The sequence below is a fragment of the Periplaneta americana genome, chromosome 1 (assembly GCF_040183065.1).
Source record: "Periplaneta americana isolate PAMFEO1 chromosome 1, P.americana_PAMFEO1_priV1, whole genome shotgun sequence".
In the NCBI taxonomy this organism is placed as follows: domain Eukaryota; kingdom Metazoa; phylum Arthropoda; class Insecta; order Blattodea; family Blattidae; genus Periplaneta; species Periplaneta americana.
Window position 1 is genome coordinate 225,006,301 of NC_091117.1, and position 144,179 is coordinate 225,150,479.

General features: G+C 34.5%; 4 protein-coding genes across 5 annotated transcripts; all 4 read right to left on the bottom strand.

Annotated features, from left to right (window-relative positions):
• Positions 1 to 21,957: 21,957 nt before the first annotated feature.
• Positions 21,958 to 39,459, bottom strand: LOC138708650 (uncharacterized). The gene is made up of 8 exons (XM_069838740.1): positions 39,331 to 39,459; positions 37,236 to 37,262; positions 37,023 to 37,086; positions 34,375 to 34,451; positions 33,465 to 33,500; positions 30,730 to 30,853; positions 28,473 to 28,554; positions 21,958 to 22,171 (listed from the first exon to the last, which is right to left on the bottom strand). Coding segments are annotated over exons 1-8 (477 nt in total). The 5' UTR covers positions 39,397 to 39,459; the 3' UTR covers positions 21,958 to 22,170.
• Positions 39,460 to 51,762: 12,303 nt separating this feature from the next.
• LOC138708661 (uncharacterized) lies at positions 51,763 to 78,298 on the bottom strand. Of its 2 annotated transcripts, XM_069838751.1 has the most exons (7): positions 78,142 to 78,297; positions 70,084 to 70,147; positions 66,474 to 66,535; positions 64,001 to 64,036; positions 60,612 to 60,807; positions 53,197 to 53,267; positions 51,786 to 52,070 (listed from the first exon to the last, which is right to left on the bottom strand). In XM_069838751.1, exons 1-7 carry the CDS (start codon positions 78,208 to 78,210, stop codon positions 52,059 to 52,061), a joined length of 510 nt encoding a protein of 169 aa, XP_069694852.1. In that variant the 5' UTR covers positions 78,211 to 78,297; the 3' UTR covers positions 51,786 to 52,058. The 2 variants fall into 2 exon arrangements, with proteins under 2 accessions (XP_069694857.1, XP_069694852.1); XM_069838756.1 differs by lacking the exon at positions 64,001 to 64,036 and having other exon boundaries at positions 51,763 to 52,070; positions 78,142 to 78,298.
• A 9,350-nt stretch (positions 78,299 to 87,648) lies between these two features.
• LOC138709830 (uncharacterized) lies at positions 87,649 to 108,810 on the bottom strand. The gene is made up of 7 exons (XM_069840617.1): positions 108,560 to 108,810; positions 104,431 to 104,494; positions 101,166 to 101,230; positions 100,412 to 100,447; positions 96,617 to 96,740; positions 94,019 to 94,079; positions 87,649 to 87,792 (listed from the first exon to the last, which is right to left on the bottom strand). Exons 1-7 carry the CDS (start codon positions 108,620 to 108,622, stop codon positions 87,762 to 87,764), a joined length of 444 nt encoding a protein of 147 aa, XP_069696718.1. The 5' UTR covers positions 108,623 to 108,810; the 3' UTR covers positions 87,649 to 87,761.
• Positions 108,811 to 128,937: 20,127 nt separating this feature from the next.
• LOC138709846 (uncharacterized) lies at positions 128,938 to 143,387 on the bottom strand. The gene is made up of 7 exons (XM_069840618.1): positions 143,311 to 143,387; positions 137,498 to 137,564; positions 137,060 to 137,124; positions 136,629 to 136,664; positions 131,641 to 131,764; positions 131,344 to 131,404; positions 128,938 to 129,109 (listed from the first exon to the last, which is right to left on the bottom strand). The coding sequence occupies exons 1-7, from the start codon at positions 143,365 to 143,367 to the stop codon at positions 129,067 to 129,069; spliced, it is 453 nt and encodes a 150-aa protein (XP_069696719.1). The 5' UTR covers positions 143,368 to 143,387; the 3' UTR covers positions 128,938 to 129,066.
• Between the last annotated feature and the right edge of the window lie 792 nt (positions 143,388 to 144,179).

Genomic DNA, 144,179 nt, shown 5'->3' on the forward strand with positions numbered 1-144,179 from the left:
GCAGACTGAACGTACATAACAGATGGAATGATAATCGTACTATTGTATTGTCTCTATTTTACCTAATTAAGAAGTTTGGCGGACGAATTTATTACGACACAGAAACGATTTAATCAGAAAATATGTACACCCTTGTTTGTACTGTGTATAACACATGCTATAATAACAATCTTCACTAACAATATCTCTTATAATCACAACTAATCTCGTACAATATTCATTAGGCAGCATAAAATAAAACTGGAAATATAACAACGATCTTTTACGGAACTTACATGTGAGTGAATGGTTGACTGAAAGAAATAATGAATGAATGAATTGGATGAATGAAATGGAATAAGTGAAATGAATGTAATGGAATGAATGAAATGAATGAATGTAATGGAATAAATGAAATGGATTCAATGAATGAAATGAAATTAAATGGAATGAATGAAATAGAATAAGTGAAATGAATGTAATGGAATGAATGAAATTGATTCAGTGAATGAAATGAACGAATGTAATGGAATAAATGAAATGGATTCAGTGAATGAAATGAAATTAAATGGAATGAATGAAATAGATTAAGTGAAATGAATGTAATGGAATGAATGAAATTGATTCAATGAATGAAATGAATGAATGTAATGGAATAAATGAAATGGATTCAGTGAATAAAATGAAATGAATGAATGTAATGGAATAAATGAAATGGATTCAGTGAATGAAATGAAATTAAATGGAATGAATGAAATAGAATAAGTGAAATGAATGTAATGGGATGAATGAAATTGATTCAATGAATGAATGTAATGGAATAAATGAAATGGATTCAGTGAATAAAATGAAATGAATGTATGTAATGGAATAAATGAAATGGATTCAGTGAATGAAATGAAATTAAATGGAATGAATGAAATAGAATAAGTGAAATGAATGAAATGGATTCAGTGAATGAAATGAAATTAAATGGAATGAATGAAATAGAATAAGTGAAATGAATGAAATGGATTCAGTGAATGAAATGGAATGAATGAATGTAATGGAATGAATGAAATAGATTCAGTGAATGAAATGAATAAATGTAATGGATTTAGTGAATGAAATGAAATTAAATGGAATGAATGAAATAGAATAAGTGAAATGAATGTAATGGAATGAATGAAATTGATTCAATGAATGAAATGAATGAATGTAATGGAATAAATGAAATGGATTCAGTGAATAAAATGAAATGAATGAATGCAATGTAATAAATTAAATGGATTCAGTGAATGAAATGAAATTAAATGGAATGAATGAAATGGAATAAGTGAAATGAATGTAATGGAATGAATGAAATAGATTCAATGAATGAAATGAATGAATGTAATGGAATGAATGAAATGGATCCAGTGAATGAAATGAATAAATGTAATGGAATAAATGAAATGGATTCAGTAAATGAAATGAAATTAAATGGAATGAATGAAATAGAATAAGTGAAATGAATGTAATGGAATGAATGAAATTGATTCAATGAATGAAATGAATGAATGTAATGGAATAAATGAAATGGATTCAGTGAATGAAATGAAATTAAATGGAATGAATGAAATAGAATAAGTGAAATGAATGTAATGGAATGAATGAAATTGGTTCAAGGAATGAAATGAATGAATAATGGAATAAATGAAATGGATTCAGTGAATAAAATGAAATGAATGAATGTAATGGAATAAATGAAATGGATTCAGTGAATGAAATGAAATTAAATGGAATGAATGAAATGGAATAAGTGAAATGAATGAAATGGATTCAGTGAATGAAATGAAATGGAATGAATGAATGTAATGGAATGAATGAAATAGATTCAATGAATGAAATGAATAAATGTAATGGAATAAATGAAATGTATTCAGTGAATGAAATGAAATTAAATGGAATGAATGAAATGGAATAAGTGAAATGAATGCAATGGAATGAATGAAATGGATTCAGTGAATGAAATGAAATGAATGAATGTAATGGAATAAATGAAAGGGATTCAGTAAATGAAATGAAATTAAATTAAATGGAATGAATGCATGAATAAGTAAATGAATGAATAAATGAAATTAAGTGACTGCACTGAATGAATGGAATGATTGAACGATATGGAAATGAAGTAGAGTGAATTGAAATGAATGAATGCATGAAAAATTTTAATTTTATGTGAAAGTATATATGGAATGGCCCAGAGACTTCTATTTCTTTATGTTAAGGGAAATTTGCATTTTAAAATAATAGAAACTTTAAAAGCAGTTTATATTAGTTACTCGTATTTATGACACTACCCAAATACATTAGTGTTGAAACTGAAGATTTTAAGACCTTAACTGTTTTGCCCCCTGTAGCAAATGCTTTTGAAACCAATGCGTAATTCTTTTGAATAACCTGCTCTTCGGCTTGCACTTGTAAAATCTTGCCCAAAACGTAGATAGTAGCCGTACTTTGGCAAAATTCTTAATGAAGTTTCATTTTTACTTCAATAAATACTTTTTCTTACGAAATTATTTTTATGTCTTTATTAGTAATCACATTTGCCAATTGGTAATTCTGTGAATTTTCAAACTTTCGGGATGAAAAAGAAGAGCTTTATGAATTGAACACATATGAAATTTATTTATTCGTGGCCCAGTGTAATTAAACAAAATGCCATTAAAGGTTACTGTATAGCAAACATATGTATCCTAAGTGTAAGAAGATTCCAGCCGCACACGTTCCTGACACTTCTATAATTTCACATACAGACATTTATACTTCTGCCTTCGGGATGGAGTACGTACTGTCAAAATACAATACTTATATGACAAGTAGGTCTATTATAGCTTATTGAAAGCCGTGGGATTTTGGCATATTGCTTTGGGTAAGAGTAGTATAGGCAATGCAATAATATTTGAGGTAAGTCTATCTGATAGTAATTTTGTCCATGATAATTGATCAATCTTTCCTTGCTAGTGGAATGTATAGAATCTTTCTACACTTCTTCCTACGTATTGAGTGAATTGCAATTAAAAATTTAGTATGCGGTTTGAGAATTTCATACGTCATTGTAATATGTTTCAAATATCTGTCTTAAATAATGTCAAAAAATCAGAGTAGGCCTATTCGGTTTTCAATTCTAACCGTTTACTTATTTATTTTTGAACGTCCTTTAAAGCTTTGAAATTTATTGCTGTAGACATAATGAAATAAACTGTTGCGGTTAAACTTTACACTTAATAATTATTAATTTACTTGGAAAAACATATTTGAGTCTTCGACAAACATAAGCCAAAAAGGGATGTAAAATAATTAAAGTTTTTATAATAATTTACTATGAAAAACACGAGGTAAACTTGAGAAGCGTTGTGGTATACCACTTTCTCTCCTGATGAGTCTAGATTAGCTTTGGTCTTTGTATTAGAGTTTGTCGTGGCGTCACCCAGTGTTAGCAAAAAGACTGCGCCAGGAAGTTCACAGGTACAAAAGCGGTTTATGTATCGTGTGGCCAGGAGTAATAAAGCACAGAAAAGCAAAGCCGTCTTCCCGGAAAGAGTAATGAATCATAATATGCACTTGAATTATGTTCTGTTGAAACCATTTTTGATGCCCTGGGAGAAAGATTCAATTTCACGCATAAAAACTCCCGCGCCGACACTGCTCGAGTGATTAATGAATGATTTAAGGAGGAACAGATATTTTATTACTTTGGCCTGCTCAGTCACCAGACATAAATCCTATAGAACATGTGTGGGTTACTTCTGACGTCTGCAGCAGAATGAGTGGAGGATCTAGAAACCTTCGGGGACTTTCAGTCTCTACTGATTCAAGCTTAGGTTAATCCTCTACAACAAAATATTGGTGCTGTGTTACCATCATTTTGAGGCGAATCCTAAACAGTATTTAGTAGTATTTAGTATTTATTTATTTATTTAACCTGGTAGAGATAATACCGTCAGGCCTTCTCTGCCCCTCTACCAGGAGATTCCAACTACAATATCAACAATAAAATTACAATTAGTATCAGATTTACAATTACAATTACAAATAACATTACAATTAGTATTAAATTTACAATTAGAATAAAATCAAAGTACGAAAAGATTACCTGAATAATTAAAGCTAGATAATTTATCATAGAGAAACAACGAACATTTTATATTTACTGAATTACAAATTAAATCTAGAATAACAAAATTTTATAGTGATGAAATTACTGAATATTGAAATATTTTGTGATAGATTAAAGAAACTATTTACAAGCAATCAATTACTGACCAAGTGCCTAGTAAGTTTTCGTTTGAATTCAATTTTATTTCGACAGTCTCTGATGCTAGCAGGTAGCGAATTCCAGAGTCTTGGCAGGGCTATTGTGAAAGAAGATGAGTATGAGGAGGTGCGATGGGATGGTATTGTTAGTATTGTTTCATGACGAGAGCGTGTGTTCAGATTGTGGTGGGAAGAAAGGTAAGTGAAGCGAGACGACAGGTACGAAGGAATAGAAGAGTTCAAGATTTCGAAAAGAAAGAGAAGTGAATGTAAATTTTTTTTCTTATCTAGTTTAAGCCAACCTATTGCTTCCAGGGATGGGGTAATATGATCATATTTACGAACATTGCTTACAAAACGTACACACAAATTATGAGCATGTTGAAGTTTCATTTTGTTGTCGCTGGAGAGGTCAGTCAGTAAAATGTCCGCATAGTCGAAATAGGGAAATACAAGTGTCTGCACAAGGGACTTTTTTAAGCAAGAGGCGAGATGAACATTTACCCTTTTTAGCACATGGATAATAGAATATACTTTTCTGCAGGTTTCTGTGATTTGCATGTCCCAGTTGAGATTATTATCCACGTATTAAATGCCCGAGGAATATATGTTCGTTGTTCGCAACTTGGGTCATATTCAATGTTTATGAGGTTATTTAGTTTCATTAAAATACAGGATGTTTCCGAGATGGCGTTACAAACTTTCAGGGATGATGGCGAAGGGCACATGTATCAATTTGAGATAAGTAACCATGGTCCGGAATTGAGTGGGTCGATTTCTAAAACACGGACGAAATCCTGGTTCCAAACCCCGGCTTTTAAACCACGATCGAGGTCTGAATCCTTATGCGATTTCTAAAACGAAGTCGAGACGCGGCTTGTGAAGAAACAGAGGTTCGTGGGTTTTATATATGGCAACGCAGCTAAGAATCGATTTTTATTCTTGTAAACAGTCGATATTAGAAATAAATGAACATCGGGATTAATATTTCTATTGAATTGCAATAAGTCACATTCTTTTGTTCTCAGCTAAGGTATTGTTATATTTACTAATTTACAGAATACAGTAGCGTGCAAATTAATCCGAACAACGTAATTACTTATGCAAAAACATTCAAACGGGATAAAAAAGGATCTAAGACATACCTCAGTAATCTATGTGGCATCTCTTGTTCCTAATAACAGCTCTGGGACGATTTGGCATGGATTCCACTAATTTCCCACAAATATTCTTCACTTCTTCATCGCGAAACCATACACCAATCAGGGCAGAAATCATCTTCTCCTTTGTAGAACAATCCATTATTTTGCATTCTTCTTTTGCAAATTGACCACAAGTTCTCAATGGGGTTGATGTCGGGTGAGTTGCCTGGCCAGGGGAGTACCTGAATATTCTTCTTGTTGTAGAATTCTGTAGTTTTTCGAGACGTATGGCATGGTGCTAAGTCTTGTTGGAACACACCTCTGCCATCCGGAAATGATTTTTGGAGCTGGGGTACGATTCTGGTTTCCAATAAGTGAATATATTTGTCATAATTCATCATTCCCTTGATAGGTATTAATGCCCCATGCCCTTCATGTGTAAAACAACCCCAAAACATTACTTTAAGGGGGTACTTGGGTGCTTGTTGGAGATGAGCTGCTGTTACTTTTTCGGATCCTTTCCGTACGTAAGAAATACGGTGGCCGTGGACCTCGAAATAAGACTCATAGGAAAAAGTACATTCCTCCAGTCATTCACTGTCCAGTTTTGATGTAATTTTGCCCACATTAAGCGTTTTTTTGCACATAACAGGGGTTAGCAGCAGCTTCTTAATAGTCTTACGAGCCCTTCGTCCAGCTTCCAAAAGTCTACGCCGCACTGTTGTGACGTGAATATTCGCCCCAGTGGTAGCCATTAACTCGCGGGTTAAGTCGACAGCAGTTAGTCTAGGATTTAATTTACTTTTCCTGACAATTAAACGATCATCTGCAGGTGAAGTCTTCCTTTTCCGGCCACAGTTTCCTTTTTTCTGGGGTGTGATGGATCCAGTCTCCCTGTATCGTTTTATGATCGAATTAACAGTATCCAAACCGATGTGACATTCTGCAGCAATTTGCCTCTGTGTCATAGAAGAATGCTCTGCTAATGTTATAATTTTAGGCCGTTTTCATGGAGTTGTATCCATTTGTGAAGACGACAGAATGTACACAGGATTGCAGTATTAAGTCTTCAACACAATTGAAATGCTTGTAAGTACAAAACGACAGGCAAAATGTCACATATTATAAAAAAAGTAATGACAGACCTTCAACAATGGAATTACACGTGCTACAGATGTCAATTAAAGCGGTATGAGCAGCTGTGAGGCCAACAATGACAGAAAATGTAAAAATATGTCGTGTTCGGATTAATTTGCACGCTACTGTATATGTGCGTTTAAAATACTAACATTACTTAGTATATAATAGTAAACAGATTTTTAGGTACTAGAATGATATTGCCCAAATAATTAGCACAAATCGAGCGTTCATGTTGTAGTTTATCATTTGTTGATAACTACTACCAACATTAACTACCTAAAACCCGTTCTAAGGAATTAATAACCTAAGTATTAACTGGATTAAACTTTCAATTGAAATTATACTAGACTTACTACGTGCAAAGCCCCAGTAGCATAAAACTTAAAATGAGAAGACGAAATCAAGTTTGCTTCATATTCTTATAAGCTCACATCAATTTCGAGTATTAAATAAAATGACCAAAACTACTGTAAAGACTAAGAATTAAGTTTTATCGTCTTATAGACATAAATATATAATTGATACAAAATATTATATCTTACTTCCTTCAAAGCAACAAAAAGTTGTGAAAAAATTGTCAACCTGCCGCCTCTTGCATTTCGTTGCAGATTATTATTTAGCATTCTTGCTAAATTTTGCGTTGATTCGTTCTAAAATCGAAATATTCGCCTGAAATTATCTTCGTTGTATAGCTACAAAGGATTATTCCTGTCTCTTATCTCTCTAATCCTGGGATTTAATACCCGTAGAGACAAATTTTCATTTGATAATCATCCAGCTGATCTACTTCCTCCATCTTGTATACATGAAACCGTGGTTTTAAACCTACCCCAGCCGTGGTCTCTGCTTCAGACCATGGTTTCGAGCCATGGCTCAGAAAAATGAAAAAGACCTCGTTTTATAAATCCAAACGCGGTTTAAAGCCTTGGTCGTGGTCTAGATCTCGTTTTAGAAATCGACCCAGTGAGTCGAAAGTTATAAGCAAAAATAGTTGTGTGGCAATGGAATTGTAATTTGGCACCACGTGCCCTCCTTCCCTTAACCTTTGGAACAGTGGTGGAAAGATGGTATGGGCCGGATGTCTCCTACGTGGGTACTTGTCCCGATACAATCTGTGAGCTTGTCTACTGTTCCCATTGGCTCATCCGTATTCGAAAATCAGGTCTGCTTATTCCGCTCTCGTGTACTCCTCCATTTCACTAGGACTGATCGACTGGACACTGCAACTTGTACACATACACTGCTGTCTACAGACGTGCATATCAGGACCGACCATGTCCGTTACACATTACGCTATCTGCATTGCTTTAGTGTAGTTTCCTGTCCCCATCCCTCAGACAGCGCACTGAATGGAATACTGTAAGTAGACAACGTAAACAACGTCAGATGAATACAGTATGTGTAAGATGTACAGATAAATACACGTAAATAATGTGTACAGAGGAATAAAATTATTTCATTTCCACACAACTATTTTTGCTTGTAACTTTCGACTCGGTCATTTCCGGACCAGGGTTCCTTATCTCAAATTGATACATATGCCCTTCCCCATCATCCCTGAAAGTTTGTAACACTAACCCGGAAACACCCTGTATATTTCAACTACAGTAGCCTGTGAGTATAATTAAGACTTTGTAGTACTATTAAGGGTTTTTCTTTTTCGTTTGACATGTTCCATATTCTAGCTGTGAAGCAATGTACGCGTACCATGGAATGTAAATCAATACAATACAATACAAATATTATGTAGGTTGTATTGTAAAATTAGGTATTTAATTATGTTTTATTATTAATTGTAATTATTGTGTTAAATTGTATTGTGTATTCTTATTGTATTGTGTATAAAATTGTATTGTATATTGTATAATTGTATTGTGTATTGTAAATTTTATTGTGTATTGTTTATCATATTATTGTGTATTGTTTATATTGTGTATACCACTGCCACCGGGTGCTTGCCCACTTGCAGTGTACATACATACATACATACATATATACAATTAACCGAGGGGGGAAATTGTGCAAATATAAAAATTTAGAATTTTAAGAAAGATGAAAATTTTACCAAACAATATAATTATAAAATATGAAAACTTTGGCGTTTATTGCATTCTACAATATCGTGAAAATTCTTGTTTCTATATAGCTTGTAGGAATGGTTCGGAATATGAACTTTCATTAATATTTTTACCTGTCGCAGGTAATGGCAATTTTAAATATTAATTTAGAAAAGTTTATCCAGAAAATGAATGCGCAGTCATTCTGGTTTTGTGCTTAAATTATCATGGGGAGGCGGAAATTCACAGTCGATGATTGTATGTATGTTATTGGGATATTATGAGGGTTCATAACGTGTCAAAGTACTGTCTGTGATTGGAACATTGCAGGTCTCACTGACGCACCATTCAGTTTGCGGGTGACCGGACACGACCACAACGAACCATAACACGGCGTTCGTTGACAGTTTGATTGTAGAAGGCAGGGTTGGGTCATTCATGAGGTTGTTGACGTAGCAAATGAGTTTGTTAGCAGGGTCCACCACATTATTCATCACTAGATCTCGGACATTGCCCTTTTTGTTTATTTTATTTCTATGTACATAAGTTAGGAAACTTAATTCAAAATCCATGTTAGGTCATTTGAAAGCTCCTGTTTCAGAGTGCCTATAAATGCCTGTTTTGGAAATTACAGCCTATAATTAACTCACTCATTCACTCACTCACTCACTCACTCACTCACTCACTCACTCACTCACTCACTCACTCACTCACTCACTCACTCACTCACTCACTCACTCACTCACTCACTCACTCACTCACTCACTCACTCACTCACTCAGAAAGCTCTGTGACATCTAATATCTCATGTACAAATTCCGTTATCACTAAGCCTGGTATGGAATCCCGACTATCTGGATGGAAGACAAGCTCGATAGCGTTCAGCCACAGATACGGCTGAAGTGAAATCTATACCACACGGAAATACGTATAGGTTTGAAAGTAATCAAACGTCTTAGATAAATGATTATAGTTGGATTGCAATTCATTATTATTGGGTGGGTAACGTTTCACTTCGGCGTGTAACGGTTGGAATATTTTGGTTGCTTCGTTTCCATTGCTCGGAGCTATCTTCAACTAAAATCTTCCCAAAGTTCTGTTAGTTTTAAAATATTGGATCCCATTTCTGAGATGGAAGTTCATGTAAGACTCAATTAATTGTAACCGCAAACATAATAGGTAAGAGATACGACAAACAGAACAATTTCCACATCGTTTCTATATTTTGATATCATCGGAGGTTAGCAACTGGAATAATTTATACCAGAAAGTAGGAATTGTTGGCGGACGGTGCAATAGTCCTCCAGATTTTATTTACGATTCTTAAGGGTCTCACACAATGTATGATATAGAACCTTAAGTTTCCCTACGTTTTCCTGTCATCGTCATCATCATCATCATCATCATCATCTTCTTCTTATTCTTCTTCTTTTCCTCCTCCTTCTTCTTCTTTTCCTCCTCCTTATTCTTCTTCTTTTCCTCCTTCCTCTTTTCCTTATTCTTCTTCTTTTCCTCCTCCTCCTTTTCCTTCTTCTTCTTCTTCTTTTCCTCTTCCTTATTCTTCTTTTCCTCCTCCTCATTCTCCTCTTTCTACTTTTCTTCTTCTTCTTCTTCTTCTTCTTCTTCTTTTCCTCCTCCACCTTCGTCTTTTCCTTATTCTTCTTCTTTTCCTCCTCCTTCGTCTTTTCCATATTCTTCTTTTCCTCCTCCTCCTTCTTTTCCTTCTTCTTCTTTTCCTCCTCCTTCTTTTCCTTCTTCTCCTTCTTTTCCTCCTCCTTCTTCTTATTCTTCTTCTCTTCCTCCTCCTCCTCCTTCTTCTTTTCCTCCTCCTTCTTCTTTTCCTCCTCCTTCTTTTCCTTCTTCTTCTTCTTCTTTTCCTCCTCCTTCTTCTTTTCCTCCTCCTCCTTCTTCTTTTCCTCCTCCTCCTTCTTCTTCTTTTCCTCCTCCTTCTTATTCTTCTTCTTTTCCTCCTTTTTTCCTTCTTCTTTTTCTTTTCCTCCTCCTCTTCCTTCTTCTTCTTTTCCTCCTTATTCTTCTTTTCCTCCTCCTCATTCTCCTCTTTCTCCTTCTTCTTCTTCTTCTTCTTCTTCTTCTTCTTTTCCTCCTCCACCTTCGTCTTTTCCTTATTCTTCTTCTTTTCCTCCTCCTTCGTCTTTCCTTGTTCTTCTTCTTTTCCTCCTCCTTCTTTTCCTTCTTCTCCTTCTTTTCCTTCTTCTCCTTCTTCTCCTTCTTTTCCTCCTCCTTCTTATTCTTCTTCTTTTCCTCCTCCTCCTTCTTCTTCTTTTCCTCCTCCTTCTTTTCCTTCTTCTTCTTCTTCTTTTCCTCCTCCTCCTCCTTCTTCTTCTTTTCCTCCTCCTCCTCCTTCTTCTTTTCCTCCTCCTTCTTCTTTTCCTCCTCCTCCTTCTTCTTCTTTTCCTCCTCCTTATTCTTCTTCTTTTCCTCCTCCTTTTTTTCCTTCTTCTTTTTCTTTTCCTCCTCCTCTTCCTTCTTCTTCTTTTCCTCCTCCTCTTCCTTCTTCTTCTTCTTTTCCTCCTCCTCCTTCTTCTTTTCTTCTTTTCCTCCTCCTCCTCCTTCTTTTCCTTCTTCTTCTTTTCCTCCTCCTCCTTCTTCTTTTCCCCTCCTTCTTATTCTTCTTCTTTTCCTCCTCCTTCTTCTTCTTTTCCCCTCCTTCTTATTCTTCTTCTTTTCCTCCTCCTTCTTCTTCTTTTTCTCCTCATTCTTATTCTTCTTTTCCTCCTCCTCCTTCTTCTTCTCCTTCTTCTTTTCCTTCTTCTTCTTCTTTTCCTCCGCTTCCTCCTCCTTCTTTTCCTCCTCATTCTTCTTCTTTTCCTCCTCCTTATTCTTCTTTTTTCCTCCTCCTGCTTATTCTTCTTCTTTTCCTCCTCCTCCTTCTTTTCTTCCTCCTCCTTCTTTTCCTCCTCCTTATTCTTCTTAGTTTCCTCCTCCTCCTTCTTCTTCTTTTCCTCCTCCTCCTCCTTCTTCTTCTTCTTCTTCTTCTTCTTTTCCTCCTCCTCCTTCTTCTTTTCCTCCTCCTTCTTCTTCTTTTCCTCCTCCTTATTCTTCTTCTTTTCCTCCTCCTCCTTCTTCTTTTCTTCCTCCTCCTTCTTCTTTTCCTCTTCCTTCTTCTTTTCTTCCTCCTCCTTCTTTTCCTCATTCTTATTCTTCTTTTCCTCCTCATTCTTCTTTTCCTCCTCCTCCTTCTTTTCCTTCTCCTTCTTTTCCTCCTCCTTCTTCTTTTTCTTCTTTTTCTCCTCCTCCTCCTCCTTCTTCTTCTTTTCCTCCTCCTTCTTCTTCTTCACCTCCTCCTTCTTCTTCACCTTCACCTTCAGCAGCAGTAAAAGTGGCATTACCGGCTTCAATATTTATATCCATCGGCCCTTTTCGGCTACAAAACAAAGTGTTTTGCCAATTAATACCTACCGTGTTGCCTTGTGTGTCTGCATATTGTTCAACTCATTCATTTTGAAGACTCTATTGAACTGCCTAACCGCTGAATCAGTTCAGTGAGCATTATGCTAGATCTCGTATTTCAGGTAAAAACCTATCATGTTCCTCATGTAATGACGCTGATGAATACAGAATCATCTCTCCGTCCTGATCCTTATTTCGGATTCTACACGTTGTTAACGCCCATCAGTGAGTGTTAATAATTTGGAGATAATCTATGTTTATTAACTTAACTATTTGTTAATAAAAGTAACAGAGAGAATGTAAATTAATCTATTATATCTCCTTCACAGCTGTGGTATTGTCTCGTCAATTTTAATAAGCATTCGAGACTGATAATTCCATAATTTGGGACATCTAGCCGACATCTACGGCTGACCACTAGAATTCAGGACACAAAGCAGAAGTTAACTTAAAAATAAAGTACTCCTGTTCCTTCACTCTTAGTATCAGGGATTGATGCTTTTATAAAGCTGGAATTTTGTTAAAACATGTTACTTATTTACTTACTGGCTTTTAAGGAACTCGGAGGTTCACTGTCGCCCTCACATAAGCCCGCCATTGGTCCCTATCCTGAGCAAGATTAATCCAATCTCTATCATCATATCCCACCTACCTGAAATCCATTTTAATATTATCCTCCCATCTACGTCTCGGCCTCCCCAAAGGTATTTTTCACTCCGGCCTCCCAACTAACACTCCATATGCATTTCTGTATTCGCCCATACGTGCTACATGCCCTGCCCATCTCAAACGTCTGGATTTAATGTTCCTAATTATGTCAGGTGAAGAATACAATGCGTGCAGTTCTGCGTTGTGTAACTTTCTCCATTCTCCTGTAACTTCATCCCTCTTAGCCCCAAATATTTTCCTAAGCACCTTATTCTCAAATACTCTTAACCTATGTTCCTCTCTCAAAGTGAGAGTCCAAGTTTTACAATCATAAAGAACAACCGGTAATATAACTGTTTTATAAATTCTAACTTTCAGATTTTTTTACAGCAGACTTTATGATAAAAGCTTCTCAACCGAATAATAACAGGCATTTCCCATATTTATTCTGTGTTTAATTTCCTCCCGAGTATCATTAATATTTCTTCCTATGTTGCTAAGATAAAATCATAAAGTGACCATTTTCTATATCGCATTTACTGTTGGAAAGGGAATATAAATAAGAGTAAATGTAAGCACGTCTGGTCAGTTCACTTCCGTTTCTATATAAAAGAGAAGATATCAGAAGGAGATATCAGATGATAGTAACATGACATTAAGTTATATGGATCATATGAGGAAACAAAGAGGGTGACAGAAAATAGGAAAGATTGGAGAAAACTGGGTTTGCAGTGAAATACCTGCCCTTGGGCAGATCATTGAATAAATGAAATAAAAAAGTTAAGTAAATAATTTGTTGAATTTTCACATCTGTCTGTCTGTCTTTCTATCTATCTGTTTGTCTGTCTGTCTGTCTGTCTACTTCTTGCCTGCAGTACGTAACTCATAAAAGAATAACTTATTGGATTTACATTTAATAACAATATAATTTTTATAATATTTATCTATTATTTACACCAAATTGAAATTTTTCTTGTAGTTTCTTCATGTGAGTTCCAAGAACAAACCAAAGAGAGTGAATTTAAATAACTCACTTACGCGTTTCCTTGTCTATCTGTACTCTGCATCTTCGAATATTTCAAGAGTCCAGTCTTCCCTTTTGTAACTGTACAAATTTAAAGTATTTTCCAATGCCCATGTTTCTGAGTGGGGTTTTCTTGGTTCCAGGTCGGCCTTGCTGTGGCGGTACTGGATTCTGAAGAAGTAAGTAAGAGAAGATTTTCTTGCTATCGAAAGTAACATTTATCATCATCATCATCATCATCATCAACAACAAGATAGGCCATTTGGCCTGTTTCGTCTCAGAAGTTGTCTTCCCAACGACGCCTAGGTCTGCCGATATCACGCACCCCTGTTGGGCGATATTGCAGAACCTGTTTTACTAATCTTTCATCCGGCATCCGGGATATATGTTCCTTCCACTGAACTTGATTTTCTTCAATTCTCTTATTCAAACAAAAAATATTCAGATGTGCTCTTATTAGTGCCTTTAGTCCTGGTTTCATACAGGGCTATTAACCTGGCTCGAAATGCTCAGGGGGTTAAAACTGTAACTGAGTATATTCGAGTAATTCTTGGCAGTCGCGTCCTAGTCGCGGGGGTGGACGCTCTTAGGAGTGACTAAGTTCTGCCAAGGACCCAGTCTCGTGGGGTATAACACGAAACCCTTGCCCAGGGATACGGGTGAAGACCTCAACAGCAAATTGGCGGAGAATATTAATTCGGTACGACAAATTTGGTGGAAGAGGCAACCCTCCTATTGGGGATATACAATAGAGGGGGAGATGAAGACTCCAAAGCATAGGAAGGCAATCATCTAGGAGAAAGTACTCCAAAATCAAACTCTGGCCCTCCTCGAAGGGGGTTTTGCGGTCGGGCTGGTAACCCACCCATAGAAAAATTAATTACTCATAAATCTCAGAAGGGGAAGTAACATTTATTTCATAATAATTTTACAATTTTTTTCTGGGTAAACAATTTTCTCTCAGTGCTGTGTCGATCTTCCTTTACCAATTGTATATTGTGTTGCCAGAGTCGGTCAGTGGAGATTTTAGTGAAGTTTAATTCTTCGTAATTCTTTCGATTGGAACTTATTTCTGTCACAAATTAATGTGAAAGTCTTATCCATTTAAAGTAATAAATAATTTAATACAAGTTAAAAACTGAGATTTTTTACTTGTTTGTTACAAAATAAAAACAAAGGAATTTCTCGAAAATTTAGGAGTGATCTTAAAATTGGTTTATTTTAGAGAAAATCACGAAGTCATTACCTTAGTTTGGTTAACACTACACTTAATTCTCCAATTGGGAAACAAAAGACATTGATAGACATTTATTCAGTTTGATACATCGAACCTGTATTGTTAAATTCCAATTAGCAATGAAGTACCACACCCAGTAACAATTTTATCAGCTATACACCTATAGACGATTTTCCATTTTGTATCATTAACAGGTTTATCGTATGCCTAATTTGCGTTTTGTTTTGTTTAATCGTACAAGAGATTCAATTTTCCGTACGAATGTACAGCAAAGTCGTCATGGAAACGCAAAACAATTGAGTACCAGCAATACAACTCATTATTCTTCTACATCACACGTGGTAAATAGTTATCTCTCAATATTAAAGATACCATTATGCAAATTTCTGAATGTTACTCCATGGAGAAGGTATCTGAAATTTCTTGTATTTTCGTCACATTCATTACTCCACTAGTAGAAGACCCAGGGGATGTTTCCGTACATTATTTTTCATACTTTAATTTTGCTCTGTAACAAATCTTCAATATATGCCTAGCTCTCAGCAACGAACGTAGTTTGCGACCCTCCATATGGTTTGAGAGTTGCTAAATCAGCAAAACTATCATCTAATTGTGTAGTAGACCTTCTCCTAAAACAGTGTCCTGTATACTTGCAATATTCAAGCCTAAAACGCGCAATAATTTTCGGCATTCAACTAAATGCTGGAATACCCACAGGTTGTACAATACATTTTCTTTCGGAACAGAACGTAAAATGCACTTCATTAGTAACACGGTTCGGGCGAAGAGCTAAATATTTTTCATACGTAGCAGTGTAATCAATAACGCCTTCCTGAACACCCGTGGATACACGAGGCTTACATGTTTAATGTTCTTAATATTAACTACAGAACTAATCCACTCTTGTCTGTAATATCGCGAATCTATACAGTGTACAGTATAAGCGATATAAACTTCCAATAAGAATACTCGTGGTAGAGCATAAATAACTTAAGAAAAAAAAGTCAAATGTTTTCCTATAACTGTCATGGTTTCCTCGAAAAAAAAAAAAAAGACAAAAATGTTTTGTGAGTCTAACGTTTTTGGAAAAGAGAATAGACAGTCATTATTTAGGTTACTTTGTCCGGTATGTAAGCTAAAACAGTCGTTTGTTATTCTGTTGTGTATTAGCATGTGTTGGACGTAAGGTTATTCGCAATAATATTTACGTTCTGTCGAAATGTAAACAAATGATTAATGGTATTTTACAAATTAAAAATGTACGTAACTGGTAGGGAAGTGTCTTACCCATATTTGCTACTAGCCGTACCCGTGCGCTCCGCTGCACCTGTTAGAAATAAATATAAAGTAATTACATAATTAAAATAGGACGTTCGATCCAGGGAAAATTCGTGTTTGATATAAGGATAAATCGTTTATTATGTTGCTTAATTTAAATTTTATTTAAATAATTAAAATGCGATCATTTTGGTCCAGAGAGCACATAGAAGTTACTGTAATAACATTATAGCATTATGTCCATCTAGAGAAACTACACTTTCCAATGGTGAAATAATAATTAATTATACAAATCGGTTAATTAGCTTCCGATATTACTTCATACAAACACAGAAACATTTTCTGTAGGCTATGTTTAATAGCTTTCGATTGTTGTTGTCCAAGGCCCCTTATAGACCTAGTCATTTGTTTTCATTTCATTACACCGCTTTAGATGGTATTGTATTTTAATTTTAAAACTCATTTATCTTATTAAATATCAGTCATATCAAAATTTTTCTAGGAATAAAACTTATCGGAAATCATGTTCAAAGAAACTTTTGTTGTGTAACATATTTCACAAAAATCAATAATAAGCGAGATACTACGATTTATTTAATTCAGGCCCCCTTATAACCCCCCTTTTAAATAATATATTTTGAATGTCATATTATAGCCTAAAATGTAAGTTACAGCGAACTTAATTTATATTCCAATTTTCATATAAATCGGTTTAGCCATTATCCAGACAGACAGACAGACAGACAGACATACAAACAAAAATGTCAAAAAAGTGATTTTCGGTTTCAGGGTGGTTAATTATATTTGTTAGGACCAATTATTTTTGGAAAATCGAAAATTACCAGAAAAATTTCGGCTACAGATTTATTATTAGTATAGATAAAAGTCCTGCAGGGCAAATTATCACTTTACATACCGTGTGTGTTTGTTTACACGGAGATTGATCTTCATTTACCTAACCATACTCTCCCTTATTGACAAAGATACAGCTCCATGCCATAAGAGAGGTTCAAACATGTGACATTAGCTTCCATGACTCGACACAACCATGTTTTGTTCTCACAGGTTTTAATCTTTTAATGTTCCTTAAATAACCATCCTTGATCATTGTCTTGTTCTTCACAGTCACTGACCATGGCTGTGACCACTTGACCTTCAGACTCCGACTTTATTCTCTTAGTTGTCACACGCCAGTAATATTTTAACACGTACTTTAATTGCGTAAAGATTTTGTTGACGATTTTCCTCGAGGAAATTAATTAATCGCGTTAGTGTGATCTTGAGGCGCCCGCAGCGTATTAACTACACAGCTGGACAACGATTAGGCCTGTGAACGTTGCTTGGTAACCATAATTTGTTTATCCATGCTATCAAAATGTGGGCAGCTGAGGTCTGCATCGGACGTTTTCGCTCGAGCGCCAAGTAGTTCATAGCACAATCCGATAGGTAGCGCACATGCATGATGGGTAAAATTGTCGCGAGCGATAAATCCTCGAACGGTATAAGCCGAGTGTTAGACATTCGTTCTTGTTACAGTGATGAACTGTGTAGTAACATCATAGATGTTTATCATTTCAAAACTTTGCAGTGTTTAACTAACCTCTCCATAGTACAACTACAAAACTTGCTTTAAAATGTAATATAAATGTTATACATTGGTCAATGTTTTTCTTTTCCACACAGGAGTGATTTTGTTTTTGCCACATCTGATAGATGTTATTGGATGTAAATGTAATTATTATAAACGGAGAACACAATCACGATAATGCAAGAACTGTATCAAGTTTTCTAGTAATAATAATAATAATAATAATAATAATAATAATAATAATAATAATAATAATAATAATAATAATCTCTAATAATTAGTGTATCAATTTTTGCGTCTGTAACAGTTTTGCAGCATGACTATTCGTTTTATTATATTTTCTGTGACGTTATCTCTGTACTAATATTGTTATTAATCTACTGCTATATCAATAATATTTTGTAAAACGTTTCTACATTGTCGCAGTATATAGGCGGAACACTATGTATGGACCTATCATATTATATATGTGGTAAATCAAATATTGAATAATTATTAATTAGCAATAATAACTGTATATCGAAGTTTTTCATACTATTTTATTTATAACTTCATGTTCCAGTTTTGGTACGTTCCATTGACTGTTCCATTAAACTTCTGTCATAAACGCAGAAAATAAAGCCTTATTTTTACCGTGAGAGCAAAACATATGTGTATCTTATCTGTCGCCTTCCATACAAGATAAGACATGTCGGTGAGATGACCTTGTACTGTGCTTCTATTTATTACGAGCGCATCACGACCGATCTTATCTCACTCGAGCGTGCGACATTCGACCGAGTTCAAGCGAGCAATTTAACTCCAATGCCGCGCTCTGGTGGGCACATAATATGAAACGTATATAGGCTAAAATCAAAATCTGGCGAAACTGCGTAAAAACAAATAAATACACTTAATTTAAACGATGAAAGAGTAATGGAACGGAGAAAAATTCTCTCCGGCGCCGGGACTTGAACCCGGGTTTTCAGCTCTACGTGCTGATGCTTTAACCACTAAGCCACACCGGATACAACCCCGGCGTCGAACAGAATTGTCTCTGATTGAGTTCCAACTCTTGGGTTCCCTCTAGTGGCCGCCCTCTGCACTACGTCATAGAAATAATACACTTAATTTAACCTTTGTTTAATTTCTCAACCCTTAACCCCAAGACGTAATCTGCGTCGATACGGGCTACCGCCGATTTTTTTTGTTTTTAAGTTTTGTCCACTAATAATGTTTTTTTTTTTTTTCTTTTACGAAACTGTAACATTTGTTTTGCTTCGGTAGTACATTAATTAAGATTAATATTATGTTTGAAGTCTGGGAGTGAAATTCGGTTTAATTTTTAGTAAATTTGTTTTCCGCTCTCATTTGTTTCTCTCATTCATTTGTTTATTATTGTTATATCGTCACCGCTGCGTAGGCCTACATATTATTTCCTGTTGACAAGAGAATGAAATAAATTGTGCAAATAACGGTTTTATGTGCAGAAGAAAGAAGAACACGCCAATATCGTCGATAATATTAAATTTTAAACGAAAAGCCATCGTGTATTACCACAGTGTAGTATATACAGTCACGAAGCTTGAGTTGTGAGGGTGCTAGGAACAATAGACTGTGCTGGTACTATTTCGCATTGTCTGTAATGAGACGATATTAGCGACCCTAGTGGTTAGCAACTATCTATGGATGCATATTTACTACGTATTGAGCTTCGTGACTCTATATACTAGACCAGGCCTGCCCAAGGTTTGCGCTCTCCGAGCCGGCACACAGCTCATGAGCGGAATGCAGATATTAGCTGCGCTCTGTAAAAGGGTGGACTGGAAGAAGGGGTGATCTCGTACAAAATATACAAAAAGGAAATACAGTACTAGTAAGAGTATTTATGAAATGAATTCCCGTTCAGTGTTTGCAAAACTATCTTGGACTATTATTAATTAATAAAGAAATATTCATTTTACAGAAGTAATAGAAATTCTATAGCTACTTAAATCTACAATATCATTTTGTTATATATTTATTTATCAGTACATCAAAACGAGGTTTTATGCTGTTGGCAGCTGAAAGAAACAGTAGCCCACTGTTCGTAATGAAACATCAGTTACAGATGTTCGATGTCTGCCTTTATTAAAGTTGAATATAGAAAACAGTTGCTCAGAAATACAAATGTTGAGCCAAACATAGCAATCATTTTCACAGCCAGCTTGTGTAGTCGTGGATATTATTGCTAATGTTTAGTCTTGTAAAACTCAACCAGGCTAGTAGTATTATTAAACGATCTTTAGCCCTTAGGTCACATTGAAGATCAATAAGTTCGAGCTGTAAATCGTTAAATGTTAAATGTTATGTTCCGTCTTTTAGATTCCTCCATACTGTACTGTAGCAGTAGGTAAGCAATGTGAAACAGTTACTGAGAATAGGCCTACACACTGCACTCCACTAGATAACTGAGTGGTCGTTTCCCTCTCCTCTACCTATATCAAGTCTATGTCATTCTGACGTATCTTCTTCTCCGTTTCGGCGAGCGGTAAATACCGCTCTTCCGCTCCGAAGGAGCGCGCGCGCTCGTTGAGCGCTGTTTCTGCAGGCCTGTACTAGACAAGCCCCTACAGTCTCGGCTGCGCGAAACGAGGAAACCGGGGCAAATTGAACGCTGCGCTTGCCGCCATATTGTTGGAGAGCAGACAAATAATAGCAGTGCGTAAATCACTCAATTTAACGCTGTGATGATCTAAAATTGACATATTGCAAACAATAGGTAACGTGAAGACCTAAAAACTAAACAATCACTTTATGCAAGATAAAAAAAAAACACATACTATTTATGTGTGGATTTTTTACATATTGTATTTTTATTTTAAATAAATAAAATAGATATATTATCATTGCTTGCGGAGTGATGGTACATAATTTTTATGCACATATGCAATATCAATAAGATGCCATTCCTTGCTTTTGTTAATAAAATATATCCGGCAAAATGTAAAAGAGTTATTTATAGGTGAACTCTGAATCATAAATTCACAAAGGAGGCTTAGCTATTATAGCTATTTATTTATTTATTATCTGTATATTTATTTATCCATATATGGATCTTGAATGAAGGTTTATTATCTTGCAGATAAATTCATTTACATAATAAAAACAAAAAGTTATCTTTCCACTAATGTTTTAACATCTGATGTGTAAGTCTTAATAATTCACTCAGTGGGATTTCTCTACAGTCTGATATACCTGTACTAACAATTAAGTATTCTTTATTGTCGTAAACTACTGATTGATTTTTAATGATATTGATATTGTAACAACAGAGATAATATTATATCGTACCTTTTGCAAATAGCTTGGAAAATTAAACAGGGATGGTATTATCGCCGCGCTCTCATGGTTAACATTCGGCAGGTCTTTGAGCGGCCTCATGCGTTCGGCAGGTCTTTGAAATTTAATTGTATTATTGTTTTCAATTTCTTGTGTCGCCGCTCCAATCACTCGCCTCAATTTCAATAATGCAACCAAAAAGCTGCTTCAATTATTATTAAATGACACTTACTTGTCTAATCCACGTAGACTAAACCCGAGGTTGCAATGTCTTGTGCTGAGGACGAACATTAAGGTATGTGATTAAAAATTATTATTAAAGAGTTATTATTATGAGTTAAGAAAGCCAACGTACTCGTATATGAAATAATAATAATAATAATAATAATAATAATAATAATAATAATAATAATAATAATAGCCATTTAACAATATAACAAACTAGTGCTTATTCTTATCGAGGAAGTAGACGTGACAACGTGACGCTTAGAGTGAAACCTACAGAGCAACAATCGGTCGGCAAAATTATTTTTTTAAACCACACCGCACGTTATTGTATGATGCCGACATGTTAAGCATGAGTCCGCGGCGATAATATATCATCTTTGAAAATTATATTGCCATTACTTTCACACTGTTCACTAAAAACACCCGAGACAAAACAAAGGACAAGTATGACAATCGTGTTTACCGCTCTATTTCTACCAGTAGCATGGCGGCGTAAACATGCGCAGACTGGCTTCAATTTTGGACAGCACACCAGCGCTCTGTGTGAGTCTAGTATACTATTATAACGTCTTTGGTACTAGACTGTGGTATTACTTCTACATCCATACACAAAAATTATTATATGCATCCTGTTTAAAATAAAGACGAACCACAGTTCAAGCTGATGTATTTATTTCGAAATGCAACTTTTAATAATGGAAAAGAAATTAGAATTTTAACAAAAATGTGAATTATGATAGGTCTAATATGTTTATTTAGAGTTAGAGTTCAGGTTCCGATTCAGTTGATTGCAGGAACATGGGTTGGTCCTCCTCATCCCATTGTGTGTCGCTCCAGTCGGGAAAGTCTTCGTTTATGAATTGTCTGGAAATCAAGAATTTTGTGTTATGTTAGAGAATAATACACTTTGCATCCTTAGTAGGGTTATGTCGTATTTCTTAGTTTTACAATAGAAAAGAAACGATACTATAGATAACTTTAATATGGACGGTAACACTTTGAAAACTTTGAATATATTGAAAATGATAAACTATACACGGTATCTATTGAAGATTTTTATGTCTCCATTGACAGCTCAGCCGTAGACTGCAGAATTTTCGCGTCATCAACTCGGGGGTGAAGCTCTTGTCAATATAATCTCAGGATGAAAGTTTTCCACTCAATTATCTCATTTGCTTCAACTTAATTTCACTTCACCTTAACTTTCCCCTTATTTCGGGTATTTTAATTAATGAAAGTAATACTATATAAGACAGTTCTCGATTCAGTTATACAAACTACAGGTGATTTCCAGCTACACGACTTTGTGTTACTCTAACGATCATAGAACTGTAACATAAGGGAATAGCTTACCTCGGACACAATTCCTCCATTCGTACTTTATCTATAGATCTAGTGACCGTTACATAACTGCCTTTACACAGCTTAAGAGGTGGACTTTAACAATTGTATTTAAAACTGCTGATAACCTAATACTGCATTATGAAATTTCATGATATCACGCGATAGCTACAAAACCGAAAGTCTGGGGTTCGATTTCTGATGTCATGAAATTTTCAAAAGACCTAATGGTTCCAGATACACTATAGTGCGTGAAGCTTCTAAGTCCTTAAATAATGCGTACAGGCAAGTTTCTTTGGGAATTAAAGCGACAAACAAGTAGAAATGATGTCCTCTACTGCTACTAATTCCTTTTATGTACAATGACAAGGGACTTAAACTCGTTCTATGCTATAGGTGTATTATAGTAGGGATAACTTCACATTTACCTCAGTCATTTTTATGAAGAACATAGGATTTTATATATTTAGTTTAAAATGTGCAATTGGCTAGTGAGTAAGGATGAAATTTAGTAGGATGTGAAATGCGAAAGCAACGATTGAATAATGTCAGTCATATTGTTATGAATTCATTTTCTGTGTTATGCAGTTTGAAGAACCATCAAATACCTTACTATAATAATACTAATACCGGACAGCTAGCAATTTTACGTGCGAACGACGCTGGTGCTGCTACCTAGGCGGCCGGTGTGGTGATACTCGTGAAACAAGCTATAATCACCTGCAATGTATATTGTTGCTGTGCTAGTTAACAGTTTTATTAATTAGTGCTGTGTTAAAATGTCAGGGTGTATATTATGTGTTGGTTATAATTGCTGCAAAATTACAGCATTACAAATTGCTCCAAATCGTATTTTCGATTTCCGAGGGATCATAAAACGTGAGTCAACAACATTCTTTAGTAGGCCTAATTCCTTCGTCTTTGTGTTGATAGAAAAATACAAATTGGCTTTTTTATTTAGATCTAATAATTAATAGAAGTTAAAATGTATCGGAAATTTTAAGGTTTTATCAAATTAAGTTTTTTTGTTGTCCTAATTTACTAATTATTACAAGCATCAGATTACTATCAATTTTATCTTTGCAGTTGTCAGTAATGCGTATATAAAGCATTATTGTAAATTAATTCCTAATATCAGATTGATTTTGTCTCGGTAAACCAAAGAAAAAATATGTAACAATTAATTACGGAAAGTAATATGAAGTATGCAATATTTCTCATAATATGCTGCTTTGATATAAGATAATAATTTTACATTAAATACTATTCAACATTTCTTAAGTGTTTCATATATTATTCCACATTAGTAACTCACGTTTTAAACAATATTAAGAATCCCGCTATGTTAATATTTGTATTTGTGGACGTAATTCCATACCGCTCCGCTAGATTTCAGGTCCGCGATATTTCGCACTCACGCCAATGCTGCTAGTATACAGCTGCCCGGTATTATTATAGTGGGGTATTTGGAACTATGGCGAATTTTTCGAAGGACATATTCTGTGGAGACGTTTTTTTAGAAGACGTGGAGCATTGCGCGGATACAGAAATTTCAAAACTGAGAAGGAGGAAAACCAAGAGAATAATGGATGGATGGCGTTAAAAGAAGTATGACTAGAAGAGATCTTACTGAAGAAGATGCTGAGGCTAGAGAGATGTGAAAGATAAAAATTTCTTTGGGTGAAGGATAACTACTGTATTGTAGAAAAATCCTAATAAGAGAGATAATCAGGATTTTTCTACAGTACAGTAGTTATCCTTCACCCAAAGAAATTTTTATCTTTCACATCCCTCTAGCCTCTCGTCCACACCTGTGGAGTAACGGTCAGCGCGTCTGGCTGTGAAACCAGGTGGCCCGGGTTCGATTCCCGGTCGGGGCAAGTTACCTGGTTGAGGTTTTTTCCGGGGTTTTCCCTCAACCCAATATGAGCAAATGCTGGGTAACTTTCGGTGTTGGACCCCGGACTCATTTCACCGGCATTATCACTTTCATCTCATTCAGACGCTACATAACCTTAGATGTTGATAAAGCGTCGTAAAAAAAATAACCTACCTACAAGAGAGATAATCCTCCTCATGACGGTATGTGTAGTCATCATTTGCTTCAACCCGTGTTAGTATTTCGTCAATAGTTTTGCATTTATATGGGACGCAGGATTTTCGTCTTCTTTTTTTTTTAAATAAATTGCTCTCACAAGTTAATGGATTTGAGATTAACTTTAATGTACTGACAATCTCTTCCTTCTAAGTTGTTTATAAACATAAGCCTGAGTGGCAGAATGTTAATGAAATTTTGCAAGTGATAACAAACACTTGAATTCATTACTTCACTCACGTGGATAGATATTAGATTTGTTACAAAGTTATCTTTATGTGAAGGATTTGTTGCCCATAACATTAATGGATATAGTATACTACTCTTAAGTAATTATGCCATTAGGAAAGTTCAGGATAACACAGAGGGTTGGAAATTGAACGGGTTACATCAGCTTCTTGTCTATGCGGATGACGTGAATATGTTAGGAGAAAATCCACAAACGATTAGGGAAAACGCGGAAATTCTACTTGAAGCAAGTAAAGCGATAGAGTTGGAAGTAAATCCCGAAAAGACTAAGTATATGATTATGTCTCGTGACCAGAATATTGTAAGAAATGGAATTATAAAAGTTGGAGATTTATCCTTCGAAGAGGTGCAAAAATTCAAATATCTTGGAGCAACAGTAACAAATGTAAATGACACTCGGGAGGAAATTAAACGCAGAATAAATATGGGAAATGCCCGTTATTATTCGGTAGCGAAGCTTTTGTCATCTAGTCTGCTGTCAAAAAATCTGAAAGTTAGAATTTATAAAACAGTTATATTACCGGTTGTTCTGTATGGTTGTGAAACTTGGACTCTCACTTTGAGAGAGGAACAGAGATTGAGGGTTTTTGAGAATAAGGTTCTTAGGAAAATATTTGGGGCTAAGAGGGATGAAGTTACAGGAGAATGGAGAAAGTTACACAACACAGAACTGCACGCATTGTATACTTCACCTGACATAATTAGGAACATAAAATCCAGACGTTTGAGATGGGCAGGACATGTAGCACGTATGGGCGAATCCAGCAATGCATATAGAGTGTTAATTGGGAGGCCGGAGTGAAAAAGACCTTTTTGGGGAGGCCGAGACGTAGATGGGAAGATAATATTAAAATGGATTTGAGAGAGGTGGGATATGATGGTAGAGACTGGATTAATCTTGCTCAGGATAGGGACCGATGGCGGGCTTATGTGAGGGCGGCAATGAACCTACGCGTTCCTTAAAAGCCATTTGTAAGTAAGTAAGTCTTAAGTAACAGATGGATAGTACAGTCCTAATGACAGGTTTATTATGGCGAAAAGAGTAATAGTAATAAAAGTGGGAGAGATTTACATTAACCTGCAGGATTCAGTTTACTTTATTTCTGTTTTGTCTTAACTTGTTATGTGTCCCTGATTAATACGTGACTGTTTGCCTATTTTTCAGCCGGTGATATTGATGATGATTCTCAGTAGCACGTTTACAAGCCGGCTAGAGGCAGATGGGTAATCTAGGTTAACTGTGAGCACATGTATCTGTTGAGCGGACCGCATGGGGATGTACGACATGTCGAGCTTCCCATTAAATTACTGGAAACATTTCGCACACAGCACGCCTTGCCATGAATTGGGGCCAGTTGACAAATTTTGGCATTAACGGATCTATTCACAGCGAATTGCTTCACATCACTTACAATAGTTTTGTATTATTTATTTTCACATTATCACGAAGACCTTCTTTGAAATTGTAGTGTAATCAATAATGCTTTTGAACAGATAATCTGCTGGGAAAACTAATTTAGTCTGAGAAATTTAAATCTGAAATTTATTTAAATTACAAGTTACATACTATACGAATGTAAAATATCCCTTTATATAGTCGCTACGCTGTTATTCCCGGCGTGATTCCTCCTCTTTGCTTACGTTTTAGGAAGTGAAGGTTCTATAAAGTCTAGGTAGGTAGTATGCCTATCGTTCGCCATTTTTGTTCTTTCGTTGCCGAACTACCATACGAGGAATCTATTTGCCACACCGTTAAACATTATCATGTCGTGGCCCCTATGATAATAAATCAAACGCACTGTAATTCAGCAAATAATTAAACGGCAAATAACGTCCTCGTGTGCTTTCTGCGAACGGCAACGAAAGAGCCAAAATGGCGGGCGATTATATTAAGTATTTATCGAGCCTTCTTTATCTTCATCAGCGAATCACAAGACGCACACGTTTAAATATAGCCGACCTGCAACGTGATTGGCTGCCGGAAATAAGAGCGACGGGACTATAGTTTGAGAACAAAATGCTCATCCTTGAGCCAGCTGTAGTTAGATAACATAATACTAGAATCAAGTGTAACGGAATAATGGTTAGCGCGTCTGACCGCGAAACCAGGTGGCTCGAGTTCGAATCCCGGTCGGAGCACGTAACCTGGATGTGATTTTTTCCGGGGTTTTCCCTCAACCCAATACGAGCAAGTGCTGGGTAACTTTCGGTGCTGGACCCCGAACTCATTTCACCGACATTATCACCTTCATCTCATTCAGACGCTAAATAACCTTAGATGTTGATACAGCGTCGTAAAATAAAGCAATAAGAAGTTAAGTGACACAGTTAAAGTTTTAACTAGACTTACTTACGGTACGGCTTTTAAGGAACCAGGAGGTTCATTGCCGCCCTCACATAAGCCCGCCATCGGTCCATATCCTGAGCAAGATTAATCCAGTCTCTATCATCATATCCCACCTCCCTAGATATCTCATTCCGTTACACAAGTCAGTAAAATTAGTTTTTCTATGTGATTATTTAGTACATATGCATAAACAGACAGAATATTGTAAGTAATATGACTTATCTTTGTAAATGGTATACGAAAATGTTCTGAACTTGGTTAATCAAGTAACTGGAAAGAGATGTGACCAGAATGAAGTTGGCTTCTTTCCTACATGCCTTTAAAAAGAACTCTAAATGATCACTACCTGGAAAGTTAAACCAGGCATAGAAATGTCTTGAATTCTCAGAAAACTAACCTTTGTTCTACCTGTCGGTAAACCCTCACCCCACTGTTTCAAACCTAGACACTTTATTGAACAAGATTTCATATTATGTACCATGTTTTAAGTACACAGTGTGCGCACTATAAACGAGAAAATGTTAGAATAAAATTGTTAGAGTTTAAGATATAAATATTTATACATCTTGATTACACAACTTTTAACACTACCTCACTTTGGAAAATGTATTATGTCTTTCACGTGTTAAATTTTTGTTACCTTTTAAACATGCTTCGGCCTGCTTTCGACCATCATCAGAACAGGTTGTTGCTCATTCTCAACACACAACTCAATTTCAGAACACACTCACTCTTTGACTTCACATTACACTACACAAACACACCTCCATAGGAAACAAAACAAAAGGCGCCAAGACCAGCAACAACCAGTTCTGATGATGGCCGAAAGCAGGCCGAAACATGTTAAGAAGGAAAAAAAATTAACACGTGAAAGTCATATGATTCATTTTCCAAAGTAAATATTTATTTTTCTGTAAAGTAATTCCTTAATTTCAAACAAGCAGTTACAGTGTTGATGTATGTTTTCTGATACACTTCGGTATAAGTCGTAAAATTGTTAACTTTTAAGTTTGGAGCTCGCGCTCTTCCGCTTTATCTGCGTGCATTACAAATGACGTTTAAATATATAAGAAAAAAATTCATCGTAATGTCCTACTAAGAATATAAGCACTATGTGTACTGGATAAACTTACCACTTTTTCCTTCTTTCTTCGCTTGAAACTCCGGACAGACATTTAATGATGAGGTAGGCTGTGTTGCATTTTCCTTCGCCAACTATAACAATAGTATTACCATTGTACTAGTTGCAACAGACGAACATAATATGACACAGTTACAAATGTCTTTCTTGCGTATTTAAACTGTTCTTTAGCTGTCCCAAATTTCTTCATTCATTAACACCTGTGGTATATTACATTGCATAATAATAATAATAATAATAATAATAATAATAATAATAATAATAATAATAGCCTATGAAAGGATCCCATGGCTTGTTGAATCTGTTTTGAACTAGCATTATATTTGCACAACTGTAGGGACTTCCTGTTAGGAAAGAAACGACTGTATGAATACGATCCAGAGAAAAAATGATCACCGAAAGTCGAAGAATAATAATAATAACAACAATCAGGATTTCTCAAAGAACATTACCGATTCAGTCGAAGAGAATGGTTATAATTACTAATGTTGGATAAAAAGTAATTGCAACAGTTCGATATTTCTGACATGGCTTTATTCACAGGGGTACAACATTTACGTACCTTCTATATAGTCGCCCCCCTTATTTATTACCTTTTGCCAAATGTTTGGAAGGCGTCGTACACCATCAGCGCGTCCATCTTTGTTGATGTTCCGTATTGATCGCCCTATAGCACGGATAAGTTCATCTCTGGTATTGTACCGGGTCCCTCGCAGTGGTTCTTTCACTTTGGTGAAAAGATCGTAATCGCATGGATCATATCGGGTGAGTACGGAGGATGTTCCAGAACCTCCCATTGCCAGCGACGCAAGAGGTCCTTGACAACAGCAGCGGTATGACTCTTTGAATTATCATGAAGAATGATGGGGTTCTGTACCACCAAGTGTCGTCGTTTTCTCCTGAGGGCTGGACGAAGGTGGTGCTGCAGGAACCTGCAGTAGTAGTCCGCGTTTACCGCCTGCCTTGGAGGTACAGGGTGGTGCAGTATTACCCCATCAATGTCATACGCCACAATGAACATCACCTTCACAGCACTTTGTGCAGGGCGCACTTTCTTCGGACGAGAAGAACCTTGATGCTTCCATTCATTTTATTGACGTTTCAAGTTTGGTTGGTTCGTATGAGCGAGCCCAGGTTTCGTCCATAGCGACGATTCGTCCAAAAAGTCGTCACCTTCCCTTTGGTACCGGTGCAACAAGGCCTATGCGACTGCAAAGCGGTGCCATTGTTAAACCTAGGAAATTTCATGAGGTATCCAACGCCCTGTAATTTTGAGGTAACCCAGAATGTCTTGCAGAATGTGGATCATACTCCGACTTCCGCTGCTAACTCACGCGCAGTCCATCGGCGATCAGCATCCAACAGGGAAGCAAGGACTTAACTGTGTTGTCCTCCACGCGGGGTCGTTCTGTACGGAGGTTGTCCTGAACGGCATCCCTGCCTTCCCGGAACGCTTTAACCCATCGTGCCACTGTGCGATATGGCAACGCTGCATCGGCACATACTTCACCCAATCCCTGAAAACATTCTTGTGCACTACGACCTCGTGTCACTTCAATTTTGATCCAGGAACGTTGCTCTAGTTTCGTAAACGTAGCCTTAGGGCGCTCGCACTATCCCTATGAAAGTCAACGTTCTACACACTGCAGTAGATTGACAGAGTACTGTCGCCGCTGACTGCACTAACTCATCTAACAGTCCTTGTTCATGTCCACACAGCTGGCAGCTCTCGAACGCACCATCGTCACGTGACAGCAGTGTTGCCATAACTTTTTATCCAACCTATGTATGTTGTATTTTCATCCACTTAGTTTTGTTCTTTTCTCCTACTTCTGATGTACTTTTCAGCCCACAGGCGTATCATCGTTGATTTTAATGAAACCTCCCATGTGACAGTACAGAGCATAATTTTTTAAGAGAGGAAGAAAAATATAATTGAACATCAATAGGTCTACTTAACAATATTAGGTAATTCTGTAGAAAACGTTGGTGAATATGATGGACATCAATGACATCATCGAGATTCAGTGTATAAGATATAATATAAAATCAGGACGAAATATGTTATATATACTATGAAACTGGTGGTGATTTTATCACTGTTTTTATGTTTATGGTTATGATTATAAGAATACCAGTGACAAATAAATTGAAAGTGAAGTATGAATTATTAAAAAAAAAAATGTCGGAAGCGTGCAAACTTACTGAATCTTGTCGGTATAATTCATAAATAGTTACTTGAAGCTTACCTCTAGCCGCGCAGCTCGAGATATGAGCGTGCAGTAACTTGGGTTCGATGTCTACATCCTCTTCTTCCAACTCTCTCATTATCATTTCCATCACGTACATGATGTCCAGTTTACCATTTCTCATCTGGAGAAAAGACATACAGAAATATGAGACATAAGCACACATTTGTGGTGTGTGGTTTACTGAGCAGAAAAGTACACGGGAAATGGTTAAATTAACTAATATTAATTTAATAAAATAATTGAGTAGTGGTTATTAATGGTTGTTAGAGAAGAAAAATTCGCTCGGGTCCTTGATTCTACGTATCCAAGCGCTCTAACCACTGAGCTACGCTGAAGTAGGTTTAATGTAAGAGTATATAGTGCGAACTGTAAGTAATTTCATTAATTTCATGGGGTTATTCTTTGAGATATTTCACACAAAAACATCTTATACAATTTTGCTCGCTTTCACTACCTTTTTGACAGAAAAAAAATATTGTTTTGTATGAAACATTTCATAGCGTGTTTTGGGAAAACCATTGAATTAATTCCCAATATTCTGAGTCAATTTAAGTGATCAGTGTATTATGATAATAAATTAATCGTTTATTTTAGAAAGGGCACAAGTCACAGTTTCCCGGCTTTACAGTAGAACATAAAAACTACAGTATTTAAATTCAATTTTTTTTTTTCAATTCTTTGTATTGCATCTTGGAAAAGTTACTAAAATATACTTTACACACGAGTTTTATTTATTTAAATGGAAAGGGAGGTTTCTATGGACTTTTGACCTTGGACATGTTCTCTTTTTAAACTAAACATAAAAAATGAGAGTTCAAGAAGTGGACATATTACAAATCAGTGCTTTAATGAACAATAAGTGTACAAAAAGAGTGACAAAGATTGAAATGTACCCCTTATTTTTACTTTTAACATGAAACACTTTACTCTGCATTACTCTGTGTTTTAGTTGGCCAATTCACAATGGTGTCATAGGAAGACTTACATATCTGTGAACTTTTTTGATGTCTTCAAAGTTTTTTCCTTAATAGGGTTTTTTTTTCTTCTAAAGCTCGTTTATTCGGAAAAGTGATACGTATTACATTAGGCTTCTTAACACCGAACGTACTTTGATCCGGCGCATTGATATCAGCACTTCCTTTGAAATTTCAAAGTAGTAGCTAAGATATTTTAAAGACCTTTCTCTCTTTCTTATTTTCGATTGACATTGTTCCACTTGAAGTTACATGCTTTCTGAAATACTGAGGGCATCAGTTATCACAATTCAATATGATGGTACTGTCTGTTAATAAGACTGTTTCAATTTTACCTCTTTTATCAGTGTTTCATACCCTTCTGGGGTTTACATTCGGTCTTTATCCAGGTTATGTGCCGTTTTTCAAATAAATGTATTTATCTAATCTCCATAGCAATAAAATGGAGTGGAGTTAGGAGTGTGCCCTTTCTAAACTTAATGCGGATACCCAAATAGAATATATTTTTAACAAAACATCAATTTTCACAAAAATGTGACTTATGCCATTTCTAAAATAAACGATTCAAATGATTGAAAGAATATTAGTTTTGTTCTTTAGACGTGCAGAAATTTGAAAAGCAAGCTTTCAGGTATAACTCCATGTAAAGTTTATTTGAATAATGTCGAGGGAAAAATGGTACGTTTAACCAAAGTTTGCGGCTTTGATAATTTTTCCTTCGAAATTATACAGAAATTTCATTCGAATAATTGTAATTTTTCGGTCTGAAAAAGAATTTTAACATAGTGCGTTTGTTCGGATCAAACTTTTGATATTTAAAGGACTAAATTAATAGTACATTATGCAACGAGCCTATAATGATAGTAATTAAGACGCAAGTATGTTTGTTTATGAAACGAGCGCAAGCGAGTTTCATAATTTTCATACGAGCGTCTTAATTACCATTATAGGCAAGTTTCATACGACTTTTTATGCTCGACCATATTTATAACTTGAAATTATTCAGAAGTATTCATTTTATTCGTAACTGAAGAGGGGAAGTGACCTTGTGCATAGCTCGTAAATTGTGAGATGTGCGCAGACGCGAAAGTATTGATTTTTTCCGAGGAACAATAATGTCATTGACGTTGATATAATCTAGAGAATAATATAAACTAATTTTGATATAACCTGGAAATTGATTTAGAATTGAATTTATTTGAATATTATTTACAATTAACGCTAATTATCATAGTAACAGAACATAACCTTCTGCGACAGTATTGGATTTCCAGCCTCCGTGACGTTTCCCTCGTTGTCTTTCGATCGCATATCCGAGAATAATCGAAAAGCTGAACATTAATGAATAGGTATAGTTTAATGACATGCATTAAAGGACTGATACCAGGTGTATAATTACTACATTTCGGCATGGTCGAGCATAGATAATTTTAACATGCTACGTATGTTCGGGTCAAATTTCTGCATATTTAAAGGACAAAACTAAAATTATTTTAATAATTTATTATCACCATACACTGTTCTCTTAAATTAATTGAGCATATAGGGATTAAGTCAATGGTTTTTTTTTCCAAAACACGCTATGAAATATTTCATATATAACTATTTTTATCTCTGAAAGGAAAAATAAGTGAGAAAAATAGTATTTAACTTTTTTGTTTGAAATATCTCAAAGAATAACTCCTTGATATTAATGAAATTACATACATGTACTATGTACATGAAATAATTCAGTACTTCATGTGTGTGTATACTTACGAATTGGTAACCTTCCAACAAGCATTGGACGAAGCACTGAAAATGAATGCAAAATGTTAAAGATTGATTTTGCGTATTCGAGAGAAATGAAAATTAAAAATTATATAAATACTCTGTTTAAGGGCACACCGAAGTGAAATTTGAAACATTGAACGTGATTTTCATTTCTACACACACATTATTTGGCGTGTTAATGCTATTGGTAAATATTTTGCAAATTAAAAGTGTTCATAAATATGTTATGTGGACTTTTTTATCTCATATAAAAATATTTTTACTGAAATTGTACTGTTATGTTCGATATTCAATCTTTTATAATAATTAAATTAATATTGAAATTTTATTTGTGCTGATTAGTTTTTGTGCAGAAAAGAATGTTTACAATAACTACAGAACAAATTGGAAAAAAAATTATCACGACTGCATAAATATAAAAAAAAATCCTTTTAAATTCTACTGAGTTATCCGTGTGAACTTTAATGCAGTATATATTGAGGGTGGAGTAGAAAAAAAAGTCACACAGCTAGCTCAGAACTTGTGGAAGGATATGGACAAAAGTACACAAACTAAAAACCGAGAAAATTGAAATTAAACAGCAGATACTGCTGGGGATTGAAAGGGCGCACACCTTTATAAATGTCTTCCGAAGCAATTTTTCTAAAGGGCGTATCTCTCTGAGATTTTGTGGGGCGCATCTGTAAGCTTCGATATGTTTTAAAGAGTAAAAATGAAAAGTTGGTATTTTTCGTCAAAAATGTCATCATTTCACTTCAGTGTACCCTTAATATGTTCTTTACCATCATCATTGTAGTTATATTATTGTTTTGAATAATCTCTGTCTTTAAGTAAAAGATACACATACTGTTAATCTCTCATAAAGAAAAGGAAATACTCGTATTTTATTCCTTACCCTGTGATCTTCATTTGACTCATCTTTCAGTGTTATGTCGAAACCTTCGTCTTCATCTCCAGGATTAACAAATATACCTGGAAGAGATATTAAAAGTCAATGGCTATATAAATGAGACTTCTGCATTTTCTTACGCTACTAAGATATTTTGAACAAAAAAAAAATAATAATAATAATAATTGCATAAGTTCGTAGCGTTTTTGTTTCGCGTGTTGGTACTCCGGTTGCTATGGCTTTATTTATCGATTGTCATTTTTTTCTGAACATAAATGATGTAACAAGATTTGGAATAAACTGATTTTGTTGTCTGAATAAAAGTGAAATTGGGAAACTGGACGCATGTAAAAATGCAGAATTATAATTGAGCGATCAGTGAGTTTCGCTCATAAATATCAGAGTAGATGACTGAATATAAACTCTTAAAAGAAGTGTCACTTTGCATCACTTAAGCCCTAACATGAGTTTCTGTGTAGATAAGGAGAACGAAATCAAATACAATTCAATGAATATATGAGACAGAAGAAGACAAGACAAAAAAAAAAAAATAGAAAAATAAAATAGTACAGCACAATAGCAATTCCTGTCGTCATTGCATATGGAAGTTCGTGCATTATGGACATATATTTTATAGCAGACTATACATCATATATGATATTCTTCAGAGGCGGAAGTGTGACACAAGAAACGAAGATGCAGGTACAAGAAGAGGTTTCTTTTTATAGTAGACTAGTGGCAAATGCTGCAAACTAAGTTCAATAGACGTTCAAATAAACATTTTTCAGATTTATTTTCAGTGAAGAATACCAGACATTCTGAAAGTTATTTGCTTCCATAATAATGAAAGATACTCTCCCTCGAGCCAATACTGAAGAGAACCACGCATATAAATATCTACACCACACCGCCATTAAATATATGAAAAAGACCCAACCCCACTTGATTAATAATTATAAAAATATTTTATTTTTAATAATATTATTATCTTACATAAGTTTTATAGCTTTCAGTAACATACACTATATATACTATATAGCCGCCAGTCAGTAAAAAATAGAAATCAAAATCTAATTTAAGTTATTCTCTACATCTACTTAAATAACCCCAAAACGTTTCGCTTTCATATCATCAATATAGCATTAATATGTATAATTAATGAAAAATAGTCACATCATGGTATTAACTATAATAATATTTCATTTCTAATGGTAATAATGCCATCAAATCACTTCAAGTTTTGTAGTTTTTAATGTGCAATACACAGCTGTACCCAGACAATTACACATCACAGAATCGAACCTGTAAATTATTTTTAGTAAGTTATGTCTTTAATTACCAATTTAATTTGAGTTCTAAATATGTCAGCATTGTTGCAGATCATGGCCTTCGTGTAATATTGTTTACTGTAATGTGTGTTTTGTTTTATTCTGAAATGCAATTAGCTAGTTTAGCTAGTTCTCAAAACTGACGACAGATGGATTTTGAAAAATAGGAAAATTATGTTGCAAAATTGACATTTCACTGAAAACTACTATTTTTCTGAAAAACTTTGATTTCCAAGCTTCAAAATGTGGGGTCATTTATTAAAATCCGTTGAGCCCTTTTCCCGTAATTTCCATTACCAGTTCAAATTATATATAGATATCATTATGGCAAGATAGAGTGGTATAGAAGGTGTTGGAAACAATAAATAAAATAAATGAGTAGGAAAAGAACAACACAAATATTAATAAAGAATATCAATTATCATAAAATAACAAAGGAAATGGAAAATCCAGCCAAAATTGAGATACATAAGTAACAGTCGCCTTTTTGGTATTTTGTGATCTGAAGAAGAAATGGAACACAGGACAGTTTTTCCAGAGGATATTTTCTACAATACTTACAGAATTGTGTTATAAGTTCGTAAAATACTGTCTTATTATTTTTCGTAAGAGCTTGAAATTTGTGAAACGCGTTGTTTCACAAATCACACGAAGATCAAAGAGCACTTCAGGAACGCGTGACATATAAAATTTTTATACGACAGTTGGAAAATTGAAAGAAGAAAAAAAAACAATATAACGAAACAGTTCTTGAAGTTATTCGGATAATGGATTTCATGATCATGACAAGCGAAGGCAGAGAATGCCGGGAACAATGTAATTTCCATAGTTACGAGTCACTGCTAAAGAAAATGAAAGAACATACAAAATGCACAATATGAGTAAACACACATATATAGTATAGCAAAGCGGTTGAGTTTGGACTCTTATTTTGAGAGAAGAACAGAAGTTAAGGGTGTTTGAGAATAAGGTGCTTAGGAAAATATTTGGGGCTAAGTGGGATGAAGTTACAGGAGAATGGCGAAAGTTACATAACGCAGAACTGCACGCATTGTATTCTTCACCTAACATAATTAGGAACATTAAGTCCAGATGTTAGAGATGGGCAGTGCATGTAGCATGATTCAGGAATAAAACCAAAGTTAGAAAACATTACTCTTCTGTGTTTTTGCTAATATATATGATGCCAATTTTTTAATAAAATTTTAAGGTCATTTCTATTGAAGATCACATTAACTCTATAGAAGTTTTATATTAAAATATCCTTAATTTCTTTCAGTCTATAGAAAAATATGATGTGTTTAATAGGAATTAAAGGCTACATACTGTCATCCACCTTGTATTGCATCATACAGTTCCTTTCCACCTCATCTTCATGATGTGTCAGCACCTACAAAATAGTAGCTATGTTTATCATACTAATATAATAAAATAATAATTTTCCATTGTAAATGTGTATCATAATTCGCAAGATTAAATTAGTTTCTTTGAATACTGCCTATTTTTATTTCAATACTGGATATGAACTGTCGTACTTACCTCATCATGGTGCGGAAATGACAGTACCTGCAAAAGTTTAAAAACGTTACTGTGAATTTTCTCTGTGTTGTTAGGTTTATTTTAACAATAGCCTAGTATTCCTCTAGAAGTTTTATTTTATTTTTAATTTATTGTGAATTTTTTGTGTTATATCTGTATCTTAATACCATTATATCCATGATATTAAAATAAAATTTTGTTATTTTTATAATTGTTGTATTACAATACTTCTAAGCTAGAAAACATAGGGTAAACTAGGGTCTGTTGGACAGTCGGGCATGTTGGACACTCCGTACTTTAACGTGTTACCACGCCACTTGTGGGCACCACATTCTGCTAGAAGTCAATGACGGAAGTTGTCACGAGTGGGGCTACTTCCGTCATTGACTTCTAGCAGAATGTGGTGTCCGCAAAAGTGGCGTGGTAACACGTTAAAGTACGGAGTGTCCAGATGCCCGACTGTCCAACAGATCCTAGTTTACCTTAATTGATATTTAATGTTGTTGTAATTAGGGAATTTCTTCTGTTGTGGCACATAAATGGATGGATGAATGAACGAATGAATGAATGAATGAATGAATGAATGAATGAATGAATGAATGAATGAATGAATGAATAATTTATTTGAAAGTAGTTTTAAACTTACACGCATAACCTATATTAATTATTATCTTTGCAATTAATTGAGTAGACATTTACATACTGCAGAAAATATATAGGGTGAACCGTAAATAAAGTAATTAATTTCAGGGAGTTAGTCTTTGTGATATTTCAAGCAAAGAAAATGTAATACAATTTAGCTCGTTTTTGCTTCCTTTTCGAGATAAAAATTGTTTTATGTTTAACATTTCATAGAGTGTTTTCGGAAAGCCATTGATTTAATTCCCAATATGCACATTCAATTTAAGAGAGCAGAGTATTATGAATTTTATGATAATAAATGTTAGAATAATTTTAGTTTTGTCCTTCAAATGTGCAGAAATTTTATCCGAACAAATGTAGCATTGTAAAATTCCTTTGTGCGAGATCGTGCGTATTTGCTTGGTTTCAGCACAAAACCAATCCGCGGAAAGTCTAAAATTCCACATTCAGTATTCCCAACCTAACACACATAACAATTTCCCTCTTCTTACCGCTTAAGTGACATATTGATTTTACTGCTTTAGGCTTTTAACATATTATTTTTAGAGACGTTCAGTATAGTAATAATTATAAATTGGAAACTTACCACTGCAATTTCACCTAAATTGCACTGTTAATTATTGTTTTTAAATATTTGCAAAAAAATAAGTAAACTCTACAACTCCACTAAAGTTACTGCATTCGTGATGCAAGTAACATTAAGGAAGCCGTGAAAAAATCAACAAGATTCCAGACTCATCATAGACTGGGGGGGGGAAGACAGACGTATATCACGGCCTGCTGGAGTATAGTAAACACAGAAAACATTTTAAAGCAACAATGTTGAAGATAGATATTTTTGTTTTGCAAAATTGCCATCATTGAACAGAAACCAAGATGGAGATTTCATTGCAACTAATTATAAATTCCTCTTTCAGGTATGTAATAAACGATCTTCGCACAAAATAATGTACGATACACGAGCGGTATGTTTACTTTCAATTCTCGGAAATTGAAAAAGCTCAACTACGTTTCGCTTTTTCAAACTTTTCCTCGAACATGAAAACTTCAACATACCGCTCTTGTAACGCATATTACTATTGCGTAACTAAAAATTACATTTGTTTGAATCTAATTTCTGCACTTTTGAAGGACATAACTAAAATTCTTTCTATTATTTATTGTCATAATACACTGCTCTTTTAAGTTGACTTGAGAATTAAATCAATTGGTGTCATAAAAATAAAATATTTCATATAAAACATTCTTTATCTCGAAAGGGAAGCAAAAACGAGCAAAATTGCATTAAAACTTTCTGTTTAAAATATCACAAAGTATAACCCCCTGAAATTAACGACATTACTTACGGTTCACATTGTATAACGGTAATTACATATATTTAGACATTGTCTTTACTCATAAATGCAACCAACCACTCACATATCTTCACAATAAATGTATGTGCAATATTTACCGATCTGAAATGAGCAATGTAGCAGATAATGCCGATGATAGGAAACAAGTGTTTGGTGCAAGCCATGTCACGTCCTTCGTATCTGGCACTGAGACAGGTACAGATTCGACTGAATGGGATCGAAGGGGAAACTCATACTTTATTTTCTATAAGAAAGACTTTACCTCCCACATCCGCATGCAGTGGACTTCATGGGCAAGGTCGGACGCACATCAAATACATACTATAAAGCAATGCCAGCTGTAATCACCTACAATAATTATATGAGGACCCTGATAAGAGTAGCTTCGTCTTCAATTGCAGTGTGCAACCTGAAATTTTCTCCAACTCTAAACACTGTGATATACATTTGCTGAATACGGAAATAAATTCCTTGTTATCGTTTCACGCAAGGCTTTTGTTAATACATAAGAATTGCTCTGCTCAGTAACAGAAAGCATGTGACTCACAACTTGCTTTGCAAACATACAAAATAAGCTAGTGAACTTTTTCAATACAATGACATGTTTTAAGTTTATATTGTTCCAGTAATACCAGTAAAAAAGACGAATGTCTCTAACTTGGAAAGAATTCTGAGCCTTCAATTTATACTACGAGACAGAAAAGTTCAAATATCTTGGAGCAACAGTAACAAATATAAATGGCACTCGGGAGGAAATTAAATGTAGAACAAAATTAATGTGGGAAATTCCTGTTATTATTCGGTTGAGAAGCTTTAGTCATCCAGTCTGCTCTCAAAAAAGCTGAAAGATAGTATTTATAAAACAATTATATTACCTGTTGTTCTGTTGGACTCTCACTTTGAGAGAGGAACAGAAATTAAGGGTTTTTAAGAATAAGGTGCTTAGAAAAATATTTGAAGGAGAATGGAGAAAGTTACACAACGCAGAACTGCACGCATTTATTCTTCACGTGACATAATTAGGAACATTAAATCCAGACGTTTGAGATGGGCAGGGCATGTAGTACGTATGGGCAAAGCCAGAAATGCATATAGAGTGTTAGTTGGGAGGTCGGAGGGAAAGAGACCTTTGGGGAAGGCTGAGATGTAATAATAATAATAATAATAATAATAATAATAATAATAATAATAATAATAACAATAATAATAATAATAATAATAATAATAATAATATTTATTTAATACTATACACTTGAGCTACTTTAGGCATTGCAGCCCGAAAGAGCAGAAGCTCGTGCTCGGGCGCAGTTCAGATCAGTTATACAAAATATATCACAAAATTAAGAGAGTTCATTAAGCACAATAACATTAATAAATGGTAAAATAATACAGCATGTAATAATAGGGCCTATATACAAACACAAAATACAAAAGTACATGAATATTAGAGTATCAATTTTTAACTCAATTAGCTTAAACAATTAAATAATTAATCTGATTTATTTCTTAAATCTATGTGTGTTAAGTGTACTTAGCTCAGGGTAAGCTATAATTAATGTATTATATATTTTGGGAGGATAATATAAAAATAGATGTGAGGGAGGTGGGATACGATGATAGAGACTGGATTAATCTTGCTCAGGATAGGGATCGATGGCGGGCTTATGTGAGTTTAATGATATACACAATGTTCACGTATGATATATAATAAGCTTATTTTATATAATTAATAAATACTTAACACTGTCATGTTCCTCGATAAGGTCAATAATCTAAAAATATAGGTCTGCTCTGAAATTATTGTGGTGCCCAGCGAACAAACCAGAAATCATAAGGTAGGTGTCCCTGATATGGCCATGCTAAGGTTTGAGAATTTTTCTAGCCGCCATTTTGAAAAAAAAATGTAAACTACTTTTTTCTCACTCGTTCTCAGTCTAATGGACTTTCTTAAAACAATTTCCTTTCCCCATAAAAATAGCTTTAATTGTCCAAAAAGTCCCTACCTACTGGCCATATCAGGAACATGTGCACATGATATGGCCACCCTTGTTCCATGTTCTACAAATCGTGATTGTTTTCAGTTTGATAGCGCAGTTGTGTTAAAATTAAATAATTTTGGTGTAAAATGAATAAAAATGACACTTAATAATCTTTTTTATAATTCAAAATTGTAGTCAAAACAGGTTTTTCCATAAAAAATTAAGTTGTTTTTCTTAAAATACAAAATTTTTGCGTAATCACAGCTAAGGCATGTAAATTTGTCAGGTGAAAAAATAAAAGTGAAATTAACTTGATATGGCCATGGTGCGTTTGATATGGCCATATCAGGAGCAGGTAAGCTTTCACGAAAATCGTTTGATTATGAACAACTCGTAAACGATACGCCATCAACTACAACACCAATCAACAGAACATTAAAAACTGAATTGAGTACGATGGTTTTCATGAAACAAGTCTTTGAAAAACATGCATAAAACAAAGGAGACCTACCAGAGAAAAATAAGAAGAGGTCACATGAAAACCGCAAAACAGGCAACTGACGCCATATTGCTCCACCTGACTGAATGGAAAACGATCATGTGATATACCAGCACGCCCTTTCACTGGATGCTGCTGCAATTTAGCGGATTTTTTGGTTAACTAACTCACAATGGGGGGTGGCCATATGAGGAACATGGCCATATCAGGAGCACCCACCTTATTATTCAGTTGAGAAGCTTTTGTCATCCAGTCTGCTTTCAAAAAAGCTGAAAGACAGTATTTATAAAACAGTTATATTACCTGTTGTTCTGTTAGACTCTCACTTTGAGAGAGGAACAGAAATTAAGGGCGTTTAAGGATAAGGTTCTTAGAAAATCATTTGAAGCTAAGCGGGATGAGGTTACAGGAGAATGGAGAAAGTTACACAACGCAGAACTGCACGAATTTATTTTTCACCTGACATAATTAGTAACATTTTACCAGACATTTGAGATAGACATGACATGTAGCACGTATGGGCAAAGCCAGAAATGCATGTAGAGTGTTAGTTGGGAGACCGGAGGGAAAGAGTCCTTTGAGGATGCCGAGACGTAGATGGGAGGATAATACAAAACTAGATGTGAGGGAGGTGGGATACGATGGTAGAGACTGGATTAATCTTGCTCAGGATAGGGACCGATGGCGGGCTTATGTGAGTTTAATGATACCCATAATGTTCACGTGTGATATAAAATAATAATAATAATAATTTAATAATAATTTATTTATTTAATATGGCAGAGCTAAGGCCAGTAGGCCTTCTCTTCCGCCCAGCCTGACTCTAATTCTAATTGAATACAATTGCTTACATAGTTATTACATTAATATTACATTACATAAAACAACATGAAAGTAAATAATGAAAGTTGGATAAGTAATGTTAGTGTGACAATAATAAACAGTGGTAAGAAATAGTTATAATAATAATAATAATAATAATAATAATAATAATAATAATAATGAGATAATTTAGATATTTATCTGAGATATATATATATATATATATATATATATATATACATTAAACATTGAGAAACCTGAAACAGCTATTATTGTTAACAAGAATTGTTAGAAAAATATCTCGTTAGCCTATTCTTAAATTGGTTTGATGTCTGACAGTCCCTGACATTACTCGGTAGGGAATTCCAAAGTCGAGGAACAGCCACAGTGAAAGAAGATGAATATGAGGATGTTCGGTGGGAGGGAATGGATAATATTGAGGAGTGTTGTGATCGTGTGTCTAGGTTATGATGGGTGGATAAATTTTGAAAACGAGACGCAAGATAGACAGGGTTGGAGAAATGCAATATGTGAAAGAGAAGGGAAAGACAGTGGATTTTCCTACGATCTTCTAGACGGAGCCAGGACAACATTTCGAGGGATGGTGTTACGTGATCAGCCCGGCGAATATTGCAGACGAAACGGACGCACATATTATGAACACGTTGTAGTCTCTACGCCGAAGTAACGCTTAGGTCAGTAAGGAGAATATCACAGTAATCGAAGTGGGGCATCACGAGTGTTTGCACTAACATTTTTTTCATGGAAAAGGGTAGAAAATTCTTCAATCGCCTAAACGAGTGGATTAATGAGAATACATTTTTGCAGGTTTCTGCAACTTAAAATGAACGTTTGTCGAGCCTCAATGACGATCTTTTGTCAATTAATAATTGGGCAAGAAAATTTGGGCTAAATATCAATCCAGATAAAACCCAAGCCATTCTCTTGGGGCAGCAAAGGCTTTTATCCTCCATTACTATGAACACCCTCCAGCCTGTCTCTCTCAACAACGAAATAATTCCTTTCAGTGCTACTGTAAAAAATCTCGGCATCTATTTCGACTCTAATATGAACTGGAATACGCAAATCAGATATATCTGTAGAAAAGTTTTCTCTATCATGCATTCTTTGAAACGCCTGAAAAATTTCCTTCCTACTAAACTAAAACAAATTCTAGTACAGACCCTTGTAATGCTTCACTTTGACTATTGTGATGTTTTATACAGCGACCTAAGTGCTGAACTTTCTCAAAAACGTCAGCGTGTACATAATGTCTGCGTCCGATTTATTTTCAATATCCGCCGACATGATCGTATATCGGAATATTTTCTACGACTCTCCTGGCTCCTCTTGCAAGATCGACGTTTAGTACATTCTCTTTGCCTGCTATATCGAATTATACATGATTCCACACCCAACTACCTTGCCTCTCGGTTTACTCTCCTAGCTTCACATCATAATCGAAATACACGTTCACAGCACAATCTGTTGCTATCAATACCACGTCATCAGACATCTCTGTACTCAAGTTCTTTCTCAATAGCCATGGCCCGCTCATGGAATTCGCTGCCGCTGGAAATCAGGGGTAGTCTTAGTCCTCAGTTGTTTAAAATTAGGTTGTTTAGAAATATTTTAAATGCACAGAACTAGTTTTTAGGTATAATTTTTATTTATTATTATTATTATTATTATTATTATTATTATTATTATTATTATTATTTTACACAGTCATTACTTTATTTTTCCATTAACACTAATATCTAGGTAATTGTCATTGTCTCAATGTAACCCGTGCTGTGCTGATCATACTAATTTTACTATTCCTTTAGTTGTGAGATTATATTCATATGTATCAATTCTTTTTTTTCTTTTAACTTAATACTTGCATACTAGAATGTATTTTTCTGTTTGTGATTATGTATTCAGTCTCTTTTTTTATTACTTACTTACTTACTTACAAATGGCTTTTAAGGAACCCGAAGGTTCATTGCCGCCCTCACATAAGCCCGCCATCGATCCCTATCCTGTGCAAGATTAATCCAGTCTCTATCATCATACTCCACCTCCCTCAAATCCATTTTAATATTATCCTCCCATCTACGTCTCGGCCTCCCCAAAGGTCTTTTTCCCTCCGGTCTCCCAACTAACACTCTATATGCATTTCTGGATTCGCCCATACGTGCTACATGCCCTGCCCATCTGAAACGTCTGGAGTTTAAGTTTCTATTTTTATTACATATATATTTTTTTCTTGTTGTTATTTCAAAGTTAATACTGATTGTGTATATGTATTCAATCTCTTTTTTCTACTTAATTATGCTTATTATTATTTTTAAGTTCATATTTGTATACCGGTATGTATTTTTTTCTGTATGTGATTTGATCTTGGTTGAGTGCAAGAAAAGGCCTGATGGCCTTAACTCTACCAGGGAAAATAAAACTATTATTATTATTGTTATTATTATTAAAATAAGCATATTTTATATAATTAATCAATACTTAACACTGTCATGTTCCTTGATAAAGTCAATAATCTAAAAATATAGGTCTGCTCTGAAATTATTGAGGTGCCCAGCGAACAAACTAGAAATCATACGTGTACAATATCTCATTATTTCACTGGAACCTTTATCTTTCATCTGAGCCCATGACTGAATCATATGAACGATTAGAACCGGAGATAGATTCCTCCTCAACAACTTTTGCAGTTACTTCAGTATTAATATAAGTATACCTGGTAAATTATTGAGTGCAAAAGGAACTCTAAGCAGAGCTGTGTATGCTGTAATGGTAGGTTACGAATAATAGCACTGAATAAATAATCGGACTCCGTAGCTCTGATATTAATAACTATTTATAGGTGTGGCTAACCAGGGCAACAGATCAATTCCGCTGGAATAGCTAATGAGTTATTGTGTGTTTGTGGTGTGGCCAATATTCGATCCTCGTTAGTCGTCCGCAGTTGCGTTGTGGACATATTGATATCTAGGAAAATAAATTATTGAATACAACGCCAATGGAGACAGATTTCATCCAAGGAGTCAGTTTTGATCTATGAGACAGGCCGAGAAAGTTTTCTATACCGGGTGCTGATTTGGAATACGCATCTTAGGATTTCAATGCTACAATTTATATTTTGTTATATTGGCTCCTCTAATAATTGTACAAGAAAATGTCATGAAAGATTTTGTAGAGAAACTCTCTTCCTGATTGCTCGATCTTCCTATAAAATATAGTTCCGTAAATATATCATTATAACTATAGTTTTACACATATTATGTCAATTCAAATCAGTGCTATATAATTAAACATTATGCTACATTAAGGGGTTAGATAGAGCTTACAGCAGTAAAATTTTTGGAAATATTCAACATTTTTTTCCTCCATTACTGTATCTTGTACAATAATGAAAATTGGTATGTGTAAAACACTGTCCTGCTATATGAAAAAAATATTTTTACGATTTAAAAAAGTTATTTATATTTTTCCTTTTTCAAAATTCAAAACGGTGGTAGTTCACTGTACAGTTATGAAGCATTTCCCTCATAACTCATAAACTTGTTAGCTTTTTCATGTTCTCTTTTATTTTATTGCTGAAACTCATGTTTACAATATCATGCTCTTTCAACTACATTCCCTAATAAATTATATTTTTTGTTTTATTTTGTGTTAGAAGAAAATACTGATTTTGGCAATTTTTTATGAATTGATTTTTTATCAAACAATCTATCAACGGTAGAGAAGTGATTTTGCATCATATTGTATATATGACATGCATGAATACACACAAAAAAATTCATTATAGCATGTTGGATAGTTTCTGATTTATGAGGGAAAACGATCACTGCACAGTGAACTGTCACCATTTTGAATTTTGAAGAAAAAAATATATGTATATAACTTTTTTAAACCGTAAACATATTTTTACCATGTAGCAGAAGGACAGTGTTTTAGATATAATAATTTTCATTATCTATACTAATAATAAATCTGTAGCCGAAATTTTTCTGGTAATTTTCGATTTTCCAAAAATAATTGGTCCTAACATATATAATTAACCACCCTGAAACCGAAAATCGCATTTTTGAAATTTTTGTATGTCTGTCTGTATATTTGTTACCTTTTCACGCGATAATGGCTGAACCGATTTATATGAAAATTGGAATATAAATTAAGTTCGTTGTAACTTAGATTTTAGGCTATATGGCATTCAAAATACTTTATTTAAAAGGGGGGTTATAAGGGGGCCTGAATTAAATAAATCGAAATATCTCGCTTATTATTGATTTTTGTGAAAAATGTTACATAACAACAGTTTATTTAAAAATGATGTCCGATAAGTTTTATTCTTTACAAAATTTTGATAGGACTGATATTTAATGAGATAAATGAGTTTTAAAATTAAAATAACGCCATCTAAGACGGTGCAATGAAATAACAAATGACTTCGTCTATAAGGGGCTTTGGGCAACAACAATCGAAAAAGGGGCCTTGGACAGCAACAATCGAAAACTATTAAACTATTCCTATGCACAGAAAATTTGATAGGCTTTTTTGTACATTCGTTTTCTGTATTTCTTAAAATAATATTTATGTACACACTCATTTTAATCTCAGAGAATTAATGAACAACGAGAGTGTATTGATTTAGTATGCAGTAATAGTACGTTAGCTTAGCAATCCATTATTTTATAATTCAAATTTTAACTATGCTCAATTGAATCGTGTTAAAATACATAAAATAGACTATATATGCAATAAATGCAATGCAAAAAAAATTGTGTCATGAGCCAAGCAGATTATGTTGCGCTTTGTAAAGATTGTTGCTTCTGAGATTCAAGAGCCCCCACAACAAATTAAAAACTTTCTTATCGGAGTACATCCGTTATCAACGCACTTTTAATATAATATAATATAATATAATATAATATAATATAATATAATATAATATAATATAATATAATATAATATAATATAATAATAAATATGTAGCCGAAAATTTTCTGGTAATTTTCCCTTTTCCAAAAATAATTGGTGTTAACATGTATAATTATTCATCCTGAGACCGAAAATCGCTTTTTTGAAATTTTTGTTTGTATGTCTGTGTGTCTGGATATTTGTTACCTTTTCACGCGATAATGGCTGAACGGATTTCGATGAAAATTGAAATATAAGTTAAGTTCGTTGTAATTTAGATTTTAGGCTATATGGCATTCAAAATACTTCATTTAACGGGGCCTGAATTAAATCGAAATATTTCGCTTATTATTGTTTTTTTGTGAAAAAATGTTACATAACAAAAGTTTCTTTAAAAATGATTTCCGATAAGTTATATTCTATGCAATATTTGGTAGGGCTGATAGACTTTTAAAATAATAATACAATACGTTTTCACCGCCGCCTCAGATTGTAGCGTTGTTGTTCCTGCAGTAATTCCAATATGCAAAATATAAAATTTTTGAGTAGGAAGAAAAAACACATTTATTCATTCCATGGGAATGGTACATAGGAGATCGTGAATTCTTACATTTTCGAAAGAAAGAAATATAATTACATATCACTGTTTATGCTGTATCACTATTTAAGTTATTTGAAGGTTTCAGAACCATAGTGGGCCAAGCGCCATTTACTGAAGACGTAGAAAACAAGGGTTAAAATTAAGTTATTACCATAATTCAATGGAACCATATAGCAAGTAATATAAAGTATACACATTAAAACTAAATGATATGTCAATCTTCATTAAACTATAGTTGCGTGTAACAACAAATAAGAAACATGTTAAAGGAATTGTCATTGCACCAAATGAGTGCTCTCTGGACCAAAATGATTGCAATTTAATTATTTAAATACAATTTCAATTAAGTAACATATTAAACGATTTATCCTTCTATCAAACACGAATGTTCCCTGGATCAAACGTCCTAGTTTAATTACGTAATTACTTTATACTTATTTCTGATAGGTGCAGCGGAGCGCACGGGTATGGCTAGTCAATTAATATGTACTCGATATTTCCTGTTTACCACTGCGTAGCGATACATTAGTTTGGTTCTTGGCTTGGATAGATAATAGTACTAAAGGAAAATGTGAGAACTGTACCTTTAATACTGAAACATTCTACTTTTATAAACGCTTGAGAAATAAATACGAGATTTGTTGAGGGTAATTCAGAAGATTGTGTCTGGCGATGCCATATCATCCTGTAATGACTTGCTTCTAGTTCTACACGGTAATTGACAATGTGTTTTGTTTTGCTATTTTCTGGAGTAGACTGAAACTGTAATAAAACCCTTATCTTTCGGACTGACTGAGGCACATAGCCACCAAGTCTTTAAGGGGAGAGGATGGTATTTTTTAAAACTTTTTTCCTATTTGGTGTAAATTATTAATTTTTTGTATGTAGAGAGCTCATAGCTGTGGCAACTCAACCAAATATAAATATTTTGAAAAAAAAAAAATTATAAGGGGCCCAGATTTGAAAAAAAAAAATACACCCAATGCAGGATTATACTAAAACCGATATATCTAAACCGTTTTTAAAGACAGATTCAAACAGTTTTTCCAATGTATTTTGAAAAAGTATGTTCTACAAACTGTTTGTAACAGAATTTTAATATTAGTCCCTACGTTTGTAAAATAAACAATTAAAATTTAGTAACAATTTTCTGATTTCCTTTCTTGCAAACAAACGGGCGTATTTTTAAAATGAAATCCATTAACAAAATTCTGTTACAGAGAAAAGTTTCCTAATAGTCTAAAGAATGTGTGTTCTAAATTTCATGCATGTATCTTTAATGTTCAGAAATTATATTCATTTTGTCTGGCAATGTAGCAAAAAAATGAAGTTACTGGAAACCGATAAAAGCGGGCGTGTGATTTAAAAATCCATAGCGCCGGAAGTTTAAAAATGACGTCTCAACATCCCATAAGGGCACAAAAACCCACAAAATGTTATGTAATGCATTTCATGCATATCAAAGGGTATTTTAGAGAAAAAAATTTTTTTTTTAAATTTAATTTACCGGAAATAAAAGTGGTAGAGTGATTTGAAAATCCATAACGCAGGAAGTTTAAAAATGGCGATCCACACATATCACATAGTATTTTAAAGAATATATATATATTTTTTGAAAATTTAGTCATTTTTCAACAAAAATACCATCCTTTCCCCTTAAGAAAGCACCATCTCACTTACAAAAAAAAATCAGAAATCAGAGACATGAGTGAAAGGCCATAACAGTTTGAAATCAGGGTAATCATTTCGGGACAATCTGTATATTAGAATGTTGTTAATACAGTTCTAATTCATGTTTTGAGAGTGAATGATAGGTCAGACCTTGGACTTCTCTGTCCATCGTTTTTACATATGGAACAGCGTTTACAAGGTAGAGAGTACACAATAGTCAGTACAGTTATATCTGTGCAAAAGCAATCCCTCAGGACCGCGGCTACCACTACCGATTTACTCTCAATTATTGGACATACATCCAGGTGTTGATATATATATTTGCTTTCACCCAGGCTAAATGATCAACGCCATGGAGTCTTTTTGGAGTATGTGTGCTACCGGAAATGCTGCAAGTTGTCCCATTGCACGTCCGGCGGAGCATGTTGTTTCAATACTCACTATGACGTTCATGTGCGACGCCATCTCAATAAACATTTTATCAATGGATTGGCAGAGGAGGACTCTTTGCGTGGCCTCCACGGTCACCAGACCTCACTCTTCTGGAGATATTCCTTTGAAGACACATAAAGGACCTGTTCGGATCTATCGAATAGGAAGAACAATTTACTCACTACCCGGATTGCAATTTCTAAATTCATTCAAGAAACACCGGGAATCCTCGAGCAAACCGGCCAGAGCCTAAACCGAATCAGTGCGCTGAGTGTAAATGCATACTATTGCGGTATCTAAATTAACTAAAACAGTAATTATCTGTTGTTGTCTATCTCATATTTTATGCTTATGTCCGCTCTAGGAGATCACACAGTTTCACAACGTAATTTTTCTTCATCCTGTGTTTTCACATAGATCGAGCGGAAGTTCTGTAAACATTTTTCTTAGTACATTTTCGGCTAAGTTCGGTTCGAAGACTTGGATAACTGTGTTCATGGCTGTACATCTTACACCTTACAATTTTACTGCTATATCTTGTTCAATTCTAAATAATAAACAATTTGTTTGCGTGAGATATTTGTTACTAACAAGTTAAATTCAATTCGGAATATGTATTATATGCCTTTCTCGTGTTAAATTCTATCGTACCTGGTTGACATGTTTCGGCCTGTTATGGGTCTTCTTCATAACTGGCTGTTGCTGGTCTTGGCGCCTTTTGTTTTGTTTCCTGTGGGGGTGTGTTTGTGAAGTGTAATGTAGAGTCAAAGAATGTGTGTGTTCTGAAATTGAGTTGAGTGTTGAGAATCTCATTTGGATGTGTTTTTGTGTGTCTGTATGTTTGGTATTGTTCTAGTGTGTTATAGATTTAATAATTTGTCAAACAGAATAATACCTGTAATATTGACAATTAATATTTGAGGAGAAAAATTCGCTCCGGCGCCGGGGATCGAACCCGGGTCCTTTGTTCTACATACCAAGAGCTCTGACCACTGAGCTACGCCGAATTCCTAACTGCGGAATTCCGGCCAAACAAGTCACTCAGCTGAGTGCGCTCCTAATATAATGTCAGTTGACATTGGACATACACGTCAACATATATGCCTAACTTGGAGTCAGGCCACAAAGGGAAACATTGAAGGAGAGGAATTCGATCCGGTGCTGTGGATTGAATTCGGCGTAGCTCAGTGGTCAGATCACTTGGTACGTAGAACCAAGGACCCGGGTACGATCCCCGACGCCGGAGCGAATTTTTCTCCTCAAATATTAATTGTTCTAGTGTGTTTAGTTTCTGGCTTTTTTATTGGATGTGTAGAATTTCCATGTCTGGTTGAGTGGAAGAGAAGGCCTTATGGCCTTAACTCTGCCAGCGAAAATAAAACTATTATTATTATAATAATAATAATAATTATTATTATTATTATAATTATGTCTATGTTGATGTCTCTGTAGGTGTGGTTGGCATTTGTGATGTGTTCTGCATATGTGGAGGTGTTTTGTAATTTCGTTATGGTTGTGATGTGTTCTTTGTAACGTGTTTGAAATGATCTGCCTGTCTGTCCTATGTAGAAGTTGTTTCAGGTGTTACATGTGAGTTTTATGCGCCTGTGTGGTTGTATTTGTTTGTTTGTGTTGATTGTGTGTTGAGATGTTAAATTAATTTCTCAAGTAGCCTATGTAGAAAACTCAAAGTTAAATTATGACAACATTGTCTAACAATATTGAGAAAATTTAATTCCTGTGAAAATATCGCTTTCGATTATACATCGTCATGGTAACTGTGAAATGGAGTTACACTAATGTTAAAACATGATAGGATTAGCTTTCTTCAAACTTCCAAGAAGAATCTTGATTCTCTTTCCTCGTTGTGGAATACCAGCCTCATAACGATTTCATCAACATTTTTTATTCGAAAGGCTGAAAAGAGAAAACAATTTTGATTAATTTTTGCTACACTTATTAAAGTGTGTATATTATTTAGATTAACTTGCAGAAAATTATTATAAGCTCTTAAATTTCAAATTTTTCTATAAAATGTCTGATTATTCTTTTGAGACACAAACTATGGTAAAGTATAAGTCTCTTATTCATTAAAGTTATTATGATTGTCATTTTATTTCGACTATTGTAATGAAATACGTACAGTTTATTATTTATTATAGTTTTCTTGAAAATAAATGCCGTTTTAATTGAGAATTAATAATTAGTTTAAAATATTTTAAATTTCTATAAACTAAAATAATATATACAGTATACCTATAATATAAAATTTTATATTATAATTATAATTATGCTAAACTTTAAATGCAAATGCTGAGTGGAATTAATTGACGTTAAGTGTCCAAAATAATTATGTGAATTTCATACTAAGTTTTACATAATATATGTCATAGAAATGAATCCACAATTAAAATATACTGTAACATAAGGCCTAAGTATATACATTTTTCATGTTCTGTCAGTAGAAACCTTTTACAAACAAAGCAGTTCAAACCATTTTAATCTTAATTACAAAGTGGAAGAGAAGGCCTGATGGCCTTAAGTACACCAGAATAAATAAATAAATAAATAAATAAATAAATAAATAAATAAATAAATAAATAAATAAATAAATAAACTAAAAAAAACTAAAACAAAAGTATCTTAAACCATTTCGGTCGAAATAATACAGATGTTGTAGGAGGCTGAACTGAGTTTTCTGAGATAGGGAGCCAATGGTCAGAAATGTCTACTTTAGGCGCCACGAGGTCTTGAACCAGAAATACGTTTGGTAGAAGTTTTTGCAAGTTCCTTCGGTTTTCATAACAAACAAGACCTATCGCGTGAACGTTTCATGTAGGCTAAAACAATAACGCCATTGGTTCCCAGTATCAAAATACTCAGTTTAGAATTTCTATCATGTATATTATTTAGACTCAAGATGTTTGAGACATTGTATATTATCCAGAATTCGTGAAAAAAATATAGGGAGTTCTCAGTTTATATTATACCATGTTAATTTTAATAAATATTTAGATTGCGAAGTAGAGATCAGTTAACTTACCAAACCGTCAGAAAGCAATTTGAGGAAGCACGACCAGGAGTCATAGCTATTCGTGCAATTTGTAGTTCCATCTGTGAAACGAATTACAATAAAATTAATTACATTCAGGTACCGTTCTGTTTTAATATGATCTATGTTTAGTTGTCTCACATTGCTTTTAAGCAGAGTAAGAAATAGAAGTATAATGGAATGAAGAAAAACAAAACGAGATAGAGCTAGAAAGAGTACGAAATGAAGGCGGAAAAAGAAAATAATGAAGAACATAACAAATGAAGAAGATAGGAATTAATTAATGAAAGGAAGAAGCCGAGAAAAGCAGTAGCAAAGAATGTGAATCGTACAAAATTTTAGTATAAAAATAAAATACATATTAATTGCTATTAGTTTCATGTATAGGGAAAGAAGGGTAAGTTAACCATCAAGGTAAGATGATGAACGGCAAAAGTACGAAAGCATTTCGAGAGATGGCAACAGCTACTAGTACCATAGCACTCCTCTTAGACCCTACAATTATGTACACAAGAATCGCTATTTCATCAGTTCAGTTCTAGGCTTCAAATGCGAAGAGCGTTTTGGTCAGTGAGCCTTTAACATTGTAGTAAAAAGAAGAATGAATAAGTGAAGTGCATTTATTGATGCATAATAAATTATACAAACTCATGTACACAAGATCCTTCGCACGAGCCCGTACGGCCATTCGTGCTATAACTATGCACAGTTTGAATCTTCAAAGAAAACAAAAATAATACTACTAATAATAAAATAGTAAAACAACAGTTATTATTATTACTACCGTTATCATCAATTATCACAATTACAACTAATCTTAATCCAAACAAATTAAAAAAAAATAAAAAAAAATGTGAGATATGAAAGAAAAAAACACACGGTGAAACATATATATACAGACGTAGACAAATTATTAGCAAAATTGGAGATTTTTATTATATATTTTTACAAAGTATGATTCTTCAATCTAGACTACAGTTGACATCTTTGCGTATTTCCAAATTATTAGAAAAATCGAAGATTTGTATTGTATATTTTTACAAAATTTCACTCTTCAATTTAGACTACAATTGATATTTTTGCATATTTACAAATTATTAGCAAAAGTGAAGATTTTTTTCGTATATTTTTACAAAATTCGACTCTTCAATTTGGACTACAGATGACATTTTAAATATTTTCAAATTATTAGCAAAACTGAAGATTTTTATTATATATTTTTACAAAATTTGACTCTTCACTTTAGACTGCAGTTGACATTTTTGCATAATATTTACAAATTATTTGCAAAATTGAAGATTCTATTATATTTTTTTTTTATAAAATTTGACTCTTCAATTTAGAATAGCCTATATTTGACATTTTTGCATATTTCTATCTACTATAATGATAGAAATATGCAAAATTGTCAACTGTAGTCTAAATTGAAAAGTCAAATTTTGTAAACAGAATTATCATAAAAAATCGTCAATTTTGTTAATAATATGTCCACATCTGTATATATATATATATATATATATATATATATATATATATAAACAATTCAATTCCTTATTGAAACTGCAATAAATAATCCAAGTAATAAATATAAAGATAATACATAAAAAACATATCCACACGCAATAAAAAACAAATGGAAAAAAGACACAATAAATATAAAAATAAAATTATCCCCTAATTACCTCGTTCGCTCAGTGTTATTACTACTCATTAGAACACTAATAAATAACTCTTTCCCTTATTTCCTCGGCTCCCTCCCCTCGGCCAGTTCCACCCTCAACTGTCGAACTTTTGCCATACATTTTCCCACACTGTTACAGAATTTATCGTTATTTAACATATTGTATGTTGCCAAGTGCCCCCTGCTAGATGTAATGAAGGACTCTGACAGGAATTGTTTCCTCAGAGCTTCTGTGGCTTCACACTCCGATAAAATATGGTGTGATGTCTCGCCTCTACCGCAAAGAGGACATATTCTCGCCCCCTCTTCGTTGACGATTTTAGGTGCCCTCCAAACTCCTAGACGAAACTAAGTTAAGCCCAGTCTGCCTTCTCTGCTTCCTCTATAGAGGTATAACTCGGTTCCCCAATTTGTTTTGATCATCGATCGGATCTCCATCAAAACAAATTTGGGAGAAGAAGTCTTTTGTTCCTAAGACAAAGGGCTCAGGTATTATATTGTTGTACTTACATAACAATATAGCCTACTTATATTATACACGGTAATTAACATTTTGTCGATATATATATACTTTCTTAAATATCTTTAAACAAATATAATTACATGCACAAAACGTGAAGGAAATTAGATGTTACGTTACAAACGATTGTCAAATATTCCAGGTGCTGAGAATCTATAAGAAAATAGAGAGATAGGAGATCCTGGTCGGAAGTAAGCATGGCTGCAGTAATGCATGTTTATCAAGAGAACGGCATGTTTTGTAATGCCGCACGGTTTTAACCAAATTCTTTCTTTCATAGTAAATGCTCAATTATGTCAGATGAAAGACATCATTATATATTATGCTTGTAAGAGACGATATAATTAAAAATGTTCGTGATTCCATGTCTTTAGAAACATTGTAAAATTTCGAAACAATATACTGAAACTGTAATAACATTAAAATTATAAACATTTCATTACTTTATGAATAATTAATTATTCTATCAGAAATATCAACGTCAGTAACGATTAATTTAAATGTTATTTTTTTTTTAAATTTCACAAAACATAGGTTAGGTTGAAGAGGCGAAGCTATGTCTGACAAAGGAGAATTTTGGGTATTTGGCAGAGTTGTTACAAAGACAGCGCGTCTCGGATGACGTCAAGTCGTCATCGACAATGAGAATTCATAGTCGGGACACGTGATTCATAGATAGAAGGGTGTTATGAGGATAGTTGGTGGTTGTAAGTAGAGGGTAGACACACTCGGCAGATAGAACGTGTGCGGTAAAGATGCACTCTGCGGACAGAACTCGGAAGGAGGCGACGTGTAGATTCATCGGGCAGAACAATTTACGGACTTAGAATTTTTAGTGAATTTAACCACTTCTCTGATTAACCCGAGTTAACTCGGGTTGCTAACTTGTGTCAAAATTTATTAACCCGAGTTAACTCGTCTGAGTCCCATTTTCGCTGCTAAGGATTATATCCCGAATATAAACGTTTCCATTCTTTCATTAAACTTTTTCTCACTAGATGGCTGCAGAAGTTAGTGATATTGCTATATCTGGTGGTGTTTTTTGTACTTCTTCCTTGCGAGTGGAATTCTATGCTCATATAGCATTCACACACAGCAGTGAGTAGATGCTAGTTACTTTTGGCGATTTCTGCTTGTGTTTAGTGTTTTTTGTGCTGTTTTGTGTAAAGATGGATCAAGTTAGTAGTTCCGAAACTTTTGATCAGGAATATATTCCTGTAGAAGATTAGGAAATGAAACATCGGTATCAGAAGATGAAGTTATAGACCAACAAACAAATTCAGATCAGTTGATGTCGCGTCTTTTCGACAGTGGTTTGAATAGAAAACATCTGGCACCATTTCTTCTGCACCTCCGAGGTCCCCATTCCCTGAAATTTTAACATTGTTTCTGATAACGATAATTCTCAATTTTTAAAATTATTCTTTGATAATGACCTCATCAACATTATATTCGAGGAGACGATTCGGCATGCTAATAAGTGTTCACAGAATGCTGAAAATAATTCGTGGCGGCCTACTACAGACTCTGAAATACCTGTACTTTTGGGAATAGTGATACTGCAAAACATTATTCACAAACCTGAAGAACAGATGTACTGGTACAAATATTCAATGATTGCTACACCATTCTTCCCAAAACGCTCTCATATAGGAGAGCAGATACTACTGTCCGGAATGCAATGTGGCACTGTGCGTAATACCCTGCTTTCGAATCTATCACACGACAAGCAACATTTAACGCCTTGATAACAGCAGTGGTATTGTACCTCATAAATTAATCCACAAAAAAACGTAAGTTGGTATATAGTTCAGGAGAAAATCAAAGTGGGACAACTTTCAGAGCTGGAATCAAGGTGCACGAGATAACTCGGGATAATAATTCAGGTATGAATGTATGTCTATTTCATAGTGATTTTTAGGTATGTAAGAAAATTAGTGATGTGCAGTGATCCTGCAATATTAAATGGCCTCTTTAAGAAAATAAAAAATATGGCACTTTTTTCCACAAAACTGGTACAAAATATACAGTAGTAAGGGAAGAGGTTAAGAAAACGTCATGTAGAGTGTATTAAAATTGTAAGCTCAATAATAGCCGCCATATATGTCTTGGATCTCCGTGAATTGCCCAAGTACGCGATTCTTTTGTCGTTATTACTATCACATGTGGAATAAATTATTATCAAGTCGATTAACTCTACTGAATATTGTCAGTGTTGTTACCATAGATCGTAGAAGTACGTGAAAACTTGAATTCGTCGACCATCTTCTAGGCAGTGAGAATAGTAGAATACACACTTGGACACGCGTTTCTGCTAATACAAAATTAATACTGCAGAATAATAAACACTCTCATCGAGAGTTAGTTCTACCAACTTGATGTGTGTTCGCTTGCATCATTTCGATCAACGAGTACATCTCCCAAACCCCGTGTCCCAACCGTTTCCAGCTGACCTGGGAACCTCAACTCTACCAGAGTAATCTCGACGTGGCTGGCGCCCAAATTATTGTCTGTCCAAAACAACTTCCGACCTGACAAATGGCGCCTTTAGCATGTTACCATGGCAACCATTCAAATCAACCAATCACGAGAGACGCGTAACCATGGTAACGGGACGGTGTTGCCGTGTCTATAATAAACGAGAACTGCGCACAAACTGTGCAAAGAGTAGATGTAAATATAATCTTAGTTGTCCTTGCTATAAGCAGCGATAGATCTGCAGCGTTTCTTGCACTTTAATATATGGTACTTTTCACATTTTTCTGAGCACAAAACACATATGCACGTATCGTCCTGATCGTGGAATGTCTTATTGGAGCACAGCTTGTGGTGGAAGCCATGAACTGCCAGTCGTAGTTCGTCTGAGTCCAGCTTCTGTCTTGCATCGCACAGGTTGCATAGAATTCCGGTGGTATGTCCCTTTTTTTCTCACGTAGGTTCTGTAGAAGTCCAGTGTAAGCTTCACTAGTTGGCAGCAGTAGTGTAGTCCACAGATCTTCTATGAGGAAGGTCTCCCTGGTGAGCTTGTACACCAGCCTCGATCTTGTACTTTGCGATACTCCTACCGCCCTCATGAGGTATCTGGCTTTTACTCTTTCTACCTCTTCCAGCTGCTTATATGTGAGATGTTCCCATACCAGATCGATTCCGTACGTAAGAACAGGTACTATCTTTAGCCTGAATAGGTCCATAGCAGTGTCCATTGATAACAGCCTGATGTTCCTGATCTCATTCATGTCCCTGACTGCAGCCACCGTTCTCGTTCTAATATGGATTCTGAAACTCCTCCCTGTTGTCTGTATTGTAAGACCCAAGTATTTGAAGTTGTTTACTCTCTTTAGGAATTTATCATTGCATTTTACTTGTTCTCCTTCGGTGAGCCTGCCTCCTTTCCTGAATACTACCATTTCTGTCTTCTCTTCGTTTATATTTATGTCGTTTTTCTCTGCACAGTCGCATAGTGTGTCTATCGCTGCCTGTAGTGAGCCTATATCTGTCGTTGCGATAGCCATATCGTCTGCATAGATATACATGTTGGCTCCTGTTATCTCTTTCGCGACATCATATGTAAAGGCATTGAACAGGATGGGTCGCCTTGAAGTACGCCAGTCTGATCTTCCTACTCCTGGAGGTAGTTCTCTGCCAGGATGTTTGATATAAGTATGGTCGTGCTTGTTCTGCCAGTCTATGTTTACAAGTTGCAAGTGAATACCACGGCCTAGTGGTGAATACAGTGCCCGGAATGACTTCTAGTTGGCTGGTTAGCGCGTGCTTTGTGTGAATTAAAAATATTATTTAGTTTTATTATTGTTTTATTATATCGATAATTATTGCGTTTAAATTATATTTACACGTATTATCATCGTTGCCATTGGTAGAGTGTGTGGCTAGTGTGTGTTTTCTAGTTTCTGCGAGAGTTTCTAAACAGGTGACTTGTGCAACGTCGGAAGGAAGAAAAGGCAGGCGGAGAACAAAGAATATTGTAGGCTACAAGGTGCCCCGTTAAAGAGTCAAGCGTGAGAGATGATGTGTTATGTAAGAGAGTATTTTGAGTGGGGAAAAAGATAATGGCAGATCTCTTTTACCTTCGGCGCAAGTCGTAATGAAAACCGCTGCTTGTGTTAAAATTAATAAGATCACTGTTATCGATATTGGAAAAGAAAAAGGCCGTGCAGATTTTTAATCATAAATATTTTTATATATTTTACAATTTTTCAATGTCTTTCTAACAATATTGCATTGAAGAATACCGGTACTACTACTACTACTACTACTACTACTACTACTACTACTACTACTACTACTACTACTACTACTATTACTACTACAACTAATAATAATAATATTTTAATTATTATAGGCTAATAAAAATAATAATGTACACAATTTTTAATGCCTAGTGTTCAACAAATTGGTTAGAAATGTATGTGTTCATGTCAGCCGTTCATTACTGCACTCTATCGACAGCGCGATCGCTCACACGAAAGACGGGCAACATGACAACACTGCTCCCCCTTTTCTGTAAACCGTCAAGTCGGAAGTACTGGGTGTTCAGTTCAAAATGTGTCATGGCTCGCTGTATGCCGTCATGTGGCTAGCTGATGAGCCTAGAGAATTCAATCTTCCTACACTTCCGCAGCTCAAGTGTATAACCTAAGAGGCAGAGAAGTTGACTAGCAAGTACGGCGTTCATTCTGAAGAGTACGTGCCGATACGTACGGTAACGCCGGTAGTGGCAGGAATGTGAACTGTTTGGAAATACGTACTGTCGGGATATGGGGAGAGGGTTAAGACGATTACTTACGTATTTGTTGACATTAACTTGGACGGTCAACATGGACACGGAGCATTTGATTTGTGTTGTGGAATGTTACCGTACGCAACCGATGATAACAAATACCCTGCGTACGACTTGCCGGCGCAAAACACAGTTTGAAAGAGGTTATGGTAGTACACAGACCGTACAGACCGCCATCTGTTGCTACGACGTTCAAGTTATACCGTACACGTTCTCAAGTTCAGATTGAAGAACGCCTTAAATAATAGGCAACTTCTCTAACATATAAACTGAAACTCGCTTCAAATCGGTGACCCAACAACAGTGACGTCATGACACACTTTGAAATGAACACCCAGTAGTTTTGGTCAAGGTATAGTTTACATCGTTAATTAGTGACAACAAAGTGCCGCCTCGAGTTACTTTACCGGATTCATCGGGACTGGCAGCCAAGGCAAAGAGAGACGTCTTGCGCAACAGCAGCGAGGGGAGGAGCGACCGCCTCATAGTACAATCTTCAAGCCTTGATCTGAATTCCTCTTCTTTCAACTTCAGTCCGGCTTTGTTGAAATCTTCTTTCGTGTCATTCACCAGTTTGTCAACAACCAGTTCGCCGTTCTTAACCTACAACAAAAGTGTTGCAGTCTAATATAATATCCATGTACAATTAAGATTTAGAATTAACATATTTTCCTACAATGTTACACAAAGAAATTTATTAAAGAAACTAGCCGTACCCGTGCGCTCCGCTGCACCCGTTAGAAATAAATATAAAGTAATTACATAATTAAAATAAGACGTTTGATCCAGGGAACATTCGTGTTTGATATAAGGATAAATCGCTTAATATGTTACTTAATTTAAATTGTATTTAAAATATTAAAATGCGATCATTTTGATCCAGAGACCACTCATTTGGTGCAATGACAATTCCTTTAACATGTTTCTTAATTGTTATTACCAATTATTTTTGGAAAAGCGAAAATTGACAGAAAAATTTTGGCTACAGATTTATTATTATGTTTATATTATATTATATTATGAAAAAGTGTGTTGATAACGGATGTACTCGAATTAGAAAGTTTTTAATTTGTTGTCGGAGCTCTTGAATCTCAGGAGGAACATCTTTTACAACATAATCTGCTTGGCTCATTACCCAATTTTTTTGCATTGCATTTATTGCTTATGTATTTTATGTATTTTAACACGATTCAATTGAGCATAGTTAAAATTTGGATTACAAAATAACGGATTGCTAAGCTAACGTACTATTACTGCATACTAAATCAATACACTCTCGTTGTTCGTTAATTCTCTGAGATAAAAATGAATATGTTCATAAACATTATTATAAGAAATACAGGAAATGAATATACAGAATAACATATCAAGTTTTCTGTGCATAAGAAGCCATTTTAATCTTACCTCTCCTCAATTCACTCACAAGTTACTGTAATAACATTATAGCATTATGTCCATCCAGAGAAACTACACTTTCCAATGATGAAATAATAATTAATTATACAAATCGGTTAATTTAGCTTCTGATATTACTTCATACAAACACAGAAACATTGTCTGTAGGCTATGTTTCATAGCTTTCGATTGTTGTGACCAAGGCCCCTTATAGACGAAGTCATTTGTTTTTTATTTCAATACACCGCCTTAGATGGCAGTTATTTTAATTTTGAAACTCATTTATGTCATTAAATATCAGTCCTATCAAAATTTTTCGGAGAATAAAACTTATCAGAAATCATTTTTAAAGAAACGTTTGTTATGTAACATATTTCACAAAAATCAATAATAAGCGAGATATTTCGATTTATTTAATTCAGGCCTCCTTATAACTCCCCTTTTAAATAACGTATTTTGAATGCCATATAGCCTATAATCTAAGTTACAACGAACTTAATTTATATTCCAATTTTCATATAAATCGGTTCTGCCATTATCGCGTGAAAAGGTAACAAACATACAGACAGACATACAAACAAAAATATCAAAAAAGCGATTTTCGGTTTCTGGGTGGTTAATTATATATGTTAGGACCAATTATTTTTGGAAAATCGAAAATTACCAGAAAAATTTCGGCTACAGATTTATTATTAGTATACATTACATTTCATAAATTGAAAGAAGTTGAGGGACAGATGATAAAATTATTCTCGATGGTAAAATGAGTAAAATGGCCATTGTTTTGAATTTTGAACCTAAGGATCGCGGTTTTAAATCGCAGACAGGATGACAAAATTTCCACAAAATGATAGACAATATAAACCATGAAGCAACAGTAGGAGAGAAAATGTGGCTTATGCATCTGTCACAGTGAATCGGTGAATTAAAAGAGATCTCATAAAATTCGATTGATTAACATAGTTACGACTATAAACATTCTCAATGACCTTTTATTACCAGCATACAATTCTACTTTCAGGTGAAGATGACTCTGTCAACAGCTGTTTTCATTCTGATTCTGAAACTAGGATGGATTTTAAAATATCTTGAATAATGACTAGGCATGGTATTTTCGCTATTACTTGATTGCAACAGATCACTGTAGGTACATTTCGTTTATAATTTTATATTAACTGAATAAAACGATTCAAGAGTAAAGGAAGAGAGTTCTAGGAACTTTAATATTCCATACGAAACACACAGCGCTTTGAAAACTGAGCATAACTTTCTTCATAAACAAGTGGAAAATGTATCCTTGCAGATTGATAACAAGGAACTAAAATTTATCAAAATGAAGGAGTTCTTGCAAAATTGAGGTATTATTGGTAGCGCAAGTTAGAATAAAAATATTCTATATATTATAGAAATAATAGGCCTACAGTGGGAGATAGAAGTCAGGTTGCATAGGAAGGACTCATTGCTATTGTGTTCAGTGATGAAGCCAATTTCTACATTAATGGCGAAGTCAGTAAGCAAAATTGGAGATAATGGAGTCACACCAACCATGATTGGATACATCCGTCCAAAATGTAGAGGACAGGAAAGTTGACGGTTTGATAATCCATATGGGGAGCAATAACCGTTGAGTTTTTTTTTTATCGATAGTATTGCTGAAAAGTACAAGTAAATGCTTCAAGTCAGTGTTTTTCCGAGCATCCGGAATGAAAAAGAAAATTCTCCCTGTGTGTTTTAACAAGGCGGTGCCGCACTCCATTACAATCACCAAGTTCGTTCGTGGTTAAAAGAAGAGTTTCCAGGAAGGTGGATTGGTCGTGAAGGTTCTGTTGAATTGCCACCACAGTCGCCAAATCTAACACGCCTAGATTTTTAATTTCGTATACTTAAAGACTACAGTGTACGCTGAGAAATTTAATAGCATTGACCTACCTCAAAGAGAAAGATCACAGAATCATGTCACATATTACCTCAAAACTTAACAACAGTTTTACGCGACTGGGAGGTTTGAAATGAGGCACACATTGAAGCAAATGGTTCTCTTATTGAACATATCCTATAACTATTCATATATAACCTGACTTTTGCCTGATTCTGTAGTTTAGGCCTTGGTCGTAGCACCTCATTACAAATGGAATTCATATCGCACGTTTTCAGAATTCGTGGAAGGTGTATGTTATTGTATTAGAACATATTAAAGACCTTAAATATAGCTACATAAAAGAATTGCTCAGAAAGTGGAAAATTTTGTAGATTATCTAGTTTTCCGTAATTTTGAGCATATTTATATATTGACAATTAGGCAGATGTAATTTCACTTTATAGTTATCACAATCACCAGTAATAACAAAAAATATGCTATCTTACAATCTAATTGAAACCACAAGTTTTGCATGTTACTTACTACTCCTTCCGCCACCAGTAGGCACACCACGAAGCACTGGAAAACGAGAAAGTAACTGTACATTACATTCTGTATATTAAGTTTTCTTATTATAAAATAGTACTGTACTGTGAGTGCCGCTGAAAATCGAACGGAAAATTCTGAAAATAATACATACCATGATATTCATCTTTACAGCTATTTTATGAATTGAAAATCATAAGCGAATTCTGCCATTACAGCTTAAAAATGCCAGTATTATTTATTTTATCAATTAAGTTACGTTATGAGTAGGATTTCGTATCGTACTCTGTATGTATGTATTTATTTACACTGCAAGTGGGCAAGCACCCGGTGGCAGTGGTATACACAATATAAACAATACGCAATAAAATGATAAGCAATACACAATAAAATTATAAACAATACACAATACAATAAGAATACATAATATAATTTAAAGCAATAGTAATAAAACATAAATAAGATACTTGATTTTACAATACAGCCTACATAATTATGTATAGGCCCTACATAAGTTTCAATAGTCTTTCACTTTACTCTCATCTCACTCACTGTAGTGGCACTATGACGCATTTCACTGACACTTTAGCACACATTTCACTGACACTATAGAACACATTTCATTGACGCTATAAATTATCACTGATCGGAACTGTTCACTGCACTGTAAAACCATAACTTCACTGACTCACCTCGCTTCACTGATACAACAGTTCAAATAAGTCAAATAATTACACCCTTATGCATATTTATAAACAGAACTACATTTAAACTAAACATTTCTAGTCTAAGGCCCTCTTACACGCTATTTTTAAATAATTTACAATTCAAACCAAGGTAGTAACTAGTCAGGGTAAATAAATGCATGTCACCTTAAAAAATTAAATTTTAAATGTCACCTTAATTTTAATTTGCACTTTATACACAACTTTTTAAATTATTCTTGAATCTCCTTAAGGAAGGACAGCCCTCAAATACCGCTGCAGGAAGGTCATTCCAATCATTTATAGTTCTATTTAAAAATGAGAATTTACCTACATCCGTTTTCTGTTTCCTACATTTGATTTTAAAATCATTATCGTTCCTACCATAGTAAGTTGGCTTTTCTAACCGAGCCGTTATGTCTACCCATGCTTTCTGACCTAGATGTGCTCTATACAATGATGTTATTCTAGTTTTTCTACGTCTGTTTTCCAAAGTTTCCCATTTAATTTCTTTTATCGTATCGTTTCCATATTCTGTTTTACCTTTAACAAATTTAGCTGCCCTATACTGGATTCTTTCTAAGGAATTTACCTGATATATTCTATAGGGATCCCAACATGTAGTTCCGTATTCCATTAACGGTCGCACTAACGTTAGATATGCTATTTCCCTCGATTTGGGGCTAGCCTTTCTCAAGATTCTCATAATAAAATGAAGTGCCCTCCATGCTTTACCCGTAACATTATCAACATGCTCTCCCCAAGAAAGTTTGGAGTTTAAATACACTCCTAGGTATTTACAACATTGTACTTGCGGAATTACAACACCACTGAATTCGTAATTAAGACTAGTTTCCTCTCGGGTTTTAAAAAATGTTATAGATTTAGTTTTAGTATTTATAGATTTACTTTTAGTATTGCACATCTGGGCAGAAGGGACAACATTTTAAGGTAATATTGTGACCATAAATCGTTCATGCTCAGTCATTCACAGCCTTCATCTTTCTAAAATTGACCTTTTACATGAGAAGAATATAATTGTTATTATTATTATTATTATTATTATTATTATTATTATTATCATTATCATCATCACCATTATTTGCTACATTCGTAATATCAAGTGGACGAAAAATCCTTGTGGATTGTACTTTATTTATTTATATTCCATAGTATTCGTATATCGCTTCACAGCTGGAATATGGAACATGTCAAAAAATCTTAATAGTATTACAAAGTCTTAATTATAGCACAGTCTAGTTGAAATATATACAGAAGAGTTTTACAATATAGTCTACTAGTACAACACAAAGTTTTAATATCAATACTGAATACAACACAGGAATATTCATGCATCATTGTTGAATGTCATAAATTCACCTACAGAATAAAAGACTTGCGAAATTAGGTACTTCTTTAATTTAGTCCTAAATAAACTAATGTTTGAGTTTGATTTTTATATCCATAGCGAGACTATTAAACATTTTTACTGCCATATAACACACTCCATTTTGATAGAAATGGTGACCATTTTCAACATTTTATATAGTACCTTCAGGGGTAGCGTGACTTTCTGATCACCCTGTACTTTAAGGCTCTGATATTCATGAAATTTATGCTAAAGACGAGGGTAATAAAATAATAACAATAGAATACTAATTATGAAATCATTTACGTAACAAGATTTTTCTCTTCTGTTCGTATCCTTCTGCCTATCGTTGAAGATAATAGCTATACTACAAAAATTTCTTCATGAATTCACTTACCTTCTCAGATTCATCGGTTGTATTTTTTACAGTCATATATCTTTGTATGTAATCAACAACATCTGTAAAAGAAATATAAAACATTTAATCAGAATTTGTGAGTTACATATCAACTTTGCTGGCCGTACATAATTTTGCGAAATTGAACATAGAACTTATACCACCATCAAAACACGGAAAGCATGTTATTGTATCATGTGAAATAAAAGTGTTTTGTTTTGATCGTCAATGCCATGGGCGCCCAAACTCTGTCAGAAGAGGATAGGGTGGACTCACCTACTCCTACTCACAGCAAGGGAATGACGTGTTTAAAACGTCTACACCAATATTCCTTTCTTTCAGTGTCGGATCTGTGTGTTGCGATGTTATTATATACAATTTTTATTTTTTTATGAAAACGCAATGATAACTCACATACATTTTTGCTTCTGTTTGTAATCTAGCTTAACTTTATTGGGTTCACTTTTAAGCATTATTTACGTTTATCCAGTTCGTAATATTTTTTTAAAAAGAAATGCAGAGCCTCAGAAGACGAACTGATTGTCAATTAACACGCTGCGATATTCATTCGATGTAGTTCAGTTTTGAAAATGTTTCCTAGTCCAAGGCAAGAGAAGAATATTTATTTTGCCCGTTAATCGAGTTTCGCGAAAGACGAGCACATTTAAACATACGTGCTAAATTAGGACATACTTCCTCAGCTCCTATTCTAAAACAGTTTTTGATCGGTTCTCCTTCACAAAATGGCTTCATATTTTTCCCAATTCAGTTTCGCAATTTCATTTCTAAACGAAAGCTTGACAGCCGCTTATTCAATAAAATTGTTGTAATAGTAATCAAAAGTTCACGTCAGATTTTAAGCAATCATAATATGCATATATTAAAATTATACAGGGACATCATTTTATTTTTACTTCAATTTTTATTGTACCTGAGTTTTTTAATGTACTTCACTCCAACCCCTTCTACTAAGGAAGTTCCAACTCCACACAGAACCAAGACCGCAGATAGTAAGCAGTACTGAGTTACTGGGTACAGTACGTTCCAGAAATATGTTCGCGTTTTCCAGTGACGAAAGAGCTTTCAATATTGAATCATATTTTCGCACAGGTACTGTCCGTTTGCCTACGTCGCATCCCGATTTCCCCCACCTGCTTCTGCTCGCCCCTCTGTAATAGCTGGGCTGTCTTAGCTCTTTTCTGAAAACATTAATTTCTCTTAGGAATTGGACGTTTACGTAATATTATACAGCTGTTTAATTTAATTTAAATAAAAGGGCCTCGTTAAGTAATTAACTGTCACGTGATTTCCTCCCTTTCTACAATCCTGCGGCATAACCACTTGGACGGACAGTAGATAGCATGTCTGAGTAATTTTATATTTTCGGGTCGGGCAGAAGTGAAGATTGAATTCACAGTACGTAGAGTAGGTACAGAATTATTTCAACATGAGTTACTAGTACGAAGGACGAAACTGGCAATTGGAATTAGATGCAATAGTCCATAGCGCGATAATATGCGCAAAAGAACTGAAGCCTGTATCGAAATGAACGGCCACCATTTTCAAAATTGTGTTTAAATATTCATATTATGATTATTTTTCAATTTAACTTCTTTCTCTATATTGTACGCTAATGTGCTGTAGACAATATAATATAATCTGCATAATGAATACGTTCGCATGGATAACTCACTTTGTGAGTAAAAACACTTATTCTTAATACAGTACTGTACTTTGATTAAAGAAAAACCTAATAAAAATTATCAAACTCAAAATCACGATATTTCCTAGTTTACGTAAATGGATGAACTACTTTTCTTCCATCCTATACCTAGTAGAGTCTTGGAGGGGGAAGCAAGCGGTGTTTCTGGTTCTCTAAAGGTATAGACAGGTTAATATTAAAAATGTTAGTAAAAATAAAATGATGTCCCTGTATATTTTACTATTACTCATCATTATATAAAATCTTTGCTGTCATCTGAAGATCCGTCAAGCTTTTTTCTTTGAGACTTAGCCTTTAAACATATTTTAAATTATATTTCAAAGTGGATACAAAATGTCAATAGGATGTCCCGCATCAAATGTCGTAGATTAATAAAAAAACTGCACTCCGCTGGGTACAAGAAACCCTGGAAAACCACTGAACAGACTTCTCGATCTCTAATATGAGACCAGAACGGTCCAGTCTGTGGCTCAAGTCCTTGGAAGCTACATAATGACGACCGACCGATGAAGTAGAATCAGGTGACAAACAGTTAATAAGAGGTAGGATGACAAATAGAAACTCTAACAGAAATAAAGTAGGTTCAATCAAAACTATAGATACTGAACGAAACTACCTACTAAGAGGTAGGCATCAACAAAGATTAAATTTTCCTAAAATCAGAAAAACTTATTATTAATTAAATAAGGTAAGAAGACAGGTTTTTGAAAATAAGATAGAATTACGCCAAGGTTTTCAAAATAATAATAAAAAATTGAAAATAGAGAATTAAGGTAGTTATTAATGTATTCCAATAGCTATATTAATTAGTAAAGTTCAGAAGAAAATTTGACTTTATAAATTGGTTAACTAATATATTTTAATTTCAATAAGAATGCAATTATAATACATTTATTAGTCATCATAATAACAATAAATCGATAATGAGTACATGCGACACAATGATGAAACTAAATTGAGGTTGATTATGTAAGCAACTTGTCAAGTTTGTTTTTAAGCAGTTATGCGGTAGTCTTCATAGAATTTACGCAAACGTTTCTGCTGACATAAAAATATTGCAAGAAAGAAAGATTAACCTACATATGGAATGTACCGATTAAGCGATTTCAGGTTCATGACTTACAGTATGTCGACATCTGTTCACCTAATTGGAATAATAAATTATTATGTAAAATAAGACCTAAATATTACAATTAAATATTGAAAAGGAGCAAATAAATAAGGTTTAAACACTTAAGGGTTATCACGATTGGTTTAAACATGCACTAAAACAAGACGTAAGTGCAAGTTTGAACCAATAAATTATTGAGATTGCAATAGATTAATTAGTTTAAGAAATTGTATATTTATTATGTAGAACTACATTTGTATATAGATTTTTTGTTAAATTATTAAGTTTTGTACTTTTGTGAACTATATCAATAAATCTACCTATCTACATGATGACGATGACGATGATGAAAAAAATCATTACCCAATATACTCAGCCTCTAGGCTAATATCAGTGGACGACAGTTTGTAAATAAATAAGCAAGCAGATAATTTAATAAACAAATAAATAATTAATAACTTAATAAACGAAAAATAAATCATTTAATTATTAGATAAATAATTTAATAAATTAACAAATAATAATTCAATACTTTCACAAACAAATAATTTAATAAATAAATAAAGAAGTAAATAAATAAATCTTAAATAAACAATGTAATAAATAAATAAACAAATAATTTAACAAATAAATGAACAAATAATTTAACAAATAAATAAACAAACAAATAAGTAAATAATTTTTTTATAATTCTTCACTCAGGTTATTTTGAGGAACAAAGGTGTCATTTCAGTGCAACATGAATATCTTATTAATAGAAGTGAATATTATCTTACCATCCGGGAGCCCGTTTTCTTGTTGACATGTTCTTTTTGTAAACTCATATGCTTCCCCACGTTCCTGCAATACATAAATGTCTCAAATAATACTAAGCAATAATTCTATTCGCACAATACCGGTAGTAACAGCACGTTATATTATAGGCCTACATGGTATGAAGAAACTACAAACGACTACGTATTATTAACTAGGTAGAAAGAAATAGTGAAGCCACTACGTAGGAGGAAATAGTGAGGGCAGCACTGTTCATGATGAGTGTACAGCTGTTTGTGGTTTCCTTGGCTGCAAGAATGGACATGTTCTGCCAGCATGACTGAGTCACTGTAAATTTGACCCGTTAGGTGACATCATTTAAATCCCACATTCTCTGAAAGATGAATTTGTCACGGTGGTCAAGTGCAATGGCCACCAAGGTCCCCAGACTTTATTCCTGTCGATTTTTGTCTGCGAAGTGTATAAAAACGAAGTAAACACAAGGAACTAATTGGTCGCTATAAAAAAGAACGATAAGACTTACAGTGGGCAAAACATAAATCTAGCGAGACAAAATTAGTAACTTTTCTATTATCTCACAGATTTTCGTCAAACTTTGTACATTAGTTACGGATATTAGGTACCGGTAACGTATTTGTTTTGCATACAAACTCTCATTACGTTTGCATAAAGTAAACTACCACGTTATATAGGGTGAATTTTGACCAGATTAAGAACTTTTCTGCTATATAATAGATTTCCATGAAACTTTATGTAGTAGCTGCAGATATTGATTTTTGTACAAAATCGCATGACATCTACTCCATTATGGAGGATGTATTTAGACAAAATAAATAACTTTTCCCGTATCGTACAGAGTTTCATCCAACTTTGAGCATTTGTTACAGACAACATATATGTTTTGTATACCAACTATCATTTCCATATTTATAAGAGGAACTACTCTATTGTAGGGGGCGCATTTAGACTTTTCTCATGTGTAATAGATTTTCATGACACTTGGTACAATAGTTGTACAGGTAATTTATTAATTGTGCGTCCCGCGCCGTGGCGTCGTGGTCTAAGGCATCCTGCCTAGGACTCGCGTTACGGAATGCGCGCTGGTTCGAAACCTCATGGGGGAAGAAATTTTCTCTTGAAATTTCGGCCAGTGTATGGGACCGGTGCCCACCCAGCATCGTGATGCACTTGGGGAGCTACGATAGGTAGCGAAATCCGGTTGCGAATGCCAGCTATAACGGCTGGGGGATCATCGTGCTAACCACACGATACCTCCATTCTGGTTGGATGATCGTCCTCCTCTGCTTCGGCATGTGGGTGTGAGGCCAGCAGCCGGCGGGTCGGTCTGGGTCCTTCACGGGCTGTAGCGCCACGGATTATTATTACTATATAAACTCACATTACTTCTGCCTAAGAGAAACTGACAGTACCCAATTTGAAGGGTTGCAGTTAGACAAAATTTATAACTTTTCTCATATTTAACAGATTTTCATGAAATATCATACAGTATTTACATGTAGCATAATTGTTCTCTGTACTTACTCTGAGTGCATTCGTGTAAAAGGAAGTAGAAAATTATAGGCATGCATTTAGACAAAGTTAATTACTTGTCTTTTATATAAGAGATTTTCAGATAATAATTATTGCTGTTTAATGAGTTTATTTTATATTGAAAATTAACTGAATCTTGAGGAATATATTATGGTACTGGCTGTGAACATGGTGATATAGGCGTTATTATATAGTATGCACGACCGTGTTTTTTCTTGTACGCCTATTTACAGCTACTATTGTTAGGCCTTGAAAGTTAGAATTCCCAAACGAAACTTGTTGCTGGGGAAACCATTCTTCATAACATAAAACAATACTGAAATAGATCCATTACAGTGCACTTATTGTTACGTAGTTACTATTACAGTATAGTTTTGGAAAGTCTTTGGAAGAATATTGGTCTAAATTTTAAATGCAAAAATATATTGTATTTACAATTTTTAAACAATGATCGTGCAAAAAATGTTGTACATTAAACGCTCTGCTTGGTTTTAAAACTTTTCTTCGATTTCGTAAAAAGTACTTCCAACTTTGTATCGTAATATAGGCTACTATTGTAGCCCATTTTGGGTTGGTATATGTTCTGTCTTCTACTAGGCTTGCAAGGCAATTCTTTTGATCTCTCCTTCAGGCTCACTTTGAGAAAGGAATAGACATTAAGGGTATTTGAGAATAAGGAGCTTAGGAAAATATTTGGGGCTGAGAGGGAGGTATGAAGTTACAGAAGAATGGAGAAAGTTACACAACGCAGAACTGCACGCATTGTATTCTTTACCTGACATAATTAGGAACATTAAATACAAACGTTTGAGATTGGTAGAGTATGTAGCACATATGGACGAATTCAGAAATGCGTATAGAGTGTTAGTCGGAAAGCCGGAGGGAAAAAGACCGAGACGTAGATTGGAGGATAATATTAAAACGGATTTGAAGGATGGGATATGATGGTAGGGACTGGATTCATCTTGCTCAGGATAGGGACCGATGGTGGGCTTATGTGAGGAGGGAATGAACCTCCGGATTCTCTAAAGGCCATTTGTAAATAATTATATTTTATAAGATAAGTTTTTTTAATTTCCGGCACTTACGAGAAAAACAATGCCGTCTATTGGACATACTTTTGCAATCAATAGGTTTTAGTGTCTGCCAATCATTGTATGTAGGTTTGTATTTTGCACAAGTAGTAATCCAGGACTTCTCTGTTTAAATAACTACGGAAACCGTGGCTACATTGACATAATTTTAAGAGTTTTTAATGCGACTTTTGAAACTTTAGTTAAAATAATGCAAAATATTTTTCATCACACCATGTGATCCTTCTGCTATGAATCTACTCTTAAAGTGCACCGAAATCTTTTTCCTTGCATTTTAACTATGTCCTGATTGTATCTATGCGGTGTAAAATATTACCATGGCAACTGAAACTTACGATTAAGCAAAGCCTGCATGGTATAGTAAAAAGACAAGGTAAGGTGAGTGCTCCTGTTATGGCCATGTTCCTGATATGGCACCCCCCTATTGTGAGTTAGTTAACCAAAAAATCCGCTAAATTGCAGCAGCATCCAGTGAAAGGGCATCCTGGTATGTCACTTGATCGTTTTCCATCCAGTCAGGTTGAGCAATATGGCGTCAGTTGCCTGTTTTGCGGTTTTCAAGTGACCTCTTCTTATTTTTCTCTGGTAAGTCTACTTTGTTTCATGCCTGTTTTTCAAATACTTGCTCATGAAAACCATCGTACTCCATTCAGTTTTTAATGTTCTGCTGATTGGTGTTGTAGTTGATGGCATATCTTTTACGAGTTGTTCATAATCAAACGATTTTCGTGAAAGCTTACCTGCTCCTGATATGGCCATATCAAGTGCACCATGGCCATATCAAGGTCATTTCACTTTTATTTTTTCACCTGACAAATTTACATGCCTTATAGTTGGGATTACGCAAAAGTTTTGTATTTTAAGAAAAACAACTTAATTTTTTATGGAAAAACCTGTTTTGACTACACTTTTGAATTATAAAAAAGATTATTAAGTGTCATTTTTATTCATTTTAGACCAACATTATTTAATTTTAGCACAACTGCGCTATCAAACTGAAAACAATCACAATTTGTAGAACATGGAACAAGGGTGGCCATATCATGTGCACGTGTTCCTGATATGGCCAGTAGGTAGACTTTTGGAATTTGGAACTTTTTGGACAATTAAAGGTATTTTTATGGGGAAAGGACATTGGTTTAAGAAAGTCCATTAGACTGAGAACGAGTAAGAAAAAAGTGATTTATATTTTTTTTTCAAAATGGCGGCTAGAAAAATTTTCAAACCTTAGGATGGCCATATCAGGGACACCCACCTTACAATAAAAATGTAAGGAAAAAGTTTTTGATGTCACTGTATAATAATATGCCTTCAGTGAAGTAAAAAAACGTCCCTTCTTCTGGTGCCAGGTCCAAGTAGCCCTGTACTTTAGGGTTCCTTTGACATCCCATTTGCTTTCGTTGTAGTTCAAGTTTACCCTGTCTATGGGCAACTTTGACACCAATTTTTGTTTTTAAATATATTTGTACTTAAAAGAGGACAAAAGCATTGCTAATATTCGATTTATTTTAACTTTATTAACAGTGCAATACAGTCTGCGTCACTCAATGGGTGTACAGAAGAAAACTTGATAAAACGAGCACATGAGTAGAATTAATAGTAACAGGAATTGTAAGAAACAACACTTATAAAAAGTAAACTGAACAAATCATACTGAAAGCCATACAGAGCATTATAGTCACATTTCAACTTCACATATTTGTCATTCATGTTGCGTATACCATACACCCAAGAATTGCATGTCGCGCGGAGAACACAATCCTTTCCAGTCTTGTGAATAAATAATTTCTGCAAGCAGATACTTTCATGAAATCTTCACCAGGAGTATTATTTTTCCATTGGGGAACATTCTACCGTACATGTCACAGATGTGCTCACAACACTTCGTAAATCACTTTTTATCATGGGTAATTTCCAATCTGCAACAGTTACCAATGTCTGAGCAATTAATTTTTCTTCTTCTGATATCAAAACGGTGGAGTTACTTGGATTTTCTACTTCAGAAGATGGCAGTTAACTCCATACTTTTCCAACAGCACTGTTCCCCAATCTGCAACAATTTCCATTGTATGAGCAATTAATTTTTCTTCTTCTGACGTTAAAACGGAGGGTTTGCCTGTATTTTATACTCCAGTTGTCAGTTAACTGAATATTATTCGAATAGCACTATATTAGTAATAAAAACAGTATTGTATATTTGAAAAGTATAGTGTCAAAGTAGCCCCGAAAACTGTCGAAGTAAACCGGAAAGACAAAGTAGCTTTTGTATACATTTTATTATTGAGGAAAATAGTAACAAATCCTACCACATTGGTCAGTTGCGGAATTTCATCACTGATTCTTCCAAATTGAAGTGTAAGTTTCACTATTTTCTTTTATTAAAAATACGTGTAGTAAATTATAGTAATCTAGCGTAAAACATATTATGTTACATGGAGTTATGGGTACAGAAACGTATCAACTCCTAAGATACATTATATTCTGTTATCCCTCAACATTCCCACATATACGCTTTCTTTGAATAAATGTGGCAGTATAACTCTTCTGAGCTAAGTTCAGATAATATGTATATGGATAAAATAAACCTGCAGTGCAAACAAGAAACTTATCTAATTTGAGAAAATGTAGTTCTCTTTGCAAATATAGTCTTTCAGGTAAGGCTCCCTGTAAAGCAGATTTGAATAATTTCAAGGGAAAAAATTGTTCCGGGGCCGGGTATCGATCCCGGGACCTCTGGTTGAACGTACCAGCGCTCTTTCCAACTGAGCTACCCGGGAACTCCAACCGACACTGTCTCAACTTTTCCCTTTATATCCACACAACTCGCGTGGGCTGACGAAACGCCAGAGACCCACATCGAGTGCACACAAACTCTGTGTGACTTGGAATTGTGGTTTTCTGTTAACGTACACAGTGACGTATATATTATGCAAATCTAGGCTTTCGGGTAAGGCTCCCTGTACAGCAGATTTGAATAATTTCAAGGGAAAAATTGTTCCGGGGCCGGGTAGTGCTCTTTAGCTATAAAATAAATAAACTGTAATAGAGACTGTTGACGAACTCTTAGGACCGTATTCATAGACATTCTTAGCGCGGGCTTTCAGTGGAAGATCTGCGAACTAATGTTTTTCGTATTCATAAACCAGTGTTAGCGATATGATGTGATATGAATCCTATTTAGCACTCTCGTAGCGCGGGCAAGCGAAATGTCTATGAATAGCACCTTTACTGTTCATCTACATCAGCCGTGGCGAAAATGTGACTCGCGAACACATTGTGGCTAGCAATGATAGCTATCCATTTCTCTTGCTTTCTACTTCCCCCAACCCCCACCCTATCACTCACTGGAATCAAACTCCGTTCTATTTGTATTTGTCTCTGACCTGCGAGTGGCGTATCATCGAAATGTCTCTCTCGAAACCATCTACCTCTACAAAAACGAAAGTTTCAAGTAGCATGGGAGGAGGCATTTTTTTGCTGCCAATATGGTGAGAATATTAAATGTATGATTTGTTCACAAGTATTACGAGGAAAACGGTTGTATAACATAAAACGGCATTATTCTACATGTCACTCATGAAACATTATTATTATTATTATTATTATTATTATTATTATTATTATTATTATTATTATTATTATTATCTCTGTACGTCGATCCTTTTTCAGCAGATGTACTAATAATGCGGTTAGATCTTCCATTTAAACTCACAGAGTTACAATGTGATGTTAAATGAAAGCTAGATGTAAGGACTTGAAAAATGTTGAACCTTTCAAATCTCTGCCAAAAAATAAATATCCGAAGCTTCGTTCTTTCGCTTGCTCTGTTGAAGCCATGTTCGCTACAACTTACGTTTGTGAAAAATTATTTTCAACAATTAAAATAGTAAAAACCAAATTTAGATCACGACTGACAGACAAATATCTTCGTGATCAACTACGACTGGCAGTAAGTGACATAATTCCTGATTTTGAAAGTCTGTCGCAGAGACATTCTGAAGACAGTTAATTTTAGGTTGTGATAATGTGTCCTATGTTTTATTATTTATTTCTTTCTTCATTACACGTGCTAAACATTAGTTTGTAGCCTTGTACTGTATAAAATTATATTTAAGTGCTTGACGTAAATTAAATGAAAATCCGTTAATAAGTCAGACAGTTGCTTCACTTCCTCTAAGGGTGTCCGCCTCCCTCCATAGATGCTATGCACGTTGCAGGTTACACAGTGGCTCGGCGCACGATCACATTTTCGCCACGGCTGATATACATCATCTTTCCGTTACTTCATCTCCACACACGATTGTCTGTAGAAGCTGAGTGCCATGCACTGGAATTGTGCAGAGTTCTTAGTAACTATAGAAGAAAACCTTATTAATGTGACGAGGAATAACTTTAATAGACAAGTGGTATATATTTTCGTTTTAATTCAATCTGATTAAATATCAATGCTTTCAAAATTGTGTAGGGGAGACTGTTGTACCTTTAAACAATTTTCACATTTTATTTTTTTTTTTAATTTTGGGAAGTGAAATTTTTTAAATGAAAAAATGCTTGAAATAATGATTGAAGATTCCTTTAGAACTTCCTGTATGTATTTTCCTATTATACAGATGTACTGAGGATGGAAAAAATAAAATGAAGGGATATGTAATGTGTTCAAAGGTACAACAGGTTCATGTACCTTGGAACATACCCTCTTGTAATTTGGAACACATGGAATATAGGTGGGAATATAGCTGTAAAAACTGACAATCATATTTAAAATGTATTTTCAATCATAAACCAGAGCAGGCTTCTCTGATTTAGATTTTATTTCCTGGAGAAGCAATAACTGCTTCAACAACTTTCTTCAAGGCATCCGAATCAATTGGGGACCTCTTAACTGCAGACTTACTTCGTGACATGACCTTAAAATTAAAAGAAAAACAAAAACCGATAGTATTGTGTAATTTGGAACATGTTCCATGGTACAAGATGTTTTGTGTTCAAAGGTACAAGAGGGTGCACGTTTAAACAAATATGGCTCCGAAAAATAAGAGAGTCAAATAAATCATGGAAATTAAAATATGTTATTACTCACCAGATGATGGGGAACACACCGTACTTAAAAGATATTAACAAATACAATCTGGTTTTGTGTTAGAAAACATACATCGATGAACGAAATGTTTACTTTTGGTATTAAAAATTACTTTTGTCCACGGAACTCACACTTTGCAATAAATCAAACCAAAACTACGACCAGAGCTACTTAGCGGCTTTCTCTACAACCTACTTCATTTTGAGTCCTCTAGGTAGCAGCAAAAATTAAAAAACAAAAAATGTTCAAAGGTACACTATGCTAAAGGTACAACAGTCTCCCCTAGGTATATAAAATTCTTAATTGAGTATGTTAAATAGAAGGTATTTACTTACCGGGGCACAATCTGTTGCGAGAACGGCAGCCAATAGCAAGACAATTATTGTTACTTTGAAATTCACCATATCTCTTTATGAAGCGCTACCTTTGCTTTTTAATTGGAAGTTGTTCTAAGTTCGTACAATTGACCACAATTCACATAACACGTTATGCACTGATGTTTTTATACCTGCCTTCACTGGCGACTGCATAGAACGGATGTGGTCATAACTGAAAAGTCCGCACGAAGGTTGCATATCGCTCACTCACTGTATTCAGATTGTTCACATTAGATAAACAGAGGTTTGTATTTCCGCCTGAGATGATAATTGAATTCTCCACTTGTAAATTGCTTACACAATAATTTAAAAAACGAGATAATGACAGCTTTATCACCGTGTTACTTCGCTAACAATAATTTCTTTACATATTTTACTGCTAATCTTCTTCCCTTCCGTCACAAATAAGGATAAAATACGAGGAAATTGTTTCGAACTTTCCCAGTCCAACATTGATATTGTTGCAGAAGTATCTAGTTCCTTAAATTAATTTATTTTCAGAACTTCCTCCATCCTTAAGGGAAGAGGATGGTATTTTTTGGTGAAAAATGAGTAAATTTAAAAAAAACAATTTTTTTCCTTAAAATACTCTGTGATATGTGTAGAATACATTGTATAACATTTTGTGGGTATTTGTGCCCTTATCAGTTGTTGAGACGCCATTTTTAAACTTCCTGCGCTCTGGATTTTTAAATCACACCGCCCTTTTGTTTGTTGTTTCCGGAACTTCATTTTTTTTTTTCAAAACCGAATTTTTCTTTAAAATACTCTGTGATGTGTGTGGAATACATTGTATAACATTGTATGGGTATCTGTGCCCTTATTGGATGTTGAGACGCCATTTTTCAAGTTCCTGCGCTCTGGATTATTAAATCACACCCCCTTTGATTGCTGTTTCTGGAACTTTACTTTTTTCGCTACATAGCCAGACAAAAATCGAAATAATTTTTGAACTATTAAAGATGTATGAATGAAATTTAGAATACACATTCTAGATTACTAAGAAACTTTTCTCTGTAACGGATTTTCCCTAATTGATTTCATTTAAAAAATAAGTCTCTCTGTTTGCAAGAAAGAAAATAAAAAAAATGTTATTAAATTTTAATTGTTTATTTTACAAATGTAGGAACTAATATCAAATTTCTGTTACAGACAGTTTGTAGAGCGTGCTTTTACAAATAAATTGTAACATAGTGTTTGAATTTATCTTTAAAAATGGCTTAGATATATCGAGTTTAGTAAAATCCTGCATTGGGTACATTTTTTTTTTCAAATCTGGCTCCCAAATAATTTATTCAAAATATTTATATTTTGTTGAGTTGCTATAGCCATGAGCTCTCTACATACAAAAAATTAATATTTTACACCAAATAAGAAAAAAGTTTTAAAAATTACTATCCTCTCCCCTTAAGCAGGTTTCCTACGTTTTGATTATTTGGATTTCCAAACTTAATCCTTTCCGCAAGGTTCCTATACCTTCATGTTTTCCTCAGTTTTCAAGACTTATTTCAGTTACGAGTAATGTTAACAATGGCGCGTTTCTAGTCACATAGTGTTAAATTTAACACTGCCAAGTGATGATAACATGAACAGACTTTGTGTTAATATGCAGTGTATTTTCTTTCCAACAAACTACATAATTCAGAGTCATATAAGTACAAGACATGGGACGTTATAGGAATTATGATTGGGGCTAGAGGCACAATCCCATGGGAGTCCTTAGAAGTCTTCCGAAAATTAAAATTTCCTGACAACACCTGGACATGATATCCTCCACTGCACTGAAATCATCGATTAGCATAATTAATCATCACTTATATTCTTTATAAAATGTAATTTGTCTTGTAGCCTAAATTGTTTGTTACATTTCCAATAAATGTTTCAATGATAGCGTACCTAACTAGGGTTTCTTTGAAAGAAAAAGTTAAATTAATATGAATATTAATTTAGAATTGATTAGGAGGCCGATTATTAAACCCTGGTTGGGACGGCTTTCAAATATCATCATGAGACCAAATAGAATGTTCATATAATTATTTCCATAGTAAAGGGACGAAAGGAACTGCCTGATTTTTATAAATTGAGAAAAACAATGAAAGGGGTTAAGATGTTACATTTGCTTTCTCTATGTTTTCTATATGCACTACTAACTGTTTAATCTAAGAAATGTTAGTATTATTTTCAATTTCGGAATAAATAACATTTAAACTTTTACATATTGACATGAATTTATTTCAATTTATTTCGTGTTCATCAATTAACCAAATTCTGTCTCAGCATTTCATTAACAGTTACCAAAATATGCCAACTGGGAAGCGGTGATTTTTAGCAGTTAGTTCGAAATTAATGAAGATCAACCAAAGCAGGTACATGAAGAGAAACGCGCTATTTACCTTCCGTGCTGTGATGATCTCAGTCATAAATATAATATTCAAGATTGGAATGTCATTGGACTTAGGTTTGGTGCGCGAGGAACAGTTCCTAAATTTACATTGGAGATCCTCAGAAAATTAAAGGTTCCTGAAAAAAAAGCTCTTCAGACAATTGCATCAACCATTTTAAAACCTTCATTAAACATCATCAATCACCATCTCTTTTCATCTTTATAATATTCAATGTATATTATTTATTTTCAATAATTTTTTATCGTTTTGGTAGCTACCACATCTTGTCGCAGAATATTCTTTTTTAAAATTTCATTATGTATTTTTCTAACATTAATTTACATTTTCTTTTTTGTTGGTTTGAATTGATTAGGATGCCGATATTTTAAACCCAAGATTTGGACGGCTATCATTTCGATCATGTATGTATAAAAAGAGACGAATGTAATTTTTCAGTCTGCTGTACAGTGTTCCTCAAAATCCTTGAAATTTCGAGATTTTCAGTACAGAACTTTAGTCGAATTTAATTAACACGGACAACATTCCTAGATAAAACAGATGAGGATATAAACGTAATAATTGTTTCAAGAGACCCGTGGCCTAGTAGTTTTCCACTCTGTGTTCCAGAGTGACGGCCCGGATTCGATCCCTGTCTGGGTCGTAAAGGAAATGTGTTGTGCAAAGCGAGCGCAAAGGAATTTCTTGCGATTCTACAGTTTATCCTCACAAAGGAATTGGCCACCCTACCCCATTATCTCCTGGATTAATTTCTTCATAAGTGATGCCTTATTGTTATACTTGCAAGGTTCACTAAACAACTGACAATATTTCCACCAAACGGTAAAACAACTTAAATGGGAAACATTGGAAAACAGGCGTAGGAAAACTAGAATAACATCATTGTATAGAGCACATCTAGGTCAGAAAGCATGGGTAGACATAACGGCTCGGTTAGAAAAGCCAACGTACTATGGTAGGAACGATCATGATTTTAAAATCAAATGTAGGAAACAGAAAACGGATATAGGCAAATTATCATTTTTTTATAGAACTATAAATGATTGGAATGACCTACTTGCAGCGGTCTTTGAGGGCTGTCCTTCCTTAAGGAGATTCAAGAATAACTTAGAACATTGTGTATAAAGTGTAAAATAAAATTAAGGTGACATTTATTTTTTGAGATGATATGTATTTATTTAGCCTGACGAGTTACTCCCTTGGTTTGAATTGCAAGTTTAGTTTAAATGTAGTTCTGTTTATAAGTATGCATAAGGGTGTAATTATTTGTCTTATTTGAACTGTTGTATGAGTGAAGCGAGGTGAGTCAGTGAAGTTACTGTTTTACAATGTAGTGAATAGTTTCGATCAGTGATAATTTATAGTGTCAATGTAATATGTTCTATAGTGTCAGTGAAATGTGTTATATAGTGTCAGTGAAATGTGTTCTAAAGTGTCAGTGAAGTGTGAAGTGAGTGAGATGAGAGTAAAGTGAAAGACTATTATCAATACCAATGTGAAACTTACGTAGCCTATACATATGTGGGTTGTATTGTAAAATTAGGTTCACTTATTAATTAGGTTATTTTATTTATTATTATTATTATTATTACTATTATTATTATTAATTGTAATTATTGTGTATAAATGTATTGTGTATCTAATAGTATTGTGTATTGTAATTTTATTGTTGTATTGTTTATACTGGTTGAATTGTTTATTACTGGTTGAATTGTTTATGCCTTAAATTTAATTAACTTACTTGTTTTGTATTATACATATAGCTCAACTGATGAATGATCGTTAGCGTTTGTAAATTTAATAATCTGATTGGCTACGTATTGTATACTTTTAGTAGAGCCATCGATGTAGCTCAGTCGGCAGACTCGCTGGGCTGCTGATCCGGAGCTGCGTTCGGGCTTGGGTTGGATCCCCCTTTGGTCTTTGGTTTCTTCCGAGGTTTTCCACAGCCGTGGGACTGAAGCCGGATGGTCTATGGCGAGTCCTTGGCATCAACTCCTTTGATTAGATTACCCCCCTTTGATTTGATTACCTGGTTGGGTTTTTCCGAGATTTTCCCCAACCAAAAGGCAAATGCCGGGTAATATTTTGGCGAATCCTCGGACCTCACCTCATCTCACTACATCTCGCCAAAATATTGTAAAAAATTGCACAAAATTGTAAAAATTGTAGAAAATTACTAAATTGTAAAACTATAAAAATTTGTAAAAATTGTAATTGTAATATTGTAAAATTTTGACTTGTTCCACATCTTAAAGCTTCATTGCTCATGTAAGATCTATGGAATAAAATAAATGAATGGATGAATGAATGAATGAATGAATGAATGAATGAATGAATGAATGAATGAATGAATGAATGAATGAATGAATGAATGAATATACTGTTTGTACCACTGCCACCGGGTGCTTGCCGAATTTCAGTGTAAATAAATACACACATAATATATTTTAGCAATAAATTTAAATTATAAAAATAAATTTGAAAATTTGGTGCACATGTTAAACATTATTTAAAAAAAATTGATGTTTTAAGGTCTTCTTTTATTATCCAATTTATCCAATTTTAAGGTCTTAGGCTGTAACTATAACCTTCCTTTAATATTCTGTTTACTGACCTAAGCGTTACTTCGGCGCAGAGACTACAACGTGTTCATAATATGTGCGTCCGTTTCGTCTGCAATATTCGCCGGGCTGATCACGTAACACCATCCCTCGAAATGTTGTCCTGGCTCCGTCTAGAAGACCGTAGGAAAATCCACTGTCTTTCCCTTCTCTTTCACATATTGAATTTCTCCACTCCTGTCTATCTTGCGTCTCGTTTTCAAAATTTATCCACCCATCATAACCTAGACACACGATCACAACACTCCTCAATATTATCCATTCCCTCCCACCGAACATCCTCATATTCATCTTCTTTCACTGTGGCTGTTCCTCGGCTTTGGAATTCCCTACCGAGTAATGTCAGGGACTGTCAGACATCAAACCAATTGAAGAATAGAGTAACGAGATATTTTTCTAACAATTCTTGTTAACAATAATAGCTTTTTCAGGTTTCTCAATGTTTAATTGTTATATATTTATATCACAGATAAATATCTAAATTATCTCATTATTATTACTATTATTATTATTATTATTATTATTATTATTATTATTATTATTATTAGTAGTAGTAGTAGTAGTAGTAGTAGTAGTATTATAACTATTTCTTACCAATGTTTATTATTGTCACACTAACATTAGTTATCCAATTTTCATTATTTACTTTAATGTTGTTTTATGATCTAGATATTAATGTAATAACTATATAAGCAAATGTATTTAATTAGAATTAGAGTCTGGCTGGGCGGAAGAGAAGGCCTACTGGCCTTAGCTCTGCCAGATTAAATAAATAAATTATTATTATTATTATTATTATTATTATTATTATTATTATTATTATTATTAATATCGTGTGAAGCAAGTTTATCATAATTGAACATTAGTTTGTTCTTCCCGCATGTTGAATCCTAGCTGTATGCTTTACATTTTTATTAATTACTGTACTTTCTTATAGTCATTGGGAAGTCATTCACTAATTGCGGCCAATTATTATCTTACATAGGCTATAGATAAAGGGGCTCCGGGTAAATGAAACCAGTTGCTTGAGGTCTGCGTGAAAATTGAATGCAAACATTGCAACACAATGTGGATAAACAGTATCAGCGAACATGTCGCAAACATTTGAACAGGATTTGACGATAATACACTTTGCAACAAGACATGGGAATTTCAAGAACTATCTCAAGATATTAGGAAAACACTCTCCGAAAGATTATCAGTGGAATTATAAAGGAACACTACCGTCAGTAATGCATGGATATTTGATTGTGCAATTTACTACGGAAATAAATATGTTGTAACATCGTCTGGAAAAATACAGCATGCATTAGAATATAACAATTATATTAAACAATTAATAGCCTATAATAAATGCTACCTTAAAAAATTCGGAATTTTCATCAGTGGAATGTGTAAAACAGCTGATTTGTGAACCTGATTGTTATCGGCAGTAATTAATTCGACTACCAAGCACCTTCTGTGAGGAAAGTAACTACTGAACTATCCGAGTGAGGGAAGTTCTTAATTAATCTTATCTCCAGTCATTGGAAACCTGAAGTGAAATTTAATATTGCGCTATAGCCTACAAGGAAAAGTAGTTCGTATAAATAAGTGTTGGGCTTATACATACTTTCACGGTGTAGATTTGTACTTAATGCTCGAGAACCGGTTCTCTGTCGTAGTGATAACATGACTCTTGAGGAAGGATTAAGTGTGAGCGATTTGTACGAATTGATATAAATCACACAAATTTATAATTACGGAAATTATTGCTAAAGGTTCCAGATCAAATACTTACTTACTGGCTTTTAAGGAACCCGTAGGTTCATTGCCGCCCTCACATAAGCCCGCCATTGGTCCCTATCCTGAGCAAGATTAATCCAGTCTCCATCCTCGTATCTCACCTCCCTCACCCATCTACGTCTCGGCCTCCCCAAAGATCTTTTTCCCTCCGGTCTCCCAACTAACACTCTATATACATTTCTGGATTCGTCCATACGTACTACATGCCCTGCCCCTATCAAACGTCTGGATTTAATGTTCCTAATTATGTCAGGTGAAGAATACAATGCGTGCAGTTCTGTGTTGTGTAACTTTCTCCATTCTCCTGTAACTTCATCCCTCTTAGCCCCAAATATTTTCCTAAGCACCTTATTCTCAAACACCCTTAACCTCTGTTCATCTCAACGTCAGAGTCCAAGTTTCACAACCATAAAGGACAACCGGTAATATAACTGTTTTTTTTTTTAGTTCTAACTTTCAGAATTTTTGACAACAGACTGGATGATAAAATCTTCTCAACCGAATAATAACAGTCATTTCCCATATTTATTCTGTGTTTAATTTCCTCCCGAATATCATTTATATTTGTTATTGTTGCTCCCAGGTATTTAAAATTTTCCACATCTTCAAAGGATAAATTTCCAATTTTTATATTTCAATTTCGTACAATATCTCGTCACGAGACATAATCATATACTTTGTCTTTTCGAGATTACTTCAAAACCTATTTTCTTACTTGCTTCAAGTAGAATTTCCGAGTTTTCCCTAATCGTTTGTGGATTTTCTCCTAACATATTCACGTCATCCGCATAGACAAGCAGCTGATGTAACCCGTTCAATTCCAAATCCTCTCCGTTATCCTGGACTTTCCTAATGGCATACTCTAGAACAAAGTTAAAAAGTGAAAGTGATAGTGCATCTCCTTGCTTTAGCCCACAGTGAATTGGAAACGCATCTGACAGAAACTGACCTATACGGACTCTGCTGTAAGTTTCACTGAGACATATTTTAATTAATGGAACTAGTTTCTTGGGAATACCAAATTCAATAAGAATATCATATAAAACTTCTCTCTTAACCGAGTCATATGCCTTTTTGAAATCTATGAATAACTGATGCACTGTACTCTTATACTCCCATTTTTTCTCCAATATCTGTCGAATACAAAATATCTGATCAATAGTAGATCCAATACTACGTTGACTAAAATTATGGCATGTTTAATAATGACATTGTAAATGAAAATTTTTAGTACAGTAATTATAACTTTTGCACAAACTGAACTGCGAAGATAAGTTTGTCTGTTCTTAAAATATTTAAATCTGTAAATAATTTGTATTTTATTTGTAACACCCGAGGTCTCCTGACTTAGTAAGCTCTAACTATTTTTTTATTCCAATGGGATAGTCTATTGATAGAAACAAGTTATTTATTGGTTACGGTATTAAACAATATGAAATATTTATTGAGCTAAACAGAAAAGATACTTGTGTTCACTAAAGCGTACTTAAACCTATTTTACGTGGTACAGTCATTAAGTTCTGACATTGACGCCTGAAGGGTAGGCACCCACAAGAATCTGGATGTCTCAGAAGATGCCGCGTGATACGGCGTACACTTAAACAGATCGACATCCTCCCTCAATATAGTCGCCGTTGGCCGCTATGCACGTCTGCCAACGTTGGTGTAGCTGCTGGAAGCACCGCTGAAAGATGTTGGCAGGAAGATGCCGTACGGCTTCTCTTGTGGCAGTCACGACCTTTTCGGCCGCATAAAAATTACGCCCTCCTAGGATTGATTTCATGAGGGGAAAGAGAAAAAAAATCGCATGGTGCGAGATCAGGTGAGTACGGAGAGTGTGGCAAAACAGCGACCTGTTGCCTTGCAAGTTCCTCTTGGACAAGGATGGAGCGATGTGCAGGGGCGTTGTCGTGTAGCAACAGCCAATTCTTCCTATGCCAAAGCTCAGGACGCTTACGACGAATTGAATTGCGTAAACGGCCAAGAATCTCTTTGTAGAGGATCTTGTCTACAGTTGCACCTTGTGGGATGAATTCTATGTGAACAATTCCATTTGCGTTTTGACCTGTCTTGTTGCGGATTTTTCTGTCGTGGAAATAATGGTGTTTTCCAGGTGGCGGATTGTCGCTTCAGTTGCGGATCGTAAAGGAAACACCATGTTTCGTCTCCAGTTATGATCGGTTATAGCAGTTTCGCCTAATTTCTGACAGAACGTGACGTTTGCCCGTTGCTCAAACTGCAACATACTCGAGTTCCGACGCGCGCATTCAAATCACCGTCACAACAATGACCGTAGTTCTGCTAACACTATATGCACGTAACTGTATGATGCTGGGACGAGAGACTAACTGACAAGGTACCATATCACGGCGCCACCTATCCGTTGTAGTGCACCACACCGCCACTATGCCCTCAGTCTCAGAACTTAATGAATGTACCACGTATACCGAGAAATATTCTGTCACTGCGTCTGACAGTGAGGACCGAACAGTAGACTGCTTGTCTAGTAACACAAGCAACTGTAGACACCTCTGACGTAGAAACGCGAAAGACAAAACACACGAATCTGTTTGTTGACACAATATACTTGCTGTGCTTTAGGGGATGAATAGGTGGTGAAATTCTAATCTATCAAAGTAAGTAAGAACCAAGACTTTGACAAAGAGTTTACTCAATACGATATTATGCATTCATTACATTTTATTAGGAAAATTATGCATTACCAAGATATTAAACTTACTGCCTTAAGGATTTATTTACAGGCTACTTATTCCTTTACGTTGTAATCACTGAGATTCCTGAAAATAAGAGCATTATGTTAGTAAACAACAAATTGAAGATTTCATGCACATTCTACTTTCTAGCAACACTAATGAAATTTGAAATAATTGGAATATTGTGGAAATATTGTAGGGCGTGCAGTAGCGTGGTTAAGGCGTTGCACGTCAAAGCTTATGGCAGTGGTTTCAATTTTCATTGGCGCCTTGGATTTTCTCCTCCCCGCCATACGATGACCCTGAGATGTACTCTGCCTAAGGAAATGAGTACCAAAGTTACGGGTAAGTGGGCAAGCAGGTAGGACTGACGTCCCTACTGCTATTAATTTCGATTGTCTAGAAAATATGCCAGTCTTAATCTTCCTTTGTTCTGTAGGGGTGTAAGACTTGTAATTAAGTTTCGGCTTTGGTTGTAGACATAATGCGTGCAACTCTATACAATTAACAGTAGAAAGGTTTTACACTTCCGCAAATAAATATTAATAACGGAGTTAAAAATTGAAATATTTGAAGTTTAAATTCGCTCAGTCCATTTGGCCATTTTTATGATTTAATAATAATAATAATAATAATAATAATAATAATAATAATAATAATAATAATAATAATAATAATAATGATTTATTTAACCTGGCACAGTTAAGGCCATACGGCCTTCTCTAACACTCAACCAGGAGTAAAAACTGCGTTATAGAAACACTACAAATTTACAAAGTACACACAAAACTGAATAAGATAATAATAATAAAATGTAAACAACAAGTAAGAAGAAATCAGACATAATATATAACATACAGAAAGAAAGAAAAAAGCATAATAAAATGTGAACAGCAGGTCAAAAATAAATGAGGCCTACAGTATAAAAAATAAGACAATTATTGATAATAATAATAATAATAATAATAATAATAATAATAAATAAGAATAGTAATGATAATAATAATGATAATAATAATATTAATAATAATAATAATAAATAAAATAATAATAACAGGCCTAATAGTAATAATAATACTAATAGTAGTAATACAATAGTGCAGTACAAAGCATACAATGAATACAATATTTTTAAGTACGCACAGTAAGGAAAATTATGTTTATATACAGCTCAACTTATCACATTAGAGATATACCATTATCGGAAAATATGAAAACAAAAATATAAAATAAGTTAAATATCACTAGAACATATAAAAAAATGTGAATACGTGGAAACATGCAATACAACACTTGTCATAATAGTAAGTTAGTTTGGCAACTCGTCATAAGATAATTTTCTAACTTGGATTTGAAAGATTTCAATGTTCGGCAGCCCTTGACTTCAGGCGGCAGAGAGTTCCAGTGACGAGAGGTAGCAACAGTGAAAGATGCATGTATAAATTCTACCTCACTTCGATTATTGCGACGTTTTGTTCAGTGATCTCAGGATTGATTCCGCCCAGAAACTACAGCGTGTTCATAACGCGTGCGTCCGCTTCATTTGTAATGTTCGACACTATGATCATATCTCACCTTCTTTCGAGAAGTTATCATGGCTTAGGTTACATGAGAGGAGAAATCTGCACTCACTTTCTCTCCTATATCGAATTATGCACACTTCATCCCCCCTATTATTTATTCGCTCATTTTCATACTCTCTCTCGCTATCATAATATTAATACTCGATCACAACGCGATAACACGCTAGAAATTCCACTTCACACATCATCTCTGTATTCCTCATCTTTCACTGTTGCTACCTGTGCTATTTGAACAGTGAAATGTTTTTGAAGTGTTAGTGAAATCAGGGGAGGGGAAGCCATGATTCCCTATCTAGTGCGTATATTTGAAATATCAATTAACAATGGTACTGTCCCGCGAGATTGGAAAGATGCAATAGTGGTTCCAATTTATAAGTCAGGGTCTCGCTCAGATACAAAAAATTACAGACCGGTCAGCCTTACCTCTGTGGTTTGCAAACAGATGGAACACTTGATTTCAGCTTATCTAAGGCAGCATTGGGATGACTCAAATTGGTTACATAACTGTCAGCATGGATTTCGGGGGGGCTATTCATGTGAGAGTCAATTAGTAACGGTATGTCAGGATTTAGAAGACGGAATAGATTCCAATAGCCAAGTAGATGCAGTGATTATTGACTTTTCACGCGCATTCGATGTAGTCCCACACGATATATTGTTGGTTAAACTACAATCAACGGGGATTGACTTCAGAGTGCTCCAGTGGATCAAGGAATTTTTAACTTGTCGCACTCAGAGAGTACGGGTAGGGGAGGAATTATCGAACCCAATTGAAATTGCTTCCGGGGTCCCGCAGGGGAGTGTCTTGGGGCCTCTTCTATTCTTGGCTTTTGTAAATGATCTGCCAGTTAATATCTTATCTAGGGTTCGCTTATTCGCGGATGATTGTATGTTATACAGGGAAATAAAAAGTCATGAAGATACTACTCTTCTCCAGAATGACCTCAATAGAATAAATGATTGGGCAATAGCCAACAAAATGAAAATAAATTCTCTAAAGAGCAAAGCCATCAGCTTTACAAGGAAAAGAAATAAAATAGTCGCATCGTATACGTTAGGGGGTGAAACCATTCCGGAAGTTAACAAATGTAAATACCTCGGAATAACATTTAGCAGCGATCTCGGCTGGGGGGAACACGTTACAGACACAGCGGGAAAAGCATGGAGAGCGTTACACTTTGTAATGAGGGTACTAAGAAAAGGTTCTGATAAATCCAAAGAGATTGCATATAAATCACTAGTACGTCCAGTAATGGAATATGGTGCTGCATGTTGGGATCCTTACAGATTAGAACATATTAAGACACTGGAAAAGATTCAAAAACGGGCTCTTAAGTGTTGTTGGAAAAATTCACCATTAAAATGGGACACACTCACGGACAGGAGAACGCGAATTCGATTATGCGCACTGTTCAAAACATACAGAGGTGAGCCTGCCTGGAAAGAAATAAAAAATAGGTTGCAGCCGCCAAATTACTCTTCAAGGAACGACCACTCATATAAATTGAGGGAAAGAAGGCAGAGGACGGACACTGGAAAGTTTTCTTTTCTCAATCGTACTATCAGGGACTGGAATGCTTTACCTGCAGACTTACTAAAGGCTTTACCAACAACCAAAAATGTATTTAAAAATAGGCTTAAGGACCTTACTAATAGACGGTAATTATACACAGTACTTAAAGGGTGTAAATGATATGTTGTTATTGAAGTGTTGTATCAGTGAAGAATTATGTTGTGTCAGTGAAGTGTGTTGTATCAGTGAAGAAGTATGTCGTGTCAGTGAAGTGTGCTGTGTAAGTGAAACGTGTTCCTGTCAGTGAAGCTGTATAGGTTATAGTGGCAGTGCAAAGTATTTGAACAGTGAAATGTTTTTGAAGTGTTAGTGAAATCAGGATAGAATCAGTGAAATGTGTCGTAGTTCCAGTGCAATGAGTGAGTTGACGGCGAAATGAGTGTAATGTTGAAAGGTACTTGTGCAGATATGAACATATACTCGTGGGTTTTAGTTCGATCTTAGTTTTAAGATACAAATTAGAATATTTCAAATGTTATTTTAAGTGATCGTTTCATTTAATTTAGTATATTCCCTGTTGTTGTTGTTATTATTATTGTTATTATTATTATTATTAGTATTAATTATTAGTATTATCATTAATTGTATTTTTAATTAATAAGTTTATTATTGTCATTATTGAGTGTAATTAGTTACCACTGCCACCGGGTATATACCCATTGCAGTGTGAATAAATACACATACATACCTCTTATTTGTGATCGAGTATTAATATTATGATAGCGAGAGAGAGTATGAAAATGAGCGAATAAATAATAGGGGGGATGAAGTGTGCATAATTCGATATAGGAGAGAAAGTGAGTGCAGATTTCTCCTCTCATGTAACCTAAGCCATGATAACTTCTCGAAAGAAGGTGAGATATGATCATAGTGTCGAACATTACAAATGAAGCGGACGCACGCGTTATGAACACGCTGTAGTTTCTGGGCGGAATCAATCCTGAGATCACTGAACAAAACGTCGCAATAATCGAAGTGAGGTAGAATTTATACATGCATCTTTCACTGTTGCTACCTCTCGTCACTGGAACTCTCTGCCGCCTGAAGTCAAGGGCTGCCGAACATTGAAATCTTTCAAATCCAAGTTAGAAAATTATCTTATGACGAGTTGCCAAACTAACTTACTATTATGACAAGTGTTGTATTGCATGTTTCCACGTATTCACATTTTTTATGTTCTAGTGATATTTAACTTATTTTATATTTTTGTTTTCATATTTTCCGATAATGGTATATCTATAATGTGATAAGTTGGGCTATATATAATGATAATTTTCCCTACTGTGTGTACCTAATAATATTGTATTCATTGTATGCTTTGTACTGCACTATTTTATTACTACTACTACAACTATTACTACTACTACTACTATTATTATTATTATTATTATTATTATTACTATTCTCATTTTTATCATTATTATTATTATTATTATTATTATTATTATCAATAATTGTCTTATTTTTTATACTTTGTATGTCTCATTTATTTTGACCTGCTGTTCACATTTTATTATGCTTTTTCCTTTCTTTCTGTATGTTATATATTATGTCTGATTTCTACTTACTTGTTGTTTACATTTTATTATTATTATCTTATTCAGTTTTGTGTGCAAAATTGTAGTGTACTTTGTAAATTTGTAGTGTTCTTTGTAACGCAGTTTTACTCCTGGTTGAGTGTTAGAGAAGGCCGTAGGGCCTTAACTATGCCAGGTTAAATAAATCATTATTATTATTATTATTATTATTATTATTATTATTATTATTATTATTACTACTACCATCATCAATAATTGTCTTATTTTTTTATACTTTGTATGCCTCATTTATTTTGACCCGCTGTTCACATTTTATTATGCTTTTTCCTTTCTTTCTGTATGTTATATATTATGTCTGATTTCTACTTACTTGTTGTTTACATTTTATTATTATTATCTTATTCAGTTTTGTGTGTAAAATTGTAGTGTACTTTGTAAATTTGTAGTGTTCTTTGTAACGCAGTTTTACTCCTGGTTGAGTGTTAGAGAAGGCCGTATGGCCTTAATTCTGCCAGGTTAAATAAATCATTATTATTATTATTATTATTATTATTATTATTATTATTATCATTATTATTATTATTATTATTATTATTATTATTATTATTATTATATGATTTTCGAGGCCTCTATCAACATATTTTAAGCTTCTTATCTTCCACAACAACGCCAATCATTATCTAAAAGTTTGTGTACAGTGCATGTCACTTGAAAACTCGCTCATTCCGCAGACCGGTGGATAAAAGAACTAGTCCAGTCCTCATAAAAGTGGACTAAAAGCGTTTTGAGATCACTCTCTTCAGTTGGAAAATCAAATATTAATACAGGTAATTACTAGAAGTTGTTGCTGATTTGTAATTTCTAGGGTACTGCATACAATTTCATAAAATTAATTACAATTATTAAAGCTGATGAAACTGGCACATCGTTAAAACTGGAAGAATATTTAAGAATTTAAAATAATTATTGTTCGCTGTTTTTTCAGTTGATTTTACATGTTATGATACACATTATTTGACAAATGTAGTTTATTCAATGTCTGGAAAATTACATGAATGTGCTAGTTTAGTGCATGGAATGTAGTTAACAAATAGAAGATTCTATGAGTGAAAGAGATAATTTAGCACAGGTTATTTTCCAATGCTAGAATTGACGTCATAGGCCTACATAGATCCAGAGATTTCTTACAGAAAATATAATCATTAAATCATTTGAAGTAAATTCAAAAATGTATATAAAACTTAGTTCACAACACGGACATTATGGGAAAGTCAATTATTTCGTCATATTTCGCCAATTTAGAGAGAACGAAAATAATAAAATACACAAAATGTGATATGAACAACACAATCATTATGATGTTGTCATTGGTAGTGGTGTCTATTGTCACACAATATAAACTTAGAGTATCTTTAAACGTTCTAAGTAAATCAACCACAAATTTTGGTTTCTCTCACACTAAATTTCTCGGGTACTGGACATATTTACTTTCATACTGGATTTTACTAGAATATTTTCCGAGGGTATAAACTTAAGAAAGGAGGGAAATAAATTTCAAGTTAGTCTTCATAGAATATTTAGGAAAATTATGGAGTGGTGTTTATGGGCATACGTACATCATTATGTGACTTAAACATATGCTGGCATTATACGCAGCTGCACATTTTCCTTCGCCTTCTGAAACACAGGAAACGAAGCAAATACTTAAGTCATTTATACAGATTAATCCGCAAGTAATGTCACTAATTTCAGGAGGTTATTCTTTGAGATATTACAAACAAAAAATTTAGTACAATTTTACTCGTTTTTGCTTCCTTTTCGAGATAATTTTTTATATGAAACATTCATAACATGTTTTGGGAAAGCCATTGATTAAATTCCCAATATGCTCAGTCGATTTAAGAGAGCAGTGTATTGTGATAAATGATACAGGTGAACTATGGAAAAATTTCAGGTGAAATTCCCATCAGTTTATGTTTGGGGCAAAAGCCGTCACTGTGGTCTAGTGGCTAGAACGCTGAACTTATAATCCTGTGGACCCAGGTTCGATCCCCGTTGTACCCCCGATTTATAACTTGTGTTGGGCAAGTCCGTGGCCTAGGTAACACAGGAATTTTCTCCGGGATCTCCGGTTCCCTGTGACATCCCAACAAATCTCCATCATCATCTCTTCTCATCATGGGTGTAGCGTAGACCAGCCTCCTGTGACGCACCCTTGGCAGCGACTCTATCGCTAAGTTGGTCTACACAGCTGGCTTCATATGGTGAAAAGGTGGAAGGTTTTATTTATTTATTTGTTCACTTATTTACTTATTCACTTATTTACTTATTAACTTAGTTATTTATTTATTCACTTATATACTTATTTTACTTATTTATTTATTTATTTATTCATTTATTTATTTATTTATTCACTTATTTATTTATTCACTTATTTACTTATTCACATATTTACTTATTTATTTCTTCAATTATTTACTTATTTATTCACTTATTTATTTATGTATTTATTTATTTATTCAACCTATTTACTTATTTATTTACTTATTTCTTTATTCACTTACCGGTATTTACTTATTTATTTATTCACTTACCGGTATTTACTTATTTATTTATTCACTTATTTATTTATGTATCCACTTATTTACTCATTTATTTACTTATTTAATTATTTACTTATTTATTTACTTATTTGCTTTTTTATTTATTTACTTATTTACTTTTATTTATTTATTTATTTATTTATTTATTTATTCGGGTGTAGTTAAAATAAAACGTACTTGACAATGGTTTCGTTTATCGCCAATATTGTTAAATATTTTTAATTAGGGTATGCTTAATTCATGGAAATGTTAAGTGAACTAAGACTAATTTTTAAGTTCTTAATGTTTCTTATGTTATTAAACAAATAAAATACGTCTTGATTACACAACTTTTAACACTGTATCACTTCGGAATATGCATGGTAAGACTTTCCTGTGTTAAATTTCAACGTACCTCGTTTACATGTTTCTACCTATTTATGGGTCATCTTGAGAACTGGTCGTTGTTGGTCTTGGCGCCACTTGTTCTATTTCCTGTGAGGGTGTGTTCCTGTGGTATAGTGTAGAGTCAAAGAGTGTGTGTGTTTTGAAGTTGAGTTGTGTGTTGAGAATTTCGTTGGGGTGTGTTTTCGTGTGTCTGTATATTTCATATTGTTCTAGTGTGTTTAGTTTCTGGCTGTTTGGTTGGATGTGTAGTATTTCCATGTCTGTGTTGATGTCTCTGTGGGTGTGGTTAGCATTTGTGATGTGTTCTGTATGTGTGGAGGTGTTTTGTAGTTTTGTTATGGCTGTGATATGTTCTTTGTAACGTGTTTGAAATGATCTACCTGTCTGTCCTATGTAGAAGTTGTTGCAGGTGTTACATTTGAGTTTGTATATGTCTGTGTGGTTGTATTTGTTTGTTTGTGTTGTTTGTGTGTTGAGATGTTTTTGTAGAGTGTTATTTGTTCTGTATGCGATGTTGTAGTTTAATTTCTTGAATGAGGTTGCAATTTTATGTGTGTTTTTGTTTTATTATGTTAGTGTGATGTATTTTTTGTGTTCTTGTGTTTGTGTTGTATTCTTCTGTTTTTTGTGATTATGTTTTGTCTTACGTATTATGTTGTCTATTATGTTAGGGTTGTATCCGTTTTCTTGTGCTATGTATTTGATTGTGTTTAGCTCTTCGTTGTAATCCTGTTGGTTCATTGGTATGTTGAGTAGTCTGTGTACCATTGTTCGGAAAGCAGCTTGTTTGTGTTGTGTGGGGTGGTTGGATGTGTTGTTGTTGTTGTTGTGGGTTTTCTGTAGACTTTGAATGTGTGTTTGTTATCTACTTTTGTTATTGTGATGTCTAGAAAACGAAATTCTCAATACACAACTCAACTTCAAAACACACACACTCTTTGACTCTACACTATACCACAGGAACACACCCTCACATGAAACAGAACAAGTGGCGCCAAGACCAACAACGACCAGTTCTGAAGATGACCCATAAATAGGTCGAGACATGCAAACGAGGTACGTTGAAATTTAACACAGGAAAGTCTTACCATACATATTCCGAAATAAATATTATTCTTTTTCTTTCAACAAAAACTCCAGGAATCATAATAGGGAAGAAATGTAGTACTCCCTCTTCCATCCTATTTACAGTGGGCATATATACACCGTACAATTTCTACTTACCTTTCATAGCACATTGGTTGACATCAGTCCTGAATTTATCTTCATTGAATTTCCCGTCATTTCTTGCAAACATGTCAAATATGTCGTTCACAACATGATCTACGTCCAGCTTTCCGTCTTTGAACTACATAAATAGATCGAAATATGAACACAGATTACTCACTTCATGGAGAAATAGAACTATTATGTGACAAAAATTCCGAACTCGTATGGAAAGTCATCTATGTGGATCTGATAAGCAGGATTGAAATGTGAATAGGAGGGAAAACCACTTTCATTTTAAGAAAAGCTAAATCTAGCTCCTTTTATTTACATGAAAATTCTCAAACAGTTCTCCTGGACTCTTATTCCACTGCCTTTGGGAAAAATCCATCAGCTGAGTGGGCTACTATCCTTTCTGTCGTATTCACTTTAAGTTAACAATCTGTTATATGCATCAGAATTTTCTCCAATCCAGCCAAGACTCTTCTTGTCAATACTATAATCACCAATAATTTCTGTGAGGTTTGTATTTGGTTCCATTCCTTTGCATCATTTTGCTCCTTAGAGGAATATTACACATTTTACTAACATCATCACTGTACCAGTACAATTGTAACTGCTGTTTTCCTATGGACATTGATTCCAATTGTTTCGAAAACTTCCCAAGGTCATACCGTTGTTTCTCTTTTCTAATTAACTACTGGCTTGTGCAGCAGATGCTGCAAACTAACTTCATTAGACGTTTAAAGAAATATTTTTCAGATTTATTTTCAATGAGGAATACCAGACATTCTGAAAGTTATTTGCTTCCATAATAATGAAAGATAATCTCTCTCTCGAGCCAATACTGAAGAGAACCACGCATATAAATATCTACACCACACCGCCATTAAATATATGAAAAAGACCCAACCCCACTTGATTAATAACTATAAAAATATTTGATTTTTAATAATATTATTATCTTACGTAAGTTTTATAGCTTTCAGTAACACACACTATATATACTATATAGCCGCCACTCAGTAAAATATAGACATCAAAATCTAATTTAAGTTATTCTCTACATCTACTTATATAACCCCAAACGTTTCACTTTCATATCATCAATATAGCATTAATATGTATAATTAATGAAAAATAGTCACATCACGGCATAAACTACAATAATATTTCATTTCTAATAGTAATAATGTCATCAAACCACCTCAAGTTTTGTAGTTTTTTATATCCAATACACAGCTGTACCCAGAAAATTACACACCGCAAAATCGAACCTGTAAATTATTTTTAGTAAGTTAAGTTTTTAATAACCAATTTAATTTGAGCTCTAAATATATCAGCATTCTTGCAGATCATGGCCTTCGTGTAATATTGTTTACTGTAGTGTGTGTTTTGTTTATTCTGAAATGCAACACGGCCGACTTGATGCTCGCCACGCTTCTCCTCAATGCAATTAGCTAGTTCTCAAAACTGACGACAGATGGATTTTGGAAAATAGGAAAATTATGTAGGAAAAATGGCATTTGACTGAAAACTACTGTTTTTCCGAAAAACTTTGGCTTCTAAGCTTCGAAATGAGGGCCATTTATTAAAATCGTTCAGCCGTTTTCCCGTAATTTCCATTACCAGTTCAAATTTTATATATATATATATTTTTTTTTTTTGAGTAATTTTCTTATGAGGATTTACATTTTATAATGTGATTTCATCCCTCATATATTCACCGAAGTAAACTGGATAGAAAATACTATTTGTACATAACATAGAACAAAGATACATATTCAACAATGACCACAACAAATATGGAGACAACATAATATATTGGCACAGATACGTAGACGACATACTCATACTATGCAAACTACACCAATACATAAACAAAATACACCCAAAACTCCAATACACACTGGAACTTGAAAACAATAACTCCATACATTTACTCTGTCACACGTTAAAAGTGTTAAAATTGTTTAAAAAGGTATTTACCTTCGACAGACGGCCCGTTTCGACGCTATTTGTCGTCGTCTTCAGTGTCTCTTGAACCACTCACCTTTTTAAACAATTTTAACACTTTTAACGTGTGACAGAGTAAATTTTATGTTTTTAACAAAGTGTTAACGTGAACTTTAATCAATGTCCATACATTTCCTAGACATCACCATAACAAAAGTTAACTAAGACTTCTTCAAAATATACAGAAAACCAACCACCACCACCACACACATACACAACACATCTAACCACCCCACACAACACAAACATGCTGCATTCAGGACAATGGTACACAGATTACTCAACATACCCATGAGCCAACAACACTACAATGAAGAAGTGAACACAATCAAGTACATAGCACAAGAAAATGGTTACAACCCAAACATAATAGACAACATCATAAGGAAGACAAAACAAAAACTCAACAAACACAATAACACAACACAAACACAAGAACACAAGAAATACATCACACTAACATACGAAAACAAAAACACACACAAAATCGCATCCTCATTCAGAAAACAGAAATACAACATAGCATACAGAACAGAAAACACACTACAAAGACATCTCAACACAGAAGCAAATAAATACAACCACACAGGCGTATACAAACTCACATGCAATAGTTGCGACAGTTTCTACATTGGACAGACAGGCAGATCATTCCAAACTCGATATAAAGAACACATTAAAGCAATAACCAGAGGACACATTACATCTACATATGCCGAACACATAACTAATGCTAACCACACATACAATAACATAAATACAGACATAGAAATCCTACACATACAACCAAAAAACCAGAAAATAGAACAATATGAAATATACAGCCACATTAAAACACACCCTAATCAAATTCTCAAAACACAGATCAATTTCAGAACGCACACACACTATTTAACTCAACTCTTCATCATACGAACGCATCCACACAATAGGCAGCGAAGTTGAGACGACGCCAAGACACAGAAGGCTTTGAGGATGGTGTCAAGTAGCACCGAAACATCTGTAAGCCGCACATGCTTACATAATTAATACGAGTATGATCGCCATTTAATCAATTATTTAAATACTACGCATTATGAAAGAAAGTATTGTGGTATGTTATGGAAACAAAATAAATGAAATAAATGTGAACGTTGAATGATAAAAGAAAGTGAAAAGTAGAAGTAGATATTATGTGATAAATTTCTGTTTTATACATCTATGTATAATACAGGGGTCATTTCATAAGTCATGGAAACTATGTTACATCTTCCGAAAAACCGAAAATGTGGTTAGTTTAGTATATACGTTTGAAAACCTGTTGTACATTGTACGGGATGCCACCGCAGATTGCGTCTGTGTGCATTGATGGCTAGTTGACAGCACACGCAAAAGTTAGTGTAGTGTAGACTGTGCTCCAAGATGGATGTAAGGAAAGTTGAACAGCGGCCATATGTGAAAATTGCAGTTATTCGTGGCAGAAATACTCGTCAGTGTCATTCTGAGCTACGAGAAACATTGGGTATTATGTGTTTTGATGCATTGTGTATAATTCTGAGTTAGGTTTATTTCTAAAGATTGAATTGAAGAAAATTCGTTAAATAGTTTAGGATAGATTACTCTATAATATATACACAGTCAGGGCCTAATGCACTTAGTCACTTTTCTGTTTGAATATTCGTAAGATATTCAAAATTAATTTTAAAGCTTAACAAAGGCTTCTATTTTGACTTTGTGTCATGAGAAAGTAGAAATGAAAAGCTCAGAAATTTATAGCAAACAATCAAAATAGATGTCTGTGTGAAAATCCATACTTACAAAGCCTCCTCCTTCTTCCACGCAGACGATGTAACACTGAAAAACCGCAAAAAGTGATATTTTAACACTTAAAAATTCAACAGATCTCAGTGGAATGCACTTGTATGAGTGTGAAAATGTCTACAAACCACATCCTTCTTAGATATAATTTTAGATTAATACATTTCTTGTGTTCCAGTATAGATGTCAAAAATTTATAGCAGTGAGAAATTTATTGTTGTTGTGCAGGTCGACCAATAAAAATTCATATTTACAAAATTCCAGCATATATATTTCTCAACATTTAGCCTATTTCTTTCATGTAGCAAAAGTTATTAAATTTACATAAATGCTCTTCATAAAATCAGGATACGATTGCTGATCCAATATCTGAATTGGTGCAATTCTATAAATGAAGCGTCGGCTGGAACGACGTTGTAAGTTACAAAATTTTCATTCTTCGTGTTTCCGTGTAATAATGTTTTATGTCACGTTACTTTGTTATACTCCTTGGCTTGCAACTGTCCATCAATGCAGTACGTGAAATTTGTACACTCAAAAGTTTGCTACCGTATAAGAACAACGTTGTACGCGTACACATTTTTGCAGCTCCTGTAAATTTTACCAAATGTAACTTATAACGTTGTTCCAGCCGACGCTTCAAATGTTGAAGTATTTCTGTTTATATTTTTTCATCTTTTGTTATTAATAACTTAATATGCTATTCAAGACTAATCTCAGTAATATAAATTTATTAATTATGAATATAAATTACCCTTTTCCTTTCGTCTTCCAGATATGTCTCGTTTCTGAGAGCGAGCACGGATTCTTTGACTTCCGCTGAATGAAATCAACAAAGAAACAATTAGTACCTAGTTCACAGCACGTTTGTATGTATAAGCCATCAAATTAGCAGATTAGCAAATTGTATGGGAATATGCCCAAGTTAATTTGAGTTCACAAAATTTATTTGACATTGTTCACATATTATCACTAATTTTCATTTAATATTAATGATTTTCTTTTAGTAAAGTACAAAGACAACTTTCTGAAATCACAGTGAATGGTGATTCTTCCAATCTTACGTAATTTCTACACTTTACTTAGTTTATATTTGTGTGGTACCTATATGTTGTATTAATTAATTAATTTTTTTGGTTATGTATCTGGTATATTTCTTGATATGTACTCTTTTATATTGGTACTTTGCTCTTTTCTACTTACTTTACAATGCCTTTGCATATCTTAAAATATTTTCAGTAATTACCTAAGCGTTATTGGAAATAATCTTATTCTTTCATTAATATTTTAGTATTTCGTTTAAAAATTCGCGAGAAAAATATTTATAAGTTATTGATTAACTAGCGGACTTACTCGTGTTAATTATGTAAGTCTGTGCGGCTTACAGCTGTTTCGGTGTTTAACACACCATCCTCAGAGCCTACTAGATCTCGACGTCATCTCGAACTTCTCTGCCTGTTATATCGGTGCGTTTGATTATTGAAAGGTGTTGAAAAGTGGAGTCAAATAGCGTGTGTGTACTGAAATTGATCTGTGTGTTGAGAATTTGATCGGGGTTTGTTTTAGTGTGTTTGTACAGTATATTTCGTATTGTTCTAGTGTGTCGAGTTTTTGGTTCTTGGGTTGTATGTGTAGGATTTCCATGTCTGCATTTATGTTATTGTATGTATGGTTAGTATTGGTTAAGTGATCGGCGTATGTAGATGTATTGTGTGCTCTGGTTATTGCTTTAATGTGTTCTTTGTAGCGTGTTTGGAATGATCTGCCTGTCTGTCCTATATAGAACTTGTCGCAACTATTACATGTCAGTTTGTATACACCTGTGTGGTCGTATTTATTTGTTGTTGGTTATGTATCTGGTATATTTCTTGATATGTAGTTTTTTATATTGGTACTTTGCTCTTTTCTACTTACTTTACAATACCTTTGCATTATCTTAAAATATATTCAGTAATTACCTAAGCGTTGTTGGAAATAATCTCATTCTTTCATTAATATTTTAGTATTTCGTTTAAAAATTCAAGGGAAAAATATTTCACTGGTATCAATCAGACATAAGAATCTGATAGTTCATTAATGAAGTTGAAATATTTAGAGTCATTGCTATACTGCATATGAATATAAAATGATTCTGACTCAGAAGAAATAGGTATAGATATAACACTCCTGTTTATACATGTTTAGTGGCTCCCGTAAAAGTTAGCGAGTTATCGACTGTTGAATATGCCAGTTCGGTTAATTGATTTGATGAATATACTCGAAGATATTTAAGGTGACAGTTAAAGCCATATATTATAAATGTTAAGAAAGTCAACGTTGTTGTTGTTTAGTCATTTATTCGAAGATACGTTTCGACCTCACAAGTGAAATCAATGTCATCTCATGACAGAGAGCTGCAAAAAAGCGATTACAACCGGTTTAGCTTCGACCGGTCGGAGTTACAACCGGTTAGGTTGAACATCCGGCCGAATATTCGATTTATGGGCGATTACGCCTGATGTATTGTAGACTAGACAGAACACCAGGCGCACTTAATCATACATGAAACTGACATTTTTCGAGTACACAATCAGATTAACAATTGAAGGAAATTTACTTTGTCTTATTTTAAAAAAAGTATTTTTCCAAGTACTCCTAAAGTTGATTCGACACCATAACACATCATATATTTTCTTTATTATTTTGAACTTGCAGTAACTTCATAAGTATCGTTTATATTTTAAACTTTTAGGACCGTATTCATAGACATTTATAGCGCGGGTTTCCGGTGGATGATCAACGTTTTTCGTATTCATAAACCAGTGTTAGCGATAGGATATGACTTGAATTCTGTACTAGTAATCAGTGGATAGCCGGGAATAGCTTAGTACGCTCGTAGCGCATGCTGCGAAATGTCTGTGAATAGCACCCTTAGGCCCAATTGTATAAAACTCCCTGACCAAAGATCAATTTTGATCGAAAATCGGAAAGTGAACCGAGTTCAGACATTTCTTCTGTTGTATAAAACTTTTCTGCGATCAAATTACCTTGGTTCAAATGCATTCTACGTTCACGTGAAAAGGACTTGGCAACATCGTATAAACAGGTGAAGTATGTGATGCGCGGGCCATTTGTACAGGTTTGTTCAGTGTTGCCAATGTAGCGACTTTAACTCTTTTTCGACGACAATTTCTTTTAACTTTTATATCGCTTAAATAGGGATTTGGCGACCTTTTTAGCACCTCATAGTGACAAAATTTAATCTTTCTTTGTTAATAATAAGAAATGTAGCGATTTTCCAACTACTTTTTGGAGACTTTCCGCACACTCTATTGGAGACACTGGTTTGTGTTGTGCGTTGTAAATAATGGGGACAACAAGAAGAAGGTTGACTGTTTTCCAAATTGTTATCATGTTACGGTGTTTGATACTGCTAAACATAATAAAGCTTTATAAAACGACAATTTTAGTTTAGTAATACAGTTAATTGAAAATTTATAAATGTACCTATCATATCCATTAATAATTAATGGTTGTTATAATATAATTATAGGTTATGTTATTTGATACTTGAACACGATAAAGCCTTATAAAATATAAGATTGTTTGTATATTAAGGCAAGAAATTGAAAAAAAAAAAGATATATATAAATGTATCTACCATATATATTAATATTAATTATAATGGTTATTCTTTTTGCACAATCTTCAGTCAAAGTTGACTTTAGTTTAAGACAAATTAATCTCAGATTAGACTTTATACAACACAAAATTCCAAGTTCAGCTAGAACGAGGATCAATTTAACCTCTGACCTAAGATTAAATGGTTTATACAATCGGCCCTTAGAGTCTTACTAATAAAAGTTGCTTATAGATGTGTTAAACAATGGTATAGTTTTACACAGAACAATACGTGCATAAGCCATGTATATTTTTCTTACCAATAAACGCTACACAGCTGGCGTTTTACTATACCAGTGTTAAACAGTTTCATTTTAGTAGCATACTAATATTACTAATAGAACAGAATATTATCTTACCATGTGACAGTCCGTTTTCCTGTTGGCATCTTCCCTTTGTAGCCTCGAATGTTTCTCTGCGTACCTGCAATACGTGGAAGTGTCTAACTCTATGTGATAATAGTACATTATGCAACGAGCCTATAATGAAGGTAATTAAGAAACGAGTCTGGATATTTATGAAACGAGCGCAAGCGAGTTTCATAATTTTCATACGAGCTTCTTAATTACCATCATAGGCGAGTTTCATACGACTTTTTATGCTCGACCATATTTCTAACTTGATATTATTAATTTTATTGTATCTGACCTTGACCAATGTCCCGTATGTTGTGAGATGTGCGCAGACGCGAAAGTATTGATTTTTTCCGAGGAACAGATGTCCATATTGACCTTGCTAGGCCATAACAACCTACAGAGATAACATTGAAATTAAATTAGACATTGAAAAACGAGATGGCAAATTGAATTTTTTTTAATATTATTTACAATTAACGCTAATTATTATAGTAACAGAACATAACCTTCTGCGACAGTATTGGATTTCCAGCCTCTGTGACTTTTCGCTAATTCTCTTTCGATTGCATATCCGAGAATAATCGATACTTGCGGTTTTATAACAGTAGAAAGCTGACCTGTCATTGGCTGAACAGTTGTAATCTGAGTCGTCATTGGCTGAAAGACCTGACCTTTAATGAGTAGGTGTACTTTAATGACATGCATTAAAGGTCTGCTACCAGGTGTATAATTACTACATTTCGGCATGTTCGAGCATAAATTTATTTTCGCTCTTCACAACACATAGAAAAAGACAAAGAGACATACATACACCGACAGAGGGGGATAGGATATTTCGTAGCATGTGAGATCAACTTCGGGGACATCTCAATAGTGATTTTTAAATAAAAGAGTAGAATATATAGAAAGTAGTCTTTATTCAAAACTTCAACTACTTTTGTGTTAATTTTGAACATATTATTAGTTATGAACGCTTCGTACTCTTTCGCTAAAGTCGCTGAAAATTTCCAACTGTCTCCATATCATTTGTACGATGTTTTTCAGTACTTTGCCACAGCATTTGAAAATCATTTTATGCTCGACCATGCCGAAATGTAGTAATTATACACCTGGTAGAAGCCCTTTAATGGACCTCATTAAATTACACCTATTCATTAAAGTTCAGTTCTTCAACCAATCAGAATACGCCATTGTAGCAATATGAAAGCACAAGTATCGATTATTCTCGGATATGCAATCGAAAGACAACTAGCGAAACGTCACGGAGGCTGGAAATCCAATACTGTCGCAGAAGGTTATGTTCTGTTACTATAATAATTAGCGTTAATTGTAAGTAATATTCAAATCAATTCAGTTTGTCATCTAGTTTTTCAATGTCTAAATCAATTTCAATGTTATATCAAGATTAATGTTTATTTTACTCTCTAGATTATATCAAGGTCGTCGATTTTGTTTCTCGGAAAAAAATCAATACTTTCGCGTCTGCGCACATCTCTCAATTTACGAGGTATTGCACAAGGTCAGTTCCGTTCCCCAGTCAGATAAGAATAACATGAATACTTATGAATAATTTCAAGTTAGAAATAAGGTCGAGCATGAAAAGTCGTATGAAACTTGTCTATAATGGTAATTAAGACGCTCGTATTAAAATTATGAAACTCGCTTGCGCTCGTTTCATAAACATACTAGCGTCTTAATTACAACCATTATAGGGCTCGTTGCATAATGTACTATTATGGTGTGAAGTAAATTAAGGATCTAATATAAACACTTTATTAAAAATCAAGTGTGTTTTGGTCCAGAGAGTGTGAACGGCAGACATTCAGTTTTTCATTACCAATTAATTTATTTGGGGAGCAGTTATAAGTTCTTTGCTAGAAAATCGTTTAAGAGGAAGAGGTGCATTCTTTATCTTAAAATGACAGTAGATTCTTCTGTCAGTCACGCATTAAGAACTAGAGACCGAATTGGTTCACGATTAATTATTCCTAATGCATAATATGTTAATACAGAATTATATTAATCTTACTATTGGGAGTGTTGTAACAGCTGAATACTTCACTGAATACTAGTAAACCCTGCTTCAAATATAAAAGCAGAGCGTGTGATCTCTAGCACACATGTCTGGAGAAACAAGCGTATAAGCTTTCCTTCAAGCAAACTAGACTTCAGCAAATCCTTCAGCTAATAGCGGAATTAGTTTTCGAGTGACGTTGTCGTGAACATCACAGTTTTGTATAAATGAGAAACTTGCGACAATACAATACGAGTCTTGTGGATTGCCAGATACAGTTAACTATACATGTATGTCTACCGTCACGTGTTCAAATTCTGAATGAAATGCAACAAAAGAATAACTGATGTTATGTTAATCCATACAACGTTTCCGTAAGAAGAAATTTGTGTTCAGAATTGCAGCGAATAAACACAGACGACGCTGATATAACCTCCGCAGATGCGAGTGTCGTTAAATAAAACATAAAAAAAAATTCATTTCAAAGTTATGTTAATGAATATAAATTAAATTTAATAATTTAATCTTATTTTGTGTAGGGTAGAGTAGCATAAATCGCACCGCTTCCTAAATGGCACCACTGCTAATTTAAAACAAGTTACTGTAGTAGTGTAGCATCTAGTGGTATTGTTACAATCTACCATATGAACTTCCACCATGTAACTTGATTTCTGCCACTTCATTGTGCTAGCAACGTGGTGATAGAGCATTTAATATTATATTTATATTTAGCTAACATTTTGTAACTAAATAACGGATTTGTATGCAAAGGAATCCATAATCTTAAGATGTTATTCGTTTAAAGAGATATTAAAGAACATTTAACTTAGTAGGATTTTCGAACATGTGGTGATTATAGGCTAGAATGAAGTAAATAATAACTTATAACATAGTTTCTTAATTCGCACCACTTTGTGGGTGCCTAATTCGCACCAGTGCGATATGAGCAACTGTAGCAATTCTAGCCGTACAAAAGAAGACCAAAAAAATTTAACTGAACGAGGAATGCATCAGCTGGGTGCAATATCAAGTGGTGAAAAGGGCGTTAATACAACAAGTGTGTGTTGTACAAGCGCACCAGATATTTTGTGCCACCTATGAAAATTTTTAAACGTCAGACAGTGCATCCTACATTATTAGCTGGTGCTCCTCCAGGATCGTTATTTGTTTGCTTTGATTCAGGTTACATCAACAGTGAACTATTTGTCGAATAGCTCAAACATTTTATTTGCCACTCAAACCTGCCATAGAAAAAAGTGCTGTTTCTGTATGTCCACCTATACGAACTATTTAAAAAATTTAGAAGCTAGATTATCTCGGGAAAATGGTGTGCTCCTATTTCAGCTTCCTCGTCATAATACTCAGAGGTCCGTCCTTTAGATGTTTCTATCTTCAAACCATTTCAGACAGCTAAATCATGAAGCAGTTCTTAGATGGCTTCGAGTTAATCGTGGAGAAAAGGTGACGCAGTTTACAGTTTGAACTGCCTGGTGAGGCACATGGCAAATGTGTAACAATAAAAAACGCATTCAAGAAGTTTAAATGTTAGGTAAATTATGCTCTATTTTTTCAATTTCATTTGAAGATGCGTTATTCTCATTAATTTCAATAAACTTGTAATTTGCATTTATTACATTATTCATTCAAATACTGTTAAATATGTTCAATATTAAAAGCTTTCCTTCATCCTGTTCCCTGCAGTTAAAGAGGTGCGATTTAAGAAACCGCTGGTGCTATTTAGGAAACTAGTTGTCTAAATGGCACAATTGACAAGTGTTTCGAAAATGTCATTCTATTTCAAAAATGTTGAATCAAATTCAAGGATTCTTTTTTACATGAAAGGTAAATGTTATGGGAATGCATTTCTGTAAAGGAATGCAGAAAATAAAAATTGTATTGTTCAATAAAAATTATAAATGCTAAAGTGGTGCGATATACGCAACCTTACCCTGTTAGGCCTACATTTTGTAGAAGGACAAAGTTAATTGCCTCGAATGAACAAATGCTATTGGTTTTGGTTGTGGTTCAGTAGCCTTCTACCAAACTTCAGTTCTTTATGTTATATTCTTAATTTATTATATGTATTCTGAATATACTTAATAAAAGAAGTTTACTTACCAGAGCACAATCTGCTGCGAGAACACCAGCCAAAATTATAATTAAAAATTTGAAGTTCACCATATCTCTGTAAAAATGTGAAGGTTTTTTTTTTACCAAAGCGTACCTTTTTTTTTTAATTTGGGTTGTGTCGTAATTCTAAGTTCATAGAACGTATTACCTAGCACTTTACGAACCGATGCTTTTATAAGTGCCTCCTCTGGCGACCGCAATGATCTGGATGTTGTCACAATAATTGAAATTTCCGTACGAAGGTTGCAAATCGCTCAAGCCCACTGCACTCATATTATTCATATTTGACAAGCAGTGGTTTTTATATTCACTTACAAATGATAATGGAGTTGTGCACTCTTTAACTGCCTACATCCGTTTAAAAAACGAGATGATGTTGATGTTACTGTCATAAACTTCCCTAACAACATCGTAACATATTTCACTCCTAAACCCGTCACTTCCCTGCTCAAAGAATATTCAAATATGATGATGGACAGTTTTAAAACTTTCCAATTCCTAAAATGTTGTACTATTCCAAAACGTCCTCGTGCCTCAAATTATTAATTTATTTTCAAGATCTTCCTCCATAATTATTACCATGCTATTTGTCCACCGCCGTGTAGTACAGTTCGCGTCACCGTTTTTGGCGTGTGAAATAAGTAATGGGAACGTTAAGTGCGAGTGTTTTACAAACACAACTGTGTTTGGCAAATGACTGATGTGACGTCCATAGGAAATGGTATCATTCTCAGCTGCACTAGCAAAATGCTCAGAAACTGGGCATTATATATCTAGGTCAAACGCCAAAAACGCTGGCGCCAGCTGTAATAGTTACCTTGTCTGGCCGTGAAACGAACAGGCCCTGTTCAAATCCTGGTTAAGGTTTTTTTCGTGGTTTTTCCTCAACCCAAACTGGGTGACTTTCGGCGCTGGACCCTGGACTCATTTCCCTGGCGTTATCACCTTCATATTATTCAGACTCTTGAGGAACATAGCAGTTCGTAGAACGTCGTAAAATAACCAATTAAACATAAGTTTGTTATTTGGGTTTCGAAACTCTTTCTATGCACATTTTAATTCTTTCACAGAGTCTCTTCGATTTCATGTTTTGTCCGTTGTCATAGTTTTTCATGAACACTTTTTAGTTATGAGCATCGCTAACAGATGGCAGGGTTCCTGCTCATAGTAATTAGGATTGTTAATTGATTACAAACAATACAGATTCTGTGATATTAAGTAGCACAATGAGCTTCCATTGCAAAACGAAGTACGCAAACCAGATTTATCCACGATAAAATACGAAATGTTATATATTGCTGTAGTAAGAAGACGAAAGAAACTGGCCTATTCTTGGAAATGGAAAAAAAAAAAAAAAAAAAAAAAAAAGGACTCGAAAAGTTCTATGAGTTAATTTTACCAAATTTTTTTATGAATACTATGCATTAGACTTGAGAGAGGTTAATGCTATTTTGCAATTATAGGATAAATTTTATAGTTTTTAAGTCATGACAAAGTATGAATTATTTGTAACTAATTTTATATTCAGTTATAGACCAAATGCTCCCACAGAAAACAAACACACACTCACACGCATGCACACACACAAAATTAGTGTGTGTAGTTTTAGTTATTTGTTAAATTACGAAATAACAGAATATCGTGAAGTCTTTTGTGTCAACAATGCGAAAATAAATCAAAATGATATACAGTTCGCGTCACCGTTATTGGCGTGTGTCCCAGATATACAGGGTGTTTAAAAATAGGGGGCATCATTTCAGGTATGTATTTCCCATATGTAGACAATCAAAATAGTTCATTACAACATGTGTCCGGAAATGCTTCATTTCCGAGTTATTGCCTTCACAACATTGAAATTCACCGGACGTTTTTCTTTCCGCAGGTCGTTGTCATTACAGAAGATGTTCAAAATGTCCACCTCCTGCTTGAATACACACCTCACATCGATGTCTCATTGACCTGCGAACACGATCCCAAACTCCAGGAGTATTGCGTATGTCCTCAGAACACGCCACAGTTCGATTCTGAAGGGATTCCAAATCAGGCACCGGAGACGAATAAACCAATGATTTTAAATGGCCCCACAAGTAGAAATCGAGAGGGTTCAGATTAGGTGAGCGTGGAGGCCAAGCAATTGGGCCACCTCTACCTATCCATCGATCAGGAAACCTTCGATCCAAGTACCGGCGAGCCGTACGACTGAAGTGTGCAGCAGCGCCATCATGCAAGAAGTGAATGTGTTGACGATTGATCAGTGGAGTGTCTTCTAAAACATGAGGTATGGTGTTTTCCAGGAAGTTTGTGTACGCCTGCCCCGTAAGTCTGTTTACAAGTACATGGGGTCCAACTAATCGATCACCAATGATACCGGCCCACATGTTGAGGGAGAACCGCACCTGGTGATGAGATGGAACAGTTGCACGTGGGTTTTCATACGCCCATACATGCTGATTGTGGAAATTTGTTATGCCATCTCGTGTGAACTGTGCTTCATCTGTAAATAATACTAAGGCAGGAAAGTTCGGATTTACACCACACTGCTGTAAGAACCACTGACAGAACCTAACTCGTGCAGGGTAATCTGCTGGTGACAGGGCCTGTACACGTTGCAAATGATAAGGATACAATTGCTACTCTTTCAACAGTCTCCAGACAGTCGTATGAGGAACACTGACTTGCAACGCTACCCTTCGTGTGCTGATAGAAGTCATGTTCACAGCCTCCAGAAACTCCTCCTGTACTTCTGGAGTTGTAGATCTTGGTCGTCCCCTTCCCAAACCAGGAGAGTTAAATTTTCCATACTCGCACAGGCGGTAATGGAGACGTACAAATGTCTTCCGATCTGGACATTGTCGCTGTGGGTACTTCTCCTGGTACAAACGACAAGCCAGCGCAGCATTGCCGTCCGCCCTACCGTACATGAAGTGTATCTCTGCCAGCTCTTGATTTGAATACATGTCGCACAGTCTAACGCCTACACAACACTGAATGTAACCTTCGCCTCGGAATGAACTGTCAGAGTGCCCTCTTAATGTCTCCTTTGACGGCAACGACCAGCGGAAAGAAAAACGTTCCGGTGAATTTCAATGTTGTGAAGACCATAACTCGGAAATAAAGCATTTCCGGACACATGTTGTAATGAACTATTTTTATTGTCTACATGTGGGAAATACATACCTGAAATTATGCGCCGTATTTTTTAAACACCCTGTATAGTGCCCAGTTTGTGAGGATGTTGCTAGTGCAGCTGAGAATGGTACCACTTTCTATACACGTCACATCAGCCATTTGCCAAACAGTTGTCAGACTAACTGCGGCAAATGTAAAACATTCGCCTTAACGTTCCCATTACTTATTTCACACGCCAAAAACGGCGACGCGGACTATAACTGTAAAGTGACCTGGCAAAATAGTATTGCCTATAGGAAAGACGATCTTTAAGAAGCATTCGCCCAAGTGACTGATTACATACATTTATTTTATAAATGGAAATAATAACTTAAAATTTATTTCTTCAGTACAACCTTTTTCATAATCCTTGAAATTTCTGTGTTTGAGTACAAGATCTAAGTGAAATTTAATGAACATAGACAACATTCATAAAGAAAACCGATGAGAAGATACACACAGTAATCTTTCTAAGAGGCAGTAATAACATCCATTATCAAACTACGAATATTGATTCTTTCTATACAAGAGAGAAATATCTACACTACAATGTGTCTCTAATCACAACAGCTAAAGCTTATACATAAATAGTTCCTCAAAGGATTAAACCTTTGGCAATGATCTGCGAAAAACACAAACTTGTGTTAAAGAGTGTCAACTCTATTTGTAATTTTGCGTTTTCTCTGCTTCGGCTTCAATTCCCTTCTTCAGCTAGAGAAGTGTGATGACAAAAATTCTGTCCATCACTACTCTAGGACAGCGGTGATCAAAACTCGAACGGCATTGATCACACGCGAGAGACAGTCAAAGAATTAAGGAGGCAGAGAGAGGTACGTTGCATGAAAACTACAACCAGTGGTGGTTCGTACACTAACATTTTCTTCATCAACCCCGCGAATAAAAATACTAAGCAAACTTTGCTGTATTATTAATGTCACTACTGTCATCAAGAACCAATAAACATATATACAAATTTTCTTGCCTTTTTTTTATATTCCTCAATGAATACAATCAGAAATTTCTTGAATTCTCCTCTGGATATTTAAGGGGAGACGATGGTAATTTTTAAAACTTTTTTCCTATTTGGTGTAAAATATTAATTTTTTGTATGTAGAGAGCTCACGGCTATAGCAACTCAACAAAATATAAATATTTTGAATAAATTATTTGGGAGCCAGATTTGAAAAAAAAAAATGTACCCACTGCAGGATTTTACTAAACTCGATATATCTAAGCCATTTTTAAAGATAAATTCAAACACAATGTTACAATTTATTTGTAAAAGCACGCTCTACAAACTGTGTATAACAGAATTTTGATATTAGTTCCTACATTTGTAAAATAAACAATTAAAATTTAATAACATTTTTTTTATTTTCTTTCTTGCAACAGAGAGACTTATTTTTAAAATGAAATCAATTAGGGATTTTCCGTTACAGAGAAAAGTTTCCTAGTAGTCTAGAGAATATGTGTTCTAAATTTCATTCATATATCTTTAATAGTTCAAAAATTATATCGATTTTTGTCTGGCTATGTAGCAAAAAAAATAAAGCTCCAGAAACAGCAATCAAAGGGGGTGTGATTTAATAATCCAGAGCGCAGGAACTTTAAAAATGGCGTCTCAACATCCAATAAGGGCACAGATACCCACACAATGTTATACAATGTATTCCACACACATCACAGAGTATTTTAGAGAAAAATTCGGTTTTGAAAAAAAAAATGAAGTTCCGGAAACAACAAACAAAGTGCGGTGTAATTTAAAAATCCATAGCGCAGGAAGTTTAAAAATGGCGTCTCAACAACCGATAAGGGCACAAATACCCACAAAATATTATACAATGTATTCTATACATATCACAGAGTATTTTAAGGAAAAAAATTGTTTTTTGAAAATTTACTCATTTTTCACCAAAAAATACCATCCTCTTCCCTTAATCAAGAAATGCGCAGTTTCTGAAAATTAATTAAAAACTTTTATTGGGCAAATTATTTCAGCCACCTTGATTATTACGCTTTTATAAAACTCTCCTTCGTTGAAAGGCTTAAGAGAACGAGCTATTTCGTCTGCCACTACTTAGCTGGCTTCCTTACATTTTATTTATGTCATCTTTCTCTTCATGATGATGATTGAAGGATGATTTCAGTTGTTGGAGTTTAATAGCTCACTTCATTTCTAAAATAGCACGTAATATTTAACCAGTTTCTCTATATTATTATTATTATTATTATTATTATTATTATTATTATTATTATTATTATTATTACTGCTACTGATAAAGCTATCAGTATTGTTATTATTATTAAATCAATAACTAGTAAATAACTGATAATAGTCATCAAAATATATAAAAAAAAGAAATTAAAATGGAGGTATACCGTAGTAATTATTTTATCATTCAAGGGAAGATGTAAGCCTATATATTGAGGCACGTATATAAGAATTATGGTAACACTTTCTGAATAATAATAATAATAATAATAATAATAATAATAATAATAATAATAATAATAATAATAATAATAATAATAATAATACCTGTTATGCCTGTATATTCAGCGCAATGCCCTGTAATGTCGCTTCTATACACTACTACTAATTGAACCGTTGAGCAAAGCAACATATTACATTTTCTCCGACAGAACAGAGAATAAATTCGTCTTCCCATTCTGTACGAAACCTTCTGTTCCTGCTAGAGACAGAGGGTTTGTGGAGCAACATGGTACCGACACTGCTTACCTTCAGTACGTGAGCGAGACAGAGAGCAATGTACAGGAAACTCCCCTTACCAGTATGAATGTCTTTGATTACACGATGTATTCACGACACCCAGTTTGGTCACCGCTGCTCTAGGACAAAGTGGAGAAGGAAATCTCTAACGAGAAATTCCAAATTTTAGAATTCGATACATCTCCACAAATGCTATTGCTTTGTCTTTTGACTTACGTCTTTTGACTTGGCTTTGCAAATGACTTAAATTCGGTTATATTTATTAGTTACTTGGCACTGCTATCCATTGCTTTGTCAGTCATCTTTCAGTTTGCACCAGCATTATACAGTCGTCTGTAACTCCTTGGTCTGGTGCTTAGAATTGTCAGGCCATCGCATAGGAACTATAACTTGAGAAGGTCTATGTTGGCAGAGCTACCTGATGTCTTGGGAAGGGTCAGGGAGGGTGAGTTGAACTAATCCTATGACACAAACACTTGTATAACAGCACTTCCTCTTTCTTTCGTCCCTCTCCCTCATCAGCACATCTGGAAAGGTTGTCAGTGGTGGATGTTATTACAACTATGCGTTAGCGACATTTTTCAGTGTAATTTGAGAAGGTGCCTATAATCATTTTATAATTATTAAAATGTTAGAAGTGTTGTGCTTTATATTAGGTCTACTTGTCCTAGTGTTCGTGATTCTTAGTTTAGGAATAAGAGGAAAGAAACTGCAGTCTGACGCCAGGGATATAGTGTGCAATGTACATAAGTTTTTCGTAGAGGAGTATGATGCCTTGAAAGTCGGAAATCCTACAATAAGAGTAGTCGAAGTGGCGAAGCGAACTGCTGCTGCATGTGGAGTATCTGAACGCACTGTTTACCGTATTCTAATTGAAAAGAGAGAAGCAGATGAATCAGAATGAAAAGTGTCAACTCCGGGCAAAATGTGGCCGCAAAGAACTCCCACGAAAACCAATACAGACTCGTTCACTGCGGCCGCCATCAAGAGGCAGATTTACTCCTTGTATAAAGCTGATTTCATTCCGAGTGTGGAAGATATTCGTGATGCTCTCGATAAGTCTGGGTTATTTTCTGGCAGCAAATGGTCGGTATGGGAATTACAAAAAAACTTAATTTCCGTTACGCTAAGAATAACTTCGGATGGAAGCTTCTGCTAGAGAAACCCGACATAATTGCTAAGCGATTCCATTTCTTAAGGAGGATGCGCGACTTAAGAATAACCGGCCGCCCTATCGTTTACCTAGCCGAAACATGGATAAACATTAATTACACGAAGAGCAAAATTTGGGGTATGTGACGATAGTGAACGTGCCCTTAGGAAAAGGGGGACTACTTATTATTGTGCGTGCTGGATCTTCCTCTGAATTTATACCAGGAGCCTATCACAGTTTTAAGTCAAAATCTACCAACGATCCCTATGAGGAAATGAACGCCGTTAATTCCAAACATTGGTTCGAAAACAACCTCCTTGCGAACATTCCACAAAACAGCATTATAGTAATGGACAACGCCTCTTACCATTCTGTACAGTTAAATAAAGCTCCCACTTCTGCATCTTCTAAATCAGACATGCAGTCTTGGTTACGTCAGAACAACATAGAGTATGACCCAAAGGCGACAAAAATCGTACTGTACGACATAATAAAATTAAATGGTAAGGTACGAACTGGATACCTTAGCTCAAAGTGAACCGTACCGGCATACCGTAGTACGACTGCCATCATACCACTGCAACTTTAGTGTCATTGAGTTCATCTGGGCACAAGTGAAAAATGATGCCGCTAAACACAATGTATCTTTCAAATCCAGTGAAGTTCTAAAATTAGTTAAGAAGCGTTGTCCAAGATCACGCCAGAGAATTGGAAAAATGCGTGTGAATATGTTAAAAGGGAAGAGAATTTTTATTGGGAAAGGGATGGAATGATTGACAAGGCGGTGGATCGTTTCGTAATAAGTTTGGACTCTGATAGTGACAACATGAAAGTAGAAGAATCCGCCACTGCATATACAGATAATTTCATGGAGGGTTTCTGTCTCTTGCCACCATCCCCCCCGCAGAAGGCCGGTCAGCCACGGAGTGAGTGAGAGGTAAGAACTATATCTTTCTCTGTCTAAATTTCTCTGCCAACTAAAGAATTTTAAGAATTTATAATACTTTACAATGAATACGCACTCTTTTCCACTGAGGAGGAGATATTGTTTGCTTCCTGCAGGAATCGGTCTCTGGTCATTATTTAGACATGAAATGCTCTAATCTGTTAAGTAACTGTTTTACTTGCATCTTCTCTTTGAAGTAGTGCATTTGGAAAACACATATATACAGTAAGTAGACCTAAGGCAGCGAGGTAAAAATGTCCATATGCAATGAAAATTATAAACGAGTAACAAGAAATGAATTCCATGTTAAATATTAGAGTTCAGATTAATGGAGCACGCAGTGTCTGTGTTTTGTCCACATTACTCAAGGTCGATTTGAATAGAAGTTAGGTCCCTTTTAAAACATCGTATGTGGAGGTTGGGTTAAATTTGAGTTTGACTAATGAAACACATTATATGGGGTAACCGATGCATGGCGGACATCCTGGATGCTTTGTTCTGACGTTATGGCACATGAACAGTGTTTTCCTGCAAGCCGTTTTACTTTTTTTAACAGAACTAGAGCGAGTCGTCTTATTTTGTGATTGTCGTTGGTGTCTGCATTCAGAAATGTTATATTAATATTGCCGATGCTCAGTATTTGTGATTCGATTTATCCCAGAAACTTGTACATTAAATGCATGCGTGTTCACTAAAATGTAAAACAATTTAACAAGGAAAGAAATCGCTTCCAAGCCATTCGTTTAAATGATAGAGTAACATATACAACATTGTGGACCATAATTTTCTTATGTCTCCAAACTTATTTTTTTTTTTTTTATATCACTCTTTACCTGCCTACTATTATTCGGTTGAGATACTTTTGCCATCCAGTCTGCTTTGAAATTAGAATTTATAAAAAAGTTAAATTACCGGTTCTTCTGTATGGTTTTGAAACTTGGAGAGTAAAAGCTTGATTGAGAATAAGGTACTAAGGAAAATATTTGGGATTAAGAGGGATGAAGTTACAGGAGAATGGAGAAAGTTACACAACACAGAACTGCACGCATTGTATTCTTCACCTGACATAATTAGGAACATTAAATCCAGACGTTTGAGATGGGCAGGGCATGTAGCACGTATGGGTGAATCCAGAAATACGTATTAAGTGTTAGTTGGGAAACCGGAGGGAAAAGAACCTCTGGGGAAGCCGAGACGTAGATGGGAGGATAATATAAAATTGAATTTGACGGAGGTGGGATATGATGGTAGAGACTGGATTAATCTTGCTCAGGATAGGGACCGATGGCGGGCTTATGTGAGGGTGGGTTCTCTAAAGCCATTTGTAAGTAAATAATATCACGCTTTACCTACAAGATTTTGGCTTCCAGCCGTTTGGAAACTGAAGTGACTACTGTGCAAAAGGAAGACGATGGTAGAAATAGATAATTTATTTTCCACGACTATACGTAAGGTTTCCCGCGCCGTGGCGTCGTGGTCTAAGGCATCCCGCCTAGGACTCGCGTTACGGAATACGCGCTGGTTCGAGTCCTCACGGGGAGGAAATTTTCTCATGAAATTTCGGCCAGTGTATAGGACCGGTGCCCACCCAGCATCGTGATACACTTGGGGAGCTACGATAGGTAGCGAAATCCGGTTGCGAATATCAGCTCTAACGGCTGGGGGGATCATCGTGCTAACCACACGATACCTCCATTCTGGTTGGATGATCGTCCACCTCTGCTTCAGCATGTGGGCGTGAGGCCAGCAGCCGGCTGGTCGGTTTAGGCCCTTCATGGGCTGTAGCGCCACGGATTATTATTATTATTATTATTATTATTATTATTATTATTATTATTATAAGCGTAACGTACTATTTGAATACAGTACCTAAAATTCATAATGAGCACCTGAGCATGCAGTATATGCCACTTTACATGTAACATTTCAAATGTAGTTTGATTTTACAACTGGCACAACTTTGAGTAATCCAGACTAACATGAAGATGGAACTTGAAAAGTTCGGAAGTAAGAAGCCTCAACACAGGATTGTATCTCAGATCTCTTCCTGTTACCACAATTGCTATGAAAGCCTAAATTTTGATGACACTATACAGGGTGATTCAGAATTAATGCGACAAACTCTCAATATTGCCGGTAGTTTCAAATAAATAGCAAGAAAACAAACCCGAGCGTCCGGATCTTATCCATATCAGAGATGCAATGAAGCAAAGACTCTAGGAGTAGGAGAAACAGGAGTCACAGTGTGTACGACCACATGAAAATGACACAGAGCTCTCGTAGCTATCAAGCAACTCACACGTGTCTGTGAGATTAACTGTTACGTATTACAATAATATTCTGCCTGCTCGGTATATATAAAAAGACATTCCAATGTACACCGTGGACAAAATGGCTGACGTGACTGATGTGTCGTTTGGCGTTTGATGGATGAGGAAACACGTTCGATAGATTGGCCCACTAGATCACCGGACTTCACTCCACCGGATTTTTTTTGTGGGGCCATGTACAGAGCCGGGTAAATGAGGAGCCCTTCATCAAATGGATGATCTTGTATGTAGGATGACGGCAGACTGCCATCACTTACGCCATATGCCAGACATTTTCTGAGAATGTGGGAATCAGCGAGATGTCGATTATGTCAAGAACTAGGAGGTCGACACTTTGAAAAATTAGTGTTAAACTGACAGGTTTTCCTAAACACTGTGTATCATAAAGTTGTACATCAGTTTTCCAGCACTGTGTATTTCGGTATATGTATTGTTTCAGTGCTGTATTTGAGTTACAATGTGACCACACAGTTGTTCATATCCTGATTCACGTATTCACTTACCTGCTACATTAATTACAATGATTAACAGGTAACATCGTTGCAATTGCAAGATATCAATTTTGGTGTTATGATCTACATTTCGGAGTAACAGTGAAGTGATAATGAAGTGAAGTCCTAGTTAGTACAAATTTATTTAAAGTGTAGAATTTTCGTTGAATTCCTCATCTAATTTGGCTCAAATTTCACTCATTGCGTACCTTAACAAGGAATACAATACTACTTCAGTTCGTTACATGTTACAATTTACTGTACACTCTTTCCTGTTAAAGTAGTATTCCACCTCTCGACAGTGTTCAGTTTTGTAAACAAGAGCACATCGCGGACCGCTTCTTGTGCGCAACGAGTAATTAGAAGTCAGTCAGTGGCGGCTTGTAATCAAATATTTGCAATTATCTCGCAAACTACTCGTTTGAGGACCCATATTTATTGAAACTTTTTTGTTTCTATTATCGTGTACTTTCCACCGTTTCAGTTTTCGCTATTAATTTTGATACACCCTGTATAATCTAAACGATTTTTAATATTATAATTAACAACTTTAAGGAATATGCACGAAATATTTACTAGTATATAATGATTAAATGGAAACATCGGTGTAATTACAAAATTTCAATTTTGGTCTTATGATTCAAATGTCATTGTCAGAGTAATAGTGAAGTGATGGTGAGGAAGGGGATATTTGCTGTCTGTAATAAATTATCGCGTATTTGTTGTAGTCAGAAATTCGCTTTTATTGATATATTGTCGAGTGACAATGATTGGCTATTAACACGATGGCTATCGGCAGGGGCGGATGCAAGGGGGGGGATTAAGGGGATATATTTCCTCCCGAAATTTTGAGAAAAATACGAAACAAGAAACAAAAATAATATTAATTTTAATTCGCGAATGTACATAGGAATTAGAAAGTTTCCCACGTAAATTCTCTTTGCTAAAGTGTTAAATTCCAAGAACTGCAGGAAGACAAACACAGAGTTCTTACTTCAAGACACAGAGTCATGAAGAGTATTTTAGGCTTGTAATTTTCCTTCTCTTCTTAGACTATTTTATTAGTCAGCTCAAGGACAGGCTTTTAAATCATAAGGGAATCCTAAAGTCCATACAAACTTTGCTGCCTAAAAACGTAGTGCGAGCATCAGATGAAGATTTAGAAACTGCTGTTGAGGCTGTAGTAAATCAGTGGCCCAATGATGTTGATGCATCACCAGAGTCTTTCTTCAATGAATTGAAGATGTGGAGAAGAAATTTCCTTGATCAAAAAAATCTTCACCTAATACCTACTGATCTTATATCATCTTTGAACAGGTGCAATTAAATTATTTTTCCCAGCACTCGCAAGGGGCTGAAACTTTTCTGCACGTTGCCTGTAACTACAGCAACACCAGAACGGTCGTTCTCAACATTGCAATACTTGAAACTTGAGGAGCACGATGGGAGCAGACATTAAATGGACTGGTCTTGATGTATATACATAAAAATGTAGAAGTAAAAGCTCATGAAGTACTGGATGAAATGTCTAAGAAGCCTCGTCGCCTTCTTCTGTAAATGTCATTCTGTCATTGTTTTTGTATTGCAGTCATTGTAAATGTTAAAATTAAAAAATTATGGTTTATTTAACAATGCTCGCAATTGCCGAGGTTATACCAGCGTCGCCGGTGTGCCGGAATTTTTTCCCTCAGGACTTCTTTTACCTGCCAGTAAATCGACTGATATGAGGCCTGTCGCATTTAAACACACTTAAATGCCATCGAGCTGGGTTGGGGTAGAACCCGCAACTTCGGGCACAGAAGGCTATACCGACTATGCTACTCAGGCCAACTTGTAAATGTTTGTGACTCGGAAACAAATTGTGAGTATATAAACTTACTTCTCATTACTCCATTTTTACTATCTCCTCAAATCCCTCCCCGAAAAAAAATCCTGCGTCCGCCCCTGGCTATCGGGTACACAAACGTTGTAGAAAATATAGACTGCATATGGGAACGTCCATGAGAAAATGTCCAAAAATGAAAAAATAAAAATATATTTTCGTCTACGTATTATATATCAAATGAAAGCTTGAAATTACTATTTTTAGGCTAAATATCAATTTTCTTCATTTTAAGAATGTATTGGACACTACATTATAAGAACTATGACATGGTCCAACACCTAGCATTATGACAATTCATAACATTATTTCACGTTATGTTCAGAAGTGTAATAAGTGAGGCACACATAATTTTTAGGCACCAAGATATCCACTCTATCTTCTATTTCAAAAATATAATCCTTTTATGTAAGTTCACTATAAGGAAAAATCAATATTTTTAATTGTGAAAATAGTTGTCTTCATGTCACACTACTGACAAAATATTTTAAAAGTTTCCGTAATAAGATTATTACTGGTGCAATTTACTGGTAATTTTAAGAAATGCTAGTTTATTGAGTGGTCCATAGGTGGTGCAAAACGTTGTTTCGCTAGCAACGTCGTTTTTTTTTTAATAATTGTCCAAACATTGGTCACACTACTCACGCTGCTGCTGTTTGAAGTGTATTCAGTGCTATATCATCTGAAAAATTGCTCTACTGAGTCTACTAACCTAATAACAAGTAGTAAATATTGTATTATATTATGTGTGCAATATTTAAGCTGAAGTACCTCAGTTTGAATCCAAACTTAACATAACTTTACAAGCAACTTAGTTTATTGTAGATTAATTTAAATATTTTTACTTCATCTTTTTATTATTTTTAAAGTTCTATAATGACTAAAACTGGAGCTGAGATACAGAGGGCATATGCAGAAAAAAAAAAAGATTGATGAAGACTACAAACGCCATTGATAAGCGTTATAGAGAGAAGAGAAAATCGACAGAAACTATCCAGGAACGGAATATAAGAAAATCTAAGGCTGCGATTAGGAAGCAGAAGAGTCAAAGACAAATTGAATAGCCGGCCCAGATGGCTCAAGCGGTAGGGGCACGGCATGTCTCTATCGCTTGTTCCGAAGGATTGTGGGTTCGAGTCCCGCCTCGGGCATGGATGTTGTGTACGTACTAGTTTAAGAGAGTGGAAAACAGAAAAACAGAAAAAAAAGAGAAAAATGGAAAAATAAAAAAAATAAAATAAAGAATTACTCGAGGATATTAGTGAGGCTTCACCATCTGCACTGGGAAAGGCATTCAAGAAAGTTGATAGAAATATGCCTCGGTCTCCAAGGAAGCAGAAGGCTACGGTTGTAAAATTAGCCAGAAAATACGGTGTTCCTTTAGAAAATAAGGTATTAACTATTAAGAGGGAGAGGTTTTCTGATGATGTAACTAATCTCATTACAGAATTTTATGTAAATGATGAGATCAGTCGTGTTGATCCAAGTCTGAAGGGTGTCTCATCACAAAGATTCATCACAACAGCACGACGACACCTTCTCTATCCAATTAGGGAAGTCCATAATCTTTTCTGCAGAAATATCCAAACAAGAAAGTTGGTCGTAGCAAGTTTGCCTCTTTGCGCCCTCCACATGTGAAACCATACAGGGATATGCCACATAATGTGTGTATGCCGCTATCATGAGAATTTCTCTAATCTTCATGAGAAGCTTTCAGGTGTCCTGCCAGGATTTGGAGCATCCATTAAAGACTTCATACAAATACCTGTCTGTCACCATCAAAAGAAAAATGAAGAGATGAAGAATGTTAACATATTTTCTGATGGATGTGCTGGACAACTCAAGTCCAAATATAAATTTTCAAACATTACCCTTCTCAAAGAACAGTTCAATCTGTCCAATCTGACTCGGAGATTCTTTGCCACGTCACATGGCAAAGGTGCCGTTGATGGTATTGGTGCTGTAGTGAAACGAAAGGTTTGGAACTTGGTTAGAGCCAGAAAGATAACCGTGCGAGATGCTGAAACATTTGCTCGAGCCTGCAGCTCACTCAGAGTAAATGTGCTTCATGTTAAGAGTGAGGAAATAAATTCTGTGACGCAGAAACTGGGTAAAGCTTGCGAAAATACCCTACCTATTACGAGGACGCAAAAACTTCAACATGTTATTGCTGTGTCAGCCTATAAGATCAAATATAAATATTTTCCGCAGAACTCCAGTGAATTGGAAGAGTATCTTCGCCCTGGAGTCCGTAAGAGGCGGAGAAAGCTCCAGTTCATCACAAGTAAAGAAGAGTGTGTCCCTGGTTGTAAGAACACTTGTCTTGCACATCAATTAGAAAATGCAATTGGAAGTCACACTACTGACGTCACACTACTGACACACATTATATTCTAAAATACGTTTTATAATTGAAATAGTTGTAGTTAATTAAACAAAACATGATGCAAGATACATTGAAAGACTCATATTTGTGTCACCAATCACTGTAATTAGTCCATCATTTTCAATTTTGCAGTAATTGTTTTCTACTACTTCACACCAGTCTAAATATTGTCACACTACTGACGTGTAAAAAAATTGAAGAAGGATTAATTAAGTTCGACTGTTGTTAACAAAATTTTGTACATGACTTTGCAAGTTCTCAAAGTGTATATACATACATTTGGTAAATGAGATTAATAAGAAATAACTTGCTAAATTTCATACAATAATAAAAATTGTGTCACACTACTGACGGTGGACGTTCCCCCATGTAAATTAATTCAAGAATTTGCAATTTTTGAGTGCGATACCATAAATATAAATGAAGGATATGTCCGTTCTGATGCACCATTACGGAAACCCAATAGTACACACGTCTAGGACAAATAAACATGTTGAATTGCTATTACCTTAAAATTTAATAAAAGTGAAAATGTATTCCAATTCATAAAATAATGGGTTGCAATATAGTCGTTAATTTTTTTAGTAATTATGCAAATTTAGAAGTTAAACGTACATACTGTAAATCGGACAGAAATTTTGGATGTCGGACAATTACAGTGAACAAAAATCTACACATATTATGACACTAAATAAGCAAAATTTATACTTCAGAGGAATTAAAGATATTTCACGAGATTTATTTGAATCTTCTATTCAGAGTTAGGAAGTAAGTTTGCTTCATACAAAATAAGTTGAAGGTAGTATAAAAATGCAAATAAATTAAATATATATCCCACTATTTTACGAATACAAATTATAAAAATGTATTAAAGTTACATGAATTTATTGAAAATTTGTTATCACATCCAAATGTTGATGAGCAAAACACATTTTTTCTTTAACGCATACCATTAACCTAACTTTTGTTGAACATCTTCCATGATCTCAAAGTTTTTCAGCTTAAAATATGTGAGCCATATTTCAGGACACTGAAATCTGTTAAAAGAAAGAAGGATTCAAAATGGACGTTACAACTTAGGAATTTTCATTCACAGCATAATTAATTTTTATTATGTATCATACTTACTTAAATATAAATTTCCATGTTAGATATAATCCAAATTCATTCAGTTTTTGACATGACATTTCTGGTAACGTCTGATTCTAGTAATTAAATTTCTTTCGAAGATTTTGTGCTCGTGAAGTACTGCACTAGCTTCATTAGAACTTCATACAGTACTGCAGCATTAAAAACGAGTGTATGTAACAAAACTTGGGCTTTGCATTCAACTATTATCATTGTATCAACAGAGGATTGCAAAATAAGATTCATATTTTATGTTGGTTTGATAATAATTTTTTATTGTTATGTGATGCTAATCGTTGTTCGTTAAAATATCGAAATATTATCATAATAAAAACATCTCGTGTAGGGAAGTTGTATAGACTTCCTACAAAACCCGTATTGTCTGAATGTAACAATAGATTATGAGACAAACATACATTTTTTAAAATTTGAATGAAGGATTGTCATGTAGTTTTCACGTCCACACCGTTCACTGCATTTCCTCACCGAAAACCTGTTTTGAAAAAAAAAATGTGTGATGTACAAATCTGACTTTCAGGTAGTAGCTCCCTGTAAAGCAGGTTTGAATAATTTCAAGGAAAAATTGTTCCGGGCCGGGTATCGATCCCGGGACCCTTCGCTTAACGCGCGAACGCTCTTCCGATTGAGCTACCCCAGGAACCCTGGTCCCGGGATCGATGCCCGGCCTCGGAACAATTTTTCCTTGAAATTATTCAAAATGTGTGATGGTTTTAATGTGGCATACCTATTAGTCTACACTTTTGCTCATTTGGCCAATAGCCCACTACACTGTTATATGTGGTACATGTTGAAGTAGTGGTGCTGATTATGCAGCCAGATAATATTTACCATTTCTTTAAATTACGGAACCTTCCTATCAGAACAGAATAAGACAAGACTTCATAGATATAGGCTAACAGGCCACCGGCGTGGCTCAGTCGGTTAAGGCGCTTGCCTGCCGATCTGAAGTTGCGTTCGGGCGCGGGTTCGATCCCCGCTTGGGCTGATTACCTGGTTGGGTTTTTTCCGAGGTTTTCCCCAACCGTAATGTGAATGCAAGGTAATCTATGGCGAATCCTCGGCCTCATCTCGCCAAATATCATTTCGCTATCACCAATCTCATCGACGCTAAATAACCTAGTAGTTGATACAGCGTCGTTAAATAGCCAACTAAAATAAAAAATATAGGCTAACAAAAACATAATCTGGACATATTGAATGATTTTTTTCTTCGATTTATAATCGAACCATTATTACTGGAGGAATTTTATTTCACTTGCGACATAATTCTCTTATATAAATGTTTGAATTTCAGTAATTTCTGTATAAATCCTTTCAGTATGACGGGATTGAAACTTCAGTAGTGTTCCAAATGATGTCAGATTTTTGGGTGTTTTTATCTTGTAATAGGTACAGAAATACCCAACGTTTGGGGGATATGTGTCGCTTCCTACATCAGGCAAGGCAAGAAAAGTTGAACACAGTCCTACACGGAAACACTTGATAACGTCTCCAACAAATGGATTGCTCTTGCTTCTTGTAGCTTCTGTATGTATTACAAGATGCGAAACAATAGTAATATGCGTTACAAGAGCGGTATGTTGTAGTTTTCATTTTCGAGGAAAAGTTTGAAAAAGCGAAACGTAGTTGAGCTTTTTTAATTTCCGAGAATTGAAAGAAAACATACCACTCGTGTATCGTACGTTATTTTGTGCGAAGATCGTTTATTACATGCCTGAAAGAGGACTTTATAATTAGTTGCAATGAAATCTCCATCTTGGTTTCTGTTCAATGACGGCAAATTTACGAAACAAAAATGTCTATCTTCAACATTGCTGCTTTAAAATGTTTTCTGTGTTTACTATACTCCAGCAGGCCGTGATATACGTCTGTCTTTTTTTTCCCCCAGTCTATAAATGCGAACTTCAAACAAACGGTAAGGTTATGTAATGATTTATTCTTCATTTTAATATTTTAACAATATTATTTATATAACATATTGCAGTAATAACATCGGCAAGTTTGTTGATTTTTTCACGGCTTCCTTAATGTTACTTGCATCACGAATGCAGTAACTTTAGTGGAGTTGTAGAGTTTACTTAATTTTTGCAAATATTTAAAAACAATAACTAACAGTGCAATTTAGGTGAAATTGCAGTGGTAAGTTTCCAATTTATAATTATTACTATATTGAACGTCTCTAAAAATAATATGTTAAAAGCCTAAAGCAGTAAAATGAATATGTCACTTAAGCGGTAAGAAGAGGGAAATTGTTATGTGTGTTAGGTTGGGAATACTGAATGTGGAATTTTAGACTTACCGCGGATTGGTTTTGTGCGGAAACCAAGCAAATACGTACGATCTCGCACAAAGGTAATTTTCACAACTTGGAAGTGGTATAACACAGTTAATCTGTCTAATATTTACTTGAAGCTATATACTAACATGTTTTTTTTTAGTTTTAATAATACACTATACGCAGCCAATAAAGTAAGTGACTACGTACATACAGACGAAAATTATTCGAAATTAATGCATTTTATTATTGCTATAATTTCTGGAAATTCCTAAACTGTAGGATTTAGTTAATATTTGAGGATAAAAATTCGCTCCGGCGCCGGGGATAGAACCCGGGCCCTTGGTTCTACGTACCAAGCACTCTGACCACTGAGCTACGCCGAATTCAATCCACAGCACCGGATCGAATTCTCCTCCTTCAATGGAGTAAGGCCAAAAGGGAAACATTGAAGGAGGAGAAATCGATCCGGTGCTGTGGATTGAATTCGGCATAGCTCAGTGGTCAGAGCGCTTGGTACGTAGAACCAAGGACCCGGGTTCGATCCCCGGCGCTGGAGCGAATTTTTCTCCTCAAATATTAATTGTCAATATTACAGATATTATTCTGTAGGATAAAGTAATAAATCTTTAATTTTCTCATAGCATATTCTGTACAGATTACTGTGCACTTAACTGCGGAATCCCGGCCAAATAAGACACTCAACTGAGTGCGCCCCTTGTATAATGACAGTTGACTTGGACATATAACGTCAACATATATGCCTAACTTGGAGTCAGGCCACAAAGGGAAACATTGAAGGAGACGAATTCGATCCGGTGCTGTGGATTGAATTCGGCGTAGCTCAGTGGTCAGAGCGCTTGGTACGTAGAACTAAGGACCCGGGTTCGAATTTTTCTCCTCAAATATTAATTGTCAATATTACAGATATTATTCTGTAGGATAAAGTAATAAATCTTTAATATGTAGGATTTAGATTTACTTATAGTTTGGAGGAGAGAGTTGGCTATTCTTGACTCACGAAATGTTACCTTATTCAGCTATACAATTGATATCCTTGAAAACAATTACGCTTGGTACAGTAGAGGAGGCAAGACTTGTCCTGTGACCCTACCATGTGCATTGACTGTATCACCAATGGGTATGGAGGGGGGAAGATATATTTCAATCTGAGATGAACTTCCGTGTCAGTAGATTCGTATAATATTAATCCTGAAACAAACTCTCTTTCTTTTCGCTAATCATTTCTCCTCTTGCACAGCTCAATGCCAGGTCTCGTCTCCTCATCTGTACGAAGAACGACAGAAAGAAGAAAAATATAGAAACTGTTGTGATACACAAAGAAAGACATTTCTTCCGGGAGTTACTTACGTTAATAAAATTACAGCCTTGAGAAAATAAAATTAAACACTTTAAGTACCAAACAATGTAGTAAACGATGTGTCCATATCCATAGGTACTAACGACAGTAATAACATTCATTGACATCCATTACGGAAATATTCTTACAATAATTGGAAAAATAATTATTTACGTCTTGTGACAGCCAATGTCTCCTGACTCGACAAGATTCCTTTTATGGCCCCAATGAGCTAACACTAAAAATGATTAAAAATGTAGTTATGAGCTATGGTAATGGAGCTACATGAAATATTCTTTGAGTTGAACAGAAATTTCCGAAACGCGAATATATTTGCAGTCTTTAAATCGTATTGTACTAAAATAATATTAATTTTAACTCATATTATTTGTGGCAATGAAAACTGCACATTAAGGTTTTTTTAATAACACGAGCAATCGTAGACATTCTGAAATACAACGTAAGAAAATATTAAACATCTTGATGTAGTCCATATATCTGCAAAACTCTTGATGAAAGTTTTAATGAATGAGGAATTATACATTATAATTATAAATTATGAATTAGTAAAATATTGCACATATTATAGCGTCAAGGATTTATTTATACTTGCAGGCCAAGCATTCAGTTCTCCTTAACATCATCTTCTTTGTAATCATTTAGATTCCTGAAAATAGGATCACCAAGTTAGTAAACGGTAAATTGAACATTTCATACACTATTTTTTGAAATAACAGTAATAAAACTTCAAATTCAGACCACTCGTTATAATTCGAGTATTTAGAAAATATCCGGGACGCACAAAAGAGCCATGGTTAAAGCGTTGCCCTATAAGCCGAAAGTTCGCCAGTTCGACTCCCTTTGAGGACAGAGAGTCCTCTGTTAATCTAGTCCTTACTGCCGCACATTGGCTCTGGCTTTTTTCTCAGCCTCTAACGGAAACTTGTACCAGGGTTATTTTGTTGTAAACAGAGACGGCAAACAAGTAGCTGAAATCTTCCTCAAGTCTGCGACATTTACGTGAAAGTGCACCTAACGTACCCTTTGCCTCTAGAACCAATAGTAATACGTTGGGACACATTCATCAGTGCATGTACTTATTATTGCGAAAATTTCGATGTAGTGGACTCAATAGTTAACAGTTTTTACAGAAAAAGTACTGCTTCCTTTGGCAATTTCTCAAGGCTTGCAGGCCGATCCTCAAATTAATGGTAGTATGGCTTATATAAGTGGCAACTTTTCAATTTGGACAACAACAATAACATGGCGAGAACAGTTGTCCAAAAAGATTAAAGGTGTCGAAGAACATTTGCAACAATGTGTAGGAAAAATTGAACAATTAGTTAAAGAGAAAAGAGAAAAAAGTATTGGAAAGCTACATTGGGTACCAGCAAATACTCTAACAATAATACTGGAAAACTTTCCTACTTAGCATTGCAAGCGGCTGCAAAAAAGTGTCTGTGCTGCCATCTAGTTGCTTGGAATGTTGATACGCTCCTTGTGGCGTGCTGGGTTACATGAGGAAAAGTGGAGAGGTGTGCATTTGATGTCAATAATAAAACGCAAAGCAATAGTATAATTTGGAGTCACTTTGTTCAAAACATTTTAAATTAATAACAAGTTACAAAGTTATTAGAATGGAAATGAATTGGCAGAAACATAAACGGATGAATTGAAACTTCGGTATACTTTTCCAATTACATCTTATTTTTTACTTACTCCTGACTTTTCAAATTTATTATGGTTATTGAAATCCGATAGTTTAAAGTGATTTGAATATATTTTATAATTTTTGTATACACACTATGTTCTTCATATTTTAAACTTTTTGACTAGGACTCTCTTGCCTATCTCTAACTTTTATAACTCTGAAGAAAGATCTAGCTTTTTTTTCCAAGCGTAGTTTTTACAAAAGAACATAAAACAAACAATTCCATGTTCTCTGACATTGTACGCAACAACAACGAGAATAATCCTTACGATTTACACCACATATTTTGTTGAATAAAACTCGTGTCACAGTATTAATCGCGCAATGCTTCACGTCATCCTCCCAGCCTACAATCCTTGCCGCTAGATAGCACTGGCGAGTCATTCGCCACTTCTACCGTTAACTTTCCAGTACTATTATTATTATTATTATTATTATTATTATTATTATTATTATTATTATTATTATTATTAGAGAGTATTTGGTACCAGTCAATGTGTAAAATGAGAAAGTTCTGCAAAGTTAAAATTGTGACTTAAGTGCTATTGATGAAGAATTTTCACTAGGGAACCTTATTCATTTCAAGTGTGCGCCCATGATGTCAATTGAAGAGTAGAGTAGTTTTTCAATGTACAAGAATGATCTTCAGGACAACGGGCGATCCTTCAAGCCCGAGACCCTACGAATGGTGATGGCTCTTTATTCCAATGCTGAATAAGAGGCATGTCTGAGAATTTCAGTTCCTCCTAATATTTAAATATGTGCAATTTCGGAGGCATTCAATATTATTATTATTATTATTATTATTATTATTATTATTATTATTATTATTATTATTATTATTATTAAAATCTTGACCAATTTTTTATATCTTAATATAATGTTTTCAAACATTTAAGATCTTTTTTTGGGGTATTCTTCTGTGTTTTTTGGTCATCAACTTTCCAGCCCTAGTAAGTTAACATTTATTACACATAATTTAATGTTACAGGATATCAGTTTAATGAATCACCAATTTATTTCTTCTCACTATAATTTCACGAACCGGACTCTTTGAGTGTTCTATTGGGCTATAATGCTGCAATTTATTTCGAGGATACAGCATTTAAAATGTAAGGACATAAAAATTGAATCTGGTATTCACAGAAAGTATAGAAAAATTGTACTGTACTGTCAGAGAGTATACTTACAGCAATAAATGAACTAAACATGTGTAGGAATTGTATGCCGCTTCGCATTTTCCATCCCCTCCTGGAACATAGAAAGAAACAAAGTGAACTTTTAGCAATACAATTCCAAGTAAAATATTGTACAGTAATCTTTGATGGCACATTATCTCCGCTATTACGGGAATTTTTAGAGGGCGAGCTAACTGAATCCCAAAGACTTAAGTTTTCAAAGAATGATATTAGAAAGTTGTTAGAGAAGTATACAATACGTTCTGTTCCACAATATTTACGATAGACATGTATACAATGTTTACTTACCTTTCATTGCACATTTCTTAACATCAGTCCTGAACTTTTCTTCATTCAGTTTGCAGTCATGTTCTGCAGACGTATTGGACACGTCGTGAACAATGTGGTCTTCATCCAGTCTACCGTCTTTGAGCTACGCATTTAGATTCAAACATCAGTACAGATTAGTCACTTCATGGCAAGATAGGGTGATTAATATAACACAACAAAACAAAACAGAACATAGAACACAACACAAAACACACAACACAGCAAAACATAACACAACACAACGAAACATAACACAACAAAATAGAACAGAAATAAAACAGAACACAAAACACATAACACAGAAAAACATAACATAAGACGACGAAACGCAACACAACACAACGAAACACAACACAACAAAACAGAATAGAAATAAAGCAGAACACAAAACACATAACACAGCAAAACATAACACAAAACAACGAAACGCAACACAACAAAACAGAACAGAACACAAAACAAACAACACAGCAAAACATAACACAACACAACGAAACACAACACAACAAAACAGAACAGAAATAAAACAGAACACAAAACACATAACACAGCAAAACATAACACAAGACAACGAAACGCAACACAACAAAACAGAACAGAACACAAAACATACAACACAGCAAAAACATAACACAACACAACAAAACAGAACAGATATAAAACAGAACACAAAACACATAACGCAGCAAAAACATAACACAACACAACGAAACACAACACAACAAAACAGAACAGAAATAAAACAGAACACAAAACACATAACACAGCAAAACATAACACAACACAACGAAACACAACACAACAAAACAGAAATAAAGCAGAACACAAAACACATAACACAGCAAAACATAACACAACACAACGAAACACAACACAACAAAACAGAATAGAAATAAAGCAGAACACAAAACACATAACACAGCAAAACATAACACAAAACAACGAAACGCAACACAACAAAACAGAACAGAACACAAAACAAACAACACAGCAAAACATAACACAACACAACGAAACACAACACAACAAAACAGAACAGAAATAAAACAGAACACAAAACACATAACACAGCAAAACATAACACAAGACAACGAAACGCAACACAACAAAACAGAACAGAACACAAAACATACAACACAGCAAAAACATAACACAACACAACAAAACAGAACAGATATAAAACAGAACACAAAACACATAACGCAGCAAAAACATAACACAACACAACACAACAAAACAGAACAGAAATAAAACAGAACACAAAACACATAACACAGCAAAACATAACACAACACAACGAAACACAACACAACAGAACAGAAATAAAGCAGAACACAAAACACATAACACAGCAAAACATAACATAATACAACGAAACACAACACAACAAAACAGAACAGAAATAAAGCAGAACACAAAACACATAACACAGCAAAACATAACACAACATAACGAAACACAATACAACAGAACAGAAATAAAGCAGAACACAAAACACATAACACAGCAAAACATAACATAACACAACGAAACACAACAAAACAGAACAGAAATAAAGCAGAACACAAAACACATAACACAGCAAAACATAACATAACACAACGAAACACAACAAAACAGAACAGAAATAAAGCAGAACACAAAACACATAACACAGCAAAACATAACATAATACAACAAACGCAACGGATCACAACACAGCAAAACAGAACAGAAAATAACACAAAACACAACAGAACGCAGCACCACACAGCACAACAAGACAAAACACAACACAACAAAATAAAACAAAACAGAACAGGGAACATAACACAAAACACACAAAGCTACAAAACACAACACAACGAAACGAAACAAAATTACTTTGTTAGTACAAGCTAATCTATCATAATTGCTTACTCCAATGTAGTAAGTATTGTAGAATGTTTTACTTTCGTTGGCAAGTTAACGCCACTAGGTCTACTCTACCGCTCAACCAATTTTAATCAACATATTAGTGACATAATTCATATTTAAATTCTGTAGTGCTCGGAAAAGTGGCACAAGTCAAAAATGTTAATTTTAAAAGAGAAGGAAAAAATTGGTCTTCACACTGGTTTATGTCGATTTTATTTTCTTCTGTATGAAATATTCTAATGGGAGAAATACTTATGTCTCTTTTTCCAAGCTAGCAGATGTTACGTAAGTTGTCAAAAATTTTATAATTTTTTTTTTCTGGACATTGACTTATGCCACTTTTCCCAAGCATTGCAGAATAGTAAATAATATATACAGTACAGTGTAGAGTTAAATTTTTAAGATTAGTAGGCTATATGTTTATTCAATTCGATCTATTTATGAGATTCAGCCTATAAGTAAAAGTAATACCTGATGAGATATCATTCAGTTAAATCTATATTCAATAGGCAAAGAATTATACTTAATTTGAGTTAGCTAGCTAGTTAAATTATGTAAATTAATTTAAGATTAGTTTACTGCAACTTTGCTATAGGGATCAAAATCTAAATATAAAATACATCGATATGGTGTGAATGTTATGAATGTAATTAGCATTTTAAAACCAAGAAGTTATCTAAATGAATTAATATCGACTGGTGCTAACTTCCTCGGTGACCAAATAAAATGCACAGTTGCTTATTTTGAATTAAGGAATTACGTACCACGGAGGTAAAGAACTTCCACTTCTACCCTTGCGTTGAAATCTCTTAGGTACAGCAATTTCCTGGGCATGCTATAAAATTCAGGATTCTATAAAACTTAGTAGTTAGAGGAAGTAAATCAAACCGTATATGAAATCATTTCATATGAACTGAAATAAGATGATTCACTTTCACTTTCTGGACAGCACACAAAAGGTGATGTTTGTATAAATTTATAAAACACATTTGATTTCATTTATAGGTTTTCTAGATATGTTTGTACTGTAAATACTGAACACAAAAGGCGATGTTTATATAAATTCAGAAAACACATTTGAATTCGTTTGTAGGGTTTCTAGAGACGTTTGTAAATACTGAACACAAAAGGCGATGTTTATATAAATTCATAAAACACATTTGAATTCCTTTATAGGTTTTCTAGAGACGTTTGTAAATACTGAACACAAAAGGCGATGTTTATATAAATTCATAAAACACATTTGAATTCATTTATAGGGTTTCTAGAGACGTTTGTAAATACTGAACACAAAAGGCGATGTTTATATAAATTCATAAAACACATTTGAATTCATTTATAGGGTTTCTAGAGACGTTTGTAAATACTGAACACAAAAGGCGATGTTTATATAAATTCCTAAAACACATTTGAATTCATTTATAGGGTTTCTAGAGACGTTTGCAAATACTGAACACAAAAGGCGATGTTTATATAAATTCATAAAACACATTTGAATTCGTTTATAGGGTTTCTAGAGACGTTTGTAAATACTGAACACAAAAGCCGATGTTTATATAAATTCATAAAACACATTTGAATTCATTTATCGGGTTTCTAGAGACGTTTGTAAATACTGAACACAAAAGGCGATGTTTATATAAATTCCAAAAACACATTTGAAATCATTTATAGGGTTTCTAGAGATGTTTGTAAATACTGAACACAAATGGCGATGTTTATATAAATTCCTAAAACACATTTGAATTCATTTATAGGGTTTCTAGAGACGTTTGTAAATACTGAACACAAAAGGCGATATTTATATAAATTCATAAAACACATTTGAATTCATTTATAGGGTTTCTAGAGACGTTTGTAAATACTGAACACAAAAGGCGATGTTTATATAAATTCATAAAACACATTTGAATTCGTTTATAGGGTTTCTAGAGACGTTTGTAAATACTGAACACAAAAGCCGATGTTTATATAAATTCATAAAACACATTTGAATTCGTTTATAGGGTTTCTAGATACGTTTGTAAATACTGAACACAAAGGTGATGTTTATATAAATTCATAAAACACATTTGAATTCGTTTATAGGGTTTCTAGGGACGTTTGTAAATACTGAACACAAAAGGCGATATTTATATAAATTCATAAAACACATTTGAATTCATTTATAGGTTTTCTAGAGACGTTTGTAAATACTGAACACAAAAGGCGATGTTTATATAAATTCATAAAACACATTTGAATTCATTTATAGGGTTTCTAGAGACGTTTGTAAATACTGAACACAAAAGGCGATGTTTATATAAATTCCTAAAACACATTTGAATTCATTTATAGGGTTTCTAGAGACGTTTGTGAATACTTTTTCGAAATTATCCATAAAATATCTCTGAAGTATCTCTATATTATATTTTAATACTTTTAAAGAGATTTTCTGTTGACGGAAATATGCAATTGAATTTGATATGAATACTAAAGCATGCTACATTCTAATTTCCCCACCAGAAGATATTTAAGACAAGGGATGTTATCACTTAAAGAATAAGCTGCACTTTGCTGGTCCTCTGTATCCGGCTTTTCCTGGCTTGAACGGTTTTCATGCTTAGAAAATTTGGAGCTGTAAATGTAAATAATGTTACGTTTAATAATAACTAATAAATGTCTTTTACGAAAGACTTCTGGTCGATACTTAGCGACCTCACTTCTTATTTTATTCTATTTAATATAAAAAGTCGTGAAGATGATCCCATAATTTTTTGTTCTGATTTGTAGCATATAAGTACTGGAGAAATTGATTCCTAGATATTAAAATAAAATAACTTCGTGCAATATTTCAGGCAAATCTTTGTACAGACACACATTCAAAAGGAAAACTCTACATCACTCTTCTATATCACAGGTTTTCTTTTTAAATATATATTCGCTAAAATTCCGAAATAGTTTTTTTACATTACCAAAATAATTTATTTTTAAATTTGTATCATAACAATTAGGAAGAAGTAGAGACGAATCGAACTTCTAGAAATGTATAGAAAAGTGTTAATAACGTCATATTTGTAATTCATACTCACATATCCTTCGCCTTCTTCCGTGCAGACGATGAAACACTGAAACAGCAAGAAGGAATATTTTAACATTAAAGATGTGTACATATTTCAACGGAAAGAATTTACACTAGCGCCTTAAAACTTTATGACAGCTGCCATTACTTCTTTGGATTCCTTTAAAAGTCACTATATTACATGTATTATTTTACCTTAATACATCTCTTCTGTTCTAGTGTATGTCGGTAATTCATGGCAGTGAGAAACTGATGTCTAACTGCTCAGTCTATTATGGACATGCCTCCACAAAATGAAGATGATTATCACGAACAGGGTATACAGTTTTCTATAGGCTATATTAACTTATTTTTGTTTATACATTTTAACATTTTACTTATAATGTAGTATAGAGCTACTGCTTTAATTAAATTAATATCCGAATTAAGAATGTATATTACCCTTTTCCGTTCGTCTTCTAAATACTTTTCCTTTATTACAGCGATCAGCGATTTTACGGCTTCTTCTACATGAAAAGGAAGAAAAAAGGATAACAGTGAGATATTTACATTTAGTTGTACGCCTATCTGCAAAACTGAGAAGGGGGAGTGGAGAGGGAGAGGGAAAAGTCATTGTTGAATTTTTTAAATAGGGCTTCACAGACAGGAGAAAAAAAATTCTGTCTAATTTTAAAAAGGTAAAAATAGGTAAAATCGTCAAAATAATCTGTTTTAGGCAGTCCCAAATAGCATTTTTTAAGCATAAATGTTCATGAAATTTGTAAAGACGAAGTCCTAAAGCTATATGTTATCAATACAAAAATAGTCCCCCCCCCCCAAAGATCCAGGGTATAATCATCATTTAAAATAATATTACTTGTAAATACACAGTTCTACTACCTTTACTCAGTCCATATTTTTCCTTGCACTTGTTAAAAAGTTCAGTATACTCCTTTCCTGTTGCCATCTGTAACAGACGTTGCATATATTAACATTGTCGGCTATTACAAAAGACTTAAAGCTTGTAAATTGTTTCTGTAATTTTCTACTACACAAGTTTAATTATTACTTCAAAACATACTCGTATCCCTTTATTCTGTAGTGGGTATTTTAGTTTCCAAATTATTGTAAGGTGTCAGTACGTATCCTAATTTAAATAATTATAGAAGATTTTTTTTGAATAAAAATTATGGATAAAAAACAAAAGAGAAAAAGAAAAGAACGAAAAATGAATGACAAAAATAGATACAAGTTAAAATAATTCGATTTAAAGTCTTCGAATTGAAAATGGAAATTGGAACAACTGGAAAATGCATGCGATATATTGGGCTGACTGTGCGTGCTGCTAGTGACCAGGCCGTACCGAGCCGTGTGAAACAGAAGAGAAGCGATATGTTGCTAGTAAAGTTCGTGAATGATGACTGTAGTGGTCAAGTGCAAGGTTTAGCGAGTATAGCGGCATTTATAATGCTCTGAGAGAAAATACAGATTTTGAAAGAGATTACAGTACGTTCTTAGAGCGAAATGAAGGAAAAATAAGATGTGATCTACAGCTCTGAAACATGGACTTTATCGCAGGTTAACATTTCACGTATAATTGAGGCAGTAGCCGGAAAATGGGCCCATAGGTCTATAGGCCCTTTTTCGAGAGAATGTTTAATTCGATTCTCCGTTTTAAAATCTACTTGCTTACTTAGTTTCATTTCATTATCTTGTAAACAGAGGACAGGGTAGCTAATTGAATGAACCCATGCACCCTTGCTTAGTTGAGGAATTCAGCAAACATCAGTGAAGATGATCCTCAAAGTGAGTGCGAGTCCATCCAGGATGTGCACTAAAGTATAAACTGCACTCTGAAGATATACTTTGAAATGAGTGTGAATCCATTCTAGATTAATGGTAAATAACCTGTAAATCTGTACCCAACAGATATTCATTTTCACGTATTCGGTAGAATTTATGACGTAACTATGATATATATATATATATATATATACTAAAACGATTTTGAACTTGTAAACCTGTGCGCAGTTCAATGGTGATGTTTAATGTCTGCTAAAATATAATCATATTGAAAGTATTTCGATAAAATAAACTGTTCTCTGGAATAAGGGCCTATAAAATGCTCCAATAAAAATATATATTTATAACACTATTAAAGTCGGGATGCGTTATTTAACAAAAACTTGTAGACAAATATTATTGTAGCAGTATGCAAATTGTTTTCTTGATAAAAGTGCATTCAAATCGCAATTACATAATAATTAATCTTCCAATCTTTGTTTTCTCGAAACATGACTTTTGCTTATGGGCCCTTTTTCCGGCTAACGCCTCAATTACATTTGAAAGGAAGATCTTTAGGAAAATTCTTGTCCCAGTACAAGAACATGGAGAGAGGCGAATAAGATATAATTACGAGTTTTACGAACTTTACAAATCACTTGCTATTGTAAGAGCTGCTAAAGTGTCAATATTGAGGTGGGCTGGACATGTGGAAAGAAAGGAACAAACTGAACTACCAAGAAGGATATTGGAATACAAGCCAGAGGGAAGAAAAGTGTAGGACGACGAAGGCTAGGATGGTTGGATGGAGTGGCTTAAGATCTGAGTTGAAAGGTGGTGTATGGTTCCAGTGATAGGGAGTCCTGGAAGAAGATCTTGAAGGACGCCGAGGCTCGATCAGGGCCGTGATAATGATGATGCTACAGTCATGATATGATTTTGGACAAACAAGGATTTACTATGTAATTTTTTGTAGGTTATTTTACGACGCTTTATCGACATTTCAGGTTATTTAGCGTCTGAATGATATGAAGGTGATAATGCCGGTGAAATGAGTCCGGGGTCCAGCACCGAAAGTTACCCAGCATTTGCTCATAGTAGGTTGAGGGAAAACCCCGGAAAAATCTCAACCAGATAAATTGCCCCGACCGGGAATTGAACCCAGGCCACCTGGTTTCGTGGCCAGACGTGCTGACCGTTACTCTACAGGTGTGGACTTTACAATGTAAATGCCCCTTATTTAAAAAAATATATATTTAAAAAATATTACGTAGGGAGAAAATGCAACGTTTCAATTATTTTAATTTAGCTTTTTTCTATTTTTACTTTTTTTATTAAGTTAATAAATTAAAATCTTGTCTTAAAATTTTGTGAAATGCCCCCTGAGCACAGATATGTACTCTGAAGTCATTGTTTATATGAAACAATGAAGATCTAATTAAGAATTGTTTGATTAATCCAAAACTCCTTTCTGTTATGTTTGGTAATTTTTAACAGAAGTTCTCTTAGAATACTTTCCTCATACTTACGATCTACGTTTGTATCTCTGAAGCTGACCTATATACTGTACCTCTATATATTTACTTACTTACTTACTTACTTACTGGCTTTTAAGGAACCCGGAGGTTCATTGCCGCCCTCACATAAGCCCACCAACGGTCCCTATCCTGAGCTAAATTAATCCAGTCTCTATCATCATATCCCACCTCTCTCAAATCCACTTTAAAATTATCTTCCCATCTACGTCTCGGCCTCCCCAAACGTCTTTTCCCCTCTGGCCACCCAACTAACACTCTATATGCATTTCTGGATTCGCCCATACGTGCTACATGCCCTGTCCATCTCGAACGTCTGGATTTAATGTTCCTAATTATGTCAGGTGAAGAATACCATTCGTGCAGCTCTGTGTTGTGTAACTTTCTCCATTCTCTTGTAACTTCATCCCTCTTAGCCCCAAATATTTTCCTAAGAACCTTATTCTCAAAAACCCTCGATCTCTGTTCCTCTCTCAAAGTGACAGTCCAAGTTTCACAGCCATACAGAACAACCGGTAATATAACTGTTTTATAAATTCTAACTTTCAGATATTTTGACAGCACACTAGATGACAAGAGCTTCTCAACCGAATAATAACAGGCATTTCCCATATTTATTCTGCGTTTAATTTCCTCCCGAGTATCATTTATATTTGTTACTGTTGCCCCAATATATTTGAACTTCTCCACCTCTTCGAAGTATAAATCTCCAACTTTTATAGTTCCATTTCGTACAATATTCTGATCACGACACATAATCTATACTTAGTCTTTTCGGGATTTACTTCCAACCCTATCTCTTTACTTGCTTCAAGTAGACCTCTATACACTCACGATCAAATTCAGTTTTAAAGAAGAATGTCTGCTTTTTTTTAATAAATTTAGTACTGACAATGTCATTAAAGAATGGCATGTTACCGTCTATTTTATTTTTATTTTCACTATCTGAGCTTCCAAGGCTTGCCTATAGACACAGAATAACACACAATTTACAATAATGGTTGTATATGAATGGGCACATGAAATATATATATATATATATATATATATATATATATATATATACAAATTTAAGTAAAAATACAGATTTTCAATCACAAATATATAATTAAAGAATTATGTGGAGTGTTTACCATATAGGTGATTTTTTTAAGATAGCATCTGAGTATTTAATTATGTTTTGGACAATTTCGTCTTGAATATCTTTGCCTAATTTATATTCTCCTTTCCACGTTACAAAAAATTTAGGGACTGTTCCTCGGGACCCCAACAGCAGGCCTGTCACTGTGATACTCTGGACTTTGTATCTAGGAAGCACGGTGGGATAATTCCAGCCACAATAATATTATTCCCAATTTATTCTCAGTACACTGAATTAGTTTCCAGTGATAAGCTTAATAGCAATAATAATAATAATAATAATAATAATAATAATCATGATGATGATGATAATAATAATAATAATAATAATAATAATAATAATAATAATAATAATAATAATAATCTTCCTTTTAGAAGATCTGGCCAAGAAATTCTTCTCAGTGTCTCTTTCATGCATGACAAATATTTCGGGTTTTCTTGAATCATTTGACAGATACGTAAAATGTGTCTCATGTCGAACTAATTGATCTTTATTGTTTATGCTCCTTCAAGTTGCCATGGTTCCCTTCTGACGAGTTATATTTATGTCCAGGAATTAAAAATGTTTAGCCTTATTTCTTGAGAGACAGTTATCTACAATTACTATTTTGAACTGAACATAAAGACTGTTATTTCGTGCGTTACATCATAGCCACAAATGTAAGCTAATCTAATCGCCTTGAAAATGAATATTGCTTCCTACTGGTAGAAACTGACATTGATGTGCTTTACTTCATTTTTTCACCAATCAGCAAATCAATTTTCAGACAGTTCAGTCACTTACTTGCTTTGAATGTAAAAATATACGTATGCAACTATCAATTCCTGCAATTCAGGAGTTCCAACATGAAAAACATAAAATCCTATATGTATATCAATCAATCATAACCTAAAAATCCATGTTTCGCCTTTAACATTATTATTTTGACTCTTGATGCAAGACATCAGGCTTTGTCAGTGTTAAATCCATATCTCTATATATAATTTGAACTGGTAATGGAAATTACGGGACAACGGCTGAACGGATTTTAATAAATGACCCCTCATTTTGAAGCTTGGAACTCAAAGTTTTTCAGAAAAATAATAGTTTTCAGTGAAATGTCAGTTTTCTACATAATTTTCCTATTTTCCAAAATTAATCTTTCGTCAGTTTTGAGAACTAATTGCATATCAAAATAAAACAAAACACACACTACAATAAACAATAGGCTATTACACGAAGGCCATGACTTGCAGGATTGCTGACATATATAGAGTTCAAATTCAATTGGTTATTAAATGCCTCAAGACTTACTAAAAATAATTTACAGGGCTGATTCTGCGGTGTGTAATTTTCTGAGTACAGTTATGTATTGGATATTAAAATCTACAAAACTTGAGGTGGTTTGACATTATTACCATTAGAAATTAATTATTATTACAGTTAATGCCATGATGTTAATATATAAACTACAAAACTTGCGTAAGGTAATATTATTATAAAAAATAAAATATTTTATAGTTATTAATCAAGTTGATTGGGTCTTTTTCATATATTTAATGGCGGTATGGTGTAGATTCAGTATTGGCTCGAGAGAGCGCAAAAATTACAGTTCCGAAGGAAAGACGGTATTACTTACTGACAAAATAAGAGGCCTAGAAAATTTTGTAGTAACCCGATCATTTCAGCAAGATCTCTTAGCAGGATAAAATGATTTTACCCTCTACATTTCAAGCTCTACATGCAGCAGCTATACCAAGATGCTATGTCTATTTTTCGAAAGCATAGCAAACCTGACTTTCTTTAACTTTCACCTACAATCCGCAATGACCTGAAATAGCTACTGCTTTACTCCCACATGAAAAACCCTGATCATCCTGACATTGTTACTTGCTTTTTCGCGTTGAAACTAAAAAATTGAAGGTGAATAAGTTCAAGAAAAAGTATTTAGCATAAAAATAACATTCAGAGGGAGTATGTTTCATTATTTTGGAAACAAATAACTTTCCAAATGTCTGGTATTTTTCATAGAAAATAATTCTGAAAAATTTTTATTTGAACGTCTAATGAACTTAGCAGCGTTTGGTGCACAAGCCACTAGAGTTCTATATCTAGGAAACACGGTGCAATAATTCCAGCTACAAGAATATTATTCCCAATTTATTCTCTGTACACTGAATTAGTTTCCAGTTACATAATCGCTGAGTGATAAGCTTAATAATAATAATAATAATAATAATAATAATAATAATAATAATAATAACAATGTAACTTACCGTTTCCATTTCTGTGAGGCACAACCATGTTACGAAATAAAAAAGCAGTTCTCTCATGACGACAGCTTTCAGTACGCTTCTGTGATGTACCACGAGATATGACCTCAATATATACAGAACACATATCATCATCATGCTCTGGGATAATTGCCCAGGGAATTATCATCACTGTCACGCAAGTTCCTTTCAAATAACAGTTGTGTTGGAGAGAAAAATGTTTGAACTGTAAATAACTTTTGTTACTTAAGTTAGCTTTCCAATTGGCCGTGTTGTATAACCACGTTAAGGAGCTGTGTTTTATATTGAATGGAGACTATGACCGTGAGTTCGGTTCCCGCCGAGCAGAATTTTGTCAAAGAGGGGTCATTATTAAAACTGTATAATTCACATTATCGATATTTGAAATTTTGTGTATTATTATTATTATTATTATTATTATTATTATTATTATTTTACGGTATATTTATTAATATTACACCATGTTCTAATAGAATATATTCATGAGTATCCTTATAAAATCTTTGAAAAGTAATTTTTCCACAACCATCCAGTTTTTAACAAATTTTATGCTCGACCATGCCAAATGTAGTAATTATACATCTGGTAGCAGCCCTTTAATGGACCTCATTAAAGTACACCTATTCATTAAAGTTCAGGTGTTCCACCAATCAGAAAATACCATTGTAGCAATATGAAAGCGCAAGTATCGATTATTCTCGGATATGCAATCGAAAGACAACTAGCACGAGATTAGATTAAGAATTAGCGTGAGATTAGATTAATAATTAGCTTTAATTGTAAATAATATTCAAATAAATTCAATTTGTCATCTCGTTTTTCAATGTCTAATTAAATTTCAAGGTTATATC

Coding starts and splice junctions, on each gene's coding strand:
- LOC138708650 (XM_069838740.1), bottom strand. CDS start 39,396: ATGGCTTGCACCAAACACTTGTTTCCTATCATCGGCATTATCTGCTAC. Junction 37,087..37,235: donor CATTTCCGCACCATGATGAG/GTAAGTACGACA, acceptor ACTATTTTGTAG/GTGCTGACACATCATGAAGA. Junction 33,501..34,374: donor AGTCAAATGAAGATCACAGG/GTAAGGAATAAA, acceptor ATTCATTTTCAG/TGCTTCGTCCAATGCTTGTT.
- LOC138708661 (XM_069838751.1), bottom strand. CDS start 78,210: ATGGTGAATTTCAAAGTAACAATAATTGTCTTGCTATTGGCTGCCGTT. Junction 70,148..78,141: donor TCGCAACAGATTGTGCCCCG/GTAAGTAAATAC, acceptor TATGTATTGCAG/GAACGTGGGGAAGCATATGA. Junction 66,536..70,083: donor AGAAAACGGGCTCCCGGATG/GTAAGATAATAT, acceptor TTTCTTTTACAG/ATGTTGTTGATTACATACAA.
- LOC138709830 (XM_069840617.1), bottom strand. CDS start 108,622: ATGGTGAACTTCAAATTTTTAATTATAATTTTGGCTGGTGTTCTCGCA. Junction 101,231..104,430: donor GGAAAACGGACTGTCACATG/GTAAGATAATAT, acceptor GATTTCATTCAG/CGGAAGTCAAAGAATCCGTG. Junction 96,741..100,411: donor TGGAAGAAGGAGGAGGCTTT/GTAAGTATGGAT, acceptor CTATTTATGTAG/TTCAAAGACGGAAAGCTGGA.
- LOC138709846 (XM_069840618.1), bottom strand. CDS start 143,367: ATGAGAGAACTGCTTTTTTATTTCGTAACATGGTTGTGCCTCACAGAA. Junction 137,565..143,310: donor GCCTCACAGAAATGGAAACG/GTAAGTTACATT, acceptor CGTCTGTTACAG/ATGGCAACAGGAAAGGAGTA. Junction 137,125..137,497: donor AAAATATGGACTGAGTAAAG/GTAGTAGAACTG, acceptor CTTTTCATGTAG/AAGAAGCCGTAAAATCGCTG.